We start from the raw sequence: 121,896 nt of genomic DNA, 5'->3' as shown, positions 1-121,896 counted from the left end.
AATGTTTCACCACTACAACCTGTTTTGTGTCTTATAAGGCCATGTGGGCTGGAAACTTGCATGTGCATGTCACATAATGAACGTACTCACGATTGAAAGAAAGAGAGAAAAAGAAAGAGATTAGTTGATGCTGTATGTGTCTTTGTTTGTGTTGTTGTTTCTTCAAAGACACATACAGCATCAACTAATCTCTTTCTTTTTCTCTCTTTCTTTCAATCGTGAGTACGTTCATTATGTGACATGCACATGCAAGTTTCCAGCCCACATGGCCTTCAGATTGTTTACTTGATTGTTTATTTCACTTCAGATTGTTTACTTGATTGTTTATTATTTATTTGTACTGTATTTTATTGGCTATTTATTAGCTACTTTAGATTTAGAAGAAGAAGAATTACTTTATTTATTTTAATTGTATTTTATTTGAATCTTTTCTTTACTTTATTTTATTTCTACTTTATTCATCTTTATGGCTTGTTTCTACTGTGCACGGAGCATTGGAACGAAAGAATTTCCCCCCGGGGATCAATAAAGTATTCTGATTCTGATTTCTATGTGACTGAGGCTGCAAACTGAATTGCCCTGTGGGGATAAATAAAGTTGTTTGAATTTGAATAAGTCCATATCTGCTTGCCTGTTTTATATAATTTCCTTACAGTTAAAACAGTACATCACCCTTGCGATGCCTGCACTTATGCACATGCAGATACAAACATGCATACGTTCAATCAGACAGAGTGCACTTATCATCCAGTGATGAGTTTTATTGCTTTCGTTTTTACTCATTCATTTGCTCCGGCTGGTCTCACTGCGAGCTAATTATTTATTTCTAAGGCTGTCTCATGAAATGGAAAATGACGCGACCTGTCTGTCTCCCTCAGTGACGCTCCTTTGTGCACAGTAGGTGGGATATGCTCTTCAGTATTGAGTCAGACAGTTAGAGCCCCCCCTGGCGGCTGTGAGCTGTAACTACACAGACTGTGTGTGTCTGTGTGTGTGAGAGAGAGAGAGAGAGAGAGAGAGAGAGAGAGAGAGAGAGAGAGAGAGAGAGAAATGGGTGGACGGAAAGTCCCCGTGTGGAAATCCCCTTGACTTGGGCTTTTTCCTTTTAAAAAAACTATCATTAGCGGACGTGTGTACTCTTTTGAAAGGCTTCGCGAGCTGGAGGCTCCTTAATAGATGTGATACTGAAGCAAAGAGACGGCTGAATGGCGCCGAGGACCGCTGCGGTGAGGTTGAGTGTGAAGTGGCTCAGAGAGGACTAGCCCGAGCATCCGGGAGGGCTTTGTTATTACCCCCGACATATTACACAGGTAAGACACCCGTCCTCCCCTCCCCTGTGCCTCCCCATGTGGACAGCATTTCTTACCAAAAGGGGGGGGGGAGTCGGTGGCTACATCACGTTTGGGGCCTTGAGTGAATGTATGGTCGTGTTTCTGGGGGACATGGAGGAAGCTTGAAGCCTGCTCACGACAGTGGCTTTGACAGCCATTGTTTACAAAGACGTCACCCTCAAGCGGACAAACAATACAAAAATGAACAGAGCGCTGGAAATGTAGCATCTGCGGCGCTACATTGTGTCAATACCCGCCGCGGGAGACGCCTTTGAAGGCTACATTGTCTCAAAGGTAGTTGTCATTGGAATTACGTAAGCCTTTAACGTCAGCAAAGTCTCCTGTTGTTGTGTTTTTGTGTAGCAAGCCAGCCTAAACCGCAGCGTCCACCACTGTGCCGCTGTCTGTCTGTCTGCCTGAAGTGTTCAGCAACACACCGGGAAGATGAATGACTCGTGTCAGCAGCTCACTGACACCCAGGTGCCTCTGGTCCTCTTTAGCATGGCCTAGTGTGTTGTTGCACCTGCTGCTGTTTGGGTTGTAAAGGCAAAGAGGCCACTATAAGCGAATTATTGAGGTGTTGTGAACTTAAACGGTAGGCCTATATGCACTGACTGGCAGCTTCACAACGCTTCATGTTATGAGGAAGTTAAAAAGTCAGCAAAACTCAGGCCTGGAGCTACTTGCTGACCATCACTTTCTACTTCCTGTGAACTGACAACGGGCTGTCACGCTTTTCGTTGTATGGTGAACTATGCCTTTGAATCCTCAGGAGAGGGGAACAAACACTCTCCAGTGGGCCGATCTGACAGTCAGGTTGTGTATTGAACCTTTAAGCACCAACCCAAAATATAGCATAATGTACTAAAAGTTAGCATCAGATGTTTGGCCATCTTGTTTATTTATCCTTCGAAGTTAAATGAGCAAACTTTAAGTTTAAGCACAATGATTGCACAGCTGCTTGTTTTAAAACAACAAACCTGTTTAATTTAAACAAAGACTTAATGCAGGCTGGCAGTTTTGTCCTCTGGAGAAAGGTGTTGGCGAGGGAGGGGGCTTTGGGGCAGTCATTGTGACCTTCCCAACAGCCTGGGAAGCACTGGGTGGCCTTCAGTTCAAGTCTGGAAAATACCAGTTTATTGTTTGAAGTCAGCAGGACACTAGGTCCTCTGTTTGGGGAAATTCAGTAACCATCCAGTTGAAAAGGAAAAAGTTAAAGAACAAACAAGAAAACAAAGGGTGTACTTTTATTCCATTTGGCACACCAAAGTCTCCAGTTAAAAAGCACCGTGGGGTGATCTGTGTGCTGGGTGTTTTCCCAAACAAAGTGCAAATTAAGTTGCGCCTTGGGTCACAATTAATAGGGAAGGGGAATCTCCTCTGAAAATTTCCCACCAGTCTATTATGTCCTACTGTACTCTACTGTGAAATAACAAATCCCCTTCTCTTCATCCAGTTTCCACGTTGTTTGGTCAGCTGTGGTCGGTGCCTCCTCCTCCTCCTTTCCTCCTCCTCGTTCCTCTTCCTCCCCACCTTCCATCCACCTGGCCACTCATCCGCCATGTCGCAGGGTCAGAACTTCCTCCCCAAATTTCTGTTTGTCTCCAACCTGCTGAAGGCGGTGAAGATCCGTCAGCGAGTGCCCAACGACGTGGTGAAGCCGGCTGCCAGCAGCGGGCTTATGCACCACCTGCGGGGTATGCACCGTTACACGCTGGAAATGATCGCCATGAACCACTTCCCGCAGGCCTTCAGGGAGGTGGTGCAGGCGGCTATCCTGGACAGAGCCATGCAAGCGTCACTGGAGCAGGAGAAGAAGCTCAACTGGTGTCGGGAGGTGAAGAAGATGGTGCCCTTACGTACTAATGGTAAGAAAGGTTTGCTGATGTTTAGGAATTGTTCTGAAATGTGCGGCATATGAAGTTGGGAGCGTTTTGTTGAGTTTTGAGATGTTTATCACACATTGGGAGTTTAAATTGGGGTTTAGTAGTTGTGTATTTCTGGAGCAGGATGTTCTAGTGACCTTTGATATAAAGTTCAACGACAGGAATAATTCAATAAATTAGTCACAGAGCTGATGTCAAACTTTTGTTCCTTTATTTCAGGAACTGTAGCGTTATTCATTGATTAGGGCGGAGGATGTGCTTTGCTTTTGTTTCATTTTCTATGATAGAGGAGATGTGTGTTTATGAGTCAGGGCTATTTGATATGTAAATTCTGAGATGTCATTACTCACAAGCAGGGTTACTGTAAATGACAGCAATGGAGGGATGCAGGTTCTGCTTTCACACAAACTCATTTAGCAGCCCCCTTGGTTTTGAGTGTGCGTTTTGAGTTCAGTCATGTTTTCTGTTGCGCTGATGTTGTAACATTGGAACATCCCAGGGTCAGCAAACATTCAGACCTGGGCCTGATAACTTCTGATCATAGCTCTCTGTACTGGGAAATTCTTTGGTGTCACTTGCCTGACTGTTATTTACAGTCGATGATGTTTCAGACCCAACTGTTTCCAAAGTTTATCATTTACAGCCTTTAGAGGTTAGAGGTGTCCCCTCTTTTTTGTGAGTAGGTGTGTAAGGAGTTTAAGTTCCCCGCCTGCCTGCCTGACGTAGGCTTCAACTTCAGCTTCAGTTTTATAGTCCCCAAAGGGACGTGCACTCAGGTACAAAAACACAATAAAATACATCAAAACAACATAAAACCATAATCATCAACCCTCAGTAGTTAAATGATCTAAATGTGAATGAAGTCTTAATCCTAATCTGGAGGGTAGGAGCTCATCTTCTCCTTACAGAGGATGAAGAGGACGCTGTAAACTATCGTGTGTCTTAGATGTGTCTCATTTACAAAAGAAGATACGAGACAGATCAGAGAGTTTACCGCCATCGATCTTACTTGCCACTTTAACTATATGTTGCAACCTACACTTGTCACCTATGTCGCTGTCAGCCAGTTGATTGCCAGTTGTGTCACAGCTCACCAGGCCATTTAAATGTGACCGAATCTATCTGTCAATCCGTATCTATATTTCAGTAACTTAAACACATCTGATGCGTACATCAGTCTCAGGTCTATTTTTAGATGAGGGGAAAAAACAGTTTTTTAAGGGAAACGTCAGCCATGGCATTCACAACAGAAGGAGGAAGCGGAATTCAAGCTTGGTTACAAGTTTTGTCTTTAAACCTGTGAGTTTCCAGAGGAAATAGCTACTTTCTTTCTCAGAGGAATGAATTAACACTTTGAGGAGGCTTTTTTTCTGCCTCATCTCAGAATTTACTTTGAACACTTACTGGACGGATAAGGAACTTGCTGGGTGTGTAGTGTGAGGGTCCCTGCTCATTCTAAAGTTAGTAAATGACTAAAGGAGTTACTGTAACTCTCATCAACACATGGTTCCTCTTCAGAAAGACCCTTGATTTCTGACTTCTGCCGTCAATGACCTGGATGGAAATTCCTTGCTTGCAAAGGTGATGTCATAAAGATGAGACAGAATTTAGCGCTGGGGCGTCTAACTCTGAAGGACATGATTTTGAGGACACACACACACACACACACACACACACACACACACACACACACACACACACACACACACACACACACACACACACACACACACACACACACACACACACACACACACACACACACACACACACACACACACACACACACACACACACACACACACACACATACACACACACACACACGGAGGACTGACTGACTGCTGCTGAGTCACTGGAGCTCGTCAGACAGACACACATACAGAGAGAGTACATGAGAGTGCAGAAGTCAGTCAATGAATGTCCAGTCAGAGCAGGTCGTATTAATCAAGCTTCTTAGAGTCATACCACTGTTATAAGATCAGTCTCCACGTCGTCTGGGACTTCAATTTACCCATTAGCCCGAAATCATTTCCTCTGGTCATCATCTGTGTGAATGATAATGATAATCTCCGCAAAACCCGACTTTCTTCCCAGGCTGGAAGAAATACAACTGACCATCATCAAATCAAAACAGCCTCATAAAACGCTAACTCCCCGGCAATCAAAAATAACAGGGTCAAATCTGTTTTTCTGTTTGATGCAACCTTTCCGCCCAGTGAAGAATTGCGTTATTGAATTTCAGTGTGTCTTCTGTCTTGAATGTCTAGGACGCATCCGAGGGTTTTTCCCAAACAGCATCCCATGTCTGTCATGTGTCCCCAACAGGCAGGATTTGTTCAGCTACAGTACACTGACTCCACATACTGTAGTAGTGGCGAGGACACACACTGCCACAGTGTTCTGCCTTTTCTTAATGCGATATCCGCAGCATTTGATGAAAATATACTGCAATGTATCTCCAATTTTTCAATGCAGCAGAAGCAAAAATAGTTTTGGCCAGGACTTGTTTTGTTGGACTTGTCTCAATAGACAGCTTGCAAAAAAGAGCGGGATAGTGGTTGGACGGGGCGATACGGTTGTTTTAATATTTCAATAAAGATAAATATCAGGATATAGCATGTTTTATGGTAATTTATTTAAACCCATTTTTATTGGGTTGCCAATCATCAGAGTTAAATACATAACAATGCTATTATATGCAAATGTATTGAAAAATGTGTTCACGCTCTGTGGCTGAGGTAAAGTTGAGTGTGACTTCTGTTATTTCCTCACTCTTGAAGCTTCTCTTTTGGGTCTCCAGCTGAATGGTAAAAGCTATTTTTGCATTTTCCTGTGTGAATTAAATAATAGACAAATGAGAAGTACTGACTATTTTCTCATTTTATTTAAAACCTACAGTACGTACAAAATGAACAGAACATGCAAGGATCAGAAAGGAAAGCGTCGCCCAAATGACATAAATATTTCCGCAGTTTGGCTGCTTATTTTTGAACATCATGACGGAAATGACTAGGACTGTCCTTAGTTGACTCACACCAATATGATTTTGTTGACTAAATGATTAGTTGATTTAATCGACAGAGATGTAAAACTTTCTTCACGAAGAAACATGCAACAGCACTACTTTAAACCTTGTGTTTACCTGATTTGTGCTGATAAGTTTCTAAGAAATAGGTCGTTCAGCATGAAAAAGGCATAAAAAATGACTCACCGACTAAAGAAATCTTAGTTGACTGAGACGGGGCATTCCAAGAAATGATACTGAAAAATACAATAGACATTTTTGTATTGTTTTGACAATATATATCATCATATCTCCCAGCTCTAGATAGTGGATGATGTATGACGCAAACCAAGAGCCTCATTGCAAAGCACAACATTGAAAACTTGTAGTCAGTGTCACCTGGATGGTAAACAGATGAGGATTAAGTCCGGTCCAACACTGGTGTGTTTTCAGGAAGCGTCCCAGCTTGCCACAGAGGAAGTGTCTATATTTAGACTGATGGGACCAGCAGACCATCTTTCATCTTTAGTCCTCAGGCAGCTCAATTCGGGGTCAAAAGTCTGTGTGTTTTTGTGCACAAGAGGGACTGATCATACGTGCGTGTTTGTGCCTTTGTGACTATTCTTGTATGCCTACTTGCATATCTCATTTGAGGATGGTACTGTCTCTCACTAGAGATCTGTGCATTTTTGTTGAGAGTGATGCAAAAGCGCCAACATGCAACAACAGCTAGCTAGTCTGAAATTGAGGCGGATGTTTTTTTTTGCTCAAAGTACAGTGGGATGTTCCTTCGGTTAAATGAAAACAACTGTAACATGTTACAGTCATCTTGCACCACATATAATGTTATTTTGAGTATGTGATCACAGTTTCGCCGATGGGGACATAATTGGCTAAACTCTTCTAGGCTCAACCTTTCTCAGCTGGGATTTGAACAATGTTTCTTGTACACAGGATAACTTTTTGACAATGTAATACAAGAAAAGTGTGTGTGAACCAGGTGAACATTACTGAACACATCATAAAGGCAGAGAGAACATACACATTATAGTTCGTTTGTATGCGTTTGTGCATGTGAGTGCACACGTTATCTCAGCGCTCATTAATCACAGCTTTCATCGGGTGTTGATAGCAGTAGTTAAAACGATAACATTCCATCCTGTCCAAGCCACACCCTTGTGGAAAGTCCAGGACCAGCTGAGTAGCATTGATGAGTTGGGATCATAAGAGGGGAACACAAACACAAGGCAGAAGTTAGCACGGGGAAATTCCTGTGTTTAGTGTGGCAACAGGGTTTTTCAGAGTGACACACATTGACAAACATGGGCTCCTGTTTCACAATGAGAAAAAGACCCAGTGCTGCCATAGGAGGCTCAATAAAATTCCAGGGTTTAATTGCGCATGCTCTCTCAAACACACAAGTTCTGTTTGAGAAGTTCCTTATATCTTTATATGAAGGTGAGTAGAATATAGAGTAAGCAGTTTTCTTTGACATGAAATGAGACAACAAATTGTAGGAGATTTTCAGGGCAGATTAAGATCGCGAAGGAGCTGCATTTCATTTTTCAAAAATGTATTTCAGGTTAAGGACTATTTTTCTCAGGCCGACATTTGTCTGTAGCGTGCGCACATTCAGACATGTGAGCTTCATATAATAGTCTAGACACAAGATACTGCGACAACTGACCCAGCGCCCTGGAAATCCCCAGACTTTTGTTGCGTGTGTGTATGTATGTGTGTGTGTGTGTGTGTGTGTGTGTGTGTGTGTGTGTGTGTGTGTGCACATTGTAGGTTTTGTGTGCTGTGTACACTCTGCATTTGCGTGTGCATGTGTAAGTTTGTGTGTGTCCCGTGTATAAAATCAACTACCTGCACCTCTAATATTGTATGTTTGCCCACCTATTCTGTGTGTGTCAATAGGAGATGGGAACTGTTTGCTCCACGCGGCCTCTCAGTACATGCTGGGCGTTCAGGACACAGACCTGGTGCTTCGGAAAGCCCTCCATGGTGTTTTGAAAGAGACGGACACTGGCGTCTTTAGAGGTCGCTTCCAGGCAGAGCTACTGCGGTCGCAGGAGTTCACCCAGACTGGACTCCGATATACCACCATGGTATGAAAAGGAGATTATGTCAAAAGTCTTTTCCACTACTTTGCATTAAACATTGTGCTTGTGAGATTATAACTGTTCAATCCTCGCTTAAATAAATGTAAATGCCGGGTGCACATGTTTTATCCTAACACTGTGTGTGCTGTCCCAGAACTGGGAGGAGGAGTGGGAAAAGATTGTGAAGATGGCGTCTCCGATCTCTAGTAGCAACGGCCTCCAGTTTGACTCTCTGGAGGACATTCACATCTTTGTCCTCTCCAACATTCTCCGTAGACCCATCATCGTCATCGCAGGTACTCACTTTTTTATCACCTCAAAGTATGTCTATTGCTCTTTGTTAGCCATCAAAGCCTTCCTGGTCTTGTTTCAACATGTCGTTCAGTGATAAAGAAGGTGGAGGTTATCTTCTCCCACCTGCTTCAGCATTTTGCAGTTGTTTTGAAGGCTTCATAGTGTTTTATTTCACTGCTTGCTATGCAAATAAAAGTTTCTGTACTGACCCTCTGCATAAGTTTTGTAGCATTATCCATCAAAATCCCCAAAAGTTTCACTCAAAATGAACTCAAAGTCTCATAAAATGTGTACTATAACATTTCTGATTTGTTCTTGAGCATTTTTGAAAAACATAATAGTAACCTTTAAATTGCTGTTCTTTCAACAGACCAGGTGGTCAGGAGTATGAAATCTGGCTCCTCCATCTCTCCTCTGAATGTAGGAGGGATTTATCTGCCGCTGCACTGGCCACCCACAGAGTGCTACAAATACCCAATAGTGCTCGGCTACGACTCCCAGCACTTTGCACCCCTCATCACCATCAAAGACAGCGGCCCAGGTAGGAAACTTGAAGAGTGTTATGGAGCTGAAATGACAAAGAGGCCTGATCTGAAGTCGCTCATGTTATATTTCATCATCTTCCATCTGAATTTCCCAGAGATCCGAGCAGTACCGCTGATCAACCCAGGACGAGGATCCTTTGAGGAGCTCAAGATTCACTTTTTAATGGAGAAAGAACAACAACAGAAAGAGAGGCTTCTCAAAGACTACCTGCTGCTGATAGAGATCCCCGTCATAGGCCCGGGCTATGACGCCACACGGATCATCAATGCTGCACGGTACTTAAACTCTGTTCTGCTAAATTGAAAGAATGAAAAGAATAAAGACTTATAACCAAGTTGTATGTCCTGCCCACAATGTTAAATCCAGTTTAGCATGTTGCAACTTAGGAATGAGGATGTTTATTTTTGGGTTTATGACATTATAAAAAACTGGTATAACTTCTTGAAACCTAATGAGCACACTGATGACAATAGTTTTATTAACTTCATTAACTTAACCTACTTAAGTTAAGAACCACTGTATGTTTCTGTTCTAAGGCTTGATGAGGGCAACCTCCCTGAAGACATGAACCTGATGGAGGACTACCTGCAGCTTGTCAACCATGAGTACCAGCGCTGGCAGGAGGACAAGGAGCAGGCATGGGCCGCCCAGCCGCAGCGCCCACCTCCCTTTTCCGTCTCCCAGCTCTCCCTCATAGAGATCCGTTGTGCCACCCCGCGATGCACCTTCTATGTCTCTGTAGACACGCAGCCTCATTGCCATGAATGCTTTGAGAAGCGACAGGCCACTACCGGTGGAGGAACGAGAATAGAAGGGATTGTGCATACCAAGGGAGGAGCGGTACAAGGTGGGGTTGGAGTGACAGGGGGATCAGAGACTGAGGTGACCTCCAGAGGAGCCCGAAGCAGCAGCCCCCCATCATCCTCGTCTGGGAGAGGGGTGGTGATATCCAGCCCCCGCTCAGCCCCACCGACTGCTCCCAGCCTCAGCCTGTACAGTGAAACTCATGCCATGAAGTGCAAGACACCCGGCTGCCTCTTCACCCTTAGCGTGGAGCATGATGGACTTTGCGAGCGCTGCTTCAACTCCAGGCAGAACCATGGACCTCCTGGAGCTGGAACAGCTGCTCCTGCACATCCAGGCCCCAATGGTGGACCCACAGTTCCCCACCCCGCCCAGGGATCTGGCTGGACCCAGTGGGGGGGCTGTGAGACAGAGACAGAGCGCTGTAGCATGTGCAGACAGGAGGCGTTCAGGATATTCAATGGCCTGTGTCCACCCTGCATGCAGAGACAGCAGCCTCCAGAGAGGGGAGAGCCACAGCAGAACAACCCAAGGACTGAGGCCTCGTCTTCAGCTTGGACCCAGGCCAGGGACACTGAGCGGCCGTGCCTCACTCTAACCCCGGGGCACACCTCAGCCTGGCAAGCCCCCCTGGCCCGGCCTTGTAAAAGATCTGGCTGCCAGTTCTTTGGGACACCAGAGAAGTTGGGTTTCTGCACTATTTGCTACGTAGACTATCAGACCAACCACCGTGAGTCCTGAAAATACACTGGAAAAGTTCTTTCATGTTACTGGTCTTTCAGAAAGAAATGTCTTATCTAATTCTTATGGTTATTTTAAAGAAATATCTTTATTATTTTTTTTACATTATAGGCAATTTAATGTTTAATCCTATTATATATATCTTCACTCAACTGTCAAATCAAGCGCTTATGTTGTCCACTGTCTGTTCCAGACCTGACCCCTCCCCCTGCCCCGGTCCAGAGCCGGCATGGTGTGGAGGCAGGCTTCCAGAACGCCTCACGGTGTCGTAAGCCTGGGTGTGGTGCAGTAGGCAAGGCGATGCTTGAGGGCTATTGTGACAAGTGCTACGTCAAAGAACAAAGCACACGGCTCAACCAAGTGGCACATCGCACACCACACACCCCTCCTCTGGTCGTGGTAGGTGTCTGCCGTACTGTACCTTCTTAACTCCTGTGATTCTTGCTCTTCTCATTTCATGTAATATCCTGCTAGTCCACAGTTGCCTTTCATTTGCCAACTGACCTTTTTCTTTTTTCTCTCCCTCTCTTTCTTTGTACAAAAAGCGTGACCGAGCAGTTAAACCCAGATCTTCACAGCAATCCCAGACCCAGACACAGACCCAGACCCAAACCCAGACCCAGACTCAGACTCAGACTCAGTGCCGGCGGAGTGGCTGCAGTAATGTGTCCCCGGGTTGCACAGACCTCTGCCCAGAGTGTCACACACGTGGCCAGGGCAGAGAGGCAGGGAGGCGGGCGCAGGCGCCTAAGGAAAAGTCCAAGCAGCGGTGCAGGACGCAAGGCTGCGACCACTACGCCAACCAAGAGAAACAGGGCTACTGCAACGAGTGTGACCACTTCAAACAGATCTACCGCGGCTGACAACATACACACCCACAGCGATGATGCCACATCGCTAGCACGCTAGAGCCGCTGCCCTGCTGTGGGCGCCCCATGCCAGTCAATGCACCTCTGATACTAACTAACCAACTAACTAACTAGCTAGTGACTAACTAGTAACCTTATGGCCTAAAAATCAAACCCCCCCCCCCATGTAGAATGTGAAGAGAGAGTGTGTACGTGGGGGAGGTTGAGTGTGTGTGTGTTCGCAGTAGACATGGCCTCCAGAATACCTCTTTGTGCAATTATTATCATCTGATGTGCCCTGTGCACTTACACGGTGAGAGGTTTGGCTACATGTCAGAGCAACTGACTTAACTCTTGTGTACAATATGTATTTAGAGGTACGTAGTAAATCGTGCCGGACAAAATGATTGTATGTTGACAACAAGAAGCATCTGACATTGCTTTCTAGACCACAGCCAAGGATTTATACCCCCCGTCTGTCTTTCTGTCTGTCTGTCTTAACCTATCTGTGTATCTATCTGCCTGTCTGTCTAGCATTTGCTCTGTAGGATGAGGGATGCAGTAGTTGGGGAAGCCCAGCAACAAATCTGGGGAAGTAGTAAGCAGAAGTGAGGCAAACTGGGCCAAAGCAAGTAAAGCACTTGAAACAAAATTACTCATGTATGTCCTCCCAAAGTAGACAAAGATTTGCCAAAAAAGGCTATTGCAATCAATACTGTAAAGTGATTAATAATGAATTGCCTTCCATTAGTTAATAGCAATGTTAGTTTATATTTTGAGGCAAATGAATTATTGTTACAAATCCTTTATATAAAGTTCAAATTGTGATATGGAAAGTAAGAACAGATCATGTGTCTAAACAGTGCAAGACAGACAGGGCAGGCCCCTGCTAGTTTTGGTGCTACATGTACAGAAATACAAGCCTCTCCATTGTAGCCAACATGCTGGCGGTGTCAGCGGACAGAAGGCAGAGAACACAGTAGAGACAGGACTCATTCTCTTTCTATTCCTCCTGTCCTTCCTCTTATTTCCCCTCTTCTCCTCCGAAACAGATCTGTTGCCTTGGACGTTGTTTTCCTGTTTACTGACCACTTAAGCACCTAGAAATGCATCGACACATAACTACACATGCGCACACAAATGTAGAAGCAGTCCAGTCCTGTCAGAAGGGGATTGCCATCTATAAAGAGAACTGAGAATATAATGACACGCAAAGTCAGGCTAATTATCCACCTCACCACCACAGACACACATTTGCACACACATGCACATGCAAACACAGCTATGTGAGATTGTATGCGCTCCACCCTAGCCTGAGGTGGTATATAGGTAAACAAACCCATAGAGAAATGCATTCCTCTGTGCTCCACCTCGCTGGATGTGCCAAGGCGACAATTTCAAAACTCCAGAGAGCAATCCCATCGCCTGCTTTGGCTAATCTTGTTTATCTGAATGTGTTTTGTGCTGCTGCTACAACAGCACAGTATTGAGGCTGATCCTCGATAAGTTTTTGCCTTTAAGTAGTGATTGAAATTTTATGGACCAGAGGGGCCTGATCAGTGATCCTGGATCAGTGCTCCCACCTATAAAATGCTTTTGTGAATATGGATCTTGGTCCATATTGTAGGACCTTCCAACCCGATGCCTCATCTCCAACACACACACGCACGCACATACACACAACGCACGCATGTGTGCGTCTGGAATACGCAAAACTGACATTCCTGATTTTTTTGTGTTTGTTTTGGGATTTTTTAATGTATTTTGATATATTTGGTTTTGTTTCTGCCAAAAAAAAAACGTGCCATCAATCGCCAAACAGTTGTTGTTACCTCCTTAAAAATGGCCAGCCTGCACCACTCAAAACTAACAAGAGAGCCACAGATAGACATCTCCCATTTTTGTGTAACCACAGACTAGGGCTCAACAAGCTCTCTCATGTTAAAAATCCCCAAATGGGCGCTATCTCTTCACATCCATTTTATCCAAATACGAAGAAATGTTTATCCAGAGATAACCTCAAGCATGAAACATTTATCAAACAAACTCAAATGTGATATCAACTGGAACAGTTATTCCCCTCACACTTCTGCTGAAGAGCTCCACTGCTGTAGGCGGATGTCCATCTGTGGCTCGAGTTAGAAAAGCATAGACAAACAGGCTCTCGGTCTGCCTTTTCATTCAACTGTATCTAAAGCTGTCGGGCCAGCCCACGTCTTGACGGCCTGTACGTAGATCTGTGTGCTTTAATCACCTCTAGACAAACCTTAATCAGTTAAAGGCCGATTAGTGGTCAGCTCATCAGGACCCCTGGACAGTGTTTCGGGGACCCTGACTGAGTTGGACTGGGAGGAGATCACATAAGTTGCACATGACTTGTCTAAGCTGCTGAGGCATTTAGGAATGGTACTCCAACTCGCTTAGGGACATTCCAACAGTAGGAAGAGCATCCGTGCAGAGCAGAAGGTGTAACAAAACATGCAAACTGTGTGGAAGTTTCTTTGTGTGACCTTTCGACAATAGGGTATTGTATGAAAAAAGCCTGGTTTTATTTGTTCAGTATTTATTCATATCAAGATATCTGTATTGTGTGATTCAATAATTATTTATATGTCGTCCTGAAATGAATTATTTTTATTAAGAAATCTGAAATCTGTCTCATGTGGTTTTTGCACAGAAAGCGACTCAACCATGTGTGCTACCCTACCAGCACTTGCACATACAGTATGCTTGTGTGTGTGCTCTTAGAGATTTCAACATTGCACTGTTATTACAGCATCTCTCTCTATGCTGTGTGTTGCCTAAGACTGTTTCTGCTGAAAAGCAGTTGCTCGCTTACAGGACCAAATCCATCTCCAGTGTAGGAAGTAGCTACAGTGGGTGCTGCAAAAGTCATCAGATACTGATCACTGAGGCCCGGTTTAGATGTGGCAGTTGCACCATTTTCCATTAGTTAACTGGGTTAACTGTGTTTTCTTCTTTCCGCCTTCGCCGTTCTTTTTTCTTTTCTCATTGTTACACATTTCCATACAAAAAAAACTTTTCTGATGCTCTTTTGTCACTATTCAGTTATTTCCAGGCTTACAGTATATTAGGGTGTCATGCTTTAAAAAAAAAATAAACGGGAACCCCCATCCCTGCATAGAAAAACCCAGTTCACTCAGGAGGAGTGGATCATGCAGTGGGAGGGGGGAGTTTGGAGTGAGGGGTGATATGCCAGTGACAGGTGGGGAATTGGTAATAATTATATATAGCAGGGCAGGGGTGACATTTAACAAGTGTAGGACTGCAGGGGTATGCGTGGGCTTTGACATCAACCTGCAGCCTCTACCACAGTCAGATCGGTAGGCCGATGTGGTTTCCTGGAAATACCCCAGCATGCAAACACTCCCTTGTGTAACTGCTACTTTGCAGACAAGCACTGTTTCACTTGACGTGTGAGTGCTGCAGTTAACACTTCCATGCAGACTTTAAAAATGATAATTTGAAGCAAACATTACAAGATAATAACTCAAATGTAATGAAGGTGCACCCAATAATTGCCTATGTATATTACCACAGATCTGTGGTTAAATGACGCTGACAGAGTAGTTCATAGCAACATGCAGTCGCATGAAAAACCATCTGTTCAAATCACAAGAACAGATCTGTGATGCATTGTCTCTAGACCCGCTTTTGTAATATTGCTCACCATATGGAAATGTATGCTAGATCATATATAAAACAATCGAAGTGATTTACAGTACTATGAACTGTTCAACTGCACTGGAGTATTAGATCTGACAAAACTCTTCAAAGGTCTGAAACAAATTCAATTTGCTTGAATCAGTCAGTTGGACTGAAGAGGTCAAACTGTTGTATAAAGAACAACTTTGTTTTTCTTATAACATTTATGGTTTGTAATAAATGTATTCTTTATAATGCAAGGGCTACTGGAATTATGACCTCCTCAGATTACTTCTCTTCCCCCTGCACTTAGGAAGCAGGTCAAGTCATTTACGATATACAACATAACATTTGAAATTAAGGACGAGTGGTGAGTATACACATCCTTCACACACGTATGTAAAACTGACGATACCAAAATGTAAAATTAAACCTATTTTTATATATATTATATATTTTTAACAGGGCCCCTATTGACCCCACAACTACCACCCTATGTGCATTGTGTGAGTACCATCCAGTACTCCTACTGTATGCTGGAGTAATACTACGTGGCTCTAAAGTTTCTGTGCTTTACTTAGTTTGTGGTGATCCGATCAAAGACAGCTCTATTTATGAATATGCACCTTATATAAACTAAACTAATACATATCTTAAAGGTCCCATATTGTAAAAAAGGGAGATTTCCCTGTCTTTTTTTTACTATATAGTAGGTCGAGGTGCGATATAAATATTGTGAAAGCACCAAAATGCTCAACACAGAGAAATTCACACAGCCCGTATTCAGAAACTGTCCCTTAAACGAGTCATCAGGACTTCTGTAAAGTTGTACTATACTATATACTATGTACGATAAATGGTTAGAAAGTGCCACTGCATTGCCCTTATCATTGACGTTGCAGAGATGAGCAAGACCCTAAAACGCTGGCCAATTAGAGCAGAGTGGGCTTAAAGAGACAGACGCTTAAACGGAGCATTATAGACAGAGGGTGAATACAGGTACATTCAGACAGACAGTTTAGAAAATTAGAAAAAGATTTTTGAATATTATATGTATATAATTTAAATACTGGCCACTCTACAAGACAGGTCCATCTCATCTCATCTCATCTCATCTCATCCTCAACCGCTTATCCGGGGTCGGGTCGCGGGGGCAGCAGCTTTAGCAGGGGACCCCAAACTTCCCTTTCCCGGGCCACATTACCGGCTCTAACTGGGGGATTCCGAGGCATTCCCAGGCCAGTGTGGAGATATAATCTCTCCACCTAGTCCTGGGTCTTCCCCGAGGCCTCCTCCCAGCTGGACGTGCCTGGAACACCTCCCTAGGGAGGGACCCAGGGGGCATCCGTCCAACATTATTACATTAATGTCATTGTTAATACAGTACTGTGGTGCAAAGTAAGCTATTATAATTTTTTATATTAACAATGGATCCCATCCCCATGTGTAATGTGAACAACTTGTTGCACTCCCCCCAAGATGCTAAAACATCTGTTAATGCAGGTCAAACACTTAATAAAGTGACTAAATCCCAAAAACATGTGTGAATATGGAGCTTTTCGGGCCCCTGGAGGTCTGGGCACAGTGCAAAAAGCTGATTTTAAATCCATAAACCAAACTGTGTGTAAGATGTCACAATAAACTGTGAATGAAAATGTGAAAATCTAGATCACAACACAATGTTATTTTTTAAAATGTTTTTATGAATGAACCCACTGAGGTCTGACTCACTGCCTCTAAAATGTCGTAAAAATCAAAAGTACATTCGTGGCTCATCTGACAGGAAGCTATTTGTTATTGTGCAATAGGAAGAGGTTGTATCCATGGTTACCTTTGTCTGACCCTTTTGTAAGCAGCAACAAACAGAGATGATTAGATACACCCTTCCACTGAACACTATCACACGCATAAGCGCAAACTAAACACTTTTTCATTTGAAACTCTCCTGTGTCTGTGGTAACTTTGAGGTTATACTGATGAATTACACATAATACTGTTTAGGACATGAGTATTTATTTACATGCAGAACACTTTACCCATTTTATTCCTATTTACACATCATTACACCTTTACCCCTCTTATTTATTAGTACAAAAACACTTAGGACTATAACTCACTATTATATAGTTGTAAACATATTTAAGTGTTTGTTAATGTACTTGTCAAATATAATAACTTCTCTTAGCCATGATTGGTTATTAACAAATCCTCATAATAACACAACTGTTATATATCGCAATGGAAGGATGATCCAGGTGCTATTCAGTGGGGCAGGTGAAAATACAAACAAACAAAAACCAAAACAAAACAGAATCCAGGAAGCCTTGCTTAATATCAAGTGGTGCAGAGAACCATGGAAAAAACACATTTTCTTTAAGCATATAGGTAATCGGTAATAGGTAACAGGTAATAGGTAACAGATTGAAGTATATTGACTTCATCACATCTCATTGCCTTCATCAGCGGATGGACTGCTCAGTATTCATGTAGGGAATAAATAGTAGTGTTTCTGAACAAATGAATACTTACTTAATAAATACAGTAAAACCAAATACACATACTTAATAAATGACAAATTAGATCTATTTACAATAACATTAAAGTGTGCTATAAACCGTTAATCATTATATGCTGCTTTTCAATGCTGAATGGGGGTTTAGTGACGATAATATCTGTTTCTTCATAGGAAATTCCCATAATTTCACAACCAAGTGGCTTACTTGGGATTTAAAGGTTATTCTGAGTAATTCCAAAAGAAGATCACGTAGTTGTATCAGCAGTCCGATCTTTGTGTGCATGTGGGAGTGTTCAGTGGTGACTCACTGGACTGCCAAGTTAAGATGTTAAGAGAAGTGAAAGTGACACAGCGGGGCAAAGCACGGGGCATGGGTGCCAAACCAGAACACCAGCCGATCTTTAACACCAGCTGTCTTCTTTGTCTCAAAGAGTATTGCATCAGACGCTCTCCGCTTGTTTAAAGTTATTCTAAATCACCCAGATGTACAGAAAGCTGTGTAACCATATAAACTGTACGTAGCTCTCTCCTGGACTGTCCTGTGGAATCCATAGAGGAGGTGGGTGAAAGGAGGATGCTAGCCAAGCCGTCATCCATCCTGGAAAACACCTCCCATCCCCTGCATTAGACCGCGGAGGCCTTGAGCAATTCCTTCAGCAACAGACTGCTACATCCACTGTGTAAGAAGAAACACTACCGCAAGGCCTCCATCCCAATGGCAGTCAGACAATAACAATACTATACAATGTACAGTAACATTTATTTATGCATTTATTTATTTAGGCTATAATTTGACCAGTTGTGTGTATATCTCAATGTTGTGGTTCTCTATTCATATACTTTTATTTTTTCTACTCTTACTTTATTTATATATACTTCTTTATACTATACTATTTATGTAACCTGAGCTGCTGCAACCTGGGAATTTCCCCTGTGGATAATAATAGTAATTAATAATTCATTCATTTATAGAGAGAGGAAATACAGATTGAGTATCTAAAAACAGGTGCACTTTGGATCCAAGGAAATAGCTTATATTAGACAATATAAAGAGAGGTTGAATACCGAGGAAACTACTTTGCAAAAATTAAAAAGCCTTCAACTCACAGTCTTCATAGGGCATACAAAGTGACAGCTCACAGGTAGGCCCAAGGCTGGTGTCAAGCCATCAGGGTAGCACCGGATAATTACCACAGGTGCAGTCAACAAAGTGGGTGTGTACATAATCAGGTCAGTTCCAACAAGACATCGATATGTTGAAGGTTAGCAAGTCCTAAAATATACTGTATATGTAATAAAGTGCAGCTGAGTACTTCTACTTTTAGGTTTAGGGCCAAAATGCTTTTCTGATCTTCTGCTAAGTTTTGACCCTTGAAAACTGCAGGTGTGCTTAAACTCTCAGTTCTTTTAAAGGGAGACTGAATACTTTTCTGTTTGATGCTGCCTTTTCTTAAATCAAAACATGTATTTCTGACACTGTACTGTCACTTTTATTCTTGTATTTTATACCTGTCTTATTCAATATTCTTGTTTTTATTATTTATGTTCTCTTTAATGACTGGTTTAATGCTTAATGTAACTCACTTACTCACTTACTTACACTTAACTCTCGTTTCCATATATGCACAGAACCTACAAAGCCTAAGTGCAGTAACTACAAAATCACTAATAATTGGTCCATTTTTTTGCTTAACGTTTTTCGTAGTTACTGCATTTAGGCTTTGTAGGGCCTACTACATTTAAATGATGTCATCTCATCTTACCTCTCCAGTTATTGTCAATTTATGTTATTGTCTTTTTATTTTAGGTTCAGGTTCAGGTTACTTTATTGATACCCAAGGGCAAACTTTAGTTTTGCGGCCGAGAGTCGAAACATCCATCACAGTAAGAACAATAAAAACAAGACGTAAAACATAAAACAAGGAACAGATTAGAATTGACGAATCGAAGTACTGCAATCAGTAAAATAAAAGCTTAAAATAAAAACAAATTTCCTACATATATAGGTTATAAAGTAAATACAATACATAAAAACATCTATCTATCTATCTATCTATCTATCTATCTATCTATCTATCTATCTATCTATCTATCTATCTAGCTTTCTATCTATCTATCTATCTATCTATCTATCTATCTATCTATCTATCTATCTATCTATCTATCTATCTATCTATCTATCTATCTATCTTTCTATCTATCTATCTATCTATCTATCTATCTATCTATCTATCTATCTATCTTTCTATCTATCTATCTATCTATCTATCTATTGTCTATCTATCTATCTATTGTCTATCTATCTATCTATCTATCTATCTATCTATCTATCTATCTATTGTCTATCTATCTATCTATTGTCTATCTATCTATCTATCTATCTATCTATCTATCTATCTATCATATATCTATCTATCTATCTATCTATCTATCTATCTATCTATCATATATCTATCTATCTATCTATCTATCTATCTATCTATCTATTGTCTATCTATCTATCTATCTATCTATCTATCTATCTATCTATCTATCTATCATATATCTATCTATCTATCTATCTATCTATCTATCTATCTATCTATCTATCTATCTATCTATCTATCTGTCTGTCTGTCTGTCCTTCCGCCCGTCTATCTATCTATCTATCTATCTATCTATCTATCTATCTATCTATCTATCTATCTATCTATCTATCTATCTATCTATCTATTTATCTATCTATCAAGTTGCAGTACACCGTATCCACCACAGGGCGGCAGACGTTGTGACTACAAACAGTGACTACAACTCCCGGCATGCATCTTGAGTTTACGGAAGTGTGAGCCGTTAGCAGAAGGTTGACTCGTTTTGGTGTTCGCGGTACACGCACCGGGCGGTCCTATACTTTACATTGTAGGTAACGAGTACACCGACACCGGGACACGCAGGTGTATCAAGACAAACGCAACACCCATGAGACGCGGTTACCGTTGCTACGTACGGCACCATGGCTGATGCTGCCGCTGCTGCTGTTGTTGTTGTATGTAGCTTGGCGTGTTAAGCTAGTGATATATAGTGTGATAAAACCTCAGTTATACACCAATGAAACCTTTAGACTCAGACGAGGAGGAAGCGGAGCAGCTGGGTGCTAACCAGAAGGAGCTGAGACGTAAGTTAAATACTAAATTAAGTGCTAAATGTGCTAACAGCTAAGTGTAGAGGCGTTAATATACAGTAGAATAGTAGTGACAGCTGTGTACGTTCAAAGCCGCTGTTTCGAGTGTGTTTAGTGTTTAAGTGGTAAAGTCCCATCACTGCCACCTGTTGCTGATTCACAGTCCAACCGATAATTAAGCACCCAGATGGAAACTGCTTCCGATCATACCATTAAAGCTCATTTGAATTTAAGTGTATTGAAATTAAATTGAATTGGCTTCAGTACAAGAGCACATAGGGCAGTAAAACAGAAACAACAGCAAAAGCAGTGCAAAAAGAGGTCAAACATGACAAAAGCAAGAAACAGTGCAAAATGAAACAACCATTGCAAAAAGAAGTAAACAATGCAAAAGAAGCAAACAGTGCAAAAAGTAACAAATAATGAAAGAAAGTAAACAGTGCAAAGTAACTAACAATGAAAAAAGAAGTAAACAATGCAGAAAGTAACAAACAATGCAAAAAGAAACAAGCAATGCAAAAAGTAACAAACAATGAAAAAAGAAGTAAACAGTGCAAAAAGTAACAAACAATGAAAAAAGAAGTAAACAGTGCAAAAAGTAACAAACAATGAAAAAAGAAGTAAACAGTGCAAAAAGTAACAAACAATGAAAAAAGAAACAATGCAAAACAAGCAAATCCAACCTTACAGACTAAAATGATGCGAGCATCAGTGCATACACGGCATATATAATAATATAGTTGTAGGTGCAGGTATGTATGATAATAAAGTGTAAATGCATTGTGGGTCGATGGCTTGCCAACATTTCCAAGAAAACAAACATTAATTTGCTTTTTCTGACTGCCAACATATCTTCTGTGAAAAAAACTGTTAGATTTTATTTTATTCAAAAATACTAAAATACACTATTTATTTTGATGTGAAACCTAATGTCTCCATCAATTCAATGTTTGGTTGATTGCATGTGAAAAAGTTTAATTTTTCATCCCAGTGATTTTGTGGTGTTCAAGTTCACAGACACCAACTGAACTGTCATTGGGCACAGAAGTAAGACTGTACTATAATGGACTGGTGTACATTGGTTTCAGAGCGTGCCAACCATAGCATACAGCAGTTGAGCAGTGCTCTGGAGCAGCAGAGCTCTGATGGAGAAGAGGTGGAGGAGCCCAGAGGCAGTGATGGCAGCCTCTTCACCGCCATGGCTGAAGAGGACAAAGCTGCATGGAGCCAAAAGACACAGAGCGAAGCAGGTGATTCGGTGATTCGACGTGGGGCGAATGTAGCATTACAGTGCACCACCTGGAGATTTCTCTTTTCATAATAATATTCATAGACAATACACAAAGCTATAGTGTGTGTGTGCGTGTGCGTGTGCGTGTGCGTGTGCGTGTGCGTGTGCGTGTGTGTGTGTCTTTTGGCACTGTAGTTAACCAGCTGAAGAGCCTTTTACTGAAGCAGGGCAGAGAAATTCCCTCTCCTCTCTCTTCTTCAAAGAAACAGTCTCCTGCCAAGGTAGAGTATGCAGCTTTGTGTGGCTGAACCTTTAAATGCAGTAAACCTAAATAATGCCTTTTACAGAATTAGACAGGTTACAGACAATGATATATTCTCCACAGTCAAATGTGGTTAATCAATCAGGCTATTTGATTATAGTAATATTTCGCTTGCCATTCTGCTGTGTTATGCCTCATTCATGTCTTTACTCTGTTAGAGAGTACCGCAGGAGGGAAGGTCCAACTTGGATTTGGTACCAATGATTCACAACCAGCCGGAGTACATCCAACACCTGGAAGCTGAGGTCAAATTGTGCAAGGTATGTGCAGAAATGTGTGCGTGTGCTCATAGCTGCAGTCCTTTTTTGACCATTGTGCTGATTTGGATATGTTTTGAATCCTTTCTGTGTGTGCATGACTTCAGGAGGAGCTGCAGGGGATGAAACAGAGGATCAGAGTGGTGGTGGTGGAGAATGAGAAGTTACATTCAGACCTTAAATCCAAAGCTGTGGATGAATCTCTGAAAGACTACACCATCCGAAACTCCACGGTAATGTGTGTGTGTGTTTGAAAACCACGTTTATGATTTATATGATAGTGACACAATGTGAGATGTAAGTACATTCTTATCGTTACATGCGTTTCGAAATGATTAGAGGGAATCTAAACTACACTATACAGTAGAAGTGTTAACAGACTTAAGGGGGAATTTCTGTATTACTGTGTAAGTGACTAATGGTAACAACATTTTTTTAAATTGGTCCAGTTTGAGCACCACAGCAAACTGGGCTGCATTCTAACTGAACGAGGCAATGAGAATTGTCAATGTACGTCTACTAAAAGTGCTTATTTTTGGGGCGGCTGTGGGTCAGTGCTAGAGTGGGTCGTCCTCCATTCGAAAGATCGGCGTTTCGATCACTTGCTCCCCCGGTACACATGTCGACGTGTCCTTGGGCAACACACTGAACCCCGTAAATGTGGTGTGCATGGTTAGATTTGATTAGATGGTATGTAGATGTCCACCGCCATCTGTGTGAATGGGTGAATGTGACAAACACTGTGAAAGCGCCTTGAGTAGTCAGAAGACTAGAAAGGCGCTGTAGAAGTACAAGTCCATTTACCTTTTACCGTTCGCCACTGACATGCTCAGATGGTGTCTGACTACACTATGGAAAGTGTTTGGTAGGATGTCTTCTCCTCTTTGGCTGGCAGTAGTCATCCCGGTCATACTGCAGACTAGTTGGTCTGTGAGGCCGGTTCGTGGCAACCAGGCTGCAGCGCTCACCCTTAATACTGGACCAATTTGAAAAAACATTGTCGCAATTAGTCACTTACACAGAAATAGATGGGGAAATAGGGTCTAGGTTAAAAAAAAGTTCCACTTTTAAGCTGGAATTTTTCGAATTAATGATCACCTTGGGAAAATTGGGTCATCATCTGTCCTGGTGTGTTCTTCAGGGGAATGCGAGTATGGCAGCCAACAGCCACAGCATGCTGCAGAGAGCAGAACACACCACATGGAAAAATGAGCTGGTAGGGATGATGGATCTGTTCTCTCCTCTCCTGCAGTTACTGTAGGTTCACATGGTCCTCAGCATGTCAGGAAATGTCTGCAATATCACTGTATTTTGTATTGTTTATTACAGACAAGAAATGTTGGTCTGACTCTCTGACTCTCTTTTACAAACGTGTTACTTACTTACTTACTTACAATATATATGGTTCCAAATTTTATATCTAACTTGTTTTTCTTGTATTCGATTTACAATTTGCCCCACTGACATGTCAAATCAAAAAGGAATATGTAGTGCTATTTTATATAAGGTATTTTAGTGCCATACCATACCATCCTCAATGATTCCATTGATTAACAGTGTTTCAAATGTACATACTCTGTGTCTTTGTTCAACAGGAACAATTGAAAACTATCTACCAGGCCCAGATTGAAAGTTTGGAGGCTCAGGTCCTCTCCCTCAGGTCAGTATATTCTAGCTGTGAAGCCACTGTAGCCAGTGACTTTTCTTTTTTTTGTTGTTTAAACCTCAAACACCCCTTTTCTTTCTCTGTACCTTGATATCTCATATTTTGCTTCTATTCTCAGGAAGGATCTGTCGGTCAGTCAGAAGGAGTGTGAGGAGGTGAAGGTTCGTCTGAGACATCGGGAGAAACAGGCTGCAGATGCACTGAGGGCCGATGGAGCGCCCCGTGTGGCAGGATTGTGTCTGAAGTGTGCACAGCACGAAGCTGTGCTGGCTGGGACTCACACAAATCTGCATGTCCAGACTATTGACAGGTTAACAAAGTGAGTGTGCAATACTTTCTGCAATCAGTCACACGTTAGTCGCAGTTACTTTTTTATTAGAAGTGGCATAAAAAGGAAACAACATATACAAAGAAAAGGAAATACAAAAAAGATATCCGTCATGTTTTTTTTTTAAACTGGTTGTACATTTTTTTGTCTATCAATCTTTTAGGGAGCGTGACGAGCTACTGGTGGCTTTGCGTGCTGTGCGGGCCAGTCAGCAGGAGGCACAACAGAGGGAGTGGGCATCCTGTCTCCAAGTCAAACAGGCTGTGGAGATGGCTGAAGAAGCAAATCTGTACAAAGCTAGGGTCAGAGAAACACACACACACACACACACACACACACACACACACACACACACACACACACACACACACACACACACACACACACACACACACACACACACACACACACACACACACACACACACACACACACGCACACACCTTTCCAGCTGTGTTGGAACAAACATAGATTTAGATGTGTCAAGCTCTTTCACTCTGCTAATAGATTTCTTTTAATTTGGCTTAAAAACTTGTGTATCTGTTTGTTTGCATAAAGGTGGAGGTGCAGTGTGAGCAGTTGTCCAGGGAACTGGCTCGACAGAGGGAGCAGCTAGAGCGAGAAACTCAGGCCTCCCAGGAGAGATTGGTTGAGGCCAGAGAGGAGGGCCGGGCTGAGGGCCGCAAACAGAGAGAACAGCTGGCAAATACAGTAAATCTTGTTTATTCACTTTTTTAATATATAGAGAACTATTGTATATGTACAGTATGCACAGTAGTTCTAATCTACAGTTCGGGTTGCTTTGAAATGCTGAATATATTATAATTAGGGATGTCCGATAATATCGGCCCACCGATATTATCGGCCGATATTGAGTTAAAAATGTAATATCGGGAATTATCGGTATCGGGTTTTTACAACCGATGTTAGTTCTGTAGGCTTCAGCATTTCCGAGTGTACCTGAATGCAACACGGGCCGTAGGCTTCAGCATTTCCGAGTGTACCTGAATGCAACACGGGCCGTTTACAGGCGCGTGCTTGATGACGTATAACAACGACAACACGCTCACTCGTAGGTTGCTAACCGTGGCTAACAAGCTTCAGCTCGCCCGGTGCATGAGATGTCCGTGGTTTGGAAGTATTTCCAAGTGTCACCTCCTAACAGTATATGTGCGCTTTGCAATGACTGCAAGGCGTTAGTTATGAGAGGAGGAAGCAAGGCGTCTTCCTTTAATACATCTAATTTGATCATCCACCGCAAGAAGAATCATGCGGAGTTAAACGCTACATCTGTGCAGCAAAGTGATGAAAAGAAGCAACAGCCGACACCGAGAAACAAACTTTTTCTATCGTTCGGGATGCCGGATTCACCAAACTTGTGTAGTTTCTCGAGCCCCGTTATGTCTGTATAACGCCCAGTCACAAGTATTTCTCAGACCAGTGCTTGTACCCGAATTGCACAGCATTGTTTACTGTCACGTCGCGAAGGTAATTTCTGGTGCTGTATCCATTAGATCCAATACAGGTTAGCATGTTGAGCTTAACTGCTGATTTATTGATTGTATTATTTGTCAAGTTACTCAGTCTGGGAAAAGAAAACTAAGTTTGTTTACTACTGTGGACTGAAGCTATGCATCTTCCTTGTTGTGATGTTGTCTGTAGTGTTGTTTGAGGCAAAATATTCTCTCTAAAAACACAAACAATTAAATGAATGGCACTTTTTTCAATAACTTATTTTGTACAGACTGTGTTTACATTTGAAAAGCCGTGTTGCATCTATGTATGCATCCAGTGGGGCATCACAATAAAATTAGGCATAATGTGTTAATTCCATAATAGGTGATATGTGATGAATTTTGGTGTAAAAAGGCTGCATATATCGGTATCAGGTGATATCGGTATCAGGTGATATCGGTATCGGAAATTAAGGGTTGGACAATATCGGAATATCGGATATCGTCAGAAAAGCCAATATCGAGCATCCCTAATTATAATATACTGAAATTCAGTTCAAAATTTGTTTGTGTGTGTGTGTCTGTCAGGTGTCCAGCCTCTCCCAGCATGTTGCTGAGTTGGAAGGACAGCTCGACAGAGCTCAAAGAGACAAGAGCTCCCTGACCAATCAGGTGGAAGATATTCTTCGCAAACTTACCAGTCAGGAACAAGAAAATACCAAGGTACACCATGGCTGAGTTCGCAATCGTATACTTTTTCTTTCCACTTTTAGTACGTTCTGCAGCTGCCTGAACAAAGTATGTAGTATGCATATATTCATACCTTCTTATCGCTCATTTATGCTGTGCAATGGATTGTGGGCCAGAATAGCAGGAAAGTGTGCTGTCTTGCGTACTTCGGATGTAGTAGGACATTGTGGTATTTTTGGCATCCTACATGTGACACATTTTTATATATTGAGACAAATATTTTTATGGCATACATGGGCACTGGAAAGCAAAGAATGTGTGTTGTGCAAGAAAACCATAAATTAACATGATGTGTTGTTAATCATCATTGGTGCATGCACTTGTGCACTTTTTCTGCTACACCAGCAGCTAACCTTTGAAATAACAGAGGTAAAAAACACTCCTAATACTCAGATGCCATCTGTACCGTCTACTTGTAATGCTTTTATAAATCCACTGGGTGGCAGCAAAGGTTTATCTATTTCAGTGTTTGTTTTCAGTTGTTTAAAGGGTAAATTCAACATGGGTGCTTAAATAAGTTTAAGGTAACTGAAATTACCAAGACACATTTGAAGATGCTTTGTTGAGATTTTAATCATGTTTGGGTATATATGCGTGCAAATGGTGGCAGAGCAGAGACAAAACTGCTTAGTGGGCTGCAAGGTTTTGCTTAAACGGGAAGACTCAGGTTCAAGTGTTAAATGTCAGCAAATATTCACCCTGGTGTTTGAAGACAAAGACTCCATACCAGCTTTAGTTTCTGTTGTAAAGATGACTCTGTTCACGGCTGTGCCGGGTAGGACAAATACGAAACACATCTTCAGTGTCACCTTTTTACATCATTATGTAGAACAGGTGTTTTTGATCACTAATGTTGATATTAGTAATAGATGATTATGGTAAAAAAAACAATAGAGCACATAGTGTAGTGATTTCAAAAATAGAGAGTAGTAGACATGTAAGTAGTAGAATATTATTTGTATTCACTGATATGGGTGCTTTTGGGAGGGTGTGTTAAGTGAAACCAACAAACTGATCAGGATTAAACTGCATTTAGATGAAAAAAGACTCATGACGGGGTCCAATGATTCAAATGAAGGACATTCGCAGATAAGGATAGGGTAAGATGATACTAAAAAGGAAAGGAAAATGCTGAAGGAACGCACAGGAGGTAATATTTGCTCATCAAAGGACTGGCTGTTTTTAATCACTCCGTGTTGTCTCTAGGTATGTGTGGATCTGCGATGTCAGCTCAGCCAGGCCCAACTGAGGAAAGAGGAGGCAGAGAGAGAGCTACGGGAGCTCCACACCAAGACCAGCAGACAGATGGAAAAGGGTGCACAGGTACGTCTGCATTCAGCCCACTGAGTTAGATTAGATTACCACCGTAGTTTGTAATTTAGCCAGTGTCCAGTTAGTTTAGTGGGTATTTAGTAAGCAGTCTCTATGTTTTGAGGAAAGTGTACTAAGGTGAAAGAAGCAAAATTAAGAACACCTTGAATATTTATTTCCACGATTCCAGACTGTCTGTCAGTGGAAATATTGACAAAATATTTAGTGCGAGGGAACTTCTGGTACACTTTTAAATGACACAGGGCTTATTAAGTATAGAACATATTAACTGCCCTGGTATTTCAAAACACAATTTTTCCGTTTGGAATCAAACTACTGTATTTAGTTTTATATGATTGGATGAGTTTCTTCAACTCAACCTGTAGGTTAAGGTTGCAATCAGCCTTAAATGTTTTGTTTGTGTGAGGACATAAGGTGGGTTGCTGTGAAAGATTTCCTCACCTCCTCTTGCCTCTCCTTCCATCTCTGCGGGACAGGAAGTGGAAAGGCTGAGCTCAGAGCTGGTTGGCTGTCGGCAGCATCTGGAGGCGGTCCAAAAGGATGGGAGCCAATGGCAGACCGAAGCCCTGAGCCTAGCAGAACAGCTGGCAAATGCCCAGCGCCAACTGCACCTCACCAGGTAGTACCTAATCCTATTATACATGCCACCACACTCACATACACACACACACACACACACACACACACACACACACACACACACACACACACACACACACACACACACACACACACACACACACATACACACACATACACACTCACACACAGCACTCCCCTCTGCCCAGCTCCTGCCCAACTCAGCCCAGTCCAGTTCAGACCAGCACACCAACTGTACCGCACCAGGTAACAGTTAATCCTATTACACAAACCACACACACACAAACACACATGCGCGCCGCTGTGCCATGGTCCCGGTACCAACTGGACCTCACCAGGTCACCTCTAATCCTGTTAAGCATGCCACAACATAATGAAACACACACACAAACGCACTGCCCACTCTGTGCTACCAGGCCAGTGCCCAGCCCAGCAACAGCTCCAGCAGAGCCAAAATGGCGCCTGAGCCTTTCTTCTGTCCCTGGCACAATTGTGCATGCGCGCAAACACACGCAAACACACACGCAAACACACACGCAAACACACACGCAAACACACACGCACACGCACACACACACACACACAGACCGATGGTCACTGGACAGCCTGGCCTCAGTGCCACCTGCCAGGGCCCTGCACCCGTTCTCACGACAGGTGCTACCGGCTCCCCTCCCTCAATATTCTCTCTTTCTATCTATTTCTGCATCTTTCTATCTTATCCTTTACCATGGTTTCATGTATCACTTCATCTGTTATTCTTCAATCATTCCACCCATCTATACATCTATCCATCTATCTTCTCTACCTGCAGCTTTTTTGTCTTCATGTCCTTAGCTGTCATTCCCTGCCATCCTTCACCTTTAATAAGTCCATGTGTTTTACCTCTGTCATCTTCTCTTTCTTTCCCATTATTCTTTCATCATCTCCTGTCCTCCTGCATTCCTCCTTTCCTTCCCTCTGTCCCTCCTGTCATCCACTGGCTGCTGTTCCCTTCCACACCATCCAATGCCAGCCCATGCCAGCCACCCAGGGCACTCTATCACCCCCGCTGCCCACAGCCGAGGTATCTGAAATGGGCACAGATGTGGTGGTTGTGCCCTGTGGTGCTGGAGGCTGCGGGATGCAAGTTTGTGTAATTTATGAGTGTGTATTTGTGTTTATGCCTGTCAGCTTGTGTGTGTGTTTATGCCTGTCAGCTTGTGTGTGTGTTTATGCCTGTCAGCTTGTGTGTGTGTGTGTGTGTGTGTGTGTGTGTGTGTGTGTGTGTGTGTGTGTGTGTGTGTGTGTGTGTGTGTGTGTGTGTGTGTGTGTGTGTGTGTGTGTGTGTGTGTGTGTGTGTGTGTGTGTGTGTGTGTGTGTGTGTGTGTGTGTGTGTGTGTGTGTGTGTGTGTGTGTGTGTGTGTGTGTGTGTGTGTGTGTGTGTGTGTGTGTCCGAACGTCCACTGCAGCTCCCGGGTTGATCTGTGTTTAAGTGTGTTTTCCTGTCAGCTGGCCAGTGTGTCAGCGCATGGCAGACTGTCATGGGATGAGGCAAGGTGTGTGTGTGTGCGCGCGCTCCAGCTGTGGAGAATGACATGCATATTGATGTGGCAACATGATGACTTTGACCTGTACTAGAGGAGCCACTGGACTAAACCATTTTACTGCCATGTGTGCATGAGAGAGTTTATAGTTTTATCTGTCCGCAGATGCATACTAGATGTTTGACAGCTGTTGACTTGGCTGAGCGTGTAGCCATTCAAATTCAATTTTGGTCATTAGCAGTAAAAGCCACTTTTGATACTGATTTAATATGTATTTCTTTTCCTCCAGTAGTGCATGAGAAGCATGTCCACATTTAGTATCACAAAATTACATTTAAGGAGCTTGAGCGTTTAAAAAGCAGTGCTCGACAGCAGTCATAAAAACTATAATTTCCCACAGTGATAAATAAAACAACATGTTCAGAAACATCTTATAAAGACCTGCACGTCTGTGTGAGAGCTTAAAACATACATATACATCTGCTATATGCTGTTATCATACGCTGACTTAAATTTATACCTACACTGCCAGCTGGACACATGTTGGAATACAAGCATTTTGTCAGACTATTAGCCCAAAAACCAAAGTCACATGTCATACCTGTCAAACTGGCACATATATACTACTTTATGTATTTATTATACTACTAATTATACTATATTTATACTACTTCTGTAATCCTGAAATTCACACATTCCCACCTGCTGTTGAGGGGCCAGACCTGATAATAGTTAGTGGCGTTGCATGGTATCACCAATAGCATCAAGCTACCTGATCTGAGGTGCTCTGATAAGGCTAATGACAGGACCTTTGCTTTTCGGGCTCCAATTCTTTGGAATAGCCTACATAAAAAAACTAAGACGTAAAAAAACCGACTTCCCTCTTTTAAATTAATGCTCAAGACCCACCTTTATGGTTTGGCCTTTTCTTAATTTTTATCTGTTACCATAACTGTTCTTTCTATGTACTATGTTTTCATTTGTGTCTGTTTGGTCTCCTGCTTTATTATACAGCTTACCTTCTCACCTCTGCATACCTGGCCGATTGCTAAGTGAAGCAGAAAGTTACAGCAATTGTTAGACGCAGCTTCCCAGTACAGACTAAGGGTGTGGGCGGAGGTAAATTTAGACGATGTTAGACCATCTCACAAGCACTTTCGTTCACACCTTCAGATATATAAAATACGTACTAATAACTTTTTAAGCTTTAGAGCTGCCACGGGTCATCACTGTATCATTTCCTGTGTTTTGCTCATCATTACGCTTAGGATTGTGAATCTCAAGACAGGAACAGGTCTTTTGAGTACACACTGAGGATTTTAGTTTCTATTCTCATCACTCACAGTTAAGCTGTCCAGCAGGCTTGTTTCCCAAAGCCCATTAAGTCTTTCCATCCATCTATTGATCCCTCCATGTCTGTTTTTAAAGATGGGGATGTAAAATATCTTTGAGATCTGTGCAGATGAAGGTGAGCAGCGTAGAAAGCAAGCATGAAACACAGATGCACACACCCACACACATCATCCACATATCACATATACACCTGCTGAGAATTGGTCACAGCCTTTGACCATCCTCAGGACAGATCTTATTAGTTCTTCTCCTTTTTTACTCAATTGTCATGTTCTCTGTTGCTTTTTTTTCTCATGCTGTTCCAAACAAAGCACATAAACCTCAAGCGGCTTTGTCTCTCTTTCTGTCGGTCCGTGGGCCTTCTGGGGTTATGCAGAGCTACATGTAGTTCATTCATAGTCATGCTTCTGTTTGCCCTCTCTTGTTGTGCACGACAGAGCCATGCAGGAGTCTTTGAAGCTGTAGCTGTAGTGGGCTGGTTTGTTTGACTATGTTTGTGTGAGTGTAAGAGTGTGAGATTCACAGTAGCAAGGCTGGAAGGCATTTGTATGACCAGCCTTGGAAGGCAGCTCTTTGATTCTCTCTCTGCAACTTGCCCGCTCTCCTCTTTCATTCTGTCCTCGTCTCGTGGCCCAAATGATCACAGCCCGTCTTCAAACGGGGGACATACTGTAAAGCACAGACAGCCTCTGTTTGATTTTTGATAGCCCTACCTTTCTTTCTGATAAACACATATGCACACACACACACACACACACACACACACACACACACACACACACACACACACACACACACACACACACACACACACACACACACACACATACATACAAACACAAACAAACCACACACAAACACTCACATTTGTTTGTACAACTGCATGGCTGCAAATGTGAACACTGATACGCACATCAGTCGAATCCACATGCCTGTACACACAGACTCACTCACACACAGATGCGTGCACGCATCCGGGGGTCCCATGGCGGCTGCTGCGGTGCGCTGCGCTCCAGGATTGGATCATCAGCCAGCTGTGAGTTGGACAGCACAGGATCTGTCCTAATCCCCGCCACTCTGTTCACATCGCCTCACATAGACACACACACACTCCAGTCCCAGCCCCAGCCCAGCAGAGGGCTTTACTAAGTTTGTTTTGTTTGTTTGCTCCTGTCTTTCTTTACTTTCTTTCTTTTCTTCCTTTCTTGTCTCCATCCAGACTTATCTCTTCCTGCGTAGTGATCACAGATCCCAAAGGCCACAATGAAAACTGCCCAGCATAACTTCTGCTTCAACACATGCCAGATAGGAATGAATGGATAGAGTGTGTGTGTGTGTTTGCATACGACCCCAAATCTTCCACCAGTTTCGTTATCCCCATGAAATCAAGCATCCATGTTTATGAGGGCGCTTGCTTCGAGCTGTCAATGGACAACGAGCAAAAATGACTTCAGTGAGTAAGTTTACTTTCTGTCACTTTCTCACTTAGAACTTCGGACTATGGATACATGGGCCAGCAAGTGTCTGACCATGACTTTCGGTATATGATTTGATATGCAACTATATGACACAAACACTTGGAAGGCAGGGGCCGCTGCTGGACTGATTACAATAAAACTTGGAGCCAGGATCAAGTTCTTTAACTTCCACATCTGGAAAAAAAAAATCATAGCAAGTATCTCACTATCCCCATCCTCATTCATATTTTAAGATGCTACAAATTTTATCAGGTAACAAGAAAGCCGTGGAGATGATACATCTTCTCGTTTCGTTGCACTGATGTAAATTGTCAGGTTTTAGAACATTGCAGACCTGCACATTGCAAGTAGTTTTATCCTGTCTCATCTGATTCTTTTGTCTGAACTGGGCTTTAGCAAGGAGGAGAACTGCTGACCTTAACTGAGGAGGTTTTCTACTTTCTCTCCTTTTATTTCCCTTTTTTTAAGCATTTTTCCTGATTCAAATGACAGAGAGTGTTGTATGCTGTACAGTTTGTAAAGTCCTTTGGGGCAAATTGTGATTTGTGATATCGGGCTGTCTGGACTTGACTACTGGGCGGTAGAACAATTTAAGGAACTCTTGAAGCTACACAGGATAGAGGGACCTGGAGACTCAAGGACAGCTTTTCCCATCTCTCTGGCGGAGATCACTGAAGTAGCCCTAAAGCTCGGGAGTGGAAAGGTGTTATGTTGGAAAGGAAAAATGAGCTTGGAAACCTCTACCCCATTGTAATGAAAGAAGCCAGATGAGGCGGTATAGACATGTGATCAAGATGCCTTACATAGGAGCTTTTCAGGACACTAGGGCAGACTACAACACCTGGGACCATGCTCACACTGAATTGTCACATGTGGTTAATTGTCATATCTACTTAAACACAGTTTGACTGAGTTAAGAGAGAAGAGTTGTGTCAGAGCAGGTGGCACCAATACTGAGCAAAATGCAGCCAAAACCTGATGAGGGATAATGCATTTATCAATATGGATAAAAGAGTGTGTAAAACAGACAGGTAAGCAGGTAGACAGAACTAGAAGAGAAGATAGAAAGTGTTTTTTGTGTGGTATAAGGCCACATTCTCCTTTCTATGACCCTGAAATCAGAAGATGGATGCTGAGAGGCGGAGAGATAAAAACTCCAGACCCACCGCTGTGACTCTTATACACAAAGTTCCCCAAACTCTATTAAACATGTCACGCTGCTGCTCTCTCTCTCTCCACCCAAACCTAGTTCTGTCTTTTTTTTCCCTCCCCTCAGTTGTAGATCGTGATAGCAAGGTCTGGAAAGGCGGTGAACAGAACTATGTATGTGTGTGTGTGTGTGTGTGTGTGTGAGGGCGGAGAAGTGTAAATGAGGAAGGTGAGGCAGCAGATGCCACGTCCCGCCAGAGGCTCGCTTTGAGCAGTGAGTTAAATCTGGGCGCGACAAAACTGCTGCAAACCAACTCGGCGGGAGGCCCTTGTCCAATCACGGCCCGGAATAAAAGGGCCGGGGCGCCACGCGGGCTGCAGTCGCTCAGGAGAGGTGGGGGCCGTAATGAACCTTCAAGCGCTGCCAGCGAGCGCACACACACACACACACACACGCACACACTTGAGCACAACATCTTTCTTTCTACCTGGCATTAACTACCACTGTCATCACACACACACAACCTCTACAGCAACTGTGTGCGCGAACACATGCATGAAGTATCCTTGTTGTGTGTGAATGTGTGTGTGTTTACTCATATGTGAGCGTGCGATTAGATGAGTCTGTGGGCATGCCTTTGTGCGAATGTTAAGTGTTGATACCTTTGGGCTACACCTGTGTCTGTGAAGTTTAATGTGTGTGTGTCTGTGTGACGGCAGCGGGGCAGTGCCAGGTATGAGGTTTGCTGTGTGTTTTTGTGTGCTTGCGTGTGTGTTTGTGCATGTGTGTGCTTGTCTGGTCGGCAGCCATGTTGTTGGGTAGCAGATGGCACCATGGTTGGCAGGGGAGGGGCTGCTTAGCACAACTAATCAGACAGTTACGGATAGGGCAGCTGGGAGGGCCGTTGGCCAGCCGTGTGTGTGTGTGTGCGTATGTGTGTGTACCACAGAGTGCCATGATGTTGACAGTGGTGGGCCCGTTGGCCCGGTGACGAGACCTTGCCGCGTTCTTCTCTCCTCGCTGTCGGAGTGCCCTCTCTGCCATCCTGCCTTCTCACCTCTCTCTCTCATTCACTCTCGCTGTCTCTCTCGCTCAATCTGTTGAGGCTTACTTAGTCTTTTATCTTTCTTTCAGCTTCTTTGACTCTCCTTTTCCTTTTGTCTTCCTGTCACACTGTCTTGCTGTCTTACTGTCTTACTCTGCTTCATCTTTCTTTGTCTGGTCTTTAATTATAAGTTAATCTCAGTTAATTTACATGACGTGACAGTAATTCAAACAGAATTGTCAAGCAGGGTACAAACAAATGGAAGTGGAAACTATTGTAATAGATTCTCTTGGGCAGGAACATGTCTTATATCGAGGCTTGTGCCTATTGGTGATCAGATCTTTTATCGACGACTGAAGGGATGATTGGCAATTGGTTTTTCCTATGCTGATATTAAGGCCACTTCAACTTACTTACTGTCAGAACTAAGATGAAATAATCTGTAGAATCAGCGTCCTACTGTGCATTAAGAACTGTTCCTGGCAAAGAAGCATGTCCTCCCGCTGAGCCCTGTTAATCAACACGAGTGAATTTGCCGTCCTTTTTACATGGATCTGACGCTTTTCCATATACCTGCTCACCAAAACTTAACTTCCTTCCAGTGTTGCACACATGTTTACATTGATAACGTAGGTCTGTTGCGTGTACGCTTGCTAAAAACACAAAGGATGACGAAATAGAGCCACAGACTTACAGTATTGTGCTTTTCCATCCCTTAGTGTATGAATCTTGTCTTTCACTCCGTTAGTGTCTAGTGTTACAACAAATACATCTAGCATAAGACATCTGAAAGCTACGTCTAGACCTTAGCTGGTTGTCAATTCAAGGACTATGCACATGTCTTGTTGTGTAGCTTTTTCAATTGCTTTTCAGCACAAAGGGTTAGGTTAGTTTTCAACATCAACACAACTGTTTATTTCTCAGTCTATACACAGTGTAAATGAAACGAGAGAATATTTTTACAGTATTCGTTTTCATTTACGTTTTCTAAGTCAAAGAAAAAATATCTGTGAAGCCTGGTTGCGTGGCGCTAATATTATTATAACGCCACGCTTTGGACCGATTCTTCCTCTCAGCCATGACTCCTTCTTGCTGCAAGTTTCCAGAAGCGTAGACGCTGTTTGTTTGACATTGTTGTTTATCAATGCGTAAGTAAAAGTAAAAACATGCCGGCACTGATACAACAAATTTCTAAGCTTGGAGTCATACAATTCCAGTTCTCAACTGGAACAGGTTTTCGATTCCCATCCCTAGTTATCGCATATGCGTTATTTATTTATTGGTTGGTTGATTGCTTGATTCCTCGATCAAACATCGAAGTCCGAACAAATATTATTTCTCTGTACAAATGTTCCACAAAGGTGTTCAAGCATTCATAGGAACCCACAAAAAATCTGAAAATCTGTGCTTGGTGTGAAACGACCTTTAATCTGACTGGATATTCAGTCAGCTAGTTTTAAATCCATTTCAGCTCTGCCCATCTTTCTCTTTATATTTTTCTTTCTCTTTATGTAGTCTTCTTCTTCCTCTACTATTCCCGCATGCAGGCCAGGTAGTAAAAGTAGATAGCTGTGTGGAGACCAGTTTTCTCTGTCTCTCTTTGCTGCTCCTTCCATCCTTCCATCCATCATCCCTCTGTGTCTTGCAGGAAATAAATGACCCCTGAGCCTTGTGAGGATGCCTCGCTTACTCTAACTCTGGAATCAAACTGCACAAGCTCATTTGCACTAGAAATATCATAAAGGCTAAATTGTAGATGCTATAAATTCAGCATTGGAAAATCACACACGATAAGTACCAGAATTATTAAGCAGAGCTATAATCCGTCCATCCTGCGGGGCTGGGAATGGATCGAATAGACAGATCGCTGACTGGGAGACCTCAGGCAAGATGGAGGCAAATCTGTCGGCTACAAATGTTGTCACCCCAGCCAACTGTGCCCTGGGACACTGGCCTACATACAGACACTACTGCTAGAGGACAGAGTAGGAGAGAACCAGCCCTCTGCCATCCACCCACCATCCACTCTTCACCTCACTTATGCTCATCATTTCTTGCCTCGGAGTTCTTGCCTGATGGGTTTTGGAATTTCTTAAAACACACTGGAAAGTCTTCAGGAAAACCTGTGTTTGTTTTTTTTTAAGTGTCGTTTAGCGTTAGTTTCTTTTTTAGACAACTGCACTGTTTTTTAATGAGTGCTGTGTGTGTGTGTGTGTGTGTGTGTGTGTGTGTGTGTGTGTGTGTGTGTGTGTGTGTGTGTGTGTGTGTGTGTGTGTGTGTGTGTGTGTGTGTGTGTGTGTGTGTGTGTGTGTGTGTGTGTGTGTGTGTGTGTGTGTGTGTGTGTGTGTGTGTGTGTGTGTGTGTGTGTGTGTGTGTGTGTCTCATCTGGTCAACCTTGTGCCTTCACACACCCCTGCTGTGAGGGTGGTGCCACCAGTGACTTTACACTGTGCCCACTGCCCAGTAGGCACAGCTTTCATCCAACATGACAGAACCCGTCCCCGCTCTTCCTTTCCCCTCATTTCTCTCTTTTACCTCTGTCACCCTCTTTTACCTGATTGATCTATGCTTTTATATTTTCATCCTCTTCATTTTTATCCTTCATATAGCTGCTCTTTGTTCTCTTTTTTCTCTTGACTTCAATCCATCCCTTTCTTTCTGTTGCCCTTTGTGGGCACCGCAGTGCCAAACAGTGGCTCACAGGTAGCAGGGCAGTGTCCCCATCAGTAGATTGTATGGGGAGAGGATTACAAAGAGAGGAGTAAGAGATAGGAGGGAGGAGGGGATTCGATGTAGCAGCTGAGTGGAGATATTCTGGGAGATACAGAAGGAAGAATACTGGAAGGGAAGAGAGTGGCGATGAGGAAAGGAGGGCATCGTATAATGGGAGAAGACAGCAGGGAGCTCCCTCAAACTCCTCCACCAGCACTGGATGTGAGACTTCGCCTGCAGATATTAATATAATACTTTATTTGAAATCAATCAGAACTGCTCCATTGCAGTTGTATGACTTATGAAAGGAACCTCCAAGAAAATAAATACATTGCAGACAGATCGAGAGTTTAGTATGGTTTGAATATGCATGGATTCTCATACAATGCATTGCAAACAGGAATGAATGCTAATTTTGTTTTGTTTATGGTGTAATAATTACCATTAGAGTTGCTAAAATGAAAGGCAGTCCCCATAGGTTGTGATTTATAATATCACAAGTGTTTTGAAAGAGAAGAACATACTTTCAAAGGACGATTGCTGCATTGTTATTTACTTAGTTTGCTTGTATTTAATACACGTGGTGAAAATGCCAAAAACGCCAAAGCTATATTTATGCATATCGATGTCCTGCTTGTTCCAAACAAAGCGCTGTGTGATGCAGGTTGAAAGACACATTGACACGACCCTGACAGTAGCGCTGTTTGGTGCATTCTGTTAGCAAGGAGATATAAGCAAAGACGCAGGCGATTAAGCAGGGTGAAGATGACACTGAGGCTGCGGATGGAAAGAGGTAAAAATAGATAAAGGTAGTTGAGGTTGAAAGAAAAGACAACATATGGAAGTTGTGGGGAGAAGAGGGTTTAGGAGAATACAGAGGAAGTTTTGAATGCAGAGAGAAGTGAGAGGATGACAGAGGAGGCAAAGGGGAGCAGAGGAGAAAAGCAGTGAGGCTGGCGATGGTGTGTATATGAAGGCGGGCACCGGATGGCCACAAGACCCCCTACAGTTCCATCTCCAGCCCTTGTCCCCCCCAGTGTGTTTAAAAAAAGCCTCTTTGTTTTCCACCTCAATGGCTCCCTCACTGGGCATCTGATCTAATGGCCCTGGAGCGAGGAGAGGAGTTTGCAGCGGGTGTAGGAGAAATGAGGAAAATAGGTGAGGATCTAAGAATATAATAGAGGAGTTCAGTGAAGATTGCTTGGGTGGGTAATGAGCGATAGATGGCACATGTTACTTCCTGCCAGTTGCCCTCAAGCTTATAAGTGGGCAGGAAGGGTGAGGGGAGTTTGAACGACTGAGGTTGTGTGTGTTTTCTCCGGTGTGAGCTCAATCCACCTGTGTTGGAATTCACTTCACACCGGAGAAAACACTCCACATGGCACACATTTTTAGTTTTCACACCTTTCTCTTCTTACTTCTGTTTTAACTCATGTGAAACTCTGTCATTTCTCATTTGTACGTCTCTTAGAAAATCATATGTGTATCGGATGCAGGTTAAATATTTTAACATAAATTAGAAGTGTACACAAATAAACTTGCCAAATGTTTTTCTATTTTTTGTAATTATTTCCTTCACTAATCCCACATTTGTTTTATTACAGTTGACATTTATGCTATCAAATTCATATAAACATGTTCACTTTATCAAATATCTAATCAGACGTAACTTAAATCTATTATCCTGATTGAAATAATTAATACTAGCCAGTAATTTACCTTCTCCGCTGAAATTGAGCCGACCCTCAGCCCTGCCACATATGCTACCCACAACTATTTCTGTAGGGCACAGATTTGACACTCGCGTTGAGTCCTGGGTTTGTGGATTGGGTCAGTATGGGGGCATATTGTACGTATGCTGTGTGTTTATTTTTAAAAATCACAGATGCCTGCGCTGCCAGGCCGCTCTTCCTGTGTTATCAGTCATCTGTGCCAATTAATACTTTTAAACTTCTCTCGCTCTGTTTTGTGAGCAGATAGAGGATGACAGAGGCCAATCATCAGCTAATTACTTGAATCTAAAGCTGACGTTTTCCTCTGAGGGAATGTGTGCTGCAACAGCAAATGTTTGTTCCTGTGAGGGTCGTGCATGTGTAGCTGTCTGTGTGGACATGTGTGTCTTCATGTGTGTATTCATAGGCAAACAAGAGTGAAAGATTAAAGATGTGCATGTTTAAAGAGAGTTATTGTCCATACTTATGCACATGTGTGTGTGTGTATCGGAGGGGGAGGGCAATTTAGATTTTTTTTTGCTAATTTAACAGTTGCAGTTTTTTGTTTTTCCGCCACGATTGGTTTGCCGCTGACCTTGGTGGCAGCAGGGGGGCTTCAGCGCTCCTTGAAGAAGAAAAGAGGCTTGGGCCGTTCGCTGTAAACAAAGTTGACTCGCCGACAGATGGATTGAATGACAGAGAGGCTAACTGAGCCAGGAACGGGCCTGGCAGCATTGCACTGAGCAGAGAAAGAGAGAGAGAGAGAGAGAGAGAGAGCGAGAGAGAGAGATAAAGGGGGAGGGGGGAGAGGGGAAAAGAGAGAAGAGGTGGCCAACAGGAGAGGAGGTGTGAACAGGTGCAGGGCCGCTGAAGGAAGAACCAGCAGATGGAGAGAGACACAGCCAGTTTAGTTACAGGAAAAAAAAGGGTGGGAGGGAAAAGAGGAGGGAGATGGGAGAGATGGAAGCAGCAGAAAAAAGGATCGGAGCAGAGATGAGGATGCTGTAGACGGATAGATGGGCAGATAGTTGGAAAAAGATGGGCCGGGAACGGAGGGAAGGAGTGGCGAGGCTGCATCAGGCTTCTTCTGTGTTTGATGTGTTTGTTTAATAAAGTAGAGCAGCAGCAGAAGAGAGGAAGGGAGCGGGTGTCGGAAGAAAAATGTGGGAGCAGAGTGATTGACTCACATCACCCTGAGGTTTAATAAAAATGTGCTAAAACACATTGAGGTGCGTGTGAGAGGAAATTGTGTGACACTGCTGTTACACGAAACAATTCAGATGTTTATTGTACACCGCATCAGCGATACGCAGCGCAGCAAATGTTCAATATGTCACTTTATTTTCTCTGCGGCGCACTCATCCTTTGTTGGCAGTATCGGTTAGATAGGCCTCCACAAGGCCCGTGCTTCACCGTCTCTCAGTCGCACACATAAACAAGCCCACTCACACAAATTAGCTGTCGCAGTTCTGCGTATCAAACTGTTGAATATTAATGAAGTCTGATTGATGCAGTCTATCATGAATAGACCACTGGAATTCCTCCACAAAAATGAATGAGTACGACTATCGCCATTTTGAGCTGTTGAGCAAATAGTTAACAGTTGTCATTTTATAGTACAGCGTCAGTGCATTTGAGTACATCAAGTCTAATCAGATCATTGTTTGAGCTGCAGGTGGAAATGTGAGGGAATGAATAAATATATTTAAATCTATGTATTTAATGTGTCTATTTAATTTCAAATGTATAAAAATACAAGTCAGAGATCATTAATTTCCTTTTTTTGTTGACACTGATAAATAGATCTGAGTTACAAGTGTGATATATGACAGGCAATACACAAATCAGCCATTGTCTGATGATGAAAATAACATTCAAAACACTAAATCAAAAATTTCTTATGGTATTTCAGTTGTGTGGAAAATTGCCATGCGTGTACGTATTGGTACACGTGGCCCTCTGTGACAGAAATGGTATTTTTCTCCTCTTAATTCTCCATCTCCTCCTCAACTCTCTCTTACGAACAACGCTTGTGTGTTTACATGTTTGTGCTATAGGCTGGGTTCACAATCTGTTCACCTGTATGTTAATTTCACACCTGTTCTGTTTTGCAAAACAGAAACGTCTTTGGGCGTAAATATGAATATTCAGTGATTTGATAGATTGTTCTCTTTTAGTTTGAGACAATATTTATCTTTACTTTGTTTTTTGTGACTGAATGCTTCCCAAAAGTAACTCAAGTTTCGAGCTTTATCAGTCTCGCTAATGTTTCAGCAACACGTAGTCATATATATTCTCTAATTTCCGTTTGTGTGTTCATACTGTTTGACCTCACTTTGTGTGTTTCTGGACGATATTGTGTTTATTGGGAGAGAGCATAGTCTCTTTCACTTTAGTCCAAACAGCGGTCAGTGGTGTCTGGTGTTGGCGAATGTCTCCAATTTCTCCAAGTCAACCGTCTGACTCCAATTTGTGCTCGTTCTCTGATAAACCACGGCATTTGGTGGTTCTGGCGTGGGATGCCGGCTGCACCATGGGGTGCTGCAAACTCCGTGCTTGGTCAGGCCCTGGCACCCCACATCTAATGGGCAACAGCTTGAATAGTGCCCACTTAGGCAGGCAGTGCAGCCTGGGCCCCCTCTTCTTCCTCGCCGCTCCAGCCAGCTAGCCAGCCAGCCACCGCCTCTGCCACCTCCCACTTACCCAGCAGCCACTGTACCTGGCTGCAACCCCAGAGCTATTCCAGCCTACCTTAGGCCCCTGGCCCATGCAGCTCTCGCCATACTTATCAAGCTGTCCTACAGTGCATCAGGCCAGGCATATACAAACAGGCCCAGCTATCCGCTAACTGAACATTCAGTCTATTGCCTCCAAGGCCCAAACAAGAGTTCCTGCCACAGGCAGCAACCCAGAGTCCATTCACCAATTAGCTGGAAGGCAGATTATTGTCCAGGGAGAATTATCCAGCTCCAGCCCCACATATTCAGCCTCTGCTCCACCAGCCGCCCTTAACTCGCTCCAGGGCTTGGCTCTCCACTGACATTTCTCCTTTGCTTTCTTTTTTATGCTTTAATTTGACAGTGCTCACTAGCAGCCATTTTGTGACAAAAATTTGCAAGTAAACACGTCGCATTTGAATGGGGATACAAAATGGCGCAGGGAAAAGAACCTCATAACTTAAGGCGAGCTCCGACAACAGGAGTTTTGGGTCGGTTTATCCCAGATTCCCCCTTCTTGACAAGTGGGGATCTGGTCCAGGGTCTTGGTCAGTACCGATGTTCGGCCCAGGTTATCTGATAATGTGAAGAGTGTACAGACCAAGTCTTTTAGCTCCCTCTGACTTCAGTTTCTGCCTTGAAATTCCCTCCTTATGGTTGTCCCCAGAAATGAGGTACCTGAGTCTGTTCTGCTCTGTTGTGTACAACTTAAAGAGGTTATACTTAAAACCAAGCTGATGCCAAATGTGTAGCTCTGTGTTTTTGCTTTTCTGTCTGTTTTTCATCGCTCTCCTCTTCCTCACCAACACCACACTATTGCTGACTGCTGGAACTTTCTGGCGATCTGTCTGATGCTAATTGGTGGGTAAACAGGTCTGGTGTGAGTGTCTCCCCCCCGCACAATCGCACGCAAACACACACACACACACACACAGGCATACGCAAATACACACGGCCCCCTGGAACCTCTTGCAGGACCAAATGGCTGGCAACGCCTGCCCGCCATCTCCCGCTGAGCCCTGGTGTGCGCTTTGGTGGCTCAGGCTGCTGTTCAAGCCCAGCGGGGGTTCATTCACTCTCACATATACACGCACACACTCATACGAGTACAGACACACACAGTCTCCTTGTGTCCCCTGCACACCCGCCACCCGCTTTCACACCCCAGACAGCAGGACAGCAGGAGAACACACACACACACACACACGAAGGAACAGACAGACGCGGTCACTTTAGAGATGCAGGCCAAGCGCCGTAGGGGAGAAAAGTTTTCACTTAAACGGGAGAATTCTCTCTTCATTAGCGCCTTTGGACTTCAGGAAGAGTTCTGTTTATTTGTTCATTTTTTCCAGTCTTTGTAGTTTTTCTTTTCTTTCCTTCTTTGTCTGTTCCTCTGTTGTTTGGGTACATTTGGACTAAGCTGAGTTAGAAAGTTTGGTTCAAACAGGAGTAAAATGCAGTGTTGTTCAAAGCCAGCAGAGATAAGCACCTTAGTTTGCATTTTACCTGCACGAGTTTGATAATGAGACGATCAAAAGTGGAGATTGACACCAAATGTGTCAGCTAGTGGGCTTTCCTGTCGTAAGTCATACAATTATTCAAAGGTAGACCTTGAATCACTACAGTCCTCTTGTAAAAAGAAGTGATCGATCGACCGATGTTACGTTGCTGTAGTGTTATATGTGTTTTTTATGAGAAATAAACCGGTGTTTTTCTCATTTACTTTGGCTCAATCCTTGACTGTGAATAATGTTCTTCAAAACAATAAGTTAGAATCTACAGATTTGAATTCCTTCTCATTTATTCAGGCAAATTGCACATGTTTTGTCTCATGTGTGCAAAAGATTAAGTACAATTGACTTCAATCTGCACAAAACCACTAGATCATGGCTCACTGAACCGATGAGGGGAGTCTCAGTGAAATAGTCACCCATTTACTCGTCACAACCTTATTTCATCATTTGAGCACACGCAAAATGATCCAGGCTGTATTACTTTACATGAAAGATCTGAGGTGAAATTTATAACACAGGCACCACATTGCTACACAAACAAACATACCTGCACTACAGTATTGTACAGTAATGGCTTTCCGCCATCAGCTTTTTACCTGTTTAATCTGGAATCTCAAATGCTCAGTGCGATACGCAAAAGCGTCGAGCTACACACAAAAAACAAAAAAAGATTTGTATAGAAGAAATGTTTTCAGGGTTGACTGCCATGGAGAAAAAACATCTACACATTTTGACCTGTATGGCTCACATGATGACTAAACAACCCTTCACTTTGGTGTCAGTTTCTGTATTGATTTTAAAATCCATTCACTTCATGGCACCGACATATGTCTTGTATGAACCAGTACGGCCCCTCAGGTCTTTCCAGCACTAAGTGTAGCCATCATGCTCCGAACCGCTGGACCAGTCTACGTTTACCAGTTGAATTTTTTACACGTAAACTTAAAACCTACCTTTTTAGTCAGGCATTTGATTAAAAATGGTTTATAGAATTGTTATATATATATACATATAACTTTAAATCTATTTTATTATTTACTTTTTATTCTATCATTGTCTTGTCTCATCTATCTCTATTTCATTTTTTTGCTATAGCTTTAAACATTTATTTTGTTTTATTACCTCACATGTATTGGTCTCTAGCTGGTAATTGGTAATTTGATTTTGTCTTTTTTTATGGTCTACATGTCATGTATTCTGTATTGCCAGTCACCTGTGAAGCACTTTGAACTGCACTAACCGGTTTTAAAGGTGTGATACAAATAGAGCATGTTTGATTGAAGCCATAGAGTTGTTGTGTCCCATGAAACAATTGTGACAGCTGCACTTACAGAGCCCAAATGAGACTGATCTTTTCTTTTTATGCTCTAGCAAGAGTGTGCTATGTAATGGACCATTGTATCTGTGTGAGTGCAAGTGTGTGTTTTGCAGCTGCAGTATCACTCAGGGGTCTTAAAGCCGACAGTGGCCTGACACTTTTAGACCTCTACCCCCCCCCCCCCCCCCGTTTCTCGTTTGTACGGTGTGTGATCTGCTCCTGCTTTCTCTCTCACCTCTGTGTTCATCTATAATCTGACTTTTTGCTGCTGATCCTAACTGATTAATTCTAAACAAGTTGCTGTTTTTGTGACTGATAACCATTTTAACTCCCTGAGCAAATTAAAGGCAATTCACATCACGTTTGAGCCTCTTCCACACATGCGCTGCAGACCTAAAAATATCCAGACATTACCTGACAGAGCTGTATGTGCGAATGCAAATATCCAAGTTGGATCGGACATCAGACAGACTTTAATCTGCCAGCTCACAAATGCAAAGTCTGTGTAATGTCTAATTGAGCTCATGTGTGAATAGAGCAGGTAACTGTCTGGATTATTCACAGCGAGCAAGTGGGCGTCCTAATGACATTTTTGTTATGTGGCAAGTGTAAAAATCATTAGAAAACAAACATCCAAGGGTGAAGAAGATTTACATGAAGACGCCAAGGGAAATGTCGTAACTGGAGAGACGATGGCTGTCGTGCTAAATTTAATTGACATGTACAGTATCAATTTTTTGTAAAACAAACCTGTCACGGTCAGTTTAAAAACACACCAAACACTAAATTTTCAATACACCTTTAATGTACATGGTAAAAGAAATTATATGTTTAAGATAGAAATTGTGCCTACAGCATTTTCATGCTCCACCACAAAGCAGAAGATGAGTAATCAGCTGAAGCACGGACAAACATTTGGAACAACACTAGTTTTCACACTGTACTGTAGCTAACCGGGTTATGCGGTGAAATGGTATCTCTAGTTAACAACCATGCTATTTCGAAATTTCATTTTTTCTTTTTATTATAAGAAGGTTTTGGTTTAAATGGTCCTTTAACACCCTGGTCCTTTTCCCCAGACAGGACAGAGAGAGTGCAGAACGCGCTCATGAGGAGAAAATGGCGTCAGCAACTCTTTCAGCGCGGGACAGGGAGAGAGAGCTGGCTGTGTTGCTGGAGCGATCAGAGGCTCAACACCAGCGGAGAGGTCAGTGCTTCCACTAACAGTCTCCTCCCACCTTACCGACTCAATCAGATATATGTGACCTGTTTCTTCAAAGATATCCGCTCTTCAAAACCCCATCTTTCCCTTCCCCTCCATGTTTTTCTTATCAAAGGAAAGCCTTTTAGTTTAAAGTCTTTTGTGGGGGGAACCTCCAGTGCTAAAAACAGGAAGGCGACGCTGAAGGGCCTAAAACTGCAGTTCCTTGAGTGGCCACTTGAGTGAGTCAATCTCTGTAGACCCCCATTCCTAATTTTACAGCACAAATGAACAACCTTTTACAAAAAAACGTTCATTTCTCTGAAGCTGTACAGGGGGTGAATTTTGATACAACTCACCTGTTTAAATCATCTTAAGGCTTAAAATGATGTATAATTAAGGGCGTGCCGCTTTGAGTAACAGTTGGGTGCCATCACAGGAGATCAGGCTTCATTCGGCCTGCCTCTGCTCCATCCACGCTCCACATCTTTGCCTATTTTTGGATTACTTGGGAGTCTGTGACCAGATGCAGCTGCATTGTGTTTCAGTTGTACCACAGCTCTGTCGCAGTTCAGATGTTCACAAGAAACTTTTGAGAGGCAGGTTGTTTTCATTTGGTCTGTCCTTCAGCGGCTCCATCTGTTACCAGCCGCGACACTATTGCTGATATTGTTTTTACCTTGGGAGCCTGTGTGTCATCATGGCAGACTGTGGTCCTACTAGAGGGGATGACACGTAGCAAAGGGCCGCAGGTCATATTCAGACCTGAGCCTACAGTGCCTATAGAAAGTCCTGATACCCTTTTGAAATAGTCACTTTTTTGTTTTACAGCCTGAAATGATAATACCAAAAAATATTTTTCCTTACAATATTCAAGTGTTTTTTTTTTCTTCAAAATTCCTGAAAATCAATTAAAAAAAAATGAAAAACTACAATAGCAGGGTTGGAAAAGTGATGACTCCCCAGATGTAATACTTTGTGGAGGCATCTTTTGCTTTAATTACTGCCATCTGTCTGTTTGGATTTGTCTCTACCAGCTTTGTGCACCTACATTGGGAACTATTTCCCCATTCTTCCTGCAGGACTGTTCAGTCCAAAAAGTTACATTTTGGTCTCATCTGACCATATAACCTTTTGCCAAATGATTTATAATCTATCCACAACTTTATCCCAGAGCTCTTTCGAAGGCATCTTTCCAACCATGGTTAAATAATCAAAAACATCACAATTGATTTCAGGCCAATTAACTTGGCGTGTAATCTGGAAGGAAATTGGTTATCCCCGAGAATGTTTATAATGGTTATTCTGAATGTACTCATCACTTTTCCAACCCTGCTATTCTAATTTTTAATTTTTTTAATTCATTTTCAGAAATTTTGAAAAAAAAAATTCACCGGAGTATGAATGGCATGGCAAAATGTGTAAAAGTGACTTTTAAAAGGGTATCATGACTTTCTTGAGGCACTGTATATGGGGCACACCCCAACATTTTAGTTTAACAAGGGTTTAGGATTTGGAGCTCATGTGATAACGAAACTTTAGGACTGTACTTATTTTAATGACTACGCAACATGCTGTCTTATCGTCATCGTCTGTCTGTATTTCCTGAATAGTTTGCATTCACAAAAGGAAAATGATGGCTTTCCTTCTTCTGCTATACATATTCTGGAGAAGAAGAGACATAAACAAACAGGGAAATGTAGTTTTGCTGACAACCAATAACTGATGAAATGCATCTTTAAATGTTAGATGAATGTCATTTGACAATAGAAGTTAGCATTTCTGTACATTCACGAGTGAATTTTACTCTTCAGAGACGCTCCAGTCATGCGTCTAGTATCTGTTGGCCCACCAGGTAGAACAGCCGCACATAGTGTCTGTGATGGAGCCAAGTCAGGCAAACATTGGGGGGGGGGGGGGTGTCAGACTCCCCAAAGGGCAGCATTAAAGAGTTTCAGTAGAGAGACGCAAACATTTGAGAAAATCTCTACATAGCCACACAGCAGCAAGTCCTCACATTTGTTTATTCAGTAGAGTTACTGTAGGCCACTGCGGTATACAAGCATATTAGTTGTCATACACAGAGGGGATGGTGATGTGTGTGTGTGTGTGTGTGTGTGTGTGTGTGTGTGGGGGGGGGGCAGAACAAAGCAGGACTAAATAGGATGGAGCACACTGAGTCAGGATATTCAGAACTGCAAGGAGCAAAACAGCAGAGTTAATCAGGGTCAGCTACAGAATTGCAGCGCTTGAGCTGGGAAGGGTTTCAGTCTCTTCCTCAAGGACACTTCAGCAGGGTGGATCTTTGCTGGAACAGGGTCTTGAACCTGCATCTTCCAGTTGAAGGATGGTTTTCCTTCTTACTGTGCCACCGTGCTCCCCACCAAGACAACATGGCCAGAGTGGGAGGGGACGGACAGGAAGGAAGGAGCACAAAACAGCTGAAGTGACCTCAAAAGAGCAGAACAGAAGCCATAAGAGGAGAAGAGAGAATAGCAGGGGCAGAGCAGAGGGAAGGTGACGGGAGCAGAGCAGAGAGACCCGGCTCAGAGCTCCCTGTCTGTCTGCACAGCAGAGCTGCTGCTGCTAGCACATCTGTTGCACCATCTGTATCCCCCCCTCCCACCCACCACCCACCCTCAACTACTCTCTCTCTTCTCTCCCTCCCTTCTCCAATCTTTTTATTTACCTGTGGTTCCCTTCAACAACCGGGGAGCCTGCTGGTACACAGAACAAAGATGGAGGGTACAGAGGGAGGAATGGATAGAGGGAGGGGTGGGGAGGGGGGGAAACAAAGGGTTTGTTTCTGGCGCATATCGGCAGCACACATGTTGTCTAAAGAGAGCTGACATCAGAGCACAGCAGGAAATGTGGATGGGGAGGGGATGGAGGGGTGGACGTCCTTTAGTAGCTCGCATCACTTCCTCTCCCCGTGCAACCCAACAGACGAGCTGGATAATTAGCTTTCTTTCTCTCCAAATCCCGCCTCTCTGTCCATCCGTTTGTCCTTCCTTCCATCCATCCGTCCCCCCTCTCCCTTCTTCTCCACTCCTTCCCACCTTTTTTCAGATTTTTTTTTTTTATGTTTCTTTTTTGAGTAAATGCGTACAGAGCAGCCTCTAGATGATATCAGATATTTGTTTCTCTCCATCCCTCCCTCCCTGCCACGCTTCTTCTCTCCATCCCTCCCTCCCTCATTTTTTCTCTGTTTGTTTCCAGTGCCAGTTCTGCTGTGTTTCTGTGTCCCAGGGTTCTTTTTGGCCTACGCATGGCCAGACGCATTCAAAGCCTGTTCAGCTAATTAGCATTCTTCATGCAACTTTTCCAGCACTGACCAAACTTTGTTTGAGTGTATGTGTGTGTGTGCGCACGTCTGTGAGTTAGTGTAGTTCAGTTTCATGCTCTATAGCATCCTATTTCTGCCCTCCATGCATTATTTGTGGCAGTGATCTGGGGACAGAGGCTGTATAGAGTGGAAATAAAGGTGAGTGGTAACTCACTTTAGAGGCACAATGTGCAGCCGGTAATACGTGAATAATATTACGTGAAACATCAGCAAGCATTGGCCTTTACACCTTTCCCATTCATAATTTACTCCTTTGTATATTTTAATAGCATTTCTGTAGAGAAAGAAGAAGAGAGGAATTAAATTTCAGCCTGCAGGTAAAAGGTATCCCCCATCATGGCTCTTCTTCTACTGTTTTCCCTCCATCTCTTTCTTTCCCTCCCAATATCTGCTGCATGCAAAAAAAATAAGTGTGAGCTACTTTTCAAAGACTGCGAGTCCTTGGTGTTTTTGGTTTCGGTTGACTGTAACAGAATGCCGGAGCAGGTGGATCATTCCCTCAATCCAAACGGCAGCCATTGTTATTTTAAAAGAGCAGACATATGTTGGAGAGCGGAACGTGGATCATTTCAAAGGAATGATGAAAGCCCAGTGTTGGATTGTTCAGAAAGAGGCCCCCATGAGCGGATGAGGACGTGGCAGGAAGGGTGGAAAGGAGAAAGAAAGCACTTTCAAACAGCTATCCCCCTCTCTTTCTCCATTTGTTTTACCCTCTCCACACACTTTATTTCTCCATCCTCTATTCTCTGTACTTGTTTTTTCTCTGTGCGTCTCCTCACGGTGTTTGAACAGTATTAACGTGAATGTTGACAAAAGCATTTTTTGGGAATGCATTTAAAGAGACATATGTATCCCGTGTCTGGTGCAGTATTTGTTACAATAGATTAAATTGTTCGGCTCTGTCCATAATGTCCATGTCGTTCTCGGTTTTGGATTTTCGGTCGGCCGTGTTGCTCTCTAAGCAGAGTGATGTTATTTTCAACTTTTATTTCTTACCAATAATATATCAAGAAGTCTGGTGAACCACAGTAGGATGAAACAATACATTTGGTTTACAGTGTCTTCTTAACTTTAATTGAATGAAAGCAGGAAAAAAAATGAAATGATGGGTCAGTGAGGTAATCCGACAATTTTGAATTTTGAATTTATTTTTGGATTCACACGTCTTCTGTATGCTACACTGAAATTAAGTGGAAGATTCAACTGCAAGCTTGAGTTCGCTGTGAAACTTTCTTTGATCTTTGAATTAAAAAAAAAATGCAAAACTCAAATCCATATTGAACATTTTTTTCCTCTATAAAAGGCAGAACACAAAGGCTCACTAAAACTCTACTCACAGTTTAAATATTCATAGTGTGACAAAGAAACTGGACTTTTTCACTGTGTACAGCATTAAAACCTGGCATAGACACAATGCTTTTTCTGTTAAACTCAGGATGTGTAATAGTAGAAGAGAGACACATAGAAACTGTACAGATAGACTGATGTATCGCTCAGCGGATCTGTTTTCCAATATGTGTCAACATGAAAACTTTTTTTACAGAACAAATAATTCAGAAAATTATGGTTGGACTGATTTAGAAATGCTGTCATGTCATTTTTAAAAAAGCTTTTTTTAATAATTCTTTATTTAAATAGTCAGCAATTGACTAATACTGAACATACAGTACTATTTAGCCCATTAATCCGTTTTAATTTGTTCTTTATTTGAAAGTTTTGAAATTGACCGACATGCTTATTAAGCTGTTAATTTTATTTGTATTTATTCTTTATTTTCTCAATGTCCATTTCTAGAATTGGTTGAAACATTGTAATACATTGTATGTATAATAGTGTTAAATATTCTTTAATGAAGCAGCCTTCTGAGTGCATTCAAATACACATATCCGTGCAAAATTGCTGCACAATCTTCATAGAAGGTCTGATTTGATTTGGGCGCAAAATGTATCTATATCAACAGCAGTATCGGTAATCTTTGAATTTTTCACTCTAAATTTAGTATCTGTCTGAAAAATCCCATATGGGTCCGGCTCCTTATAGATGCTATACAGTGCATGTCTCTCTGCTTAGACATGTGAGTCTGTGAGTTGACACTGTGATAAAAAATAAATGAAAACTTGCTTTTTAAAACATTTAGGGGAAATTTAAACTTGATATACTTTACAGTAATACACAGTGTCTATAATACTATTACTACTATGACTCAGGATGCTCTCATGAATGCAACATCTCTCATTGATGTTGATCTTGCATTGCTTTATTAATAAAGACACGGGGAGGTGGGAGATGGTGGCGTCCAGTGACAACAGATCCTCGAGGCAGGCTTTTGACGGTATCTGAACTTCAGTGCAGGCGTGTGGGTTGAAAATTAAACGATACATTGCTTGAACTCCTATCAGTTTGTGTGTGTGTGTGTATGTGTGTGTGCAGCCAGGGTACTGACAGTTACTCAAAGTACACACAAAATCACCCACAATGGTTAACCCCACAGTAACAGGCAACTTTCCCACTACGATTGCAGTTGGAGAGTTGGATGATCTGCTGAGTTCCCAGAATTCCCTGATCAGGAAGCTGAAGGAGGAGTGCTGCGCGCTGGGAGCCAAACTGGAAGAGCTGACAGAAAACAGCAGGTCAGTATTTTCTCTCTAATCATATCTTTATATCATTATTCATTCCCTCGGTTATCCTTTTAGTTAAAATCTACAGGTGTACGTAGCCTCTATTTTTCCAGCCATTTGCTCGCTCAGTTGTTTATTCCCTCTGTATGTTGGACATCCATGTCATCATTTCATGAAGCATCATCCATCCAGGCTGTTTGGACCGAGCATGTCAACATACTGCATACTGCTTTCCAGTCTGACCTGTTTTCTTGTTAACCTGATGCTACAGTACTCACAGCAGGCCTGCACAGCTCTCCATCTGGGCTGCCTGTGTGTGTGTGTGTATGATTCCGTGTGTGTTTGTGTACTTGAGTGTGTGTGTATGTGTGTGACAGTGACCGTGGGCCCAGTGTCCTGTCAGCTGTTGAAGCTGTGCTGCACATTAGTCACATGACAGCACCCAATCTGGCCCTGCCAGACCGCACTGGCTTCACCAGCCACAGGACACGTGCACACAATGCACACACACACACACACACACACACACACACACACACACACGCACAGACACACACACACACACACACACACACACACACACACACACACACACACACACACACACACACACACACACACACACACACACACACACACACCCTGTGTTTTCTTATCGGTGGACATCAATACTAAACACACATATATGTACACAGTAATAACCGCCACCTTAAATGTGTTTTTGTATCGGTAGGAACTCACCTACATTCTGACAAACTGGCATGAAGGTTCACGGTCTACATCTGCTGTATGTGTGTGTTACGTAGTTTAGCAGCAGTGTGGTGTTGGTGCGTTTTGTGCCTCGGGCTGTTTGAGCTCCTGGAGTCCAAGCCCAGTGTAGCGGTTAAAGTCCTGCTGGACGGCCCCAGTCGAGCTAAGCGAGGTTACATCGAGACGGTTGCTGCAAGACGAATAAGAAAACTCTGACTACGAGGCCTGCTCCTGCTGGTTGACCATTGTAGCGCTGTGGAGCAGACAGTGCGGTTCAGGGCAGACACATTTCTCTTGACTGCAGCGTCCGGCCAGGGACCTTTTTGTTTCAAGTCGTACCACTCTTTCTCACCACGCATTTCCTTTCTGTTTTCTCTGTCAAAAAAGATACATAAGTAAATGTAGTTGGTTATTGTACAGTTATAAAAAATGTCCTTTAATACAGTGTTTGTACAGTCTTGGAAGATTGTACATTTTTTGTATGCTTGGATTCGGATATGCTCCCTGAAATTCTTTTTCATTTTTTTTTCTTTTCAGCTTTTCAGATACTTTTTTACATACAGTCCTTTTATTCATTTTTTTTATATACACAAATGTATGTTTATGCATATGCACTGAAATGTATTTAAAAGCCTCTCAGGAAACCTTCGCTCCTCCATCTTCACATCCATGAATATGTCTATTAGTGCCCTTGCATATTTACAGGTTTTAACACATCCACACACATAAGCATTTATGTTCACTCGCATATCCACCTGTATACCACCTCATATTTCTCAATGTGTTTGTCTACATCAATCTGCTGTTTAATCCACACAATCACTCCAAAAATCTTTTAATATTTGAAACGCAACAATCCCGTCGTTTTATTTGTTTGTTGTCTCCTGGCGTCTCACACCAGACTTAACCTAACGCAGCATTAATAAACCATGACCAAAACATACAAAGAAAAATATGAGCAGCTGGTAAAATAAACAAAGTGACAAGTGGAATATTAATGAATTCTGTAAACTTTATTCTTCTATAGTAACAATTTGGATAGGATGATAAAGCCTTCGGGGGTCTGAATATTTTGGCTTTAGGTTCCTTGAATTTTACTTTTAAAAACCTTCAAGAACCATGTTTCGTGAAAGGTCTCAGTGTATGACGTCGCTCACAGTTATTACTCTCGCAAAAAAGTCTGTAAAGGGATAGTTTGGCTTTATTGAAGTGCTGTATGAGATAGTCAGTTTGTTACCTACAGTAGATGATAGTTAGTTAGGAGAAACAGACAGGTGTAATGACACAGAAGCGAAGCATTGTACTGCTGAGGATGGGGGGCAACAGCTAAACTTATTTGGGCTGCCTAAAAAAGATAAGTAAGGTAAAGCGGTTATGTATTGCATTTTTAATAAAACACTGTTTAATGCTCTATTCTGTTTGCTTTGCTTTGTGGTAAATGGTACATTAACAGGCTGCATTATCAGCATTTACAACTAACTGTGCTTGTGTCTTGGTGTGTGTTTGTGTGTGTGTAGAAGAGAGCTGGAGCAGCTGGCCCTGGAGAAACAACACCTAGAGGAGACAGTTAAGAGTCTGAGAGCTCGCTGCTCCAACATGGAGGATCAGTGTGTCCAGCATGGCCGCATGCACCAGCGCATGAAGTATAGGTAAGCGAATAAACATAAAACAACCTCAATTACCCACCTGGTATATATAGATATGTATTTAGATGAAAATGTACATCTTTTTCTTGTGTTTTAGACGTAACATGGTCATTTTTATGTATTGGTTGGGTTGTTTACTAAATACTAATTACTGCATTAATTAATAAAACTTAAAAAGAAGGTTTTTGAACATTAGTTCAATGAAAAACTGGCACACGTACAGCATCTTGTGAATCTGTCACTGCTGGTTATTAAAATAACAGCAGCCTTGCTGAGTTAAATGTTCCCAACGTGCTTTTTAGTTCTTATTTCTTTCTGGTTGCTGAATCTGGCAGCAGGCCTTTACAAAAGAGGAACTAAGTGCAGTTCTCTTCACAATCTGTCCCTAACCAATCCATCTTGTTCACATCTAATTCTTACAAGAATTGTTTTATATTTTGTTGACACAGTGGTTTTTGTGTCATCAGCAGTTTACTCTCCTGCTGTCTGCCACTGCCACTTAATCAGGCAGCACATCAACTCTTCTCTTTGTTCCTCATTTAATGCACTGGAAACAATAAACTAGTTCTAGACCCCATGAAGCACTTCTGTGGTGGTCCACAGACGACAATAACAGCCCAACAAGTATAGTGTTCAATAGCTGAAACACGTTTTTAGGGATTTTGGTGTCACAAATATGAGATGAATTATGGAGTTAACAAGCAGCTAATTCATGATCATCTATCGGCTTTGGTGGCGACTGACACCCGAAATTCTACCTGATGGGGTTGCGAACACTAAACTGAGCTGAACTCAAAGTGATGCACCATTCAGGCTCATTAAGTCTCGACTCGATCCACGATAGCACAAACACAGCTGAGTTTTTTTTGTTTCTGGAAGTGCACAAACCCGATAAATTAGTCTGACAACACTCCCTTATTCACTCATCATAGAAGCTGCGACAGACTTTTTGCACTTGTTTCTGCTATCGGTACCACACTGCGGACATTTTTGAGGGTATAGTGGATATGTTTTACACTTAGAATTTAAAAAAAAGTAAATATGTTGCTCTGTGTAGGATAAAGGAAGTGATTTTGGAGACATCGAGTTATAAAAGCTGCAGCTAAAAGTGTCTTCAGAGTTATTGTGTGTGTGTGTGTGTGTGTGTGTGTGTGTGTGTGTGTGTGTGTGTGTGTGTGTGTGTGTGTGTGTGTGTGTGTGTGTGTGTGTGTGTGTGTGTGTGTGTGTGTGTGTGTGTGTGTGTGTGTGTGTGTGTGTGTGTGTGTGTGTGTGTGTGTGTGTGTGTGTGTGTGTGTGAGAGATGTGATGCGGGGGTTTCTTCCTCCCTAAGTGTGGAGCCCAGTTGGTGTGTGTCTCCACAGGGCGCCTGGCATACAGCCTGGCTCTGCCAATGTGGGCGAGGGTGTGTAGGTGTTGTTGCCCCACTCTGCAGGATCTCTACCTCAGTCCCCCCCCCCCCCAAACCCCACCGCACCACCTAACTCCACCTTCCTCTTACACAAAACCAAACACACACTCACCCTTTTCTCCTGCTCCATCACTGACACTACATATTGTCTACCACCCACCGGTGTTAACCTGTCGACAGTCAGACGCTGCCAAAAAAAACAAAGTTTACCAAGTCACAGCTGTCTCCCGGTTGTGTGTGACTCTTTTTGTGTGTTTCATAGAAAGAAAAACAATCTAAGTTGTCAAGGAGTGTGAAGTATGAATATTCTGTATGTTTCCGTGCATATGTTCCGGTGGTATTTTTCTGTGTGTGTATGGGTTGCTATTGCATGTTCTCAGGAGGTTTAACAGAGTAGGAATCTGGCTGCCAAAAGTGGATTGGCTGGGAAGTTGGCACCTAACTTCTCTCTTCTCCCAACTGAACCACGATAATCACTCTTGGCATTTAGAGAGTTTTATTTTCTGCTTTGACACTTACTCGGTTGATGAATCCTCCTGATATTTAAAAATCTCTTGAGTTCGGTTCTACATGAGGTCACTGTTGCAGTGTCTGTTGAGCCGCTTGACCACATTTTTGTATCTCATGTTTCGGAGGTAATCGTTTCTGAAGTAAGCGTGTCTGTTTGGGAATGCATTAAGTAGTTTTGAGCAGTAAATCCATGCATTTCTGTGCATTTATATATCATGTTTTAGGTGATTTATCGTAAGGAGGAACAGTACAGAGATGAGGCGAGAGAGGTATGACTCACGTTTATGATGATCCACGCCGCAGCTGGTACTTGGTTTTTCAGTAACGTAAGTGATTGTATTTCTGGTACTGGTCTAACTCCAGGGGCAAAACTTGAAAACTTGCCACAGATATATTCATATCACATTGGTTTTAGCTTAAACAAATGAAAAAATAGATCTGCAGTATTTATCAGGGATTTATTGCAATCAGTCTTGCAGTGTGCGATGTCTGAATTAAGCCTTATAGGCTGGACTGAACTTTCTCTGTGTGTGCGTGTGCGTGTGTGTGCGTGTGTAAGCGTGCACGTCAGTCCCTCTACATATGGTACTGTTCTCATATTGAATTGCTTGCCATCAATGTTCTCGTTCTCCTCAGTATGTGTCCATACATCGGGTATATGTTAGTTGGTCCCTGCAGGCCCCCTGAGCACTCGGTGGGCGCCCCGCCGCGCCGCTCGGGGGTTAAGGTGTACGTGTTAACAAGCTGGTGCAAGTGGGTTCAATATCCAGCGCCCCGCCCCTCCCCACAGCCTCTCCATCGGCCTGCAATCTGTGCTGCGAAGAGCGGCAACAGCGCACCACGCACAAAACATTTGGAAAATCAGCTTGATTTATTTTTACATGGGCAAGCTGATTGCCAAACTACACAGGGGTTTTTAGCACACAATGTTTTTGCTGCACCACTTAATTATTTATTTTACTATGTCTGTGGTGTTGTTTTTCTGCCTGGAAATGGAGGGAGAGAACAGAGTGTGGAGAGATGGAGATGCAAAGACAGTTACTGTAGATGATTCCTTTAAAGGTTGCATGTGTTTATAATGGGCAGTCTGATTCAGGAAATGACATTATTAAGTTAAAAGTATGTCGTACGTGAGTGAGTACAATTGGAATTGTTTGCGTCAGTTTTCCTTTTAACTCTTCAAATCCTCGACATCTTTATTCTCCAGATTCGTTATTTGATTGGTGACATTTTAATTGTTTTTTTAAGAAATGTCCTGTTGCCTATTCTGAGGAAGTACAAACTAAATGATACATCTCTTTTTACTTGACTGATATGACGATAGCCTGTTTCTCAGTGAGGGCGGATTATGTCGGTGAGAAAGATCAGAATATATTTAATACATACAAGCAACCAAATAACAGATGCAAAAAGAAAAAATGTGTAAAGATGCGTGTCTGCGTGTTTTTTTCTATCAAACGCTGAATACAGATATCTTAAAAGCAGAACAAATAAAATCTACTTAGAGTTTTTCAGATTCATCAGGTCATCGTACTGCGGTTCCAATCTAATGCTGATTATTTGCTTGTGAAAGTTATTACGGCCCTTGGAATGTTTCCTGCTCATGTAGTTTCTAAACTTTCCCGTCTTACCCAACCCTCTTCTTCTTTTTTCTTCTCTTAAGCTCCAACTTTACTCCTCTCCTCTTTCTCCTCCTCCCCTCTGCTTTCTGTACCAAACACCACGCAACCTTTTCTCACCTCACAGCTGTTCGCAGGCTGTTTCACCAATTATCACTATGCATGTACACACTGAGGTCACAAACACAGACTCTCTTTCTCTCTCTCACACACACACACACACACACACACACACACACACACACACACACACACACACACACACACACACACACACACACGCACAAGCAACAGACCAACACTACACCAACCTTTGCTTAACCACACATAGTGACAGCAGAGTGTGTTTGTCAGCCCTGAGTGTGCGTGTACAGTGTTTATGCGAGCACACCGATCACTGTGCAGCCCTTTAAGGAGAGCAGCAACATATACGCAGATGTGCCTGTAGATCCACAGGCTTCACTGGGCCATATGGCCTCCACGAAGAAAGATGGTGCGTGCGTCTGGAGGAGAGCAGGGGAGGGAGGGAGGGCTGTAGAGAAGGATGGAGGGCCATGTGTGGTATGAGCTGTGCAAGCAGTTGTTGAAGTGTGTGTGTGTGTGTGTGTGTGTGTGTGTGTGTGTGTGTGTGTGTGTGTGTGTGTGTGTGTGTGTGTGTGTGTGTGTGTGTGTGTGTGTGTGTGTGTGTGTGTGTGTGTGTGTGTGTGTGTGTGTGTGTGTGTGTGTTTGCACCAGAGGCTCCAGGAGATTGGTTAATGGAACAAATGGTCGCGGCGGGCCGGGAAAGAAGGAACAGGCTTGCTGCTACCGCGGGCGGACAGCGAGCCCCGGGCGAGGGCTGCTTCATCTGGGCCCCTGCCACACACACACATACACACACCCTCTGTCAACCCCTCTCCTCAACCCCCACCCCCAAACACACAGTGTGCTGCCATGCCCCAGAAGCAAAAGGACGCTCCTCGCAAAACTTTTCATTTGCAAATTAAGTTGGCAGAGGCTGGGGCAGAAGAAACAGGGCAGCTTTCATTTGTCTCATCTCGTGTGTGTGTGTGTGTGTAAGGTGCACGCACACACACACACACACACACAGGCATGCTTGTGTGCGTCTGTGTGTACGATGGGTTGCAACTGTGTGTGTGATCTGAGAGATATAGGGATGATAAAAGAGTGACATGTGGAGAAAGCGGGGGTAACACATTTGCACTGTTTTGTAATCAGACATTTTCATTTTACACAGAATAGCTGATTCTTCGCTTTATTAACTGTTTCTTTTCCTGGAAGAAAAGTTGAGAGTCACAGAAACAGAGGGAAATGAGGTTCAGGTACGATGTGATCTTAAAGGGATCCGTGCCCCCCCCCACCCCCCCACCCCCCCGCTGCTACTGAACATTTTCTGAGAACTCTGTTAAAAAAAAAGTTAAACTCTAAATCAAGAATTTTAAGTTAAATTGTATTTGTTGTATTTAAAACCATATTGATTGGATGTTTGATTTCAGGATACAGATGTCGTTTCAGATTTGATCTAGTGAATAAATTCAGGGAAATCTCAACTGCACCAAGAAAGAAAGGATCCGTTTAGTTCACCGTCTGTCTCACGCTCGTGTTCTTACTCTACCCCTGGATGGCGCTGATCAGTCGTCCTCCCCTCCCCTTCATCGTCCTCTTCTTCTCTTCTCATCGTTTCTATCTCTGCATTGCCCAGCTGGCTTCTGTAGCCGGGAGCGACCGCAGGGCGGCCTGCTGAAAGAGCATTGTCAAACGGTGGCTTTACAGCTCTATCACACACACACACACACACACACACACGTACACACACACACACACACACACACACACAGACTCACAGATTTGCAGCTCAGATGTCAGGCTGTAGCCAGGGGCTTGCAAGCTGGAGCGTTAACTGTGCAAAGCGTCACATCTCAAGCCCCAGTCGGTGACACTCGCTAACACTACTTCATAAAACTACAACTAGAAAACTAGTGCACAAACACCTGCCCCTTCTTTAGAAAAATGTTAACAGCAGAAACACTTTAATGCCGGGGAAGCAAACACTCAAACACACGACTTAAAAAGAGTCAGCAGGCCTCACGGCAGCAAACGCTTTGGCTTTGACTAGATGATTTGACAGCCTGCAGCAGCACCCAAACCTCTGTTAATACAGCGACGGAATGAAAGCAGAGACAACTTCTGTGCTCGATCGCAGCCGTTTAAAGTCTGTGAAACCATTGACATCACTCTTTAACATTTTCCACATCTGTTTTAAAAGAACTTCTTGCCAAAGATGTTTTATTTTGCACCTCTTTATATTTTGAGAGTTCAGGTTGAACTTCTCCACCTTCTCTCACTGATGTTCGTTAAAAAAAAAAGTCACCAACTGACTCCGTGCCTCTCGTCAGCTAAAGGACCAGTTTTGATTTTGTTTTGTAATACCTTAATAGCGTTCACGCCTTTAGTTTAAATGTCTTTATCCCCCTTACCTTTATTAAACAGCAGAAACTACTTGGTGGTCTCTGACGTCTAGCTCCTTATAATTGTGACCAAAAACAAACGATGATATAATGAAGATAATATACAACCTTACAGGCCTAAAGGACATGTTTCACATTGTTTTGAATTTACACACAGCTTTTTTGCATGATTTTATATTTTACATTATATTCTGATGGGAAACCATTATGAAATAAGTGAGAATGACCCACACCAGGGCTTTGGTTCCTGTTGTTTATTCATAATTAATCCTGCAACAAAACTTCATTATCCAGCGATTATTTGGCTTCATTTTTAATATTTTCAAAGTTATATGATCTTTTTTTATTATCATTGATTAGAGGTGATGTTAATTGAAAGAGTTTCAAATCAATGCAAGTTTATTTTCAACTCAATTTGAATTTTCAGTTCCTTAAAAAGATTCAAATGCAGCAGCACGCATTTGAAAAGCAGCAGATGTGTAAAGAACGTGAGATTTGGAGTAAATAAGTCAAACATTTGAAAAAGATTTATCTTCTAAAATTGATTGCTTCCAAAAGGCATTAAAATTCCTTCGCTCATTAATTAGTGTTGGTAAATTTATGTGTTGTGCATGGCACTCAAAACAAAACTCTTTCACAATAAAAGCATTTAGGAATGAACAAAAACGAGCAGCAAATATAATTAACGGAACAGAAATAACATCAACAGTTTTAGCTGAACTGAAAGATTAAATATTTAGACTATAATATAATAATATCTTAGAAGATTATTATTATTTTTATTATTAATATTATCATTACTATTTAAAATCTAGCAAAAACAGGCAGTGCTCAGTTTCGGTCATTCAGCTTAAGCCGAGCTCTGGGAGCAGATTTAAGAGGCTTTTAGTTATTTGATGGGCACCAATAGGTGATAAATGCAGTTTTATATTGCAGTACAAGATGCTGACATATTAAAATGTTTCACACACAGCTCTCTGGGATATTGACTGTCGAGCTGCAATGTTCATGTGACATTTAAAACCTTCCTCTCACCACTGTGTTCAGCACTGCTGGAGAACAGCGGCCAGTTAGAGAATAATGGTTTGAAGGGAAAAGAAGCTCTCACAGGCGGCATCACAGGCGATCGCTTCATAAACCCGACAGCACTCTATTGTTGAATTATTTTAATCATTTATTAGATATGCTCGTAGAAACCTGCTGCCTGTTTTTACACAGCAGCAAAACCTCTCCAGTTAAAGTTAAATGGCTCTGATTTAAATCTGCTCACATGAAATTGATTTACTGGATTTTTACCTTTAAAGCAATTTGCGTAAATGACGGATGAATGTTTGAGAGGATTCGTGTTTCTTAGTTCTACACCATTAAATAAAAATGATCTCACATCTTTAAAAAACAATCAGAATCAAATGGATTTTTATCTTGTGCATTAGAGGATATAACTACAGTAATTAATGATTAATGTCTTAAGAACGCAGCACAATTCACCCATTTAGTATGTGTACTATACAGACATTTAGATGTTGATCTTGTGTGTGCAAAAAAAGTGTTACGGAAGTGTGAGGGTCATTTTCAAACATGATGCCGACATGTTAAATTGCGAGCACGTCTAGAGAGTAAAAGAACGTGTTTGGGGTGAAATATATTTATATATATATATATTTATATAAAGCACATGAAAATCAAATAACAGTGAGGGAACATGTGTCGGCCTCATCCTCATCAAAACACAGTGTCACCAATCGTGTTCTCGTGTCAAATGTGCGTGTTAGCAAGAGCAACAACTGGCATGACAGGTTGGTGGAGGGGAGAGGGGCATGGCCCCCAGGCACGCGCACACAAACACACACACGCACACACACATTCTTGAGTGCAGTTGTGTGCTAGCCAAGATTTAGCTAGAGCGCTGGGGTGTGAGGGTGGTCCTGGGATTGGGCGAAATATGGTTTTTGTGTGTGTGTGTGTGTGTGTGTGTGTGTGTGTGTGTGTGTGTGTGTGTGTGTGTGTGTGTGTGTGTGTGTGTGTGTGTGTGTGTGTGTGTGTGTGTGTGTGTGTGTGTGTGTGTGTGTGTGTGTGTGTGTGTGTGTGTGTGTGTGTGTGTGTGTGTGTGTGTGTGTGTGTGTGTGTGTGTGTGTGTGTGTGTGGGGGCAGCTGCAGCCTCATGCCCCTGGCAGTGTTGTTGTAACCAGGCAAGCCAAGCCCGTCTGCCTGCATTCTTCACCCCCTAGGCCCCCTGCCTGATACACACACACACAAGTTCAGTTAGTCAAATGTTAGTGAGTGTGTATTTTACCTGCACAATCTTTTAGATACCTATACTTTTGTTTTCTTATATTGCTGCATTGTATTATACTCTACCATGTACTTTATATTTTACTATACTATATTACCTCTATAGTGCACCTTATACTGTCTCATTCCCTTCACTTTATCATAATGTACCACTCACTTTAACATGTCATTTTGTCTTTCAAGTACTCTTATATCACTTCTGTTCTATTTAGCTAATGAACCTGTTTTCCTTTTTCACCTTTTTGCTGTTGTCTGTTCTATACTCTTTTTACTTCTCGTTTACATTATACTGCTGCATAAACTAATTTCCCCACTGGGGATCAACAGAAGATAACGGTATTTTATCTTTTGTTTTGTTTTTTATGTCGAGTCCTATTTCATTTTTTTCATGCGTCTGTGTTCAGATAAAGGAGAAAACACACTTTCATCTTCACACTCCGATTTTCCTTCTTTATTTTTGGCAAATAATCATTTTTAAAAAATCCACACTTGTGTATGCACGATGCACAAGAATGTATCTCAGCGTAATTCATGCTTATTTTCAGAGATACGCACAGAAACAGCAGTGAGACATTAGTTTACTTGGTGGCTTGTTTTCAAGTCATTTTCATAATGAATGCGCTGTCCAATAAATATTTTCTTGAAACGACGCGCTCCACTAACTGATTTGTTTAGCGGTAATAACGCACACATTCATATGGGGGCTGCTGAACGACAGACCTGAACGCTGCCTCCAGATCTTCTCCTTTTTTCTCCCTGTTAACCGTTTCTCTGACATGACGTTAGCACTTTCCCTTTGGACCGTGCCTTCAGGACATACGCTCCCACCTGTAAATAAATATGCAAACACAGACAAACACACACAACAGAGTTTAGACACTAGCTGTGGGCTACGACTGATGTATACCACAGAGAGGCAACTGTGTCTGTGCTGTAATTAATCTCCTTAGTAGCAGCAGTCAATAGAGAGTGTGGCGGTTGGAGGTGCAGATTGTGAGCGGGGTTTGATTATCGGGCTGTCTGGGGAAATTACTGCAAACTGCCTCTCAGCAAAACTTGCTTTTATTATGTCTGCTGGAGAGCAAAATACTTGCTTACTACCACGACTGCCCTGGAAGCTGTTTCAGGTATTTTTGGAGGATATAATTGAAGGATTGTTTCAGAGTAGGTGGTGTGCGTGTGTGCGTCAGTAAAGCGTGGGATCCAGCAGGTGGTGTCCTTTCACCAGGTCAGTGAGGAGGCTCTCCATTTCCAACCACAACCCCTCCCGTCAGCCAGGCCAGCAGCAGGCGGCAGGGAGGTGACGGCTGGAGCCCTCGGCCTCTTTGTTTCTCCGTCCCTCACCTCCGCCGACACCACAAACTGTCAGCCCTCATTTTTATCTGCCTATTTTAACCCTGCAGATCTTCTTCACCTAAACATCCATGTATCCGCCACGCCCACCAGTCCATCCATGAATCCGTCCAAGCTTCATCCCTCACCAGTTCCAGGCAGCCGGCAGAGGCGAGCCAGCTTGCAGTGTGTGCGTGTGTGTGTGTGTGTGCGTGCAGGCGGGTTAGTGTAGGGCAGTGCCCGAGCATTAAGCCGTATTAAGCCCTAATTAATGAGTGTGCCAGTCGATAGAGGCCAGTTATTGGATTTGCTGCTTTAGCTGCTGGAAGGGGCGCTGCCTTAATCACACACACATTCATACACACACATCCCCCCCTCTGAGGCAGGGTGTACAAGGTGAGACAAGGGGCGATTAGAGAGTGTGTGTGTGTGTGTTGTGTAGGGCCAGAGGTTGTCGGCTCTTTGGCAGACACACTGAGTGTGTGGTTGTGATTGTTTGTGCCAGGGTTAAAGCTTTACCGACTGCATTACATAAACCTTCAGCTTACAACCTGCAGCCGCTTTAAACATCTCAGTTCACGACCTGACCGGATGATTTACTGGCTGCATGTTCAGCTTCACTCACTGTCAGACTGCAAAGTGTGAAAGCTGCTGGCGTTTTGAGCAGTGTCTGTACAGTTGGTGCCATTTCCCCTTAGTTTCTTTTTTTTTTTTGTAAGTTGTGGTTACCCTCAGAGACACAAATAATCTCCACATCATCTGATTTCTCTCTACTAGCAACACCACAAGCGCAAACACTGTTGACGCATCTACTGCTGCACTAACCTGGAGTGGATTTCAGAGTTGACCAGACACAAGCTCTAAGAGACGTCTGTGTTTTCTTTTTACGGAGGAGAATGTTTCGCAGCGGTCCGGTGCACCCTACATGTACCAAGATCAAAGGCTGTGATTGGACAAGGACTGGCATTTTCTCCGCATGACTCAGATTAGTTTGGTGATGTGGAGCTGAAGGCCCTCAATCGACATGTTCTTAACACTTTCCTCATCAAACATTTACAGCTTCAGAACAACAGGCTCTGTTTCTGACCTTTAGGTCCTCTACTGCTGTGTGCGTGTGCGTGCGTGTGTGTGTGTGTGTGTGTGTGTGTGTGTGTGTGTGTGTGGTGTGACGTGGCGGTGTCGTTGCTGTGGGACAGTGTAGGGAGGGAGAGGGGAGGAGGAGGAGAGAAGGGGGGTGGCTGGTCAGGACAGCTTGGCAGCCGGCTGGAGGAACACCAGGCAGGGAAGGGAGTCATCGCCCTCGGCCTCCAGGACTGGACAGAGGCCTCCAGGTCTGAGATTAAGCGCTCAGCGGGCCTTTGTCGGGATGGAGAAGGAGAAGGAGAGGGGGAAAGGGGAGGAGAGAGAGAGAGAGAGAGAGAGAGAGAGAGAGAGAGAGAGAGAGAGAGAGAGAGAGAGAGAGAGAGAGAGAGAGAGAGAGAGAGAGAGAGAGAGAGGAGAGAGAGAGAGAGAGAGAGAGAGAGGAGAGAGAGAGAGAGAGAGAGAGAGAGAGAGAGAGATGAGAGAGAGGAGAGAGAGAGAGAGAGAGAGAGAGAGAGAGAGAGAGAGAGAGAGAGGAGAGAGAGAGAGAGAGAGGAGAGAGAGAGAGAGAGAGAGAGAGAGAGAGAGAGAGAGAGAGAGAGAGAGAGAGAGAGAGAGAGAGGAGAGAGAGAGAGAGAGAGAGAGAGAGGATGATAAAGGAGGGGAGTTCCTAAGGAAGAGGAGCAGCATGAACCCTGTGGTGGAAAAGGAGAAGAGCAGGGCAATGTGAGGACAGTGTGTGTGTGTGGGGGGGCATGTGGGGGCAGGGACCAGATTGTGGAGGAGAGTTTGGATGTTCGCCTCCCCGACTGTCACACACAGGCAGCCCTACTGCCAACATGACCAGCAGGGCAGGGGCATCTGTCTCCCCCCCAGCTACCTCTCGCTGTCTCTCTCTGCCCTGAGCCACAACTCTCTTCATCCTCCTCTCTTCCTCTTCTCTCTCACACGCATCATTCCTGTCTTACTTTTCGTCTTCAGAACCTGTTGAAAGAGTGACAGACAAAGTGAAGGATGATCATGTTGACACATAGCGCAGAGGTTTTCAAGCGTCATGGCTTAGGATATTTTAAATCCAAGCGACTCCTACATGCAGTTCTTCGTCGCAAGCGGCGTACGAGCTGGGAGCGATGTGTTTTTTGAGGGCTGAGAAGTCAAACTCTCCTGTAAGTTTATAAAAATAAAGACTCATTTGTAACTTTGTTAATCACCCCACTGCTCCTCAGACTTCTGTCATGACACCTTGAGATTCCCTGATCCCCTAGATTGGGAAAAGAAGTACGCTCCTTTACTCAAGTTAAAGTTCTGATACCACAAAGGTTGTATCGATTAGAGATGAAAGTTTTATATGTTTATATTAACATTCAACTAATAACACAGCCTTTTGCAGCGGTTTTCTTTCTGCATGTTCTGCAGACACGGCCACCATCGTTGATCAACTTTCCCTCAGCTCTCATCAAAAAAACTAAATGTGACCACAATTCAGACTTTGAGCGCGGTCACTGCCTTCAACCTGTGTGTGTGTGTGTGTGTGTGTGTGTGCGTGCGTGCGTGCGTGCGCGTGTGTGAACGAGCTCACGCTGCACTACAGGAGGGGAATGACTGACTGAATGGATGAAATAATGGGCTGCTGGTGGGAAATATCTTAACAGACATTCCACCTCCACCCCCACAACCCAGTCAACACGCACACTATTCATACACCCTTACTTCTAAACCCAGCTGGAATTCACACACACACACACACACACACACACACACACACACACACACACACACACACACACACACACACACACACACACACACACACACACACACACACACACACACACACACATCACTACACACACACACACACACACACACACACACACACACACACACACACACACACACACACACACACTCTCTCTCTCTCTCTCTCTCTGTCTCATGAAAGAGTTCATTGTCTGCAGGAGCGGTGTGTCCAAAGGGGACACACTAATTGGGACGTCCCAGTAATGATCCACACTTTGCTTCATAACTGCACACGCAACTTTCTCAGCAGACTGTTAACCTGCGACTTAGTTTGGATTACAGCACCCCAACATTGATCCACTGTTGATGTGAACCATAACCCCTTGACTGTACTATGTTAGTTTATGCAGTATTCAATTATTCCCTGTTAATTCGTACGTGTGTTGTTTATGTGTAAATATATATATATTTTTTTTTTTACCTATGATTGTGATTGTAGTCAGACTCACTGGATGTAGACTGTTTGTATGGAGCCTGCCATTGCCGCATATTACAGCAGCCTCTCCCTCCCTTCCGTTATCTATTTAGCGAGAGCACCTTCCGCTGCATCCGAGGCTTAGCACCGCCCAAGACGATACATAAATACAAATAAACCAAAGCCCCCCCCCATACTGGAATAATGAGCAGTGTAGGAAATACAACACTAGCCGATATCCAGTCTAGAGCTGCAATTAATTATTCGATCAATAGATTTGATAATCAAGTATTCATACTGGACACTTTTTAATTTTTTTTTTAGAAAAAAGCCAAATATCAGCTCCAGCTTGTTAAATGTATGGGTTTTTGTCATTTTTCACATCTATCACATTTGAAGATTTCACCTGACTTTTTTCACTATTTGCTGACATTTTACAGACAAAACGTTTTATTCAGCACTAATCCGATCATTTCGTTTTAGGGTCAGTGTTGTTCGATCAGATCCTGCATCACCTCCTCGTCTGCACTCTATAAAACGTGCACCGCTGTCACAATCATGTAAACAGCGTTGGTTACTTTAGCAACACAAGGTCCTGGGATTTTTGGTTTTTTATTAAAAGCTCTTTGTGGATTCGGCTCTTTTTCAATATTTACATTTGGTTTTATATCCAGATAGGAGGGTACATTCCTCACAAAGTTTCAACTCAATACGTGTGGTGTGTGTGTGTGTGTGTGTGTTGCAGGCTGCAGCAGTTGGACCGTCACTGTCAGAGCAGCGCCCAGCAGGTGTGTGAGCTGCTGGCCAAACAGAACCAGCTGATGCAGGAGAGAAACACACTCACCGAGGAGATTGCAGATCCTACACATGGAGGTACACGCACATGCACGCAAACGTGCACACACACACACACAGTGTATGACTCATTGGTTTTGTTTCTAAATTCATTTGCGATGGTGTCTTTGCTCTCCAGGTGCACGTTTTAGTTGTCAGTTTACTCAAATCTGATCGGGAAGAAAACGTTTGTCCCGTCATGACTAATGATTCTGTCTGGTCTGAAAAACATGTTATCTATATTCTTTTCTGAGTCATTATAAGAGAGATCGTGTGTGTCTTATCAATGTTGTGTGTGTGTTTGTGTCTTTCTAGAGACGAGTGGGTACTCTGTCCACATGAGTGTGTCCTGCCCGTTTCCTCCTCCTGTCTGTTTGCATCTGGATCTGAAGCCTCAACTCTCCTGTTGACAAGAACATATCAAACTGTTATTTATGTTTGAGAGGGACAGGTGTGTTCATCCTTTAATATTATACATTACATAGAGCTCAACAGTGTGGATTCTGATTATTACCCTAATGTCTTAACAATCAGAGGCTACTTAACGAACTAAGAGCTTTGCCATTATGAAACGATGGATTCTGCTTCTGAAGCCAGAAACCGTAATGAGAACGTGTTTTATTCGCAATGTCATGGAGAGGTACTACACTACCCACAGTCCTAATACCAAGGGACCAACCTGGGTTGGCGAACTGGAGCTTGAGGGCGATTTATAAACTTTTCAAAGAGGTGAGCTGAGAGACTCTCTGATGCCTCACACACTCCAGATCTCTACCTAAATATCTGGAGCTGTCGGGGACTTCTGGAGCCAATGAAAGCACAAACGACAAGCTGAGGGGAGACCAGGCAACAATGAAAACTTTACTTTATGAACTGTAAACCTATCCGCGGCAATATCAGAGCAAGATACCCATACAAGTAAGTTGTGTAGTTTAAACAGCAAACTGACGACTTTGAAAGTCTTGTACGTAGTTGGAGCTTGGCATAACAGCAACGGTTTGCTCCTACCACTCAACTCTTAGATCGTTTTGCACATAGTCTCTTTGTCATTTTTTCCATTTTTTTAAATATTTTTTGTTTTCTCTGAATCAAATGTTTTGTTGCCACGATTCATCTCGTAGTTGGATGAAAGAAGACTTGACTCAGTTCCAAGATTAAAACTCTTTATAAAAGGATTTACTGAAACGTCAGTAAAGTTAATAAACAGGTAAAATCCTTTCTGGACCGGAGCCGTTCAGAAAGTGGGCGGTCACTGTTGAGCTCTATTAAGGGACTGCACGCTGTGTACACTTAGCGTTCACACGTTTTGTTATCAGAAGTGAAAATCAGGTTTCCATTTCATATTGTACATTTGGAAATATACTCTGTCACTGTGATACATGGAGTGTTTAGAGGTAGGATGTTGTGTTTCTCATGTGTTTTTATTTTAAAAGGTAAAATAAAGAAAATCATTGAGCTATTGGAACTTGCCGACATATCACTCGAATACAGATTTTAACATTCCTGATTTGATTCTTAACATTTTAACTGAGCTGAAAGTTTAGAAGATAATGAATCGTATTTTTAAGCCACGGAGCAAATAAAAAGTCGACCCCATCGCTGCAGATTGACATAGTGCTTTATTGAAGCTGTCTGTAAGAAGGAAAATAATGTGCATCCCTATCATATACATTTTATGTGTAAAAATACTAAGGATGTACAGTGTAAAAAACAGCTTCATGTTGATGGTAATTTGTTGTTTTCACATCCTCGCGGCCTCACCGGCCAGCAGCACTGCATCCTAACAGCATGAGGGACAGAAAAAGGCTGTTTGATCGATCTGCTTTGTTTCCTGACACCGTCTCAGAGTCGCCATCACCTCCGCTCCGCTGAAATGTCAGAGAGCAGAGCTGACCTCAGTGTATCAGTGCTTCAGGGAAACGTGGCCCGCTCTGAGCACAGCTGGCAGCTGTCAACAAGTCTCACACAGCTGTAAAGCTACAGTAGATGGACATGGACATGAAATCAAAACTCAGTTACACTTTGTAATATTTGTACGTTTGCCGTTTTTCTTTTTCACTGTTTATAAATAAATGCAGCTCATGCTTGTTCATGTTAATAATCATGATGAGAGTAGACTAGTACCAGAGAAAGAAGAGAGGGGAGGAATTCTCTCGCAGACACAAGGTCAAATGCTTTCAGAAATCCTTCCAAACACTGGAGCCATTTACTTATTATCCGTATTAAACGCCAGGCTGAGTGCGCTTCTTGATTTCTGGCTAACGCCGTCGGTTCATTAACAACGGGCGAGATCAATATAGAGCAGCTGAGGTCTTTGAAAGGATTTTTACACATTATTCAAATACTATTGGAGTCAGATCTGTTGTGATAGATGTACAGTACAAACAGCAGCAGCTTTAAGAGTGAACACTGTCAGTGTCAGATATCTCACATACTGTCGATTCACACCAGTCGAGGGTACCAGTAAAGCTGTGAGGAGCTTAAAGCGTCCAGTTTAAGAAATCACTGACATGTGCCCACAACTGATCCATAGTCTTTATAGGAAAACCCACAATGATGAACAGGATTACTAAGTTCCACCTTCTCCACTTCTAGTAGATGGAGGAAAACATTTTTTTTCTAAAGATCTCTGACCGTCATATCAGTGTCTGGCATTGCCAGTAACTGAACTTCAGTATGTCGAGGATGAAACGAGGAGAGTTGAGGGAAAACGTTTTGAAACAGAAGAGGAGAAGGAGTCAGTGACATCGGTGGACTTTTCCAAACATTTGAGTTTCTGAAGACTGACCAACTTACAGAAGACTTCCACTGAGCGCGATTCTGCAGTGGCAGCACTGCCTCGTCTCTGGCATGTGGGACACAATCGCCCGGGTCTTGCCAACTCTAAACATCAGAGCAGCATCAAAGCTATCGGTTGTATGCAGAGGGGAGATGTGCTTTAAAAATCCTCTTTTTCTTAAAAACATAAAAAACGGTAAAAATCTTCCTTTAAAGCAGAGCTGAATCAGATTCCTCTGAATCATATAAAAAGTGATGGATGTGAAAGTGCTGTGGCCAAAGCTACAAAGCGGTATTTTATGAACTCTGGTTTCTAATGATTTTGGCGTAAAGCGCGCACACACAGCTAGAACTCCTCAGTCGCTCGCAGACCTGGGTCAAACCGAAGCTGAAATCCTTCCAAATACTTTGGAGAATTTGCTTGAGCCTGCCGAGGGTGCCAGCTGGGTGGGAATTGTACTCGTTTTGAACTATCCGGCTGCTTCAGCTCTGCCAGACAGGCTCAATCGATCACAGAGAAGTATTTTTCATAAGAGTTCCAAGTACCACTTTGACTCAGGACTGGTAGTGCGGACAGAGGACTACAGCATGCAGACCAGCGCCGTCCTTTTCTTCTTTCTGCTATAAAGCGCCTCTGCCAGCTAATAGCAATGTAATGGATGTGCAAGAGTAAAGCATACGGACTTAAGAGCGGTGGTAAAAACAGGTAATGTGTCGTATAAGATAGATATCTGTAAAGAACAAAAAAAGGAGGCGTTTATTTTAAGAACAAAATCTCTGAAGCCTTGAACCGCAGAGTGAAACACAACTACACCCCCGTACTGCTAAACTCCAAAATAAAATAACATCAAATAAATAGAAAAGAAATTCAAGTTATCCACCAATAATAAGAAACATTCAAATAAATATTGGAGTACAATTTCCCACGCCTAACGAGAGCACATCCCCTGGTGCTCCCTTTTAATCCGTGTCATCCAGATACTGTAGGTGACGTCTTCCACGTGATACAGTGTCCGTTCGTTTTTTTTAACGACGCAGTTGAAATTTCAACTTTTTAAAAATATATTTCCTCACATCTGGTGATTTGCTTTTAAACTCTGAAGTACTAGAAGTAAGTTTTTGACTAAATCTGAGCGAAACCATAAGGCTTACTGGCGTGTGAAGACAGAGAAATTGAGGGGATTTTTAAATCTTGTTGGTCAGACTGGAAGACGTGACGAAGCAAACAAACAAAGTCCAGACAAGAGAAGTGACGGCGCCCATTAAAGACAGAGGAAAGTGACTCTGATCATCCCCACTCTTATATATAAAAGGTAGGAAGTTACGCTTCCCCATCTACAATCCAAAGACCTGACCGACCTAACAAGCAACATTTCATATCCAAACTCTATTATTCCTCTTTCTCCTCTGCTCCGTCTCAACATTTACAGTCCACTATTGAATCTTCTCCGTCCATACCGCTTTACATTCAGACCTCTGTGCTGCACTTTGTTTTCTTTCTGCTCAACTTCCACTTTATCTCTCTCTCTGAACTCTGCCTCAGCCTTCAGCAATTAAATATATTATATATATATTCGCATTAAATACGGGGAACATTCGTGTCGGTAACCCATCGAGGGAGATGAGCCTTCGTGGTAAACACCAGTGGGGTGATCGAAGATGAAAAGGTGCTTAAATAAATACATTTCTGGATTATTATTATTATTACGGTCTGTCTTTAATGAGTTCCGTCACCTCTCTGCTGTCACATTTTGGTCACAGAACAACACGAAAAAACATTAAATAAACAATGGAGCAGGAAGGCTATCTGCTTTCCCTCCTACATTCTTCAGCCATTTTTGTTTCTTGAGGTGCCATTTTTTTCTCTCAGCCCTAAGAGATAATTTTTTTTCTAGAATAATGTTTTAACAATAGAAAAAGGTAAATATAAAACTGATGAGTAGGACAATAAATAGAACATATATATATATATATTATAACCATTGCTGTGATTGGTGTAAACCCATAGCTGTTGATCAAACCTCCTCACAGACCATAATGTCATAAGAATCTCACAGGAAACAGTAAATCAGCTGTTACCTCACTCATCAATACGTCATAAATGATCACATTATAAATATTTCATCATTCTCAGAGCTTTTCACCTGTACTCTCTCTTCTCAACAATGCCCAACCTGCCCTCCTGGACTTGTCTTTTCACTCGGTGGTGAATCTGCTCCTGCTGCAGTCTCCCCTTCCTGCACAAAGACAGAGAGGTACTGTAGCCGTGTGGTTCCCAAAGCTGTGACACCAACATGTCACAGTAAAGCTTCATCAGCGACACAGAGTACCGTTTTTGTTTTCCCTTTTGCAACAGAAGAGAATGCAAACTTTTTTTTTGGGGGGGGGGGTTGGGGGGGACATTCAAACCAACCGTTTTCCTCTCATTTTTACCTCCACGGTGATGGATGTATCAACCAACTCGCACTGCATTGTGGGCAACGTAGTAAAGCTCATGGTTTTGGAGCTTCATCCTTCTGAACTGCTGTGCTTTGAGGTGCGTTCTTAAAAACAAACCCATAATAGTACCTTACACACACACGCGCGCACACACACACACACGACATCTTATTGTCTTAATCTACAGAGGTGATGTATAATAGCAGTGCATCAGTAGTAATAGCAACACCTGTTCTGTAGCTGGACAAGCATAGACGACACAGGTGGTTGATGTCTTGCTGGCGCCTGTATAATGATGTGCAGCATTAAGCTAGTGGTGTAGCACCGGGTTGTAGTAGCAGTATAGTAGGAGTAGTAGTAGTAGTAGTACCTGTAGTAGCTGTGGTAATAGTTGAAATAGCAGCAACAACGATAATGAATTGCACTGAGCAAAACCTGAGACAAATCCTGCTCGACAGCATGAGCTGTGTAGGATTCTGCTCACTGATGACAACTGCGCCCTCAACACCAGGCAGCCTCAATCAATCCCAGAATTAATTAGGTGAAGATTTTTAAATCCGCCCGAGTGTCTCTCCGAGTCTCTCTGAGTTTGTAAAAGCCTGAGGTACAACCGGTAACGGCAGTTTAGGTTTGAATGACTTGAAAATGCTATATCTCCATCTTACGGATAAGAAGCCACAAAAACGTCACCGTAAAAATGCATCAGCTGTTGTCTAACCCCAACTCGATCAGGATTGTTTGCTATTATAGAGTTTGGCAGGACCGACACATGTCAAAGCACAGCAGGTCACCGGTGATGCTCCTGTCATTAAAGGGACATTACACAGTAACTGATCACATCACAGTTCGGATCACCTAGGGTTGCAGTGCAGGATTAGAAAAGAATTTTGCCTGGAAGTTCTCTCTAAAAAGGGATTCACAAAAATGTAAAACAAAAATAGAGAAGCAGACTGCAGAGGTGAGATGAGAGGAGGAGGAGGAGGAGGAGAGGATGAGAAGGGCCAAATCCTTCAAGTCTTTCTGGGTGGGTCCAAAGCTGTGGGTCTTTTTGTCCCACGGTGATGACCTCAGAGACCAGCTGTGATTATGTCCATGTGGTGGACAGTTCATTCCCGCCCACTGGCAGAGTAGGAGAACTGTGGGAAGTGGGGTCTTCTCTCGTTGTCCAGACAGTCCATCCCGTCCTCGTCGACTACAGAAACGTGGATTCAGAGGTAATTAAAGACATGATTAACTACAATAAAAAGTCCTCTATCAGTTCATTTAATACATCGAATCAAATTGAAAACCATTTCAAAACATTCAAACATTACAAAGCGTTGTGTGTGCGGTAGATTGTTGTACTGTAGATTTAAACGGAACAAGATTCAATTAACAAGTGTGTCTTTGATGTTCCAACCTCCTGCTAACTAACCGATGTGCGACCGATAAAACAAGTGGAACCTCACATTAGTGCAGAGAAACACATCGGTTTCCACTCATGCATAATTCAGTGCCGAGCATTTTGAAACCAGTATCTTTATTTCAAAAGCCTGTGAAGAGCTGCGTGTGGCCCGAGGACTATTACAGAAACACTTGAACAAACAGACAACAGCACTTGTGAATTCCAGTGGAAATGTCTCACCTGAAGAAAGAGCGGGGGAGCCGATAAATTGTTTTAAAACCGCACTTATTAAAGTAATCAAAGTGAGCAGAGAGGCGAAATTTGATTGCTATCCTGTGCTTGACAAAAGTCTACAGACTGCAGCTAATCAACTAATTTAATTTGTAATCAACAGTTTTATAAACATCATTATTCCAAGTATGTCAACTAAAACACATACAACACATGCTGTATATTGTTTGGTGGAATGTGTAATCTCTGTCATATTTAACCAAAGACTTGATAAACACATACACGTTACTTCTTTTGTCACTCTCCACTAAAAATATCTTCAGCCACGTTCAAAATGAAAGTGAGATTTTGTCAAGTTTGAATGTGGGCATATGTTTCCGTGTGAGAAAGAGAGAGCGAGAGAGAGAGAGAAAGACAGAGAGACAGGGAAGACTCACATTTCTCTGGTGGAGTGATTGTGATGGTCTGGGCTGTGAACTCCTCGTCAAAGTATCTGGTGTCTGTCTCCGACGTCACCTGAGGCTTGAAGGGAGGGACCATCTGGGGCAGAGACGTGAGGAGGACACAAAGAGGAAAGAGATTAGACTGTTCAACAACTCTTCCAAATTACAGAGGAGCTGCTTGAAGGACACCAACTCTGGATGTCATGAAACTTCCTACGAGTTATTAATGATCTTGACCTGAAATGTGACATGTGTCGTGTGAAAGTGCTGTCTCTCTTGTTGTCTCGCCGCAGAGAAGGGAAAGGAGGAAGGAGAGAGAAGAGGATGTGAAGAAAAGGAGGAAACACAGCACCTCTCTGCCATGTTATTATAGGTGTTGCCACACAGGACCTGGTTCTTACTCGGTGGTGTTATTTGAGTAAACACGTATTAGACCTCCAGGTTACAAGGTCACACATCTCCATAATGCTTTGCACTTTACACGGCTGCCTGTCTGTTCTGATGAATGTGTGACTTAACCCTGATTCTCCTTATAAACACAATTAATCACACAATTACAATGCACACATTAGTTATTTTCCATGATCTTATAATGGTCACTCATAAATCTCAGCAATTTGATTAGTCCATAGCCATGATATAATTCCTTTGCCAAAGTTTCCTTGCCGTCATAAAGCCCTTTCAGACAGGGAACTGAAGCTGTTTCCTATGCTCTTTGATTGTGTTATTGTGTAACTTTGATGAAAACTAGCTGCTAGTGTAGGCTACGTTCCATAGCAACCACCTCGGTATGTGCAGGCAGGAGGACCTGTTTTATACTGCCATACTTGATGACCATTTTATAAAAACAGTAGCTTCCAGTAGCTATTGCTTTATTAGACAGTAGGAAATAGTGGCACAATACACAGTTCAAACTTGTGTTTTGCCATTGTGTTGCTTCACACCTTTTTATCATAGACGTCCTGCCAGTCAACACCAGAGAAGAAACTGTGTCTCATTATCTCTTTAGCATCATCTGGTCCTCCACCAAGCCTAGAGGGCAGCAGAGGAATGTTAACACAAAACAAACTGAGATCAGTAGAAACAACATTTGGTTTGAGCCAACAAACTAAACCGAAAGTAACCGCACCATAAAAGTCTCACACACACGCACGCACGCACGCACGCACGCACGCACGCACGCACGCACGCACGCACGCACACGCACACACACACACACACACACACACCGTTTGTTGGGGTCTTTGATGAGCAGGCCCGACAGTAGGGACTTAGCGTCGGACGACAGAGTGCGCGGGAACTTGATGTCCTCCATGAGGATGAGCTCAAACAGCTTCTCGTGGTCCTGGTTGTAGAACGGTAGTCGGCCGCACATCATCTCGTACGTCACCACACCCAAACCCCACCAGTCCACCGCCCGACCGTAGTCGTTGTCCTCCAGGACCTGGGGAGAGTCGGGAGAGGCAGATACACAATGTTTGCATTTTTTAAATGGCACCATTTGTTTTATTGGACATCTGCGTTTATTCTGCATTTATTTTATTGGACAACACAGACTGCCCAAGGTATTGGATGAAGAGGCAGATGAGCACACAAAGACAGCAAAGGAGAGTCAATATGCCATTTTGCTCCAGGGATGAATAAAAAAGAAACAGTAAAAGTTGTCTGAGAGGAACAGAAGTGTCCGCACAGATCACAAGGGTTGAGGTGTAGAATGTAAGCCCCCATCGCAGACACACACACAGAGGCAAACATCATGGGATGGCAGGTCTTCAAAGGCCCCTGTTACAGTAAGGGAGTCAGTGTGCTGGCGTGGCCCACCAGATGCCCCCTGTGGTCCCTGCCAGCTCTAACTGGCACACTGATCCTTCTCCTGGCAGGCATGGAGAGGAACGTCCCTGGATGGAAAAGGAAGGAACAGCCCGCAACATGGGTCAGGGCCAGTCCGACCTCCAAAGATGGCTAGAACAGGTACTGTACTGTGAGCTGCTGTGTTGTGTGTGAGTGTTTGGTGGGAAAAGATGTCTCTCCTGTATCAAAGTCTTGTGTCTGGGCTACCTTCCTGCTCTTATTCCCTTGCTCTCCTCGCACCTCGTCTTCTCCATCCTGTCTTATCCTGCCTCCTCTGTCCTCCTTATGTCTCATGTCTTCCCTCGCTCGCTCCTTCTCTTTCATGCTCGCATGTGCCCGTTCGCTCACCTCTGGAAGAGCAAGGAAGAGAAGGAAAAGGGAGGCGGACATAGAAAGAGAGGTATTTCAGGTGCTGTTGAGGCCTTTATTAACACAATAAGCTTATTGACATGGTGTGTGGGTGTGCGTGTGTGCGTGCGTGTGTGTGTATGTATGTATGTATGTGTGACTGACAGAAAGGGCTGGAGAGCAGCCAGAAGAGCATATGTTGAACATCTCGCCAGTATTAATAACATCTCACTCACTGTTAATAATGGACCAGGGAGGGTGGACGCTAACAGACACAGGAATGCACAAACAGGTTTTTGACACAACTATTATACATCACATGATGAAACTATACAGAAAATGTCAATATCAAAAGACTTTACAATACACTGAACTCATATCTGTCATCGTTAGAAGCAAGATGGGTGGCAGGTTCATATAGTACAAGTGTTGCAAATACGTAATTAGCTTGATTTGAGTAGAGACGTGTTTCTGCAAACTAACTGTGAAAATACATAAAGTACAAACTAAGCAAACAACAAAAGCATACTGAAATGTAACCTAATATTTGCTAATAATTAGCGTATTTTCCTGAAGATGCTCCACACTCTCTTGGAAGCTTTGAACTTCAGATTTCAGGCACATGAACATTTTAATAGTTGTGTCAAAAGATGAGAGGAAGGTGGTTTGAGTTTATAAAATATTTAGCTTTTGAGTAAAGACTGCCAGATGTACGGTGATGCATATAAATGAGTATGGAATTTCTAAATGAATCTGTCTGATTCTACCTCTGATAAATCAATTTCATATAATCAAAGTGATATCATCAGCAAACTGACAATTAATAATTGCTTTATTTAACAAAAGGTGAACACTTATCGCTCGGGAGCAAACAAAAATCTTATATATGATATTGCAGATCAGGAATTCTGCATCTTAAAACCCACAATTATGTGAGAGACTTGCTGTGATTTACGGGTTTTCACAGTATAATAAAATAGTCTCATTCAACTTACATTTTACTTGACAGTTTCTCCTAATGAGTGTCAGATGAAAATGCAGATGAGCTTCTGTTGTACGACCCCAACTGTAAATTATGTTAAATGGCACTGTGCAATGAGTCTAGGTGAGAGAAAACACCAAACAGCTGCCTGCAAGTTTTCACATCAGCTCAGTGCAGAAAGCTGATCATTAACTGACTGAGCTCACACACTCCAAACTAAACTGCTAATGATGCAGGCGGCAGCTTCAGTGTGTGGAAGTCAATATGTGCGTGGAAGAGAATAAGAGAGTTATGAGTGCTATTTTATGTGTGTGTATGTGTGTGTATTACGCTGGTCACCCTGTTGGCAGCTGCAGAGAAGAGCTGGGGGAAAAAAAGCACACCGCCAGCTCCAGATATACTATTGATTGGTACGGCTGGAGGGATAACACTGGCTTAGACTGCTGGGAGACTGTCAGGCTCACACACACACACACACACACACGCACACATGCACAGCAGATGGAATATTTATCTGTCCTCATCAAATTCATAAAGTTTTGAGAGTGAGACAAACTAGAAACTAGAAGATGTTTGGTGTTTCAGTCCCTGCAGCTTGACACACACAAACACACACACACACACAAACACACAGACACACACACAAACACACACACACACACACACACACACACACACACACACACACAGTGTGCGGTTTATGAAATTCAGAATCGCTTACGAGGTGGTTTTCGATTCTGATCTACAGGGCTGTGTGTCGAGTCTTTGTACAATGTACAAAAAGGTACAGAAATGTATACAAATGCAAGCAGTCCAGTTGGGCATGTATATGCATGTGCATGTCAGTAGGAGGTTGTGTGTTTGTGTTTCTGTGTGTGTATGTGTGTGTTTCTGCGAGTATGTGTGTGTGTGTGTGTGTGTCCTGGGACCAAAGAAAGTGGTGGCAGCTCGGTTGCAGGCAGGGAGCAGATTAATCCACACAGAGCCAGAATGCTGCCCCACAGCCTTAGGCATGAAGGCAGTGTGTGTGTGTGTATGTGTGTGTGTGTACAGTATGTGTGGTTATGTGTATATTTAAGAAACAGACAGGACAAATAAATAGGACAAGATGGTAGAAGTAACAAATGAGATAAATCAGCAGGAGGGTAGAGAAGAGAAGAGAAGAAGTAGAAATAGAAGAAGACCAGAGAACAGAAGAGAAAAGCTCAGTTTAAAAGCAGCCGTTAGAAAGAAGGTCTTGTCCTGTCCTGGCCCCTATTGGGGCAGCCATGTGGCAGCTAGATGCTGCTTGCGGGGTGGGGGCTTTGGCAGCGTGGACCGGACTAGATGGGACGGGATGGGCACACACAGCCTGTGGCTGTAACAGCCCAGATACCCAGCAGGCTACAGGGAACACAAACACACACACACCTCATATACTGGGCACAGTGAACATACACTCACATATTGTTAGTGTCACACAGAGACCTTTTATCTCAAAGCATCATTTGGAAATCAGTTTATGTTGACACTGTTTTGTAACGTTTTACTAACGGCTGACGATGCCGCAATGTTTATGAAACATTTATAGTTACAGTAAAAGAAGAAAAAAATCACAATGCCCAACATACAAACAAAATAAAAACAAACATATCAATGGAAAAGGCCCAAATCCATCCCCTTCAACAATAGCAACATGGGAATGTGTCAAACAAAGAATATGAGAAATCAGAGAAAAACACTCTCATGTGTTTCCTCTGATTCTGTTGCATCCCTTTGCAGGGAGCGTAACACCACATAACACATTAACCTTTTACTTCTGACTATCTTTGAAACAAATAAGAACATTTCTATCTAACGTCGTACAAGTTCAGCTGAAGAAGTATTCACTTTACAGCATTGTGTTGCTGAACTAAGCAGACACAAACCCTTTTTATTCACTTCTAATCTGCCCTTTTCACTGACGGCAAACATGGGAACTGTCTAAATTTCACTCCTGTAACCCTGAAATATTTTCTCTCCCTTCTCATCTTCCTCTGTCTTCAACCCCCACCTCCCCCTCTCTCTTTTTAATCCCGGCTACTTTGCATCTCTGTAACTTGGCTCTGAGCAAACTGTGTTATTTTTACACGCGGGCGGGCGAGCAGAGCGTGCGGGCGGGTGAGTGGCGGCGGCGGTGGTGTAGATTTCCAGGTTTTTTCCGAGCACCTTCCTCCAACCTCGCCCATCTGCCGCCATCTGCCTCGCTTTAGCCCGCACTTTCTACTGCAATCACACACACAGCACACACGCGCACACACATAAATGCACACAGACGCACATCCTGTGAAAAATAACCAACAGCCTCCAATCAGCTTTTGGCACGCAAAGGAAGGGACTCTATAAAAAAAAAAAAAAAGCAGCACAAAATGCTGCGCCAAATTGTCCTCCATACTTTTTCAAGTGGGATATACACTATGCCTCTCCCCTCCTGCCTTCATCTCCACATCTACATCGCTCTGTCTCCACCACCCACAGTCCTGCAACGCTCATGCCAGTTGATCTGCCGGCCTGAGTGAAGCAGCGCTGATGGCTGGACAGCGGACGGCTGCAATAAACTATTGCAAGAATGTAGTTGTGTGTGTTTGTGTGTGTAAGCGCTGTGCTGTGCCCTTTTCCAATTCAACAAACACCCTCCTTCACACATAAAAGCTGCATATTTACAGTTCACCCTGATATTATGGAAAGTGTTTGCCTGTGAAATCTGCAAATTAAAATGTACATGCATAAATTCCACTGTAAGAAGGTTTCAAACATCAGAGTCCTTACAAAACGCAGGGTATTATGGGTAAGGGGCGGAAAAGGAGCCCCTGGATCTTCAATTCATGACTTAAGGGTGTACGTGTGGATGACACAGCTTTCATAAACTACTACAAAGTCAATCTGCTGCTCAGTTTACACCATTTAACATACAGTACCTGCCATTTCTATCAATTATCACTTGATTAATGCCATTTATATTATTATTACATTATATCAAAAATAGTCTACACTATGTTGTGGGTGTTATCATCAAATCCATCACTATATGGTTATGTTGCACACTTCTCATGTTCATAATGTAGAGCAGAGTGTCATTTAAAACATATTCAAATTTGATGTTTATTTGGTATTGTACTGTAATGTTTTGACTAATATTAAGTTTGGAAAGCAGATGATGGACTAATCTTACATAGCTTACCCTGACAGTATATGTTTAAACATGTACAAACTATATACTGTAGTAGTCAGTCACAGTAATTTAAACTGTTTCTGAGAAATGTGCCGTTTTATCTGATGCTCATTTTTAATCCTAAATAAAAAATAAAGAATTATTGTTATTACTTTCACTAAGATTGAAGTAGTAGTAGATGTTATATTTTACCTTATACTTTTTATACCCTTCTTCTGGTTGTTAGAGACCAGAAATTAAAGGTTATTCCACTCTTGCTCATAGTGTGATGGATAAAAGGGTGGTGAAACAAAGCTAGAGGGGGGAGGGACAGAAAATAAGTCCTGAAAAAAACATCTTAGAAGATAAAGGTAAAAGACAGGAAAAGAAGGAAAGAGAAAGACATCAAAATGAAACTAGAAAGTTACCTCAGGTGCGAGGTACTCTGGCGTGCCACAGAAGGTCTTCATGGTAGCAGCGTCTGTGATGCCCTCCTTGCAGAGGCCGAAATCAGTGATCTTTATGTGGCCATCTTTATCCAGCATCAGGTTTTCCAACTGGAAGAAAAACAAAATACACACAACCAACATCAATTCCCACAATGCACCTTCCACCATCAGATTCTCTGTGGAAACTGAATGCTCCTTGCTGTATTTCTGTACGGTGGAGTCAAGGTTTTACAAGTAAGAAAAAACATATTGCACTGCTCTACATGTAGTGGCAGTGCACACACTCAGACACACAAACAAGCAGTGGAGGGAAATAAACTTCAGGCGTGTGGTGGAGCCACTCAACCTTTTAATTTTAATGGCTGGAGTGTTTTTCTCGCTCTCTGCCTGCTTTTCCTCCTTTTTGTTTTCTTGGCTGCTGTGAGCAGGGCTGGGGCCAAGGCTGCCAGGCAGATACTCAGACAGAGCCATCTACCTCTCTACCTCTGTGGCATCAGCACCCCCTCCCTTCCTCCCTGCCTCCACCTCCCACACTTCTTCACTGCTTTATGTCTGTGCGAGCTTGTCCCTGTCCTTCTCTTTAATTACCACACATCCTGAGCCACTTCTTCCCTCCTGGATGAAAAAACAAGTGGAACACAAGGTGGTGGTGGTGGTGGTAGTGGTGGGGGTATAAAAAGTTTTCCCTCAAATATCTGATCACTCTCATCTATGCCCCCCAACATCCCTCCCCTCTCCGTTTCTGTTTACCTTGAGGTCCCGGTACACAATCTTGGCTGAATGCAGGTAGTCGAGAGCCGAGACGATCTCGGCGCCGTAGAAGCGCGTGCGCTCCTCTGAGAACACCCGCTCTCTGGACAAATGGAAAAACAGCTGCGGGAGAAAGAGGGAGAGAGGAAGAGACAGAGAGAGGAGGGGGGAGAGAGAGGGGAGAGACAGCAGGGACGGCACAGCAATAATTACTGATTTATTGGAGGAAATTAGCACAACACAAACTGGCTGCCCGCACCATATTGAGATGATAGATAGCAGAGGGGAGGGTGAGCGGAGGATGTGTGTGTGAGGGGTGCGCATGGAGAGGGGCTGGGTAGGAGGGGGGTAGGTGTCTCGGATGAGGGCGGGTGGAGGCGCTCGGCAGCTGGCGCCTCATCTAGCAGCCCCCCTCACCACATACACACACACAGCCGCACACTCGCATACCTCTTCCATGTTACCCTCTGGGCTAGGTTGGCATGGGGCTGGCGTGGAGTTTGTCGACGGGGGCCAAATCAAGGGTTTAATCAATACACCAGTCTAGTTAAAGACAGGCAGACCGCCGCTGCCGCCGCCACCAGCGCTCCCCCACCCCGCCCTCCCCACTTCAACTGCCTCCAGTGCAGCACTCATTAGTGGCCTAACTGGCCTTGCCCCTTGCCTCTTGGGCCTCAGTCTTCATTTTTACTCCATTCTTATATCCATCCCTCTCCGTTTTTGGCAAGAAGCTCATTTTCATACTTTAAAGAGTACACAACTCAATGACGTGACTTCCTGTTTCTCCTCTATCTTGCCATTTTATCCCTCACCTCACATTCCCTTCATCTTTCTCTCTCTTACTCTGTCCCTTCTAGTCAGTTGTCAAGTTGTCACATGGCTACACTTGTGGTACAAAAATGACACCAGCCGGCTGCGGTGCACAAGTCAAGTCATGAAAATTACCCATGAGGCCAAAGGGCGCATATCTCCCTATTAATTGTTCAGGGAGGTTTGCATATGGCCGCTGGAGTGATGCGCACAGACCACCTTGCTCAAATGGTGACCATGTGTATTGTTAGTGTGTGTGAGTGTGTGTGTGTGTGTGTTCGTGTGTGTGTGTGGTGGGGGTGCGGTGAGAGGGGGTAACACGACAGGTGGGCCTTCATCAGTGTACTGGCAGCTGTGACTGTGGCAGGTTTGTAATGGGTTGTGTGTGTGTGCCTGTTTGTGAGGCATGTGTGGTCACAATTTGTCCGTTGAGGTAAAAATTTGCTGTGTGTGTTTGTCTAGGTATGTGTGTGTTTGCTGGTGTTTTCTGTGTGTGTGTGTGTGTGTGTGTGTGTTTGCTCAGGTCTGGCTCTGGCTACACTGCCTAACTAACAGGGAGGGGAGCAGGTGACAGTTACACTGAGGGAATAAACCAAGATTGCAAAAACGGGCCGATTAAAAATCTGAGAAATGGAAAAGTGGGGGAATCCAAACTCATTTCGTCTCCGACTGTCATTCTGGCTATATCTGCCCCATAGGTATGTTCATAAATAGACACAAGCAGGAGACGGATGGAACAGAAAAAAGAGAGGCGAGAAGGCAACCGAGAGGCCAGTTGGTTGGCAAATTATCTGTGTTAGAAAGCAATCCAACAGTCAAACTTTTGCCACTTCTTGAGTATTTGCACGTCTTAACATTCCTCTGCTGCACTGCTGTCACAGACTCACACATCTCCGCTTACACTATATTTCCCCACCTAAAAATGGTGTTTTTATCTGAGAGACAATCCAGACAAATGTTTAGGAAACCATCTTTGAAATACTAATGTAAAAATCTCATATACACTTGAATGCAGTCCTTTTTGGCTCTGTTTAACACTGGCATCCATAGCAATGGAGAGATATTATTATTATTTTGATTCAAAAATGTGTGTAATAACCCTGATATATAATAAGATGATTAACACATACAAATTAAGAAAAAGGCGTCGTCACACACTGTCGATATCTAACCAATTTTCTGTCATCTGAGTTTCACCACAGTAGAATAGGTGGAGTTCCTACTCACTGTCAGTTGGTGTGGTGGAGCTGTGGTTTAACTGGCTGTTTAAAGCAGTAACACAAACATGGGTAACCGCATATAGCACGGCTATTATGAAATTGTGTTTGCATGCGAGTGTGTGTGTGTGTGTGTGTGTGTGTGTTTGTTTGTCTGTGTGTGTCTGTGTGTGTGTGTGTGTGTGTATGTGTCTTACCTCTCCTCCATTCACATACTCCATGACGAAACAGAGGCGGTCTTTAGTCTGGAATGAATACTTCAATGACTGAAACGACAACCACACACAGACACAATTTATATAACTGAACTGTGTGTGTCATAACAGCCTTTAGGGAACAGTTTTGTCCACTGTATAGTCCAATGTTTATTGTCTGTTGCTCTGTTTTTTAGTCAGTTTCCCCTTGTGTAACCGGATGTATTGAATCTTACAGTATATAGATTAAAGTACTCAAATTATCCCACAGTGCAATGGGGAAAGTAGTGTACAAGTGATTCACTATTCTGTCGATCATTTGTCGATAAATCGTTGTTGTTGTTTGGTCTATAAAATGTCAGAAAATGTTGAAATATGTTTCATAAAGCCCAAGATGACGTCACATATCCCAAAGATATTCAGTTGACTGTGATACAGGCGCAGCAGAAATACTTTTTTCTAAAACTCTCTACAGACTGGACATATAACATCAAATGTAGTTGTTGTTTTTTTTTGCCAAATTATACATTATGTAGTTAGTTCTAAAAAAAAAAAATAGCACAGTGAAGTGAATGAGTGAAAGATTTTGCACACAGCGAGAAGCCTGGTCCCATTTGATCTAAAACAGCAGGGACAGCACATTCATAGCTTCAACTGTTTATGCCTGTAGTTGCTTGTTCAAAGCAAATAGATGTGTGTTTTCTTTAGAGGGAGAAAGCTGCTAAACAAAAGAACAGTTGGTCCGAGTCTCTTTGGTGCTGCAGGTGTGACAGGGGTAAACTCAGATGTGAACTGTAATTGCTATCTCGACAATGCGTGTGAACGTTCATGTATTGTATATGTTTGTGCGCTTACAGGGAGCGTGATAGAAATGAGCAGCGGCTCGTGTGTTGGTGTACATCAAAGACAGAGTGTAAAGCTAACAGATGCGGTCGTTAATGTGCAACAATTCAGTGTCTAACTCATAATTAGCCTCAAGAGACTCAGGTATGTATAGGATCAATATGCTGTCTGTGTATGCGGCATGCACTCTTACAGATGTCTGTACATTTGCATACGTGTGTCTGAATCTAAAGCATTTGTGCATGAGGTACTTACAGTGAGAAAGGGGTGTCTGGTGTTTTTCAGTACTCTGCTCTCTGTGAGTGTGTGAGCCACTTCATCCTACACAGATACGGTAAAAACATTTTTCAATTAACCAAATAACTTTAAAAAAACGTTGAAGAGCACTCCATTAAATGCATTAAAACATGCTGACATCTGACACTGTACTCAAAATTAAAAGGAGTCAGAATAAATGGCTACAGTTTCATGTGGTCCATTTGAAATACAGAAAAAAAGATGTAACGATTGATCAAATGTTGATCAAATGTTCAGACTAACCTTGGCTATGATGACTTCTTTTTTAAGGATTTTCATGGCGTAATATTTCCCGCTGGCCTTCTCTCGGACAAGAATCACTTTACCGAAGGTTCCCTTTCCCAGCAGCTTCAGGTAGTCAAAGTCACTCATTGTCTTGGGGAAGGAAATGCAGACTGTCAGCAATTTGTGTTGATACAAGTTGATACAGTTGATATTTTATGGACCTTGGAAGTTTTGATGTCACACTAGCCGCATAGAGATGTGTATCATTTGAAATGATCAATACATAGAATGTTATCTAAACACAAGCAGTCAAGAACTAAATAAAATAAAGCCTAAAACTTACAGAATTAATACTTAAATACTTACAATAGTTTATGTGTTGACCAAGTGTAGCCTTTGCCTTTGATTCATTTACAGATACTTTGCAAGATTTCCTTTATTTGCCTTTTATTTGGAAAAAACACTTCACACTCTTGTTGGTACAGGAGCTATTTCATTAGTTGACACCGACCAGAGCTTGCATGGACCATTTTTGAAATTGTCATATTCCATTACATGACAATAAGCAGCAATAATACAGCTGGAATCATTTCTGTATTTTCCGCATGTGAGTATGTGTTTGTATGTCTGTATCTGTCTACCTTGCGTTTGTGATGTGTGGTGGAGATGTCCATCTCCTCCTCGACCATGTTGTCGATGTTGGAGGTGGGGCTGCACTGGATCCTTTCCTCCTCTTGTCTCTGCAGCTTATCAGCCACCATCTGGATGGCCTCTGTCCACTCATCTCTGAGATTAAGCACACAACAAGACAAAGTTTAGGGAAGAACCATAACCAACACCTAGTGTATCCCCTCCACTGCCTCTGTCACACATTACCGTCTCATGTTGGCCCGACTTAAAATGCTTAACTCATCGAACAGCATACTGTAATACATAGTGCTAGTGCACTTATTTAACTGGGTTCTAAAGGCGCTAAGGTGTTTTCAATTAACATAAACACCTATTTGTTCAACAGAGAGGAAACATGGTCAACTAGAGAGTCAACCAAATGAGCAATGATCATGGAGCAGAACTAATGCCTACCAGTCAGTGTGTGTGTGTGTGTGTGTGTGTGTGTGTGTGTGTGTGTGTGTGTGTGTGTGTGTGTGTGTGTGTGTGTGTGTGTGTGTGTGTGTGTGTGTGTGTGTGTGTGTGTGTGTGTGTGTGTGTGTGTGTGTGTGTGTGTGTGTGTGTGTGTGTGTGTGTGTGACAGAGAGTGTTAAAATGTCTTTGTGTATGTAAATGCACACCCAGGCATTAGAGGGAACAATACATTCTTGTTTGCTAACATTGTTCCTCCCCATTGACTTTCCATTAGCGGTGCTGTTCAACATCTGTTGAGAGAAAGTGTGTCAGTTCAATAGTGTGTGTGTGTGTGTGTGTGTGTGTGTGTGTGTGTGTGTGTGTGTGTGTGTGTGTGTGTGTGTGTGTGTGTGTGTGTGTGTGTGTGTGTGTGTGTGTGTGTGTGTGTGTGTGTGTGTGTGTGTGTGTGTGTGTGTGTGTGTGACCATCATCTGTAGCAGAAGGCCAGCCATGCATCAGGATGTGTAGATACGTAAACTGCATTTAACAATGATAAATACAATGGTCCATAAACAGGACCAAGCTTCCTTCTGCTCTAAGAGAGCAGCGGAGAGGAGCGGAAAACTTAACTTAAAATTATTTCTACAGATTTATTCTCCAGAAATTGTAAATCTGGTTAATTGTACGAATGATTATCATGTTGTTTATCAGTTTTATTTCTGATTTTATAAATACAATGAAAATGCTGAAAATGCTGTTTCATCAGGACTGAACAGGGTTTAACAAGTATTCTCTTTTGAATTCTCCCTGCACTGATCTTCACTCACACAGTGTTAATCCTGTGCTTCTTTACAAGCAAGGGCTACATGTAAGCAGGAAACACTAAAGCGCTGAACTGAGGTGAACCTAAGATGATATTCAAAAATCCTCAGCACTCTGGAGAAGCAAGTTGGGATCAAGTGTGCACTTTCAAATATACTTACCCAGTGTAAGCCGTCAGGAGATCATAATAATGAAACCTGTTTGACTCCCCAACGATCACCCTTGTGTCTTTTGTTTTGTTTTGAGTTAGATTCCCATATGTTTCCTTGAGGGATCTGGAAGAACATCCATCTGAACCTAAACACAGCAGTGTGTTTTAAGATCTGAATCCCTTTCTACTCTGAAGACTTCTGAGCATACCCTACACACTCTATAACAAGGGCAAACTCAAGTTACACTCAATCTACAACAATGGAGCACTCAATTTGGGGCACAATTTGTGTGTGTGTGTGTGTGTGTGTGTATGTGTGTGCATGTAGCTACATGAAAAGCAATGGGAACTCTCTCAAGGTCAGGCAGCAGATAAATGCTCTCTCTTGGTTAGAGTGTTTTTTGTATAATGAGTTTTTTTTTTGCTAATGAGAGATAATGGGCCTGCCTACAGTCGGGCACCATGCCAACACGTGCCACCCTCTCTGCTCAGGGCTGGGGCTGTGTAGTTGGACTCCTGCCAGCACTGGTAAAGTACAACAAATACAGTAACACACACACACCCAGTTGTGGCACACACACACACACACACACACACACACACACACACACACACACACACACACACACACACACACACACACACACACACACACACACACACACACACACACACACACACACACACACACACACACACACACACACACACACACACACACACACACACACACACACACACACACACACACACACTTTTTTCCAACCCACTTAAACTTCAATCATGCACACACACTTTTACAACAGAACATACATCTGGAGCTCGCAGTTGTCGTCTCCACTTGCATCTTGTAAACACCTGACTTTATAAAACATTCGGTAAAAAGTTATCTGCTTTATGTTGACTATGAAATGTTTATTTGATTATCTGGAGGCAAGACTATTATAAAGTGACATATAGCACAGACAAAGTTGTACAGACAGTTGCAACACACACACATTAAAACACACACAAACTCAAAGGATGCACAGAAGCATCTGTGGTCTTCTGGGCAAAGCTGTTCATTTTCTGGAGATAAACACCTCAGCTCCTCAGAAAGGAACTGAGCAGCTGGAGAATTTATGCCAACGCTACTTGAAAGGTCTCCTTTTCACTCTGTCTCTCTCACCCTCTCCTTTCCCGTCACACACACTCACCAAAAGAAAAACTCTCTACAGTACAAACCTCCTCACATATACATCTGCCCTTGATGATACTTTTACCTGCATGATATCTGTTTTAAGCAATGCTTAGTTTAATGTCATAGCCATTCAAAACTTTTAGTTTGGCATGTTTATTTCTTGTTTTTATTGGTTTGTACATAAATTGTACATTATCTTTTTATCGTTTATTTTTTCTTGCATGTATAAAGTTTAGGAGTTGAGCTGAAACTTAAACAACCCTTGCCTAAGTGTGTGTGTAAGTATAAAAAAGCCTCCTCATTCATTTGAAACATTTGGGTGTTTTAACTGGCGGGTTCAGACTAACTTAAATGTAAATTTTCATCCAAACTTCTGCCGTGAGAGAAATGTAGACGATATACGATGATATAGGCACAATGCATCAATAACCGACTGTATTTGTCCAAAAGGGTCTTAGCTCTGACCTGTACATAAAAAAATATGTATTTAAAGAAAGCTCTGGCTAAATAATACTAGTAGCATCTAAATGTGAATCAAGCTAGCCTGATATATAAGATAAGAGCTCTCAGGGGGACACTGTTTCCTTAAAGTAAAACTTCATTATTGGTTACTGTGGTAGGCAGTTTATTTCTGGCATTGCTGGGAAAACACATAATCTGTCATCATATCGTAATTCAAGTGTTCTGAGAGAAAACTAGACCTCTGCACCCTCTCTAGCCCGTGACGGGAGACTTATTGTGACTTTTTACCTACTGCAGCTTTAAGGGAACTGACCTCTCATCAGGCGAGTCCACATGGAAGGTTCTTTCGATGACGGTGGTCCACTGGAGGCAGCGTATGATGAAGGTGTTTGGCTTCGGCCTCTCTGTCTTCATCAGCTGACATTCTGAAACAGACAGCCAGAGGGACGGTGCTTTCTGTTCAGTACAATATCACCAAGTAGCACAAAGAGGGAGAAAGAACAACTGTGAAGAGCTAGGGGCTTCAAACTGGTCTATGGACATGTAGTTTGGTCCTGCACTAAAGAGCTTATATCAATCACAACTGTGTTAAAAAACCTTTGTTTTCTAAGATGTATTGTGTGTGTATGAGGGGTTTATCATTGTGTTTTATGTGGGTGGGTGGTTTGGGTTTTCTCTTTTGTTCAAGTATTGTTGCCTTTTCCTGAAATGAATTTATCATATTCTTCACTACATCGTGTATAACTTTTAATGTAAGACTTGTTGAATTGTCATGCAATGTGCTATATGAATAAAATGACATTACCTTAAGCAACAATAAACTTTGGTTTGAAGAAATGTGAACAAAAGCAGGTAACTCCCCTTTTTAACATCAGATGAGGAAAAGAACAGGTGTAAATAATACAATTTAGCTGTTCTGCCTTACTGGGACTCTATAGAACAGAGTCAATGCTCATGTTATTGGTAGCACCTGTGCTTTTCCTACTTGGCAATTTTTTATTTTATACGTATCTTACTACTGTGAAAAAGCCCTGCAGTGAAATAAGGTAGGCCCAGTTCTTTAACATAAACACAACAAAGACATTCATGTTGCTATAAACTGTAAAATGAAGAAAAGATAAAAACTAAAGAATAACTTCAGCCACCATCGATTCAAATAAAGGTGCTTTGCTGTGCCAAGGGATATTATGTGTTGGAGCACATACGCATCTGGCGAATATCCGAAAAGACACATTTCTGTGAAAATGGGCACTACAGTAGGCCATTATTACACAAATGCATAATACAGTACACAAACGCAGAAACGTACGCACACATAGCCAGATGGGGCTGTGAGCTCACTGTGGGAAGGAACGCATCTTCATTGTCCCTCAGCAGTCTCTCTGGTTACTCGAGACATGAGCTGATGTAAAAGAGCATCGTGATCAATCTCCTGTCCTCTCATCTCCCCACTTCTTTGTTCTACATACATCACCCTCCATTTCCCTCTGCCCTCTGTTCTCCTCTTGTCTCCTGTCCTCTCCTCTTCCGTCCTCAGCTATCCCTTCTTCCAATTACTTTCTGTTTAAGTGTGGCACAGCGCAGCATGTCATGGCTCAGCCTAAATATAGACAGGAAGGTTAATGACAACACCACTCAGGGTGTACACAATGTAAACGCACACACACACACACACAAAGAAGTTACTACCTGACTCGTGAACATGGCCTGCTGTGTTGCTAGAAAACAAGGTCATGCTATGGTTGATGCCAAATATCACACACACACACACACACACACACACACACACACACACACACACACACACACACACACACACACACACACACACACACACACACACACACACACACACACACACACACACACACACACACACACACACACACACACACACACACACACACACACACACACACACACACACACACACACACACGTTAAAGTGATATTGAAGTTTGAATGTTAGATGAAATTGGGTTGTTTGCCACAGCAGGCAATTGTGAAATCTCTGTAGCAGTTTAGTGGGTTTATGCAGGTGCATGCATCAGTGTGTGTGTGTGTGTGTGTGTGTGTGTGTGTGTGTGTGTGTGTGTGTGTGTGTGTGTGTGTGTGCGTGTGTGTGTGTGTGTGTGTGTGTGTGTAAGCGACAGGCTTGTATGTATGAGTCCCTCTGCAGGGAACAGGCCTGTACCATCTCTGTTCCATCTGACCACTTCTGTTGTTCACACACACACACACACACACACACACACACACACACACACACACACACACACACACACACACACACACACACACACACACACACACACACACACACACACACACACACACACACACACACACACACACACACACACACACACACACACACACACACACACACACACACACACACACACACACACACACACACACACACACACACACACACGCACGCACAAATAAACAATCACACACATCCACACACACATGTATACACACACACCACCTGGCCTCCCAGCTTTGGGCAACAGATGTGGCAGTGCCAGTGCTGTGCCAAGCAGCCAGGGCCGGATGTATGGCCTGGCTTGTCCTTCTCACAAACTCTTTTCCTCTCCCCTTTTTCCTCATTCTCCAATCCTGTCTTCGTCTCCTCCTCCCTGTCTGTTCATCGCTGATGATCCTCACCTCCTCCCTCATCCTCCCTTCCTCTCCCCCAGATTTCATCCGCAAAAGCCGCACTCTCCAATCCCTCCATCCTTCTCTCCATCTCCCATCCGTTGCTCTCCACCCTAATCACCCTTCCATCTCTGTCCTCTCTCTTCTTCCCTTCTCCTCCCCATGTCTCCAATTTTCTCTTGCTCTGCCCCCAACGATCACCTCCCATCGCTCATTCTCTATACTTGTCCTCCCTTCCGGACTCCTATCTTTCTTTCTCCTCCTCCGTCCTTTGATGTACCATTCTTTATCATTTTCTCTGAGGTATCAGCTTGTATTCAACCATTCATCATCATTCTCTTTTTTGTTTTCACCCTCATCTCGCACCCATTCTCCTGTACTCTGCTCTGCCTCTACTGTCGTCCCCTCATCACCAACCCGCACTGCACTGTTTCGCAGATATTTTCACATAGCACCAAAGACATTCAACTAAAATGCCGGACGCGGTTTAATTAACTAAACAAAATGTTTTTTTTACATTAAGTTGATGTGTGTAATTAACGATTGCTGGCATGTGCAAATCCTGTGCAGTATAACTATGGAAATACTTATGTGAGTAGATACAGTGGCATATGCATCAGAGCTTGTGCCAAGAGGTAAAACATTAGCACCTATCAGATTATGTTCATGTATATGTAGTAAACAGCTACACAACCTGCATTAATTTTATTATTGAGGGAAATATGCTGTATGATGATATACTGTAATTTAGAAAATCAAATAACAATATAATCCTGCATACTATTCCACATTTAAGCAAATCAAAAAAGTCCTCCATGCCTTTATCTCATTTCAACTTGATTATAATATTTCCTCTGGTATAACCCAAAAAAAGGCTCCTTCCTACAGCTTATTGCAGCCAATTTACAACTATACTACTAATTATTTATACCCAGTCTGTTATTGATAATAGAGACAGTCAAACTATCTACTATATGTTTTATTTTCTTACCTTGCCTTTGTCTTTTTTGGTCTTTTATCTGCTTAAATGTACTTTCTAACACTGTTAAAGAAAGTTATTTTCCGATAGCAATGTTTACCCAACACCAGAAAAGACACTTTTACTCTAAATGGTGTTCATCTAAGCTTGACTCAATCAATTTTTCTGTCATCTAGAACCACCATTATTGCGGAAATATCCAGTCTTAATCATTGCTGTGTAAAATTCTTGAGTGTAATAATCACCAATATGATAGCTACAGTACAACGGCAGAGTCTGGAGGGAATAAAAAACGTCACAATTCCTTAATCAACACAGGTTGATTAAGGAATTGGTTCTAAATAGCAAATAGTGAGCAGCAAGGCATGCTATGTTATTGACTGTAATGTCAGTAAAATGTTTTGTCTTTAGAAGTAAAAGTGAGCCTAAATATCAAAAATAAAAAAACATCTTGTAAATATTATAAGTTAGTAGAATGTCAGTTCTGTCTTCTGTCAGATGATGTGACAGTTTTTTGAGTGACTACCATTTTTATTCCAAAGCTGAACGTCTGGAATGCAGACACTAAGTTTTACTGCCAATCTGCATCCATTGTATGAACCAGGAGAGTTGATGGTGGTGGTAATGAGACTGAGAGATATTAAAATGAATCTTGTTAACTCATTAGCCCGTTAATTACACATGTCAAAGACACTGTGGAGCTTGTTAACCAGGTGTAGACAGATGATACGCTGATAAATGCTTAATTGGGGGCCCTCTGTAAATTGTGTAAAGCATACCGACGCTGTGAAGACTGATGAGTGGCAAGATGTTTTGTCACGCCATGAGTCGAACTGACGCAATAACTGTTGGGCCATTTCACTATGGCTCTGTGTGATGAAACCACAAGACCGTTTCAGCAACATCTCATGGCAATTTACATGACTGAGCGTCCTCGAGCAAGACACTAAATCCCTAACACCTTTAGAGGTTTTGCTCTAAACTGATGTTCCCCACGGGGGTTAATTTAAGCAGGTGTCGCAGTATAATCAGCAATGTTAATTATGAGCCTACGGAGAAGTATGCAGTCAAGCTCCAACTCTTTTCTCGAGGTCATTTTCCAGGACATTTTCGGTGTTGAGCTGGCTGGTATGACAGACATCGATCGCTCCATTTACTAATATGTTCCTCCACTTCTTTGGAAGTCTGGCTATGGCTATAGCTGATCTTTGAAATCCTATCTTATATGCTTAGAACTCTTGATAAAATGATCATAGAACAAACTAATGCAGCAGCAGTCAGTCAGCAGCGACAAATATTTTCTTTTAAAGGTTAACGTAACTACTAAAATGTAGTGGTACAATGTGACGTGACTTTCGGGTATGTTCATGGTGTTTCCACAACATAACGGCCTAATCGAAATACTCCCATACATAACGTTAATATTATCCTAACTCTTTCACCCTTTCAGATGGCTATATTATTCATTTTGGGGAGCTCTGATAGTGAGCTGGGTGATTCTTTCTCAATTTAAAGGAAAATATGAAATCATTTTCCAGGACATTTTACTTTATCTCTCATTTTCCTTGTTTTTTTTCATGACTGGAATACTGGTCAACTGTTTTCCAGGTGATCCAGGATGCGTGGGAACCCTGGCAGTGTACATGGATTTAGTACACATGGAAGATGCAGGTACTTGGACACATTGCTTCAAGTCTCTGCATCTCTGTTTACAGTTAGAAGCATTTTACTGTATTTTTACAGCAAAGGCAGCAAAATGTGAGTAGAGATAACCAAAAACAGAAAGATGCTCCAAATTAGTGCCTCAGGAATCTAAAAGATGCATCCTTCAGATGGGAATCTGTTAGTATGGGACGGGCGGACAGTGTTTTTGTTAGTGTTGCTGTTCTATGTATAAACAATGGAAAAATACAGGAACAATATAATTTAAATAACAGATATTAACCTATTTTGACATTTGTGTAGTAGGTGACATACTTGCTACAGAAAAGTTATTTAGGGGGTAGGGTAGGTCTGCGTCCTGAGGTTTCTCTTTGTAGCCGATGAAGGATCCGTCTGTCTTCAACAGAAAGTAACGCGGCCGCCAGTTCTTTATGTATTCACCTGAGGAAAGAGATTGATAAAAAGAGAAGAAGAAAAATGTAAGTCAAATATGTTCAACAAATGCCAACACATTCAGATCATATGGGCAACAGTGATGATGATGCTGAAGGCAACAGGGCACTCAGGGGTAATCATGATTACGACAAGCATGCAGATAAATGGAAAACATTAATAGCTATAATGATGATTTTAAATACAGATTTTATTCCCTTGACGGATAAGAGCCTGTCCGCTCAACCCTCATCTGTCCAAAGGATATCACACACATGTACACACACACACACAGACACAAACGGTATCTCTATGCCTCTCACAGTGCTTGCCAGATTCGGATAGGATTATCATGTAAAAAATGACAAAAACATGTTTACCAGCACAACAAGTAAACTATCCATGCCAGAAACATCATCTGGCTGATACATGGGCAGGTGTCGAGGTGATGACCCCTCTACCAAACAGACACACACTTATGCCCGGAAACACACACACACACACACACACACACACACACACACACACACACACACACACACACACACACACACACACACACACACACACACACACACACACACACACACACACACACACACACACACACACACACACACACACACACACACACACACACACACACACACACACACACACACACACACACACACACACACACACACACACACACACACACACAAATTGTGAAGAAAAGAAGAGAAAAGGGATGAGATAAGATGAGATGACACGACATGAGATAAGATTACATAGAGAATGACCCTTCTTAGACCGCAGCAACAAATAACAACATCTGTTAAGCAGCTGGTGGCAGTATTACCCAACTGGCTGGCACAAACTGGCCCTAAGGTGGCACCGCAGCTTTATCATATGACCCGCTGCAGGATTACATGAGTGTCAAACATTTCCACACCACAGAGTCGGATAACACTTACTGGAAACAGCATGATACACACATGGATAAAGTACACACATGTGCGGAGTCACACATAGTTGGACGAGTATGATGAGTACATATACAGGGATGAAACTGTGCACGCACATGCAGACTACGCGGCTGAGGAGACACACACCGTTCTGATAAAAAAAAAAACTGACAATCTCAACACTTTGCAAAGCCGGATGCTGTGTAAACATTTCATTTTCTCATTTCAAACAACAGCAATAAAAACCACAGAAGGACACAAATATTCCCTACCTCTCAACCCTTTTTAATTAGCCAGCCGTTCCTTGCACGCACACACATTTGCACAACTTGTGAAGACTAATACTAATAGACAAAGATGCACATGTGCTTGCATGCATACTCACACGCATAACACATACACACACACACACGCACACAACAGCTCTGATCACCTTTTTAGGCTAATTCGCTGCGAGAGAATAGTCAATGTGTGTATGTGTGTTCTGTTTGTGACATCCATTTAAAGCGGAAATGACAGCAGGCCGTGCTCGTTAACACATCGCAGAAAAACACCTGCTCCGTCAAAGGGACCATGCGACTGCGGGGCCTGTCGGTACCTCTGGGTGCTGCGAGTGGTGGAGGTGTGCGTGTGTGTGTGTGTGCATGGTGATTTAAACCACTACACAGGGACAGAAAGAGACACAGATAGACAGATAAGAAAATGCAGTTGGGTGCCAGTGCGTCATCAGGATTACCAATCACACCTCTCTCTCTCTCTCTCGCTCTTCTCTCTCAGTCTCTATTTTTCTCTTTTTCACAAATCCACCCACTCTCCCATTTCCTTCTCCTGTTTTTCCAGGAACAAAGCATCTTCTTTTGGATCACTTGCTACAGAGGTGGGAGGGGCTGAACGGGAGGAGGGATGGAGGGAGGCATAAGGAAAAATAATATAAGAAAGCAAAGCAAAGCAAAAAAAAAGGATGGAGAGGAAGCAGCTTAAAAAATATATATCTTACCAATTCTAACCAAACCAATACTGTATGAAGCGAAGGGTTGCATGTAATCTCTTCAGGATTTTGTTATGTGTTGAGAGAGAAAGAACGGATGCCTAATGAGCTTAAATTCTAGTAACATAAAAAAAGACTTTCATTCGTATTTTGAATGCAAATGAACTTCATGTATTTTGTGTTTAATGAAGAAGTGATGTTCTGCAAAGATATGCATTGTTTTACAAATCCAAACTACAAGGGATGCACAACAACAACAAAAACTATACAATATAATCCCAAGTCAATGAAACTGAGGATTACAATGTTAAAGTTTTGTAGAGAGTGTAAGAAAGGTCAGGGCGCAGTTGGTGGTGTTGGTGAACTGTTGTACAAGCGTTTCTGTTTTTGTGTTCATAGCAGATTAAACATACAACTGATGATGGAAAAAAAACTGATCACCTGGAGAAGAGAAACTCTGAATAACCTCAAGGTGGATAGGAGAAAGAGATGGCATGACATTGACTAACAAAATAGATGGGGATAAAGAGAAAGTTAAACTGATAAAACTATTATAAACTGGCAGTGATGACTGGCATGCTGGTCCAAGTCCAGTCATTTCTCTGAGTCAGTTTCCTGATGAAGTGTCCAACCAATGGAAGCCTGTGTCTGGCCACTTCATCGCTCAGCTGTCCAGTACGACTGAAAACATTTAAGCAATCCTTCTGGCCAGCGTGTATGTGTATGTGTGTGATTGAGTGTGTGTTTGTGTGAGTGTGTATACGTCAACTGGGGGGCGGGGGAGGGGGCAGCCAGGGGTGGCACAGACGGAGAGAGGAGATGGACAGTTGTCCACACATGCCGTTCCAAACAAACACAGGCACGCGCACGCACACACAAACTAACACAATTCTGTTTCTACCGTTCCAATCCTTCGAATGATCCAATGGTGTTCTGTCAAGCTATCCCGTCTTGGCCCTGCCTGTAATGAGTCCAGCGAGCTCTCCCACTCTGGACAGCTTGTCTGGGGAGCCACATGTCTCTAGTTTGGACTGCTGGAGAAAACAGAACAGCCGGTCTCCTTCCCACACCATCTCTCTCGGACTCCTCACTTCAGTTTCATTTAGTTCTCTGCACAACTTTACTTTTCCCTTAAGGCCAATTAGTAAATACTACACTATACAGTGCTTAAGACAACAGGACTCTCTTGTTACTTGTTAGAACGTCAGGATATCAGTAATACAGGACAACGTGGGTGATGTGTAGGATCTAGGAGTAGAGGATATTTAGGAGGATAAGATGAAACATTTTGGAGTGTACTCTCTTCCATCTAACTTGATGTCTTAATTCGATGTACTGTTTACTCATGCTTTTCTAAACTCCATCACCATCTTTTTTGTCTTGTATTGTGAGGAAAGTATTAATTAACAGTGAACGGTTCAAAAAGGTCAAATCAAATACTGAACGATTTAAAAAATAGGCTACAAACAATCACTGTACTTTGTTTCAGTCAAGAGTTTGAATAAAGAAGCAACAAAACAGTGATTGAGGGTGACAAACTTTTCAAAAGTTTCTAGCCCTCCAGACCTTGTGTTTTCCACTTTGTTGGTATGAGCCACAAACTAAGGATTCAAAACTAAACTAGGCTTTTTAAAAGTTATTTTGGAATTTCTAGGAGAAATAAATCTTGTTGGCACATCTTCCAGTTGCAGCTTGTGGATTTAGCAGTAAGAGGCAGAGATGAATCAGCTGTGACCGTGCCTGTTCCAAGCTTTCTGATTGGACAATTACAACAACGCACTGCCTAACTGTCACTCAATTAGCAGACTGATTAACTATTCATTTCGGGACAGAGGGGAAAGGGGAGAGAATGAGAGAGAGAAGTGCTGAGACGAAAAATAGGAGACAGGTACAAATGATAAGGCTGAACTTCAGCCAGCGAAACAGAAATGAGACACACAGACTTGCACAAACTTTAAAGTCTCTCTCCATCGCTCTGTCTCGCACTCGTTCCTTCCACACACCAGCACACCTCTGTTCTCCTGCTTTGCCGGATGCCACGCTTCGGCAGAGAACGAGAGACGAAAAGCAGGAAAAACCTTGATGACAATTAAATAAATAACTCCATAACTATGTGAGCTCACCAGCCATTTGTTAATCAACCCAAACAGGGATTTAATTTAATGCTTTGGCCGAGGCTGGAGCTGATATGCAGATGGCGCAGAGACGGGGCTGTGTGACTGGCGCTCTGGGAGCTGAAGGGGGTGGCGGGTGGTGGTGTATAGAGGTAGGGGGGAGGCGGATGAGGATAGGGTGGAGGGGAGGTTCTGCCACGTTCCAGCACATACACAGCAGCTCACCAGCAGGGAGAGGAATGTGTCGTCTGGCCACATAACAACACACACACACACTCACACACATTCAGTGTTCAGAGCAAAGAGTGTTTGGCTGTAGTGGAACTGAATAAATAACAAGTTTACTAACCGAGTGACTGAGGAGACGGCTGGTTGGTCGCCCGACTGATAAGCCGACTGACCAAAGGAAGAGATAACAGATTACTTAGCTGACATAGAGGTTGACTTTTTTCCATCTTGACAGGTTGTTTAGGTTTGTTTGACTGAAAAAAACTACATCATGTTTTAGTGCTGAAACAATTGGGTACTGGTTATTATTAATACATATTTATATGATACGGTATAATATGAATTGATGATTGATTGATTGATAGTTTTGATGATATATCAATTTCTCAGTAACTGAGAAGTGCCAAATATTTGCTGGTTGAAGATTCTAGATTTTTTTTGCTTTTCTCTTTTTTATATTTCCTTGTAAATTGTATATGTTTAATATCTTTTGGAGTTGGACTGTTGGACTGTCAGAAGAAAGCCAAATTAAGAGGTCACCTCGCGCCTCAAGAACTTGCAATAAAGCATTCTTCACTCTTCTCTGATATTTTACACACCAGCCTGTTGATACTGCTAATGAACAGCATTGAAGTACAAACAAAAAAGACAAAGTATCTCAACTTTGTCATATGTACTGTAGTAGTAATTAAGTAGGCTACAAGTACTGTATCAAAGATTAATGAAAAGCAAATCACTACTGCACAATGTTGCAGTATGGAGGTTTCACCATCGGACAACAGCAGCATGCAGTCAAACTGATGGCTGGTTCTGAGCTGAAATTATCATCTGCTTTAGCTGATCTCATTATAGACGAAGGTCAAAACACCTCCAGACACAACAGCGGGGGGAGGGGCTTCATGTGTGTGTGTATGTGAGCATTAGCGGCCGACACTTGAGTAAAAGCAGTAATATGCAAAGAGAAGGAGGAAGAGAGATTATCTAAACATCAGGTAAGTAAGTGACGTGTGAAGGAAGTGAGGGAGGTGAATGTGTGTGTGTGTGTGTGTGTGTGTGTGTGTGTGTGTGTGTGTGTGTGTGTGTGTGTGTGTGTGTGTGTGTGTGTGTGTGTGTGTGTGTGTGTGTGTGTGTGTGTGGAGCAGAGAGAGGACACTGGGGTTTATGAAAGAGAGAAACTGCTGTAAGACACTTTAAGAAGACATCTGTCCGAGGGACTGTCCATGAGCGCAAGAAGCAAACAAGAATGCATGTTGTTGAGCTGTACAAGACACCTGCAGTGACTCTTACTCCTAAAATGAATAAAGACTAAGAAAAAAGAGGTTTTACATAATCTGCACGCTCTCTTCATTGTCCATGTGGATGTTTACGAGGATATGGCTGTGTGCGTGACCCCAACCCCAGCAGTTCTAACTCCAGTCTGCTCAGACATCTTAAGGCGAATCCAGGCTCTTTAAAGCCAATCCACTTACAGTGCATTAGTCTCATTACCACATCGGGCTGGACTGGTGTTAGTGTGTGCGAGTGTGCATGAGTGCTTTAAATACAGCCACCGCCGTCACTGACGACAAAAAAGTGGTGCTATGTACTACCTGTTAAAGTTCAGCAGACTGTCTTGCCACTCTTGTGGGGGGCGGGGGGGGGGGGTTGGAAGAATCAAAGAAGTAAATTAAATTTGAAGCTGGGGCTGCAGCTAGGTTTAATGCTAGAGTGATTGTACAGGCCTGTGGCTCAGTCTGTGAAATATGACTACATTAAGGCTACAGCAGCCTAAAGGTGAAGAAGATGTTGTAGTGAAGGATGAGGGAGAAAAAGAAGGTTGAGCAAGAGACAGCAAGAGTCTGAAGGAGAAGACGGAGAGAGAGAGAGAGAGAGAGAGACAGAGACAGAGAGAGTGAGAGAGGAGGGCCTCAGTATGCGGTTAGAGCTATGATAGTGACAGAGAGTCGGGACAGGGCAGGGCAGCCACAGGGCGGCCAGATTGAGTGGAAACCCATGGGAGTGTGGCCATTCCTTGGGGAACACTAAGAGATTTCACACAGCCAGCTGCACACAGCCAGCGCCTCCTGGTAGGCTGTACTGGATGCACACACACGCAGTCTGCCCTGGTGCCCCTCTGCTCCCCCAGCTGGTACAGAAGGAGGCCCACGCACATACAGCACTCATACACACACTGACAGCATATTGCGGGTTCACAGTACTACAAATACTGAGTTAGGGCGCACTCACACTGTCCATCCGTACCGTGCCCAAGCACGTTTCAAGGCTAAAGTCTAGTTCGTTTGACCAGTATGAGTGCAACCGTACCGCGGCGGCCACGGCCCGTTTGGGAGGGGTGGGCTTTTGTAAAGCACGTTTGCACATGTACAAGCACGAGCGTGCGCACGTGTACGAGCACAAGGCCTACAGCGCTTCTGACGTAATTTTATATGCGCCTGTTTGGACATAGAAAAAAGAAGGAAGGACCATGCGCGGACATTTAAAACAATGGCGGCGAAAGGTTCACGTTGGTGTGATGCGAAGGTGGAGTGTTTACTGCAGATTTGGTCAATGAAAATATTCAAAAACAATTAGACAAGACGCACAAAACCACAAAGCCAAAAACTTTACCACGTTTTCTGCACTGCTTTCCATTATGTGGCCAAAAGACTGCGTGCTGTAAACACAGCGTCGCACAGCGATGACGTCAATCAATGCATGTGACCTGTTACAGCGTGATGACGTATAGGCAGGCAAGGGGCACAGGCCCGTTTGTACTCACACTACCTGGGCCTCGGCGTGAGAGGGAGGGGCGGACAAGTACCCTAAAGCACGGGGCATGATACGGATGGACAGTGTGAGTGCGCCCTTAGTAGCACAGAAACCCCTCTTTTTTAGAACTTCACCCCTTCCTCTTCCTTCCTTCTTATGGTCTTTTCCCCTCTGCTCCTCTCAACTCCTGCAGTACCATGACAGCCCAGTAGATGGTGGTGGCTCCCTGGAGCATGGTGGCCACCGCTGTGATGCTGACAGAGCTGGAGAGTGACTGACTGACACACCGCAGCCAAGACGCCTCACATCCTAATCCCCCTTACAGCACTGGTGGACAGCTGAGTGTATGCATTAGTGAATGTGTGTGTGTGTGTGTGTGTGTGTGTGTGTGTGTGTGTGTGTGTGTGTGTGTGTGTGTGTGTGTGTGTGTGTGTGTGTGTGTGTGTGTGTGTGTGTGTGTGTGTATTTCAGTCTTCTTAAATATATATGCGTGTGTTAAACACTGTTTACTTTGCTCATGTGTGTTGTTGGAGGGGGGAGCAGGGTCCGTTTCCTCCTAAAGCACCCTAGGATTAGCGCAGTGTTAGCATATTAGCATCTTAGCTGGAGGGTTGCTGCTCAACACCACCTGTGCCAGACAGGAGGCTGTGGCTTCACGCACGCACGCACGCACGCACGCACGCACGCACGCACGCACGCACACACACACACACACACACACACACACACACACACACACACACACACACACACACACACACACACACACACACACACACACACACACACACACACACACACACACACACACACACACACACACACACACACACACACACACACACACACACACACACACACACACACACACACACACACACACACACACACACACACACACACACACACACACACACACAGGGTGGGTGAAGGTCACTCCACACAGGGTGGGTGAAGGTCACTCCACACAGGGTGGGTGAAGGTCACTCCAAGCTTACTGTCTTAATTCATTACTGTTACTACTTCATCTGTCTCTTTAAATGCTGCATATACAACAAAGATGCATGTTTTTGTTTCCTGTCACATTAAAATATAATTAACTTATCCTTATTTTCAACATATTAAATTCCAAGATCCGCAAGTTTCCATGTTCTGTGACTTTACCAAGTCAAAGGAGAAATGACATGAAAATCACTTTTACGGCATAATATGTCATTACAATAATCTCTCACAAATGCTAGTGCAAAGCTATTTTCTGGGGAATAAAAACACATCAGGAAGTACTGAAGGTACTGTTACTCTCTGGAAAGGCAAGGCTCTACTAACTTTAAAACTACTTTGCAGAAATACAATTTTTATTGTTTTTTATACTGAAACATGTAATGTTCAAATTAGGAGTCATTTGGAACAAGGAAATGCCAGAACAAACTATCAAATCCATGCAGATTGAGGCCCTATTTCAACAAGAAACGTTTTTTTTCTATAAAAAAAAAAGACAGGTTAAACCAAAGAAAAGATAAAATGCACAGGGAGGCTGTTGAAATTGTGTGCAACATTAAAGTCAAGTTTTCCTCCTTAATGTTGTAATTCAAAGGATCTTGTGACAACCCCTCTGCCCTTCTTGCAGCTTTGCTGGTGTGCTCTTCTGTTTGCAGAGGCTGGACCTGTGAAGCAGGACCATTAGTGGCAGGAGACACACCTGGGCCCAGTAAGACCTTCTGTACAGTACATAAGGCCGGGTCAGCTTCTGGTCCAGTAAGAACTCTGACTTCTGTGCTTTGGTTTTGCCAAGCCCATTTCTAAATCATCCACCCACCACAATATTGATTCTACAGAGTTAACATATTAAATGATTTGTATAATTCATAGTTTTCTTGTCACAGTCACAGAGCAGGTCAGACAAACATGTAAGAAATGAAACATACAGTATGACACAGAAATGTAACAAAGGAAGTCAACTCCCTGTCCTTTATGCTAAAAAACTGAAAAAGGAACGGGATTGGCTACTGATTCAATCTTTTAAGCGTCGTATGCTACAGTTCAAGGGGTTAAGCACATACTGTAGCCAGGCATATAACGTGATTACTATTAACGAGACAGGGCAAACTCAGGTTTATGTTTATGTCATAGTAAACCTTATAAAGAATATTAAACACAGCTCAGTTAAATGGTCCATTTCCTCTACATCCACCCACGCACACACACACACACACACACACACACACACAACTACCAAAGCATAACATGCCATTGAAAACACAAAGACTGATCTGTTGGATGTGTTCTTGCATGTCAAGAGGGTACAAATACAATCAGAGCTAACCAGTATAAAAAGCCCTTGCATTCAACACATAACATTAGGAATGTCATGCTGCTTGTGTTCAGAATGCAGTGGATCCAATGTGATTAAGAAAGGCACACACAGTCAATGAGCAGGCTAATCAAATTGCACTGATTGCTGGTATATTGCCTCTCTCTGTTCTCTCCTTTGGACACCATTGTGTGTTGACATCATTGATTTAGTTGAATAGTTTACATCCTTGAGGTTTACATTAAATAGGTTTTTTTTTTGCCCAAAATGCTGAGTATAATTTTCTAAATATAACTTTTAGTTGACATAACATTAAAGTCTAAAACACATCAGTATGTTAAAGTGGCATCACTTTCAACTAGGGCCTGGCGATATGGCTAAAATATTCTATACCGTTTTAGGTAATTTCATATCAAGATAATGATAAATATATATATATATATATCACAATAGCAGGTTTTCTGGTAAATCAGTATATACATAGTATATGTGAAATAACCACCTAATTAAACAAACCTATTTTTGTATGCTCCAAAAGAAAAGTATATATTTTGAATATTTTCTCATTTATTTGACAACTTTATCAGAATGTAAAACGTTACGATGATTTTGCCATTACACAGTTCAGCTACTGTACTGACATTGCAATGGAAAGAAAACAAAAAAATATTTGATAGACATTGTTATATCATTTTGATGATATATATCGGCATGTCACTCAGCCCTTCTTTCAACTGAGGCATCTATTTCTTTTCTTTTAAGCAGAATAATTTGTGTAGTTTTGGTGGGAATGGTTCTGTTTACATACTGACATAACTATCATAATAAAGATGCTACAAATAACCAGTCATAAACCTCTTTTTTTTAAATTCAGTAATCCTTATATTAATATTGTGCATTCATGATTGCACAGAGACGTTCTTTGAGGCTCCCCACTTAAATCTGACATTCATATTTAAATTCTTATTCTGGTCCTTTGCCTCATTGGATGTGAAGCTATCCAATCAGAGGATTAGAGTAAGGCAGCTGGACCAATCAGTCAATGAGAATAGCTGCAGATCAGAACAAGAAGGGGAGGGTCAGGAGACAGACACAGCTGTCTAACTGTTGCCTTGAACAGACAGGCAACAAGGAGTGTGTGTGTGTGTGTGTGTGTGTGTGTGTGTGTGTGTGTGTGTGTGTGTGTGTGTGTGTGTGTGTGTGTGTGTGTGTGTGTGTGTGTGTGTGTGTGTGTGTGTGTGTGTGTGTGTGTGCGCGCATGGGGGACCTTAACCAGCCCAACCCTGACCAGTTGAGCAGTGGTGAACAGGTGCAAAGCTTTGTGCATGTATGTGTGTGTGTGTGTGTGTGTGTGTGTGTGTGTGTGTGTGTGTGTGTGTGTGTGTGTGTGTGTGTGTGTGTGTGTGCATCACACAATTATTCCAGAGTGGTTGGCTCTGTTATTATTAATTCAGAAATGCTGGGATGGGGCTGTAGGTGGCAGCTGGCGTTACGTGTGCGTGTGCGTGTGCGTGTGTGTGTGTGTGTGTGCATGTGTGTGTGTGGACAACATAAGACCCCTCTGGTCTTTTGTGAAGCACCCCCTCCTTTCCAAGAGCAGCAGAGAGGCATTGTGCTGTACATCTCCCTGTCTGCCTGTAAACTTATACACATGGACACACTCACCTAACACACACACAATGCTCTGTCAACACAAATACACACACGCACACAGGAGCACAATAGTTCAGCCCAGCAGGCAAGAGTAAACAATCGAGTCCCACACCCCCAACTACTGTCAAGTGCACCCCCATGCCCCAAATCTCACACTCACACACACACACACACACACACACACACACACACACACACACACACACACACACACACACACACACACACACACACACACACACACACACACACACACACACACACACACACACACACACACACACACACACACACACACACACACACACACACACACACACACACACACACACACACACACACACACACACCAGCCCAGTCGTGCCTCATTGTAAAGGTTTCATTCATCTGTTGCACTGAAGGGCCGACACTAAGTGCTCTCCACCTCACTAACTGCTGCTCTCTGCTCTCCCCTCTGTCCTGACTGGCTACCTGTCTGTCTGTCTGTCTGTCCACCTGCCCAAGTGTATGCCCATCTGTCCATCAGGACACACAGGGCAACTGTGAATAATTTACACTTTTGTTTGTGTGGACAGGTGAGAGCGATGCCAACAAGTAACCGCAGCGTGACACCAGACATCTATCTGTTCTTGATTTCAGGTGATTCAAAGCATAACGTTTGTTAGGGGAGGAAACAGAGGCACAAAACACAGTTATATCCAAATGAATCAGTTCATGAATATAACAAGATGTGATAGGCTGCAGTTAATCATGCTTGTAGAGCACAACATTACAAAATGAAGCAAGGGCAAAACACAGCCTCATCCGATTCCCTCACAATCAGTCACGCTCCATTGTGCGTAACTGAAAGTTACAGGGACCGGAATCATATTTGTTTTGGCTCATCTGCTAGTAAAAATCCCTGATGACGATCTCAAAGACAGTTTCACAAAACACTGTCCACTAAAAGAGCTACTTTTACGCCCACGTGACTTACAAGATGTTGTCTGCTTGTGATCGAGCAGTGCAACTTCATGAACTACTTTATAGAGTGTCAACTGACAAAATCACAGTGTGATTGCAATTAGTGACTGCTTGCCTGTCCGTCACACTCTGAGGTGACAGACATCTCCTTAAGTCAGGCCATCTCAGCCAGAAACTTCTCCTTCCTTGAGAGCTGGTGTTAGTCATGTTGTTACATCTGTTTTTGACAACGTGTCCACATCAGCTGGCCGGCATCAGGCACTTGAGGTGCCGTGAGACAATTCAAAAGACAATATACGTTTACTACGTTGTAAGACAAAAAATACACACTTCTATAAAAAAGATTCTATTTCTTTTCAAATTGATTTAGCATTATTATTATTCTTTAAATCTGCTTGTATTTTGTAGAAAAATAAGTCCTAATCAAAGCACATGACACATTTTGAAGCACTCATATTCTGAAAAAACTAAGGTCAGCTATACCGGATCCACTGGAACCATTATGTGCTTTAATCGAGGACACTTAGATGCTACTGTATGTCTGTATAGTGTCAACTTTGAACAGCCAGGGGAAAGATTTTCTGCTTTGAAAGATGGTAATAACAAATCTCTCTTAATAAAAGGTAAAAAAAATAAAAAGAGTATTTAATGGTTATTTTCTTGAGACTATTAACAAAGGATGTACTAAAAAACTATTTTGGCACCGCACCACACGCTTTTGACTTTCTTCATGATAAAAATTTATAGAGAACATGCTGACTTAAGGTCCTAAAAAAAAACTCTGCATTATTTTAAAATGAAGAATATATGTAAAACCACAAATAATATTCAATTCAATTCAATTCAATTCAATTCATATTTATTTATATTGCCAAATCATCACAAAAGTTATCTCAGGACACTTTACAGACAAGGTAAAGGCCACACTCTATGACTCATTTATGATTTACATAGACCCAACAATTCCCCCGTAGAGTACGGTGGCAACGAAAACCTTCCCTATAACAGACAATATCAGTTCTCTCTGAACCTGCCTGCCTAGCCCTGCAAGCTACTTAATGAGCAGGCAGTTTCCCAGGTCTATTCAAACTCAAGATATTGTGTAGAAACACTCAAACCACTGAGCAATATCTGAATATGGCAGATGTTCGTCCTCTTTTCTTCTCTGTTCTCCCTCTCCAACTCCTCTCATACAGCAGTCTGCCATTGAACCTCATGTTCCAGCCGCTATGCTGCGAGACATCTGCACCTCACTGACTGTTTCCTTTTTTCTTTTCCGTCTCATCTCTCCTCTGTATACACGCACACAAAGATAGAACTCTTTTCTCTTGATGACAGATGGCAAATCAACAATTGTACAGCATCAGTCTCTTAAAACTCAGACACACACACACACACACACACACCAAATGCACACACAAACAGAAATAAACAGCACCTCCTTGTCCTCCAGTCCCTTTGTGCCCAATCCCATGTCAGATGTCTTTATTTGTTTCTTACAGCTGAGTGTATGCATTAGAGTGTGTGTGTGCGTGTGCGTGTGTGCCTGTGTATGTGTGTGCGTGTGTGTGTGTGTGTGTCCCTCTTTACCTTGGTATATTAAGTACTAGTTTAATGAGAGCTTGGTGAGGTGTGGGGCCCAGCCAGTGGACCATATGGGAAGATTTAGCCCCCTCAGAACATTGAGCCAAGCCTTGCTGACATGATTACCACTGCCGTCCGCTGCTCTACACTAATGTCAGATTGGGAACTGGGAATTTTGTCATGGCAGTTAATTAATGACTGGAGATTGGCAACCAGACGGAGGAGGCTGAGGGAGGATGAAAAAATTCTGTCACTCTTCTTCCTCTTTGTTTTTAATCAGGCTAACTAACCGAGACTCTGTGAAAGACGCATGAAACACAAGAGCATGCAAGCACACAAGTACAGAAATACCGTGTAAAAAAACATATAACATCGTTAAATAGTGTCACATTTTGTGGTTGGTTAAAAAATAAATATATTTCACCTTCTTTTCATGGAATATCCTAATAATGATCATATTTTATACATCTGTGTTCCTTATATGTACTGTACATTTGTTGTGAATGCATGTATTTGTTCAGGGCTACCATTTTCAGTGTGTCTGTGGCAGAGCAGGCTGAAGTTAGTGGCTCAGTTAATCCTGTCAGAGACAGATTACAGGTGGGAAGATATAAATAGACTGACTGTCCCTTTGACCTGGCCATTGTGACATCAGCATGCAGCTCAACTATTAAGTCAGGTATAACGGGAGCAAACTAAAACCGAACCAACCAAAGGCGGCCCTACATATTTACCCATGTAAGCAAAATGACCAGATGTTTCAACAGCTTATCACAGCAAACAAGCTTTCACTGTATCTTTATGTCACATCTGGTTGCCAGAGTAGTGCCATCTGAAGGATACTCAAACAGAAATGAGTATACACCTAGTAGCTTTGCTGTTGTGGAAGGCATGCCATGGCTCCAATGCCACTATATGTTAGCCGACATATTAACCTGTTAGCTAACATTCATTCAACTGCACTCATCAACTCTGAAACTACTGCTTAAACATGTACGGCCCCAAGTGTTTTACTCGGGGCATGACATACTCCAACAATACTCAATTAAAATGTGCTTCTCACTGAAATTAGGAAAACCGCAGCTGTGTTGGTTTGTCCCAGACAAACAAGCAGACTAACAGTGCTGATGAATACTCAAATTCTCAGTTCATCTTTGCTCAACAGTTGCTGTAAACAAGGTGAGGACGACTGTAAACTAGGGTAAGTGGCTGTGTCTTATCTGACAACCATCAGAGTGGGTAATCAGTTCAGAACACAACATAAAATCACAAGTGCCTGAAGTTGCCTCCAACAGATGCTGCCTTCATGGTCTCCTCATAAGCTGTTACAGAAACAGAGGTTGCTCTCTGGAACGGATGATCTGTTTTACAAATAAAGCATCATTGAGCTTTGTGCTACAGCAGCAAAGTGAAGAGAACAAAATACATCAAGGATGAAACTGATTTATCCAGTGGCCCTTGCCAACCAGATGAAGACCACTGTCCACCACTATGGCTGGTGCTATGGACTGTGTGAAACCGCTTTCCTTTGCTAAAAACGAAGATAAACACAAAAAACACAACTTATTATTTCTGTACAATCATCTGCTCAGGTAAATGAAAGTTCAACAAGTTAAATTAAGTGTTTAATTTAAAATCATTTAATCAGCATCACAGCATAACCCACAGAGTAACAGCAGCACAGAATATATCTGTGCCAAACATTAGCAAATATTAGCAACTTGTTTTTTGCAAAATCACATTTCAGCACTGACATATATAGTAAAACTTATGTAGGATCATATCACTTCGATTTATAAACTATTACCTGAATGGCCATCATTCTGTCAACTTTGGAAAGCAAATAATGCCAAGTTGATAGAAACAAAACATACCATCAGACTGTGCTGTTTTATTATTTCATATGTAGCCAGAGGAGTGTATAATGTTACTAGAGAAGCCGCAGTTTGGAGCAGAGCTCTACGGATCCTAATGTTATGTAGCTTTTGAAAAAAGACAGTTTTAGTATTATAATAATAATAATAATAATAATAATAATAATAATAATAATAATAATATACGTTCTCTATAGGAAAAGTTATGGATCAATATTTGATAGACTAGGATGGCCAAATACAAATGTAAGTGGCCGTATGAGACCAAATGGTCACACTCAGGTCCTTCTCCTGCCAGCAAACACTTACACTAGCTGTTAGCCACTAGGCACTAATCTGTTGGTCTAATACAGCCAAACCCACCCCCACTCTAACCTGCCTCCTCTAATCAGCCCAAAGCCTACTCCAACCAGCCCACAATACCTCAAGTTGTTAGACTACACACTACCCCTTTGGTCTAATCTCTGTGCTAGTACACTTAAACGAAAAATCTGGTTTCAGTGGAACACAATAGAAAATACCTAATAGATGACCTGATGAATAGTGATGGATAGAAACCAGATGATGAGGAAATTGAGAAGATCAGGAAACCCATGATTTATACGGTAGAGGCGGATAGAGGCTCGGCTCTTAAACTACCTCCTTGTATCAACATTTCACGATGCTTTCTTATTAAGAAATGGAAATACCTTAAAATGCACAACACTATATGAGCAACAGGTGGGCTACACTGGGGAAAAATACATAATAAACCAATGTTATAGAAATCCCCAATAAATCATTTGTATGTTGTTGTGTTTAGGTAACAACAGTCAAAGTGTCTAATGAATGTTACAATTAATTATTACTAGCAGATGATATTCAATATATTTTGTCCGACCCTTGTGAATTCTGGATATTGACATTGCTTTATACAGTAAGGATAGCAATAATGATAATCTAGTAAAGTGTATATGTGTACATGCATGTGAATGTATACATCCACACTGTGATCAAATGTTTCAGGTCAGCACTTCAATGTTCCTGAGCTCCAAACTAATCCCATTACTCAACCTCTCCTCCCTTCACTCCTTCTCTCTTCCTCCATCCAAGTTTTCCCTCTGCAGTGATCAGCACTCCATTCATTGATCCATTCATTCATTTATCCAGGACTGCTTCACTCTACATTAGTTAATTCACTTACCTATCCATTAATCAATATCTCTGTTTGTATGGCCTTTACAGGGATGCTTCCTACTGTATCACTTACCACTGGTCTTATTGACTGACTGAGTTTGCAGAGTTATACAACTTATATGTACAACACTATTTTAGAGCCAGAGCTATATAACATTTGCCTGATATTGGCCTATTACATACATATAGGTATGGGCATATCTGTGGTAGGATATGCACTGATATGAAAATGTATTTTTACAGAACATATAATGCAGAAAACAATGCTTGATGTGATTTAGAAAAGGTTTCATTATGTAGTTTATACAGCAGAATGTGGTCAGCAATTGACTGATACTGAACATACAGTGCTGATCTCTATTTAGTTATCTTTTATTTTTGTACTTTATTTTCTCCATGCTAATTTATAAAACCTGTTGACAATGTATTACACTGTATGTGTAGTAATTATAATAGTATACAGTGTATAATAATGGTAAATATTATTTTATAAAGTTATTTGTTTAGGAGAGCAGCCTCCTGAGTACCTTTGCAGAGACATATTTGCACAAGGTCTATTTTCATTCCAGTTCAAAAATTCACTATATCAGCTACTATATGGGTAATCTGTGAAGTTTTCCCTCTAAAAATCGGTAAGGGACTCAAATTTAAATTGGTCTGACCCTACACTATTTAGTTCATGAGGTTTTTTCCCTTAATTTATCTGTAAGTTTAAGGAAAGTTACAAAACTACAACATTGAAAACAGCATGCAGCTGTATAATTGGACACATGCAAGGTAATGTGGAGTCAAAGTTATGCCATCTCAAACTGGTTGTCAAAAGTAACTAAGAAACAGGAAGCAATAAAGAAGTTATTCTTTAGACTAGACTTCTTTAATTGAGAGGCTGCTCGTTGCTGTTAAGGTTTGTACTGTTTTCATTAGTTTTTATACACAACATCTTCCAGTGCATGGGCCAGATATGCTGCCAGTAACCATACAGAACACCAGAAGAGGAAATTCTTCCATGTTTCAACTTAAACATGTGATTGCATCAGTTGTATCTCTATGTAGCATTCTTGCCTGGTACATGGTAATTTCAAGATTTATTATCTAAATGTTTCACTCAAAAACTTTAACATAATTTTCCGATTTCATTCAAAAGTGACACAATCTCTGCTGCCTGTCTGTGTATGTTACCCATCTGTCTTTCATTTGGTGTCTGCACCTGCAAGTTGCAAGTCTCTTCTGTAAAGTCGTCTGCCTTTGTGTTGGCTGTATCTGTCACAAACTATCTGTCTCTCTGCATGTCTTTCCTTTGCGGGTTGTCTGTAGGCTCTGCGGACTAGTCTGTCTGTTTGCGCTGTGCTGTCTGTCCGTCTGACTGTCTGGCTGACTGCCATTCTCTGCAGTGTAGAATGAGTCATTCTTAGGACAATGGAGACAGTTTGTAAAGCCACACTGGAGCGTACACTTCCTCCGGATATGCAAGAGGATGCCATTCATAACAAAGCCTGTACTGTCTGCCTGTCCACTATTGCCCTGTATATACACATGAGTTTAAGAAACAGAGGGCATGGAAGGAGGAGTACAGGGAGGTGAAAGGAGATACATGGATAGAATGAGGGAAAGAGTGAGAATTCCAATAAAATGGGTGAGTTGTGTTGACAAGCTCTACAGCAGAGGTAGGACAGAGGAGGAGGAAGAAGGGGAAGAGGAGGAGGAGGAGGAGGAGGAGGAGGAGGAGGAGGAGGAGAGGAGAGTAGAAGGGCGACACAGCAGACAGTGGCGGTAGCAGCAGCAGCGGCAGCGGCGGCTGGTGATTGATATCAGGGATCTGGCACTGCCACCTGATCCAGCCAGCCAGCCAGCCAGCCTCCAGCAAAATTGAACTCACTGAACTCACTGAGCCAAGATGGCTGCCTCACTGCACTGCACCCAATAAACCCTAGAGCAGTCTAACGTATACAGTATAGCCCATACAGTTCCTATGGATAGAGAGTACAGAGAAAAGAGTGTAAAAAGAGTCAGTGTGTTGTGTGTGTTGCTTTGCATTTCAGCTTCTCAGGTCTATCATACAATCATGCCATGATGCATTAAGTGAAACAAATGGACTTTTATAATGAGACACTGAATATCTAATGGAGCTACCTGACTGTCTCCATAGTGAGCCCACATTTCAGTCAATAGGTGGGATGTAGCAATGTAACTGAATACTGCATTATGTCCAATACAAAATCATGTGGGTATTAATGTGACCACAGCCACTGCGAGCCACCTGAATTTTTACCCATAACAGAAATCAAGAATAGTAATTTACATGTCAGCCTCCTGACAGAAGAAGAAAAAAAGAGAAGCTCTCCTAGTTACTGAGATTATTATTTTAACAACATTAGATAACTGTGTTTGACGAAATATGGCAGGTTTTTTGTATGTTACAGAGTTTAGGCATGGCAGATTCACATTTGATTATAATCCTGTGCGAAGAGTGCTTTAGAACTCAAAACATATTTTAAAAACTTTAGTATCTATAAAGGGCCAAACAGTTAATACAAAACTGAGTCTCTCAATACTCTTAAATCAATGCATCATGTAAGACTTGGTAATTTCCCTGCAGAATTACTTGCACTTACTAACTCAATAAAATCAACTGAAGAATATAACATCAATCTGTTATCAACACTTTGTGACCACACAAAGTCTTGGCTGTAATTTTAAACATTTAAAATTGTGAAAGGAAGAGTATGTGCAACACTCTTTACTTGACTTCATCTTATATGAGATTGCTTGAGCCCTCCTGTGAGACAGAAAAATTGATCTTAGATTATATCAAAACCCAGTCAGAAACAAGACTCGCTCCACTTTGACATAGCTGCATCTCTCCTCCTCTCCCGGCCATCTGTTGTGCTGACTGCTGTGTGGGCTGATGATGGTGGAGGTAACAGTATCCTCGACTACACTGGCTGACTGTGACCTCTGTGGCCCCACATGGGCCAACAGAAGGTAAACTCCTCGCTTCGGCGGAAATGAAGTGGAGCTCACTTCAGATTTTTTTTTGTGTGCAATAAAACAGCCTTGTAACTCCTGAGAGCAACATCTAATTTACACTCCCAAATACAACATTTAACACAAGACCATGTTTGTCCAAATCTAAGCCTGTACCTTACTTCAATCCATCAGATTTGTTATAGCATCTGCCATTCAAAGTATCTTTTGAAATCATTCAGTCTTTATCATTTAGAAGAGAACATCATGCTTCCAAACATTGGAGATGAACTTATAAGTCTGTTTCCTTTATACTATATTCTATGACAGATTCTGGTACATTTATCTTTCTACCCATTGTTCATTATTTCCAAAGATTAAAAAACAAAATGATGCAGCCGAATGCATTCCCAACTCTGATCTAATGAAAGGAGGAAGGAAATCATCGCCATGGTTATGGTTGTAAGCGAGTACTGAAAGGCTTGGTCATTTGAGGACATACTGTACTGTGCTAGAACAGATATTCCTTGAGTTTCTCTCTGTGTTTGCTTCTAGTGATGAACAAACTTTGAATTCATGTTTTCCTGATTTATTTTATAACCCCCTTATGCATATGTATCATCTGTGATGGTTTTGTGTTCTATCTCTATGTGAAACACTTTGTGTGTTAGTTGACCAGGGAGTCCACAGTGTGTTACATTGTGCTGCACACGTCTGTCATGTTTGACCAATTATTCTAATGGTTAGTGGCTTGTCGAACAGAAGCCTCACACTCAAAGATGCACACAGTCCCTTCATAAAACATGCAAAGAGGCAAGCATCCCCATGAGGGTGCATGAGCAACAGATCATCACCAATACGTTGTGCAAGGAATGGGAAAACACTTTCTTTTTTTCAATCAATCATTTTACTTTATGACCAAATACCTATAAGTCAGACCACTAAAGTTAGAGTCAAAAAAGTTAAACAACGTCAAAACAGACATTTACAAACATTCAACAACACCTATCAATTACCCAGTCTGGTCAAATAATGGTAAAATGAACTCTCACTCTGATTTGGCACAACTGGGCAGCCTTTGGTAGGATTTTCCATTTCATTCATCAGATCTAGACCTACATTTACACACAGTATTTCTTATCACTTCCTGACATGTGGGTACATCTCTGCTGAAGAACAATCACTTGTAAAACCTCTTTAATAACAATAGTATGATTAAAGCATCATGATGTGCACATTTAAGTCTCTGCTTACACCCAAACCTTGCCTGAGCTGTATCTTATACAGGGGCAAAGCGCAAGTCCTCAACAGCCAGACCATCACATCACTAGAGCATGTGTGAAAATGATGTATGTGTGTGTTGCCTGAGAATAAAATTTACGACAATGTCGATATAAATCTCTGCGTGCGTAAAGTTGCCTGTAAAATGATAAAACCAAGATATATGACCTGACATTAAAGAAAAACCTCTGTGGAAGTAGAACTGGAAACATACAATCATCTACAACTAATTATCATTAAATAATTTTTCACAAAATTGCACCATATTGGAAGCAATTCCTTAACAGCTGTTGTAGACCAAAATTGCATTTGGAAAATACCACTTAATCTAACATAAAATGATTAATTATGAGATTACCAGAAACACAACCTATTTTAACCAGCATTTACCTGCACACACAGACAAGAATTGAGATTATATAGTACCCTGACTTATCCCATTAAGAGCATGAAAAGTGTCAGATATATCACTACTCATCTAATCTGCAATGTTTAATAGGCAACCCAGAACTCAGCAGGTATTTAGGTACTCTTCTGACACTCGTTTCATGAAATAAAACATTTTCATGATTGATTTAAAATCCTAAGAGGCACGAAGCACATGAACATCTTTCTTTCTTACAGAGTTCTGTTACACTATTGTTTCTGTTCTCTTCGATCTTTTTCATCCATCTTTTTTTCTGTGCTTCCACTCATTAAGTCTTTCAGTGTCACCATCATCATTTCACTAAAGTCAAAACAAAACAACGTGCATTATGTGGCAGCAGAGTTAGTAAGGACAGTCATCTTAATACTAGAACAAAAGGTTGCGTGTGTCTGGGTGTAGATGTTTCACTACCTTTCAGTGTCTCTCTGGCTGTTTCATTTCCGTAAAGAGCTGTCTAATGACTAAGACTGCAGTCTTTGCTGTATCACGACCTGGACAGTGAGTCAGCACTGACTCTGCTCCTCTCCACAAACACAAATACAGACAAAGATTTAGCATACGATGCAGACAAACATTCATATTCCTGACACAAACACCCCCTTCCCTACAACCCTCTCTCTACCTCTCTCACACGCTGGTAGCTCTGCGTCGTGACTGGGGGCGATGTGTTCCTCTTAATATGCACAGACGACTGGATCACACTGACATGCTGGCACACAGAAAAAGATCCTCCCCTCTACTTCAGTAATACAGAGTGTGTGCTGTATTTGTAGACGTGTGTGAGACACAATGAGAGAGAGCATACACTCCATGTAGTAAGGAGCACTCCGTTGTCCAACATGTTCTCCTGCTAAGTGTTAGCCTACATTACCCAGAAGCCTGCTGTCTGTTATGTTTCCATGTCACTTCCTGTTCAACAGTTTGTGTTACACATTCCTAGACACCATCACAAAGTCAGGGGATTGATGCTCATTGGCCTAAAAGTCTGGAAATCCCCTTGTTCTATCCGAGAGGCTGTCTCACTAAAACACACATACACATTCACATACATTTGAGCCTGGAGGAATCAGCACCAGTAGACACACGACCCCATGAAATTGTGGTTTTTGGGGCAATGTACTGTTTCAGACAGAAAGTTCTACAGTGTCTTACAGTCATCACAGAGCAGAGTTTCTACTTCAGTTTGACCCTGACACATATGACTTTTCACCTGTTGCAGCAATTACTCACTCAACATAAACTGTGAGTGTGTGAGAACAGGGAAGTACTATCTTAACATGCTCTTCAGCTATTACAATGTCTTTTTTAACCATTTCCTATTCATTTGGTTGTAAACAGGATGTGTCATCAGTGCCCCCCCGACCCCCCCCCACCACCACCATACTCCACCCCAACTAAACTCCTCGACCCCATGTCATATGATTATCAGTGACACCATTCAGAACTTAAAACACTACTGTGTTTAATAATAGGTCAGAGAGACTGAACTAACTTGATTTCACAGATTAGCAGACACGCTGGCCTGGTAGAACACTATGCATCAGCTGTGTAACTATGGGCCTGGTAGATGTTATTAACTGCACACTCAACACCACACACACACACACACACACACACACTCACTCACTCACTCACTCACTCACTCTCACACACACACACACACACACACACACAAACACACACACTTGTGCATACAAATACATGCACATACCCATGCACACACTCTTTCAGACACAACCTGACTGAAGCACATAGAGGCTTAGCAAACAGCCAGCCAAGCTTATAATAAAGAGACACATCCCTGTGGGGGAAAACGCACACGTATACTTGTACACTAGATAATCAGACATCCATGTAATCACACACACACACGCGCACTCAATCGCACACACTCACATCCTCCAACCGGCACATGTGGACAGGCATGGCCAGGCCCTCAGTCTAGACAAGAGGCAGAGAAAAAGAGGAGAGAAAACTGAGGTAGAGAGGAGGGGAGTAGAAGAAGAGAGGTACTGGATGTACTTACCCCGTTTTTGGAGCCATCCCTCTCTAACGATGGTGACATCGCTCATGGTTCCTTCACGCCGAGTCTGATGCCGCTACACGCCTGCTCCACAGAGAGAGAGAGGGAGGAGGGGAGAAGAGGAGGAGAGGAGAGAAAGAGAGGGAGAGGAGGAGAGGAGGAGGAGGAGGGGGGGGCGGCTCTCCCAGCCTCCGCGTCACTCTCCCTCCCTTCCTTTCCTGTTCACCCTCTCGTTCGCGCAGTCTCCCTCTCAGACGCACACACACAAACACACAGTGTGTGTGTACACGTGTGTGTCGCTTTGCTTCCTGTTGTGGCTTATCTCCCCGCCGCCCTCCCTTCTTCTTCTTCTTCTCCCCCTCCTCCTCCACCTCCTCCTCCTCCTCTTGCGTTCCCTCTCCAGACCTTCCTCCTCAACAGCAGTGACTCAGCCTGGAAGGAAGTGAAAGGAGAAAAAAAAAAAATCAGGAAAAAAAAGACATGGATTTATATTTCTCCTTCTTCCACTGCTCCCTCTCTGCCCTATTCTCCTCCAAAGCCCTTTCATACAATCTGACAAGACAAACAACTAGTTATTGTGAGGACAAATGCTCTCTCCACCCCCCCATCCAATCACACACCGAGTTCCTCTTTCTACCGGTAACACTTTCTCTCATAAACAGGATGAATTATTGCAGAGCTCTTGATGAAGCAATGACTGACCTTGATTGCCAAACAAATGCCACATTCTCATTCATTCACAGGGCTTTTTGTAAGCAGGGTGTGCTGTGTGCAAAAGCCAGTCTACCTTTGTGTGCTCGCTGTGGTTCTGCATGTCAAATTATTTTGTGTGAGTGTGTAGGCTGGTTTGTCTATATGTGGGAGGTGGGAGAGCATCTCAGGACTGTGGAGTAGGGCTTGGCTATAAATAGCAACAACGGCAGTTAGGGATGCTCTCACACGCTCTTTCTCTCTGCCCAAATCTCTGCACCTCTCTGTCGTCTCACTCCGGCTCTCCCTCCCCTCTCTCTGCAACGCTGCCGCGCTCACCTCAAATGCACCCTACTACACTGTATTACACAACGCGCAAAAACACTACGATGCTCAGCTTGAATGAAGATCAGCACTACGATGGCTAAGCTAGCGGTCGTAGCCATCTAGCTGGAAATCAGTATTCATATCATCTAGTGTCTGCACTGCTGCCGACACTTGGAGGGACTGCAGCGTCATAAGGAAAGCTGGAAGAGACGCACACTCACACACCCTAGTAGGTGACACAGAGCTTTTATGTCGAGGCAGCAGTATAGTGACCAATTCTGAAACCAGATGAACAAATGCAGACAAGCACAACACATTGTGGTCACAAGGGCTGATAGACTGCTTTCACCTAGTGTAACCTTTTACAGTATGGTATCAAATTCCATCAAATTTCTTTTTCCCCCTTTCATATGCTTATGCCTCCATAATCCCCCTGCCATTGGATGCCCATTTGCACTAAACATGTATATATTTATATTTATATCTTTCATCTTGTCTTCTTTGGTTAATACGAAGTTGAAGGATGGATTTCCCAGTAAGGTTTTAGTAAGCCCAAATTGAAGAAATGTTGATCATGTTTCATCTCTCAAATAAGGATTAGTTAAGCTCAATGTGTCGACGAATTGTCACCAATTAAGTTGCTTATTAAAAAATAAATATAAAAAACGACCTAAACATTCATTGTTTCTTGCTTCTCATAATTTGAGAAGGACCACGTAAAACAGGTATTATTCCTCTATTGATACTGAAGCTTACTAACACTGATTTATAAGACTATTCCATTTTTAGATGTATTTAATTTAACCTTTATTTAACCAGGACAAAGTTATTGAGATTATAAATCTCTTTTTCAAGAGTGTCCTGGCACAGACAGAACAAGTAACAGTTTCAGACACAAACATATAACAATTAAATGGCAACAAACAGAAAGAAGAGATAAGATCTTCTTAGATATCAAAATAGAATTCATCACCCAAATCATCTACAGCCAGATGTCACAGTTCCCAGGTCTTTTAGCATTGCTTTAAATGCATCCAATGAAACCAGCTCCCTAAGGATCAAGTAGTTTTGAAAAAGACAGAGCAGCAAACTT

The 121,896-nt window shown here is 42.6% G+C and overlaps 3 protein-coding genes across 4 annotated transcripts; 2 read left to right on the top strand and 1 right to left on the bottom strand.

Moving 5' to 3' along the window:
- Positions 1-1,136: 1,136 nt before the first annotated feature.
- Positions 1,137-14,208, top strand: tnfaip3 (tumor necrosis factor, alpha-induced protein 3). The gene is made up of 9 exons (XM_083922415.1): positions 1,137-1,310; positions 2,788-3,199; positions 8,145-8,335; positions 8,484-8,625; positions 8,994-9,164; positions 9,264-9,444; positions 9,706-10,703; positions 10,908-11,113; positions 11,260-14,208. The coding sequence occupies exons 2-9, from the start codon at positions 2,893-2,895 to the stop codon at positions 11,575-11,577; spliced, it is 2,514 nt and encodes an 837-aa protein (XP_083778541.1). The 5' UTR covers positions 1,137-1,310; positions 2,788-2,892; the 3' UTR covers positions 11,578-14,208.
- A 4,121-nt stretch (positions 14,209-18,329) lies between these two features.
- Positions 18,330-69,990, top strand: sdccag8 (SHH signaling and ciliogenesis regulator sdccag8). Of its 2 annotated transcripts, none has more exons than XM_083922615.1 (18): positions 18,330-18,423; positions 21,989-22,150; positions 22,327-22,412; positions 22,612-22,713; positions 22,818-22,943; positions 23,852-23,926; positions 24,306-24,370; positions 24,495-24,695; positions 24,868-25,006; positions 25,263-25,415; positions 26,747-26,881; positions 28,115-28,231; positions 28,717-28,859; positions 46,442-46,569; positions 52,431-52,539; positions 54,795-54,926; positions 68,593-68,720; positions 68,997-69,990. In XM_083922615.1, exons 2-18 carry the CDS (start codon positions 22,099-22,101, stop codon positions 69,089-69,091), a joined length of 1,986 nt encoding a protein of 661 aa, XP_083778741.1. In that variant the 5' UTR covers positions 18,330-18,423; positions 21,989-22,098; the 3' UTR covers positions 69,092-69,990. The 2 variants fall into 2 exon arrangements, with proteins under 2 accessions (XP_083778741.1, XP_083778740.1); XM_083922614.1 differs by lacking the exon at positions 18,330-18,423 and adding an exon at positions 20,738-20,894.
- A 5,003-nt stretch (positions 69,991-74,993) lies between these two features.
- On the bottom strand, positions 74,994-119,838 carry akt3a (v-akt murine thymoma viral oncogene homolog 3a). The gene is made up of 13 exons (XM_083922643.1): positions 119,790-119,838; positions 96,389-96,514; positions 91,082-91,193; positions 87,733-87,877; positions 87,110-87,241; positions 86,825-86,890; positions 85,730-85,798; positions 83,506-83,628; positions 82,735-82,863; positions 77,186-77,400; positions 76,901-76,988; positions 75,951-76,053; positions 74,994-75,090 (listed from the first exon to the last, which is right to left on the bottom strand). The coding sequence occupies exons 1-13, from the start codon at positions 119,833-119,835 to the stop codon at positions 75,005-75,007; spliced, it is 1,440 nt and encodes a 479-aa protein (XP_083778769.1). The 5' UTR covers positions 119,836-119,838; the 3' UTR covers positions 74,994-75,004.
- Positions 119,839-121,896: the final 2,058 nt, after the last annotated feature.

The sequence above is a fragment of the Echiichthys vipera genome (assembly GCF_963691815.1).
Source record: "Echiichthys vipera genome assembly, chromosome: 11".
NCBI lineage: Eukaryota > Metazoa > Chordata > Actinopteri > Perciformes > Trachinidae > Echiichthys > Echiichthys vipera.
Note: the sequence above shows the minus strand (reverse complement) of the source record. Positions and strands in the feature narration are given on the sequence as shown.

Bases quoted from the DNA above. Each gene is read 5' to 3' on its own strand.
- tnfaip3 (XM_083922415.1), top strand. From the start codon at position 2,893: ATGTCGCAGGGTCAGAACTTCCTCCCCAAATTTCTGTTTGTCTCCAAC. The intron at 10,704-10,907 runs GTGAGTCCTGAA...TGTCTGTTCCAG, and splicing joins AGACTATCAGACCAACCACC to ACCTGACCCCTCCCCCTGCC. The intron at 11,114-11,259 runs GTAGGTGTCTGC...TTGTACAAAAAG, and splicing joins ACACCCCTCCTCTGGTCGTG to CGTGACCGAGCAGTTAAACC.
- sdccag8 (XM_083922614.1), top strand. From the start codon at position 20,828: ATGAAACCTTTAGACTCAGACGAGGAGGAAGCGGAGCAGCTGGGTGCT. The intron at 22,714-22,817 runs GTATGTGCAGAA...GCATGACTTCAG, and splicing joins CTGAGGTCAAATTGTGCAAG to GAGGAGCTGCAGGGGATGAA. The intron at 22,944-23,851 runs GTAATGTGTGTG...TGTGTTCTTCAG, and splicing joins ACACCATCCGAAACTCCACG to GGGAATGCGAGTATGGCAGC.
- akt3a (XM_083922643.1), bottom strand. From the start codon at position 119,835: ATGAGCGATGTCACCATCGTTAGAGAGGGATGGCTCCAAAAACGGG. The intron at 87,242-87,732 runs GTAGACAGATAC...TCCTTCCCCAAG, and splicing joins CCACACATCACAAACGCAAG to ACAATGAGTGACTTTGACTA. The intron at 86,891-87,109 runs GTTAGTCTGAAC...GTATCTGTGTAG, and splicing joins AAGAAGTCATCATAGCCAAG to GATGAAGTGGCTCACACACT.